This window comes from Zingiber officinale, chromosome 4A, assembly GCF_018446385.1.
Source record: "Zingiber officinale cultivar Zhangliang chromosome 4A, Zo_v1.1, whole genome shotgun sequence".
NCBI lineage: Eukaryota > Viridiplantae > Streptophyta > Magnoliopsida > Zingiberales > Zingiberaceae > Zingiber > Zingiber officinale.
In genome coordinates this window covers 9,140,115-9,281,323 of record NC_055992.1, presented here as the reverse complement: position 1 = coordinate 9,281,323, position 141,209 = coordinate 9,140,115, and the positions used below count along the sequence as shown (strand labels likewise).

Here is a 141,209-nt window from a genome sequence, read left to right as displayed (position 1 = left end):
TCACAGGAACAGTGCACAACAGAGTAATTATAGAAGGAAGTTGTGTATCTTTGCTCCAGGTGGAGGGCTCTTTATATAGGTAGCTTCGGGCACTTGGACCGTGACGTCGACCAGTCAATCAACGAGCTCCACGTTGTGACAAGATAAACTTTTGCATTCCGGGCGCCCCAATCCCTTCCGGGTGCCCGGACCCCTTTTTTCCATCAAAAGCTTTTTCTTTCAAGAAAAAGATTAGTCTGAGGCAATAAACATTATACTACCCTGCAAAACAAAAGTTAGCACAAAATATAATAAAAACATAGTCATAATTAGATTTTGTCTCCTTGAGACCATAATCTAGTCACAATCTCAACTTAGATTTCTAAAATGGATATAAGTTGGATCGACGTCTATAGTTACCTCAAATGGGGAACGCGTCCTCACCAAGTCACCCCCCTCCATTGACTTACCTTAACTTAACTTACCATCCTGCTAGACATCCGATCAGCTCATCGACCTGTCTGGACTTCGTGTCAGCTATCCGGTTGGACTGTTGACCTAATTGGACTTCGTACCAGCTATCGAGTTAGCCGTCGACCTAGTTAGATTTCTTGTCAGATATCCGGTCAGCCCGTCGACCTATCTGGACTTCTCTTGCATATTCGGTTAGATCATTAGATTACAACAAACCTAACTTAACTTATTTTGTCATTTATCAAAACCTGAGTTAGCCCGTTAGTGCTTACCACACCAACAACTGCTACAGTAACTGCAGCAGTGCCAATTTACTATTTTCTCAACTGTCGGGCACAGAAATATTCTGTACCCTAGCCCAATCAACTGGTCCAATTGCCAGCCGACTGGTAAAACCCTAACCCTAGGGTTTTGACCCCTCTCCCCCGAGTACATTCACTCAGCACTCGTCCTTGCACAACCAACCTAGACCTAGCCTTCTAACCTCCTCCATCAACCTCGCCTCCCTCGGATGCCTCTCCATCCTTCACGTCTTGTCTTCTGGAGCTTCCTTCGGTCTTGTCCTAGTTGTCGGGTCTTCCTTTTTTTAAGAGGCTCCTCACCTCCGGGACTTTAACCATTGCCAAGTTACATTTGAACTTGCGTTGCCAAGACTACATACTCGGACTTACACCGCCAAGACTCCTCTTGGACTTTTCTCCTCACTATAAGAAATATGACTTTTTGCGACGCATGACATGATCAGCGTCGCCAAATGTTACCATATGGTGACGCACAATATGCTCAGCGTCGCTACAATTGCGAATTGCGCAGCTACTTTTTCCCTCTTTTATTTTAGGTTGTTTGGCGACCGGACAAACTTAATGCGTCGCCATATGTGAGCATTTGGTGACGCGAAGAACACTGACATCGCTAAAATGTAGCGGGAAATTTTCCCTCCCCCGCTTTCTATCTTTTGGCAACGCGACTCAATTATGCGTCGCAAAAAGATAAGCTAGAAGCGTCGCAAAATAGGTATATCATTCTACGACGCATTCCAAACGTTGCCGAATAGTGTTTTTTTTTACCAAACCGTAATTTCTCTTTCCTTATTCCATTAAGGGTTGAACATAGCAAAATTGGTATATTATTTATTATAAGTATTATATATCTAAATAATTATTGTATATATAATGTGTAAAATTTCATCTCCCACCAAAACCCTCCTCACTCCACATCTTCCCGTCGCAATCAAAATCCCTAAAAAATCATCAACACTCTCTCCCCGCCTAAAATCCCCAAATCATCTCCTTCCAAATCTATTTTTTCTATTGGAAAGTGGCTTCAAGTGAAGGATTCTCAGGGAGCTGCTGTTAATCGGAAGAGGCATGGTCAAAATTTGATTGCAATCGATAAGGGGAATTGTGGAATGAGAGTTGGGCCCATTGGCTTTGTCGTGCTCCTCCTGTTTTGACTTCAAAGTTGGGTTATTCGAGGTCCGATCTAAGGCTGATTCTCGACGTTTTGGGTGCGCCGCTCACACCTGTGCATATCACCAATAACAACCCATTGTTAGTCATCTCTCTCTATTCGTTTCAGTTTCTTTTTATTTTTTATTATTTATTTAGTTGTATTTAAATTTTTTTCCGCGTATATCTCCTTTTTAAGGCATTTGCTTGCATTGCTATATTAAACTTGTATTGACGGTGAAATAGTTGGATTGGACAAGAATTGTTTTTTGTGCCTCATAAACTAAAAAGTTATTTTCTTGTAAGTTTTTTTATGTTTGTTTTTGGCTATACGATGTTTTATCTTGTTATACTTGTTTCTTTATGCATATGATTCAGATATATTCAAGAGAAGGAGAGATTTATGGATGGAAACTATTTACAAGTCTACTTGAAATCATTGTTCGTTAGTGTTTTGGTATTCTTTTTTGTTTTTTTTTACTTACAATTCTTTACTCAAAATCTTCTCTTTGCCATAAAATTCAACCTTTCAGTTCTTGCTAAATTATTGAAGTCATCATTTATTCAAATTCAATTTTTAAAATGTTATTTTTTCCTTTGTCTTATATGGTTTGTTTGTAATTTTTGTTAGAGGTTTTTTATAAATGTTAATGGATTAGTTTTAGAAGTTGGCAATTTATTCTTCAGTTAGTAATATTCAACTAGATAGTAATGTATGGAATTGGTTGATTTCATGGCATGTAATGAAATTTAATGTATAAGTTTGTTTGCTCTGTAGTTCTATAAAATGACGATTGACAAAAGTTGGATGAGTGTGAAGAATCGAATCTCTCTCGAATATAAAAATAGTGTTCGGATGTTTGTAACACAAGCTATGGAGTACGCCAATGAAGAGGGAAAAATAAGATGTCCATGTAATACTTGTTTGAATCATCTGTATCAGCCACTACGCTTAGTAGAGATACACCTAATAAAATATGGGATACAACAGTCATACAAAGTGTGGGATTACCATGGTGAGCAATATGAACATCCACCAATAGAGCATGAAGTTTTATCTGATAGTGATGCCCAAGATGAAATGATAGATGTTTTGGCTGATTTGACTAGACCAGTAGAGATAGGAGAATCCAGTGAGCCTGTTCGACATCAAGGTTTCCAAACTAAAAATTTTGATGATATGTTGAAGGAGATTGAGAAAGAATTGTATCCAGGATGTGTAAATTTCTCAGCGCTTAATTTCTTGGTAAAATTAATGAATGTGAAAGTACTAAACAAATGGAGTAACAAATCTTTTGATATGTTACTTAAGTTATTGAAGCAGACATTTCCTCAAGCAATATTACCTGGCTCACACTATGAGGCAAAGAGAAAGTTAAGTGAACTAGGATTGGGATACGAGTCAATCCATGTCTGTGAACATGATTGTGTTCTTTATTGGAAAGAGAATGCTGAGATTTTGAATTGTCCTGTATGTGGCGTGAGTAGATGGGTTGACAAAAATACGAAAGGTAAAAAAATACCAAAAAAAGTGATGCGATACTTTCCCCTAACTCCTAGATTAAAGTGTTTGTATAGTTCTAGGCACACTGCAAGAGATATGAGATGGCATGATGCTGAACGGCTAAAAGATGATGGTGTTTTAAGGCACCCCGCGGATGGTTCTGCTTGGAAGATGTTTGATGAGAAATTTCCAACATTTGCCATTGATCCTAGAAATGTGCGTCTTGGTTTGGCAACAGATGGTTTTAATCCATTTGGTAGCATGAGCACGACTTACAGCATGTGGCTTGTTATGGTTGTTCCATATAACATGCCACCTTGGAAGTGTATGAAGTCTGAAAACATGATGTTATCTTTATTAATTCCTGGACCAACATCACCTGAAAAAGACATTGATGTTTTCCTTCAGCCACTAATTGAAGAGTTAAAAAAATTCTGGGAAGGCGTGAATACTCGAGATGCAGTGACTAATGATAATTTCTTAATGCGTGCAGCGGTTTTGTGGACCATTAATGATTATCCTGCATATGCTTTAATGTCTGGATGAAGTACAAAAGGGTATAAAGCATGTCCAACTTGTAACGAAGACACTCCTTCAAAAGGCATAAGGAGTAAGATAGCTTACATTGGGCATAGACGTTTTCTTCCTTTAAATGATCCAATGAGGCGAAGCAAACAATTTGATGGTAAGGTGGAACCAAGATCTCCTCCTAGAGAATTGCTGAAGATATATTAGCTCAATTAGAACATGTGCATGTTGGTCTTCCTGGAAAGCATAAGCAATATGGAGGTATAAAGCGCAAACGTTCAGTTATCGAACTTAACTGGTCGAAAAAAAGCATATTTTTCCAGCTTGAATACTGGAAACACTTACCACTTCGACATAACTTGGATGTAATGCACATCGAGAAGAATGTATGTGATAGTGTTCTTGGCACCTTGTTGAACATAGAAGGAAAATCAAAAGACACAGAAAAGGCGAGACTAAATCTTCAAGACATGGGGATTAGGAAAGAGTTGCATCTCTACAAAGATGGAAATAAATGGAAGAAGCCACCAGCAACATATATGTTAAGTGCTGAAGAGAGACGTTTATTTTGTCAATTTATCAAATCGGTGAAGTTTCCAGATGGTTTTGCTGCCAACTTATCAAAAAATATCAATGAGACCACTTGTAAAATTTTGGGACTTAAGTCTCATGACTGTCATGTCTTGCTCCAGCGTTTATTACCGGCAGGAATCAGGCCATATTTGAAGAAAGAAGTGGGTGAAACTATCATTGAGTTATGTAATTTCTTCCAACAAATATGTGCCAAGATTTTGAATGTCAGTGATCTTAAATTGTTGAAGACAAATGTTATGCTTATTTTATGCAAGTTGGAAAGAATATTCCCTCCAGCGTTCTTTGACATTATGGTTCATTTGATTGTTCATTTACCACAAGAGGCAATAATGGGTGGTCCTGTACATTTTAGATGGATGTATTGCATTGAGCGAGCTATGGGTATTTATAAACAATATGTTAATAATCGAGCACGTCCAGAGGGATCAATTGCTGAAGCTTACATTGTTAATGAGGCTTTAACCTTTTGTTCGATGTATTTTCGAGATATCGAGACCCGATATAATCGCCCATAAAGAAATGATGATAGGATGAACACATGCCCTTCCCGAGTTATTTCTATATTCAAGCATGTTGGTCGACCCTTGGGCAAGAAAGAGGTCAAAGTTCTTGAACCTTCTTTACGGAGTAAGGCAGAGTGGTATGTGCTAAATAATTGTCAAGAAGTTGAAAAGTACCTTGAGTAAGTCATCTATAACTTGTTCAATTATTTCATTTACCTAAATTCATATTATTTGCTAATAATATTATTTTAAATCTCATGTAGCTAATAATAATATTTTAAAATATAGGGAGCATCGAAATGATCTACTAGCTAGGGGAGTGCGAAATGTGGAACAACAACAAGAAATTGAATTTCCAATGTGGTTTCGGGATAAGGTAAGTAAAAAACATGTTCAAGTCAATATGATAAATTGTTCAATCCTAAATAAAAATAGGTTGCATTTGAATTGAATAATTTCAAATAAAATTAAATCTTTGTATCGAACTTCTCTAAACATTTTTTAGGTTAATGAAATGCGAGCAACGGGGTTATGTGAAGCCACAGATGAATTGTATGCATTAGCTAATAGATCCAATTTCAGTGTGTACTCATACTCTGGTGCTATTATCAATGGCGTTAAGTTTCTTGTGGAACAACGAGATGTGAGGCGAACCACACAAAATAGCGGTATTCTTGTACCTGGTGTAGGAGGGCAAAACTTTTATGGTGTTCTTCAAGAAGTTATAGAGTTGTGTTATTTAAAAGATTGCATAGTGCTAATATTCAAGTGCAAATGGTTTGACACAGATCCTAGGAAAAGAAGAATTCAAGTGGACAATATATTCACAAGCATCTATACTGGGGCAGAATGGTACAAGAATGATCCATTTGTACTTGCATCACAGGCAAAATTAGTGTATTACTTGAATGACAACAAGAATGGCCCAATGTGGAAATTGGTTCAGGCTTATACCCCACGGAATTTGTGGGACTATCCAAATATTGAAGTTGAAAATGATGTTGACACAACTACTATCGATGCTCACATAGTGCAAGAAATTAATTCACGATCATTGCAATTGGTGGTAGACTTACCTGAGTTTGAGAATGCCAGCTTCCATCGTGATGATATCGAATCGACAGAGATTATAAATATCGATCATTTGTTGCACAATATAGGTGATTTTATAGTTGATGATGACAATTTTGAGGATGACACAATAGAAGAATATAATGAAGAAGATGATAGTGGTATTGAAATTGATGATGATGATAGTATTGAAAATGAGACTAATGATGCAACATCAGAAGAAGTAAGAAATATATTTATTCATATTACTGTTGGTTTATCTATTCTTTATGTTTTTGTCCATTTATTCCATGATTTATGATGTCATTCATTTATTCATGTTATTATTTTTTTCTTTTTTTTTACCGGATGTCTAATTTGAATACTAGTGGTTCTAGTGCCGGAGATGGTGGATCAAGAGAGGATGGAGGCAGACAAACAACATAGAGAGGGCAATCTTGTAGTAAAGTTCTTGAGAAGGCATTGAGAAAGCGAAAAAATGATAAATTGGAGGTTGAGTTTGAAGAGTACTACACGGGGGGTAGTGTTGGAGAAACTGGAAAATGGTTTAATAACTTAATAGCTCAAATTGTTCGAGATACAATATATCCTCGTATTACAGCTTGGGAGGATGTGGCTTTGGTTGAAAAACAACTCATTTTTGATCGTCTTGATGTAAGTTTGGAAAATTATGTTATGCTATTTTAATTATATAATAATAATAATAATAATAATAATAAACTAAGCATTAATGAGTTTTTTTTTTGAAGAACAAATTTATATATCCAAAGACGAGCTTGGTGAAGGCAGAGGTGGAGAGACTCGCCATGAGAGCAATTCGAGAACGAAGGTGTAAGATGAGGAGGCACTGGAAGCAGCTCGATGGGTTGCAAAATAAGGATGTGCCAAAGAGGAAACCGTATAAGGGAGTAAACCAAGATGATTGGAATTTTCTTTGTGATTATTTTGGAAAAAAGGAACAAATGGTTAGTAATAATGAGATTAGTTGATAAATATTTTAATATTACCGAAACTAATATTATTTATTTTTTCAGGAACAATCTGAGAAGAATACGAATAATCGATTTTGTAGGCCACTTGAGGGCGCTTATGGATCGAAGTCTTTGGTCCAACACTATCACGCTGCAGTAAGTTTTATTTTAAAATAATATTTATTTTAAAATTTATATGATAATAATGCTTTAATTTTTAAGGCCGATACTGTGACGGGAGAGCTTCCAAGCATGATCGACACTTTTGAGCAATTCTTTCATAAAGGAGGACAATGGAAAAATGATTGGGCTGCACAAAAATATGTAAGTGTATTTTATTATTTTTGTTGTAGGAGAGCGATGAATACTAATTATTTTTTTCCCACTTGGTGTATTCATGTCTTGGAATTGATTTTGGTTTTTGATGGATTGAATTAGTTTTACTAGATTCTAGTTTGGTAGATTGAATATTCTCTCAACAATTTTGCTGGCATGGATTATATTTGATTGTCTTTGAATGCTGATTGCACGTTTTTGGCATGTGTCAAATATGTGTTGATGTTTTTCTATAATTGAGTTATTGATCTTATATTTGTTAAAATCATCTTTTACTGCATACATCTCATACTTTATGTTTGACATTATTCTTCATCATGTCTTGTAAGTTGTAACATTCTTATGGCTTTCCATGGACACCAAGGATATAACTCAATGGTTTCAGTATTTTGTTCTCGTAGAGCCTGAGGGACTTTATCTACCTTATCTGAATATAACTATATCTTACTCACCTAGAAAGTCAGTATTCATATGTTTTGCTCTTTATTTGATTTTTCTTTTTTAGTGTTGGGTGTTAACTTTGGTAGGTTGTGCTATTCATTAGCATTTCTTGAGTGACTCGGTTTTTGAGGTGTCATTCTAATTATTTGCTGTATCAAATATCTTAACCTTGGTTTAAATGTCTTTGTATAATTTTTAGGTATTCATTAGTTTTATATTGCCTTAGTTGACATTCACATTATATCTAGTTAATTTTCATACTAATTTTATTTTCTTTTTAGGCTGAAATGGTGCAAATTCGGTCGACTCAGCTAGAAAGTGAAGTTTCTGTCTCTACTATCGATAATGTGCGCCATCCTAAAGATGTTGATATCATGATGCAAGTCTTAGGCTCACGGTCTCGTTACATCAAGGGTTTAGGTCCATTACCTAAACTATCTATAGCAGGTGGTCCTAGGGCCACAAACATCAGCTCAAAGTATAATGATGATGGTGAAAAAATTACGCCTATGCAACAAATGATCGATGAACAAAAACAAACTATATGTGAGTAGCAAAAGACGATAGGTGAGCAGCAACAAAGATTTGATGCATTATTGCAACAACTTCAACATGTCATTCCTGGTTTCTCTTTTCAACCTCCGTCGACAAGCTCTTCCATATGATTTCCTCCATTATATCATTGGCATTCAGCAACGCCTATGTAGTCTTTCATTTTGAGACATTTTTTAATTGGTGTTTGACTAATTATGTTTTGGATATTGTTTTACTAGTTGTTTAACTTTTTGAAAAATATTTGACTTGTGAATATTAAATCGCACGTCTATTAAATTTCATTGTTTGTAAGTATTTATTTCATATTCATATTTATTCCTCAATTTGGCGACGCTTTCATAGTATCATAAAAATTAAAATAAATAAATAAATAAACAAATTGTGACGTTTGAAGTGCGTCACAAAATGTCTAATATCTTTGGCGACATATTTTTGCATCACCAAATGATTATAATAATTTTAAAAAATTGAATCGAGAAATATATTTCGCGACGCAAGGTAACGTCGCCAAATGGTTAATACCCTTTGGCGACGCGTACGGGAAACATCGCCAAATGCCTACACCTTTAGCGACGTGTTCCTTAACGCATCGCCAAATAGCAAATCGATATTTGCATACGAGCAATTTGCGACGCGTCTTGGCGACGCGTTTTGGCGTAGCCAAATGTTCAGTGACACATTTTGTTTACATTTGGCGACGTGTTTCAGCGCCACCAAATGTAAAATTTCTTGTAGTGCCTTTGCCAAAATTACACTTGGACTTTCCTTATTGTACCTGTATCCTGCATACTCACAATGCATATCAAATACAACAATAAACCTAACTTAAATCTTTACCCAAATATCAAAACCTAGGTAGATTGCTCTAACAAAAAGGACACAGGCGATTCAATATATGTTACTCATGTGGAGGAAGTTAAATATCACAACTACACAGATCTCGACCCCGACTATATCCAAGTCGGGGAATTTGGGTCCTGAAAAGGACACGAGCAATATAATATATGTTCCTTATGAGGAGAAAGTTGATATCGTAGCCACATGGATCTTGACCTGACTATGTCTGAGTTAGGAAGTTTGTGCCATGAAAAGAACATGAATGATATGATATATGTTTCTCATGTAGAGGAAGTTGATATCGCAACCACATGAATCTCAACCCTATTATTTCTAAGTTGGGGATTTTGAACCCTGAAAATGACACGAGTAATATGATATATATTTCTTGTGCGAAGGAAGTTGATATTATACTACTATATAAAAATTGGTCATAAAGTTCGCCACATATTACTTCGAAGATGATTATTTACAAAGTAATATATAATAATCAATTTTGATTATAAAATTAATAAATATCATTTTAGACTAGTTAAAAAAATGAACTGTATTTTTAATTTGAAATAATATTTATTTTATAATATTTATTGAATGAAGTAATAAAATATAAAATAAAATTTTAATTTTTAAGTATCGAAGTAAAAAGTTTAAGCCGGTTCACATACTTTTTCTTATCCCCATTTTACTAACTCTAATGCGTTTAGTTCGGAATTATCCTTGATAATATTGGTTATCCATCCAAGATTATCAACGAAAATCATGTTTACTTATGTTTGATTTAGATAATCGATGATTTCCGAGTAATGTTTCATGCCCGACACGTCAGCAAAAGGGACATGTAACTCGGAATCGGAAAATCTCGAAAAACTGAGATTTTTCTTGATTCCAGAGTTAACAAATTTTTTTTGATCCAAAAATACCTTCGAATAAGAGAAAAATGTGATAAAAAGGAAAATGTAAATAAAATAAAATAAAATAAAAAACTTTTTAAAAAATAAAAAAGTAAACAAATTTAAAATAGAAAAAAAAATTTAAAATAATAAAAAAGAGAAAAAATAAAAAAAACATAAAAAATATAAAAAACGTAAAAATAATAAAAAACATTAAAAAAATTAAAATATATAAACAATTAAAAAATAGAAAAATAGGGAAAAATTTAAAAACATAAAAAAATTTAAAAACATAAAAAAAATTTAAAAAATAGAAAAAACACATGAAAATAAAGGAAAAGTGAAAAATAAAAAATATAGAGTTTAAATAATAATAATAATAATAATATATAGTTGGTTTTGTAAATAAGGATAATATAGTAAAATATTAAACTAAATTATTTATTAAAATCTTCAAACAATCAAATTTTTGTTGTATTATCTAGATTGAACTAAATGTTATGTTTTATTCCCTATAACCTTGATTATGTAATTATTTGATAATCATATAATCAAACTTATACATGATAATTTGAACCAAACGTACAATTTTTTTTTTCTCGACACATTTCACCCTTCACCTTCCAAGGTTGCGCTCTCTTGCTATTTCACTTTGTTGATTCTGATTTCTCATGTTAACCAACTGATCTGTGCTCCTGGGGTTTGAGATCGCGTCCTCCGAATCAAGCCATGGGCATCTTCTTCACCCGGATGCTCTCCATCCTCTTCGGCAGCCACAAGGCTCGAATTCTCTTCCTCAGCCTTGACAATGTGAATTCCTCAGCCTTGACAATCTCGAAAAACCACCATTATCTATGAGTTTTTGTCGTCTACCTTCCCGCTTCATCGTTTCCTTTTCCCCCGGGATTGATTTTTTTTTTTTTGTTTGTTTTAGATCGGCTTCAAATGGGCGAGGTGGTTTCTACGATACCAAGTCAGTGAATCTCATAGCTTTCGCCTTCTCCCTATGCGTTATCTTATTTTGAATTTGGATATTCGAGTTTTGCTAATTATTGAACGTCATGCGCTGTTTTTGATTTGTGATTTAATGTGTAGACTACAATACAACAATATCAAGTTGCAAGTCTTGAATCTGGGTTTGATGCCCACAACATCTGATTTCATTTCTCTAATCTAATTGCTTGTCACATTTGTGCTCATTTAATTGGTGTCATTTACTGATAAACTATGTGAGCGATACTATTGAATGTTAATTATAAACAAGGCTGACTAGATGCCCCGATCAATTTTCCATCCATTTCCATCAGTTGAATTTGACTGTCCCAAATTAAACACACATAATTTAGTATGCTTTTGGATCAAATGTTTCATGCAAATGCAACATACCCTTTAGTTCATAGATGATTTTCATCAAGGAAATTTATCATCGATATATATAACCTACTTCATTGTTTTTTCCTTCTCTAAGAAATTGAAAGTGCATTCGTTTGTTGTGTCATCTATTAATTCTGTAACTCATGCTTTGTTTACTTAGAAGGAAGGAAATAAAAACTATGGAAAATTTTTCATCATGAAAAACTTTCCTATGTTTACTTCGTAGACAAAGAAAGATTATATTTCTTTCTTTTATTTACTTTGAAAAACATGAAAAATTCTTTTCTTTTCTTTTATTTACCAAATAGATTGATAGATTTATAAATTCTTTCATGGATAATTTTTTCATTATTTTTTGCTTCCACCCAAATCGAACGTAAAGCAATTCCCTTCTGCCATAACACGTATATTTCTCATCATCGCTATTGACAATACAAGATGACGATAGACGACTACACTCAATGTCTTTTTCCTGTCATGGCTAGGGAGGAGATGACCCAGTGAGCATGAGCAACCACGGAGATTGCTGGAGGGGTCGATGGCCCATAGAGCTAGGACGAGCAACCTAAGATGTCACTTCTATGCTCGGTGGCCTCCAAGGGTGAGCGTCCTTGGAGGTCGCTCGCGGGGATGGCGGCCCCTCGGGGGCGAGCAACCTCAGAGGTCGCTCATGGGGTCGGCGGACCTCTTGAGAGTGAGCGTGAGCGAGCGACTGCCAGTCTTGCAAAGGTGCAGGGTTGGCGACCTGTGCAGGCGAGCGCGAGCGAGGGCGAACATGAGAGAGGGCAAGCGGGCAAGCAAGGTCGATGGCCTATGAGGATGAGCGCGAGCGAGGATGCTGAGGAGAGAGAATGAGTGAGGGTGGGCAAGCATGAGTGAGGGCGGGTGAGCATGAGCGAGGGCGGGCAAGCGAAGCCAGTGACCCTGCGAGGTCATTATACTATAACCCAAGGGGAACGGTGAATCCAATGAGGGATCATAATCAATTATGGCTGGATCGTCGTCATGATCCAACCACAATTCCATATAGTCCATCCCCTAATCCACAAAAATGTGGACCAGGAGATCTGTCCCCTGATATCGTAGACACACGAATCTCAACCCGATTATGTCTTAGTCGGAGAGTTTGGACCTTGAAAATGATATGACCGATACAATATATCTTCCTCGTACGGAGGAAGTTGATATCACAGTCATACGGATCTCGACCTAATTATATCTAAGTCGGGGAGTTAGGGAGTCAGAGTCGGGAGTACATCTTTGACTTTTGACTGCCCCTTGGACATCTCCAGCCACGTGGCCTTCTCTAGTTACCTCGCATTAGTAAGAATCTGACAAATATTTCGTTGTCTGAATGATCATCTACTTGGACAATAATATTGTCTTCGTGGTGACAAAAGGTGAATATGCTCGCCCCCAGCATCCCTGCCAACCCGTCTTAGGGCCAACACGGAAGAGGTAAATCACGGGCGGCTACTAGCCTTTGGAATAGTAACTAGCACATAAGGAAGACATTTATCTCGACTTTGTCGAAATTCGAACTTCAGATCTCATGATGATAACACTTCATACGCTAGGCATTAGACCAATTCGAGGGGACTAGGGAGAAGTAGGAGGCGAAGGATGAAAAGATTTCACATGGGCCTCGGCTTGTTCACAGTGCCAATCCTGTTCAATTTTAAGTTTCCGGCGAAATGAGTCCAGTATGAAACACGTAAATATCAGTACAATAACAAGTTTTTAACAAATGTGTATATAATTCATTCTAGAAACAGAATAATACAAAATAGAGTAGTCTCCTTATCCATCGATCTCTAAGTCCAAGGAAGAAGCGAGAGTCAGAAGTAAATCCAGGAAAGCTTCGACTATGATCCCATGGTAAATCTTCGCGTTCATCTTCAAATACCAGCACAGCATCTCTTCTAACCACTGCGCCTTCATTTCTCCATTCGCCATCACCACCTCTTCCATGGACAGCCTAAAATCCAAGTACGGATCCTCGGAATCCAATTCCGTCGCAAAGTTTCCCTTAAATTGTTGAAGCTTCTCAATTTCGGCTGCCTCTTCCGCTAATGAACTCGCCCTGCCTGCCTCGAAGAACAAACGGTCGGATCCCTTTCCGTGAGCGACTGCCAGGACAGCAGCCTCCGCTGCTGAGGATGTCTCCGACTCCGACGAGAAGCTCGTGCACTCTGCTTCAGATGAGCCCGAGAAGCATGGCTCACTCGAATCCAACTCATACAAGGCTTCATTGCCATCGCACTGTTTGTCTTCCTTCCTGAATGAATCTGTCGTTGGGTGCTTACAAGAAGGCCAAAGCCAAGTAGAAGTAGGAGGAGAAGAGACTGGTTTGGTGTCTGATCTTTTCTTGAAGAAGAGAGAGGCGAAGGCTACCTTTCTAGCCATTCCGTTTCTTTCCTAGGACAAGAATGAACGATCGATGGTGCTGAGGTAACTCTTGCCGAGGCTTTAATAGTGGGTGGAAGATCAGGTCGGCATCTGTTAGGTTGAGGAAGCTGGGAGGAAGAAATTAAGGGAGTGCATGATGATCACTCAATTTGGCCAGGACATGCACACATAAGAGAAAAGTGGTTGCGATTAGGAAATGTTTAGTTGTCGTTTAGGTAGCAGATCAATTCAGCATTGTCTTTTAATCTCTTAGTTGTCATGTCTCAGGGTGTTCAGATAATCATATTCTTTGTCCAACACCGGCAATGAAGTCACCACTTAGGTGTTGCCAATCAGAGGTAGTCAGACAGGAAATTATCGGTCCTGAGCAGGAATCAATATTGGTTTAGAGTACGACCATGGATTAATTAAGGTCATCGCCTAGGCAAATTTTAATGTCTCTGTCTAAGGATACAGTCAACTAACTGGAGTTTAAAGGTACCTATCATGACAACTTGTACTCCGTTGACAGAAATATGTTTTGACTTCCAACTAATATTAGGAACAATTGAAAGATCAAGAACAACAAGGTATTTAGTAATGTTACACGGGTGTTTTGGTTTATCAGAAGAACTTCTTCAATGTCTAATTAAGTGTCTTGAAGGTTATATATCAAAATTCCAATAATTTTATAATTAGATGTCTTAGTCGGGTTGTTTAGTTAGGGAACACAAATCTCTGAAGGACTGGAATGCTGATGCTGAGATTGAGTCAGATGTTCTGAACACAAAATTTCCTGGCTTCTTAGTGTTTAATACGTGGCATGTTGCATTGAGACCAAGTCCTCCAATAAGATAGCCTTTTCGTCACCAACTTCACAATATTGTAAAGAGAAACTTCCCAGACTGCCTCATCCCTGAAACTATCAGATGCGTTGTTGTTCTTCAAATCTCAGTATCCACAATCTTAATTGATGTTGTCCAGAATCTCAGTCCGATGAAGATCGGATGAATTGTTATTAGTGTTTACGGAGGGACGACTAAGATACCTCTTTCGAATGCGCTTCCGAAAGTGGACTCCCACGTGGTACTGACAGGCGATGATACTTGAGCCGGCGGTACTTGGACTCTGCGCACACTCAAACAGACACACGGGTGTTAGAGGCCAGAACCAAGGAAAAAGTCCCCGGAGTAAGCCCTCCGACGCTCAAGTTAGGTACTTTTCCCCAGAAGAACAGTGTACGAAGCAGAAAGAAAGTAGAAGACAAGTGTGAATGTGCGAGAGAGCGTACCTGCGAAAAGGAGAGGTCCTCCCTTTTTATATGATTAAGGGATTCTTAAATGTTGCATCTTTTCCCAGCTTCTCGGACACGCAACCTGATTAATTACCCAATCAACCTTGGGAGAAGAGCCTCATAAACGCCTTGAAGCCGACTCTTCTCACCTTCCGCTTTAAAAGGGCTGAGTCCCTAGTATCATTGTACCTTTCTTGCTGACTTCTTCTGACCATGGAATCCACCCTTAATTCTGATGAGGTGTCATCTTTACGCCAACAACTAGCACATATGACTCAACTACTCGTCGACAAGGATACTGCGTTAGTCGAGATGATGCAAAACAGAGATCTTCAATCGTCCCTCCGCCAAGATATTGAGAAACTCTGATTAGCCGCCAAGTCTCGGACTCGAGTTGAAGTAGCGTTGAAGCAGAAAGCTTATGCGGATCTGAAGAGCCAGGCTCAATTCTTGATTTATCTAAGAGAAAAACATGCTGCTTCCCTATCCCTTCTTCAAGAAGAAAACCGACTCAAAGATGAAATCATTGCTCAGCAACGTCGCCTAATTCAGTCCGTCAGGGCAGAGCTGACTCAGGCGCGATCTTACTTGGAGTAGGTAGGCCGAGCGGAATACCCTGGCTCAAGCTGTCCACCGGCTACTAGCCCTGAAATTGCATCCTGATTACTTAGATATCTCTAATGTGGAAATGAGAGTTTGAGGGGTGTCCCCTGTACTTCCTTAAATAAATGCAAATTTAATCGGGCTTCCGTCTTTATCTCTTCTTTGCTTTCTTCCCTGGTACTTCTTTGTTTGTTGATAACTCGCCCGGGACATAAGGGTGCAAAAGGAGGACCCATGAGTTATTAAGCGCGATAGTGTGATGCAAGGGCGAGAGTTTGACATCCTACCCAAGGGATCATTGGTGGTGAGAGTAAGCTCACTTATGACTCGCGCTGGGGCAAGAGCCTGGAGGCGTGAGAGCATGCTCACTTATAACTCACACTGGGGTAAGAGACTAGAATCCTGACTGAGAGGTCGTTGGTCATGAGAGCATGCTCACTTATAACTCGCATTGAGGCGAGAGTTTGGAGGTGTGAGAGCATGCTCACTTATAACTCGCGCTGGGGTGAGAGTCTGGAATCCCGATCGAGAGGTCATTGATTGCGAGACCATGCTTACTTATAACTTGCGCGAAGGCGAGAGTCTGGAGGCGTTAGAGCATGGTCACTTATAACTCGCGCGGAGGCGAGAGTTTGGAGACGTGAGAGCATGCCCACTTATAACTCGCGCTCGGACGACAGTCTGGAATCCCGACCGAGAGGTCGTTGGTCATGAGAGCATGCTCACTTATAACTCACGCTGGGGTGAAAGTCTGGAATCCCGACCGAGAGGTCATTGGTCGTGAGAGCATGCTCACTTATAACTCGCGTTGAGGCGAGAGTTTGGAATCCCGATAGAGAGGTCGTTGGTTGTGAGAGCACGCTCACTTATAACTTGCGCTAAGGCGAGAGTCTGGAGGCGTGAGAGCATGCTCACTTATAACTCACGCTGGGCGAGAGTCTGGAATCCCGACCAAAAGGTCGTTGGTCGTGAGAGCATGCTCACTTATAGCTCGCGCTGAGGCGAGAGTCTGGAGGTGTGAGAGCATGCTCACTTATAACTCACGCGGAGGCAAGAGTCTGGATGCGTGAGAGCATGCTCACTTATAACTCGCGCTGAGGCGAGAGTCTGGAATCCCGACCGAGAGGTCGCTGGTCATGAGAGCATGCTCACTTATAACTCGCGCTCAGGCGAGAGTCTGGAGGCGTGAGAGCATGCTCACTTATAACTCGCGCTAGGGCGAGAGTCTGGAATCCCGACCAAGAGGTCGTTGGTCGTGAGAGCATGCTCACTTATAACTCACGCGGAGGCGAGAGTCTGGAGGTGTGAGAGCATGCTCACTTATAACTCGCGTTGGGGCGAGAGTTTGGAATCCCGACCGAGAGGTCATTGGTCGTGAGAGCATGCTCACTTATAACTCGCGTTGAGGCAAGAGTCTAGAATCCCGACCGAGAGGTCGGTTGTCGTGAGAGCATGCTCACTTATAACTCGCATTGGGACGAGAGTCTGGAATCCTAACCGAGAGGTTGACTGGGAAGTGATCAGGGGACCTGCTTAGGGCTTGATCTGAAGATCTGATCAAGAATGGATCAGGAGGTCTGTCCAGGACTTGATCTGGAAACCTGACCAGGAATGGATCGGGAGGTCTGTCCAGGTCTTGACCTGGACTTAACCAAGAATGAATCTAGATGTCTGTCTAGGCATGAATCTGGAGACCTGACCAGATGTGGATCTGGAGGTCTGTCTAGACTTTGATCTGGAAACCTGGCCAGGAATGGATTTAGAGGTATGTCTAGGCATAAATCTGGAGACCTGACCAAACGTGGATCTGTGGGTCTGACTACAATGACTTGATCAGGAGACCTGACCAGACTTGGATCTAGAGGCCTGACGACAATGACTTGATCGGGAGACCTGACCAGACGTGGATCTAGAGGTATGTCCAGGTAGTGATTCAGATGAGCAACCTCTATGACTTGCAGGGATCGCACTTGAGGACTTAGCTTAATACTCCTGCAATCACAAGGTGTAATTCATAAGACGTTAGTCAAATTTAAACCTTACTTTGATTTCCAGGAGGCGTAAAGGCGTCGAATTTGGAGCGACACTTCCTGCCACCTTCTTCTTTGTTTCCCGAGGCAACCGCATGGAATTTTTAGTCTCTGAGGATGATCTTCACAAGGTAAGGCATTCCTGTTCGCATATCCCCCTCCATGATTTTCCTGTCACTTCCATCATAAATGTCCTTTCCTCGGGAGATGACACATGCCCCACTAACTTAACTCGCCATAATGTATGATGCATGTTTTTTGCACGTGACCCCAAAAAACTTCCGTTTCTCGATCTGACGGCTGACGTGTGATATGTCGTTTCAGTTCTCTGGCTTGCTTTTCGATGCTTCCTAAGGGTTTTCGTTTAAAAACCCTAAAGGTTGTCCGTCGTTGTTCGCTTTAACTTCCTTTAGGTTTCCTTCTTCTCCTTTCTTTCGCATGCTCGCCTCCTGCTTTGTGCATTTACTTTATCCTTCATAAGTATTCTTTCTTCTTCCTTCCCTACTCCTTTCGATCTTGCAATGACCGGTGAGAGGGAGGTGCCTTGGTATGCGTATTTTCGCTCCGATATGGATAATACTGATCTTAGGGCAATTTGATCGAGTCTGGAACTTTCTGAGGCCTACAAGCTTCGTCTTCCAGGGCCAGATGACTATCCTTCCTCCCCTCCCGTCGATTTTGTAACCTTTTTTAAGGACCAGCTCCTTGGCGATCTTCGCTTGCCCATCCATCTATTCTTCTCTTCTTTAAGCAGGTATTTTGGCGTTTCATTGTCCCAATTCGCCCCAACGCCTTCCGCGCCATGTGCGAAATGATGATCCTGTGTCGCCTATATCGAATAACTCTAACCCCGCAGCTTTTTCACCATTTTTATACCCTCAAATGCTCGGAGTCGGGTGTTTTCATGGTGTAGTCTAGGGTCGGACACAAATATTTTGACGGGATGTCTTCTTCTAACAAAGTTTGGAAGTCTAGATTTTTCTATGTCCAACTGCCCAAGCCAACATCCTGGCCAGCTGAGTGGCGCTATAATCTTCCCACTCCCTTTGAGCTATGCGACCACCAACATCAACCCCCTGCCATTCAGCATCCGAAAAGCTGGAGGGCATGCAAATGCATCTCCCTTTTCTGTTGCGAGAGTGCATGTTATATACTTTTGGGCTTAGCCCCATCTAGACGCCTTGGGGCACTCCTTTTGGTAAGATCCAATATCCTCACTTCCAAGTCTTCGCTAACTGAGGTATTCTCCTTTGATTTTGCAGAAGCCACTATGTTTCACACCTTCGTTGTCGACTCTTCTAAATTGCCCAACGATGTTTTGAGGAAACGGGGCCAAGAGATTTTGGAGGAACATGAGGTTCCTTATGCCCCGCAAACCAGTGCCTCAGTGGAGGCTTCCTTTCAACCGTCCGGGGACCACGAAGCCCTTGGAACCGAAGGGACCGAAGAGACGACGGAGGAGAGAGCCCCCTCTCCTCCTCTAGAGAAGCGCCTGCGCCTCAAGCGAAAAAGGAAGCGAGTCATCCCATCAGTTCAGTCTTCACTATTGAGGCTTCCTCTTTCCTCCAAGGCCAAGGCGAAGACCCCTGCCCGGGTAACGCCCTCTCCCATAACAGAGGTTGCGGGTCCCCCCGTCCCAACTTTTGTCTCGGAGCAGACCGTTTTTCGGTCGGGAGACCAGCCCGAAGATGTCATTGTTGGTGCAATATCCCCCAGGTCAAGGCTGACCTGGTTAACCAAGCTTGAGTCTTGGTTTCGGTTTTGATGTTTGACAATGCAGTTGTTCATTTGGGGAGATTGTTTGGTGCAATTTCCCTCTGATCAAGGTCTGATCAGGTTGGTTGAAGAAGAGTCAAGTAGCTCAAGGTTGACCGGATACTTGACTGGGAAGTCCTAACTGGGATGTTAGGCAGTAAGGAAATCCTGGTGAGTGAAGCCAGGTGAAAGACCTAGTGAGTGAAGCCATGCAGAGGAAAGTCCTAGTAAGTGAAGCTAGGCAGTTGGAAGTCCTGGTGAGTGAAGCCAGACAGAGGAAAGTCCTAGTGAGTGAAGCTAGGTAGTTGGAAGTCCTAGTGAGTGAAGCCAGGCAGATGAGAAATTCTGGTGAGTGAAGCCAGGTGAAAGTCCTAGTGAGTGAAGCTAGGCAGTTGGAAGTCCTGATGAGTGAAGCCAGGCACGGGGAAAATCCAGATGGATCAAGGCTGATCGGACATCTGGTGTTGGGAAGTCCAAGTAGGTTAAAGGATTAACTGGATGTTTGGCACTGGGAAATTCAGATGGGTCAAGGTTGACCAGACATCTGGTAAAAGTCCAAGTAGGTCAAAGGGATTGACCGGATACTTGGCAAGAGAAGAAAAGTCCAAGTGGGTTAAAGGGATTGACCAGACACTTGGTGAGAGAGTCATAGCTGGTCAAGGGTGACCGGATGCTAGGTTTTATGTACTAACAAGTCATGGTTGACTGGATGTTGGTTTAGGGGGCTTTGGACTTACTTTTGGGCAAAAACCAAGATCTGGATTGATCAGCGGATTGATCCAGCAGATCTGGATTGATCAGCGGATTGATCCAGCGGATTGATCAGCGGATTGATCCAACAGATCTGGATCGATCAGCTGATCGATTGGATCATGCCCAATCGATCAGCTAATCGATCGGGTGAGTCCCCACGAACAGAACCTCTTTGGATCGATCTGTGGATCGATCCAGAGGTCCCAATCGATCAGTGGATCGATTGGGAGCTGCTATTTGTGCGCGATAAGGCCTGGATCGATCAGTCGATCAATCCAGGCTATTCCAGAGAGCACAGAGGCGCTCTGGATCGATCGGTTGATCGATCCAAAGCCTCCCCGATCGATTAGGAGCAATCCAATCGATCAGGATCCGACCGTTGGCGTCGTATTTAGCTGCAGAGATCACTTCAGCGCTTCCACAGCTTCTCCACAAAGATCAGATCGCCAGTTTTTGAAGTTTCTTGGAGGTTTTCCAAGTCAAGAGGCGGATCTACAGCTGAAGAAGAAAGCTAGGGTTAGGGTTTCTATACTCATTGTAAGCTTTTGCTTGTATTTGTGTATCCTTTCTCTTTCTTCTTGTAGTGTGAACTTGTAGGGCTTCTCCGCCTTCGGTAGTTACCGAAAAGGAGTGTTTATTAGTGGAGGTGTGTGTGTGTGCGTGGATCCTTGGACTAGTCACCTCTTGTGAGGTGGATACCAAGTAAAATCCCAAGTGTTAGCGTTGTATGTTTTTGTTTCTTGTATTACCGCTGCACATCTTCGAAGAAACAAGCAACGTCAAGCACCGAGCACGCGCTGAGCTATTCACCCCCCCTCTAACTACTTTTCGATCCCAACAAGTGGTATCAGAGCGAGGCCGCTCTTCACCGGAATCATCGTCGGAAGGGGCAAACAAAACAAGCAAAGCTAGAGGGTGAAGAAGTTGGAGCAAATTCATCAAAGTCAAAGAATTCAAGAAGCTCAACTTCAAGATGCAATTCCAAGATAGACTTGGATTTGACATAAGGGTGGCTCCACCATACACATCTACTAGCTTTGATCTGTGGAAATCAAGGATTGAAAACTTTTTAATGGTGGAAATAGAGCAATGGTTTGCTCTAATGGAAGGCTTCGAGGCTCCAAGAAATTCAAAGGGCAAAGTCCTCAAGAAAAGCAATTGGAGCCAAGAGCAAATCCAAAGATGTGAGGCCAATGATAAAGTGACCAAACTCTTGGTCAATCTATTGCCTAGCCACATTCTTGGAAAAATTGGAGAGTTCAAGGATGCCAAGGAGCTTTGGAGCAAATTTGCATCAATTCATGAGATCCCCTCCACTGTACCGAATCAAGAGGAATCCAAAGAGGGCGACTCATTGGATCAAGACCAAGAGGACGACTCCGAAGTTGAGAGATGCTCAACTTCCGAAGAAGTCCAAGAAGAAGCTTCATCTTCAAAGGGATGCAATGAAGAGGGCAAGGAGGGAGCATACTCCTTATTCCATGTACAAGATGATGAAGCCTCCACCTCTAGGATTGAGGGGGAGCAATCTTTGGTGACACCAGATCAAGAAGAAGGAGAAGCTTCTACATCTGGGTCAAAAGAAGAAGAGGATGATGAAGCTTCCACCTCCACAAGTCAAGCAAAATCAAATGGAGGAGTATCATCTTTGGATCAAGAGGAAGCTTCTACCTCCGGGTCAAAAGGAGAAGATGTCACCCCTACAAGCAAAGGTATAACAATTTCAATTAATAATAAAAACCATATTATAGCCTTTGAATATAGGGAAAAAGGGCATTACAAAAGTAAATGCCCTAAATTGACCAAGAAGAAGGGCCAAGTGGCACAAAAATGTAAGGAGAATCCCAAGGAGACCATCCCCGGAACAAAGAAGAGCAAGGAGCACATTGTGTGCTTCTTGTGCAACCAAAAGGGGCATTACCGGAGTCAATGTCCCAAGGGGAAGAAGGTGGTCAAGGATCAAGGAGGAAACTCAACTCAAGGGGGAGCTTCCAAGGTAAAAAGGAAGGTAACATTTATTGAGCCTATTTCTTTAAATCATGGTAAAAAGCATGATAGTTCTAACTTATATCATTTTAATGCTATTTACCATGAAAATAGGAAGCATGATAAAGTTAAGGAAAATCATGTAGCTTATCATGCGAAGACCTCTCAACCTAGTTTTAGAAAGGTAGATAGGAACTTAGGCAAGAACCCTAAGGATTCTATGTATGTGTCTAAGAAGAAGAAAAATCATGATATTAGTGAAAAATCTATGGTCGAGGAATTATGGAAGGAAAATCAAGTCTTGAGGTCAAGACTTGATAAATTTGAGAGGGTCCTTAGAAAAATCACAAATGGAACACAAGGGTCTAAGGGTAAAAATCTAGGGCTAGGAGTATCAAAGCCATCCAATGGCCATAGAGGTTTGGGATACAAACCAAAGGTCAAGAAGGATGTACCTACTTATCATAGAGTTCCATATAGCTATGGAACAAATCCTAGGACTAGTGGGCAAGCCAAAAATAATAGGAAAGTCATCCCTAAGAGTATTTTGCAACAAAAGTGACTAAGACTTCTAAGAAGTCTAAGAAAGTCACTAAGAAGGTCACAAGGAAAGAAATTCCTAGGGTTGACCTAGAAAATGTGGCTAAGGCTTTTAAGAAGTCAAATAAGGTCACTAGGAAGGTATCTAGGAAAGTTATCCCTAGTGAATACCTAGAGCATCCAAGAAGCATCAATAGGTTTTGGGTTCCTAGGAGCATTTTCTCTACCCCATAGATGGGTAAGAGAGTGTCAACTCTAAGAAGAAGGGTAGTTAACCCAACTTTGAAGAAATTGACACTCAAGGAGCATTTTCAAGGTTATTAACCTTTGAAAATGCAATGGATTTATGATTTACTCTTTAAAAGAGTAAAATGTGCCAAAATTTGAGAAGTATTAATTTTATTTTAAAATGGCACAATTTGGGAAAATATAAGAAATACCAAGTTAGGATTTTGGTATTTTCTTAGTGCTACTCTTGTGGAAAAATGAAATATGCCAACATTTGAGGAATATGCTTAATTTCAATTGGCATAAATTAATCAAGAAAATTAGAAATGCCAATTTAGGTTTTGGCACCTTCTTGAAGCACTTTGGGCAATCTAGGGTTTAAGTTTTAGGATTAACTAAGGTTAAGAATACTTAGATAGATAATCTAGGTATATGTTTTTTTTATGCTAAACCTTACCATGATTGTTTGCCCATTATATGCCATGACATCATGATTGTTGTTGCACTCATGCCTTATTGTGAAAACACAAAAATACCATGTCATGACATACATACATCATGTAGTTATAGGAATTTTTCTTTTGAAAATTATTTCTTTTTGATGTATGTCATAAAATTATCATGCATTATGCTTATTTCCTTAAAATTAAGGACAAATGACATTTATCAACAAGTCAACAAGTGACATCCTAGGTGGATGTTCAATATCCATAAAATGCCTAGATAGATATGCATGATCCCTAGATTAGGGCAAAACCAAATTTTACATCTCACAAAGACCTATAAGATGACTTGTATGTGTTTTGTACATAATAGATACAAGTGAGATGTTAGGATGATGAACAAAACTCAACATATTGATTTAGTGCATTTCTTTGAGTTTTAAGTTCATCAAAACACATAGTTATGTGTTTTCCCATCATTGGGAAAGCTAATGTACAAGTCATGTGTATTAAGCCCAATGAACATGGTGGGATATTGGTTTTGAAAATCATTTTAAAATTCTTTTTACAAACCTTGATGAAGATTATCTTTTGATAGTAATCATCATTGAATAGTTGAGCACAAACTAGAAGAAAACACTAAAGTTTTTGTAAGTTCTCTAGTTTGTGTCAATCTTGGAAAATATGAAGTATTTTCTTATAAAATTATTTTTTCATGATAATATATGCCCTAAATAATGTCTACACAAATTTTCACAATTTTTGGATTTTTTTAGATTTTTCTAGGGGTTTCTGAAGTTGACTGAAATAGAATTTCAGCAACTATCAGAACTCCAATCGATCACCCGATCGATTGGAGTGCCTCAATCGATCGGGCAATCGATTGGAAAGGCAAATCCCGTGAGCAGAAGCTCGCTGGATCGATCAGCCGATCAATCCAGCTCTCCTGAATCGATCAGTGGATCGATTCAGAATGGTCCGATCGATTGGAACACAACTCCAATCGATCCAAGATGCTGATTTTGGCTGGTAAAGCCTGATTTCAGCATTGTTGAACCTTGTTTAGTCTATATAACCATTCCAAACCCCTCAAAATACATTTGTATATATAAAAAGGGTGTTTTCATGTTGAAAACAAGGATGGATTGGTTAAGGGAGACTAAGTAGAAGTTTAGGTTGAGGTTTGCTTCAAATTTTGAACTTTTGAACCTCAAAACTTCTTAATTTGGGTTTCCTAAAGGTTTAGGGTTTCCAAGTCATTGTTGGTGCAATGACAAAAGTTACGACCATGTCTTTAGGGGGAGAGACTCTTTAAAGACATGAAGATTATTTTTCATGAACCTTGGAAGGTGGTTAACCTTCTTTTCAGAACATGCTCAAGGTTGAGCGTTTGAACTTTAATGGGGAGTGGATATCCTCATTGTTCAAGTGATTTAAGTTAAAAATACTCAAGGATGGACATTTGACTACATTAATGGGAGAATGTAGAGTTAAGGAGAATGAAGGGTATGAGACTTTCATTATCATGTTGATCACAACGAGTGAAGTTGTGAACAACGATGAGCAACTCTTCAGGGGGAGAGTTTTCAACAAGTGAATTTGTTGATGTGTGCCCAAAGATGGGGCATTTGTTGATGTGTGTCAATAGGGGGAGAATGAAGGGTTTAAGTTAGGACTTCATTACCTAGAGGGAGTTTGCCCTCTTAGGAGGAGAATGAAGGGTTTAACTTATGCCTTCATTACCTAGTGGCATGAAGGAGGTTGAGGCTATAGGATTAGCCTAACTTAAATGTGTTATTGTCAAACATCAAAAAGGAGGAGATTGTTGGTGCAATATCCCCCAGGTCAAGGTTGACCTGGTTAACCAAGCTTGAGTCTTGGTTTGGGTTTTGATGTTTGACAATGCAGTTGTTCATTTGGGGAGATTGTTTGGTGCAATTCCCCTCTGATCAAGGTCTGATCAGGTTGGTTGAAGAAGAGTCAAGTAGCTCAAGGTTGACCGGATACTTGACTGGGAAGTCCTAACTGGGATGTTAGGCAGTAAGGAAATCCTGGTGAGTGAAGCCAGGTGAAAGACCTGGTGAGTGAAGCCAGGCAGAGGAAAGTCCTAGTAAGTGAAGCTAGGCAGTTGGAAGTCCTGGTGAGTGACGCCAGACAGAGGAAAGTCCTAGTGAGTGAAGCTAGGTAGTTGGAAGTCCTGGTGAGTGAAGCCAGGCAGATAAGAAAATTCTAGTGAGTGAAGCCAGGTGAAAGTCTTAGTGAGTGAAGCTAGGCAGTTGGAAGTCCTGATGAGTGAAGCCAGGCACGGGGAAAATCCAGATGGATCAAGGCTGATCGGACATCTGGTGTTGGGAAGTCCAAGTAGGTCAAAGGATTGACTGGATGCTTGGCACTGGGAAATCCAGATGGGTCAAGGTTGACCGGACATCTGGTGAAAGTCCAAGTAGGTCAAAGGAATTGACCGGATACTTGGCAAGAGGAGAAAAGTCCAAGTGGGTCAAAGGGATTGACCAGACACTTGGTGAGAGAGTCCTAGCTGGTCAAGGGTGACCGGATGCTAGGTTTTATGTACCAACAAGTCATGGTTGACTGGATGTTGGTTTAGGGGGCTTTGGACTTACTTTTGGGCAAAAACCAAGATCTGGATTAATCAGCGGATTGATCCAACAGTTCTGGATTGATCAACGGATTGATCCAGCAGATCTGGATCAATCAACCAATCGATTGGATCATGCCCAATCGATCAACTGATCGATCGGGTGAGTCCCCACGAACAGAACCTCTTTGGATCGATCCGTGGATCGATCCAGAGGTCCCAATCGATCAGTGGATCGATTGGGAGCTGCTGTTTGTGCGCGATAAGCTCTGGATCGATCAGCCGATCGATCCAAGCTATTCCAGAGAGCATAGAGGTGCTCTGGATCGATCGGTTGATCGATCCAAAGCCTCCCCGATCGATTGGGAGCAATCCAATCGATCGGGATCCGACCGTTGGCGTCGTATTTAGCTGCAGGCGAGCGTTTCCTTCAGCAGAACTTCACCAATTCATCTTAGATCACTTCAGCGCTTCCACAGCTTCTCCACAAAGATCAGATCGCCAGTTCTTGAAGGTTTTTGGAGGTTTTCCAAGTCAAGAGGCGGATCTACAGTTGAAGAAGAAAGCTAGGGTTAGGGTTTCTATACTCATTGTAAGTTTTTGCTTGTATTTGTGTATCCTTTCTCTTTCTTCTTGTAGTGTGAACTTGTAGGGCTTCTCCACCTTCGGTAGTTACCGAAAAGGAGTGTTTATTAGTGGAGGTGTGTGTGTGTGCGTGGATCCTTGGACTAGTCACCTCTTGTGAGGTGGATACCAAGTAAAATCCCAAGTGTTAGCGTTGTATGTTTTTGTTTCTTGTATTACCGCTGCACATCTTCGAAGAAACAAGCAACGTCAAGCACCGAGCACGCGCTGAGCTATTCACCCCCCTCTAGCTACTTTTCGATCCCAACAGTCGCGACCCCTTCTCTTCCACCCTCTGCTCCTTCGTTAGCACCGGCCTCCTCTTCGCGCCCCAAGGAGTGCACCAAGGGAAAGTATGCTTTTACCTCATCCTTCCAGCTGCCTTCCCTACAAGTATAGAGTCCTATCCCATCAGCCAGCGCTTCTCCCCACTGTGGCCAGGTGAAGTTTCATGGGGCCCTGGTCGAGTCGTGGAAGGCCGTCGTCGACCTGATTTTGGAAGGCCCCCCTCTGGAGTTAGCTGATTTGTTCTCCAATCCGCTAGTATCGATGAGTTTCCTGTCTATTTTCCTGATCCCTGGGTTAATTCTAATCTTTCCCTACGCTTGATAGGTCTGCGTCATGGGTCTAAGTATATCACAGTACGTAGCCGACCACCAAAGAGAGAATGAGTCCCTGAGGACTCGCCTCCGCGAGTGGGAAATTGTTAGAGTGTATACTAAAAGTCTAGCTTTTATATAAACATTTATTTAGAAATAAAGAATCACAATGGTCAAATACCTACATTTATTTTTTAAGTGTGGTTGTTTAATTAATTTATATTGTAGATAACATGATGTGTGGTGTCACACACAGAAGATCATTTTATCAGTTCTTTATAAATTATAAACAGTTGCTCACGACTAAGATGGAAAGGAACAAACCATCGGAATAGTCGTGGTGTAATTAGATATTAGTTTATCTTGACTAATAAATTACACTAGTACACTCTAAGTGTATTGAGTAGGACCATTTTAGGTAAGTTCTTTTTATACTGACTTGATAAAAGAACTAAACCTTAGTTATTATGGAAGTGTGTGCTCTTAATTCTAATATAATAACAAACACATATATTTAGTATTTATTTCTTTGACTTATCAATGGGTGAGATTTAGCTCAATAAATCAATAAGCCCGATAAGTTGGGAAATGATATTACTTATAGTGTGTGTTGTTGATTATAGAAGGAAATTGTGTCCTAGTAATCTAGGTTGAGAATGTCCCCAAGAGGAGCTCATAAGGATTGTCATGTTAAACCCTGCAGGTGGACTTAGTCCGACATGACGATGAGGTTGAGTGGTACTACTCTTGGACTAAGATATTAATTAAGTGAGTTGTCAGTAACTCATTTAATTAGTGGACATTCGACATCTTAAACACAGGGAGATTAACACACTCATAATAAGAAGGAGCCCAAAATATAATTTGGGATGAGTGCGGTAGTTCAATAATAATTCTTTAGTGGTATGAATTATTATTGATGAAGTTAAGTTGTGTGTTCGGGGTGAACACGGGAAGCTTAATTTCATCGGGAGACCAAAACCAATTCCTCCTCTCGGTCTCTATCGTAGCCTCTTGTATATAGAGATTTATACCCACCACATACCCACTTCTTACCCAACCCAAGGGGGTCGGCCAAGCTAGCTTGGAACCCAAGCTAGGGTCGGCCAAGACCCAAGGATAGAGTCAAGATTAGTGGCCGGCCCTAGCTTGGAGTCCAAGCTAGGTGTGGCCAGCCACATAAAAAATAAAAAGGGATTTTTATTAAATTTATTTCTTATGTGGATATCATGGTTTTAAAAGAGAGTTTGAAATTTAAATCTTTCCTTTTATAGTTTTCTACAAAAGATTAAGAAAAGATTTGAAATCTTTCCTTATTTGTAGATTGAAAGGTAGATTTTAATTTTGAGAAAACTTTCATTTTTTAACCATGTTCATGAGAGAGTTTAAAAATTAAATATTTCTTTTATAAGTTTCTACAAAAGATTAAGAAAAGATTTGATATCTTTCCTTATTTGTAGATTGAAAGAAGATTTTAATTTTTAGAGATGACTTTCCTTTTTGGAAATCATCCACATGTTTAAAAGAAATATTTTAATTTATAAATTTCCATTTTATAAACCACCATGAAGGGAAAAATTATTGGAGAAATTTTTTAAAATTTCCGGAAACAATTAGGAAGTTTTAATTCTTGTGTTAATTAAAACTCTCCTTGTTTTGGAGTTTATAGTGGCCGGCCATGATATGTGAGAAAAGGAATTTAATTTTAATTAATTAAATTTTCTTTTTCATGACAAAAGAATTAAAGAAGTTTTTATTTAAAATTCATTATTTGTCAAGACCAAGGATTATAAAAGAGGGGGTAGAGGTGCCTTCATGGCTAACGACTCTATTCTTTTTCTCTCCCTCTCTTCCTTGGTGTGGCCGGCCATAGAAGTTTTCTCTTCTTCCTTTTCTTTCTTCTTCATTGGCCGAACCTCATCATCTCATGGAGCTTGAAGGTGGTCGGATTCTAGCTTGGAGAAGAAGGAGAGAAAGGAAGCATCCCTTGGAGCTTGATGGTGGCCGAACCTCATCCTTTCATGGAGTTATTGTGGTGGCCGAATCTTACTTGGAGAAGAAGGTGGCTTAGGTGGATTCTCATCTCGGTAGATCGTTGCCCACACAACGTCCGGGATAAGAAGAGGAATACGGTAGAAGATCAAGAGGTGATTTGCTTACAAAAAAAGGTATAACTAGTAATTATTTTCCGCATCATACTAGTTTTTTTTGTATAGTTATTTTTAGAAATACCAAACACAAGAGGCATATGATTCTAGAGTTTTTGGATTTGTTTCGAATTTATGTTTCTTTTGTTTTATTTTTCAAATTTGTGATTTGATTATTCTTTTTGGTTAACCTAGAGTTATTTAAGAAAATTAAATATTAGCTTTCCTTAAAAGGCTTTGTCTAGGCGGTAGTGGATGCTCCTGTATCCAAGAAGACCATGTGCCTCGCCATGCAGTCCTGGAAGCCAATTTTGGAAATTAATATTTAATGGAATTAATAACATAGGTGGATTTGGATCAATAGTATTAAGTTCCGCTTGCGATCCAAATCTAAACCATCAAGAACAGATAAGTTAAATTTGGAATCAATGATGTTAAGTTCCGTCTGCAATTCCTAATTTAACTTCTAAAGAACAAAATAGGTTATTTAAGGAAAGGTTCGATACTTGTACAAAATTTTTGTATAGTGGAACCGGTACGATTTTCCTAGGACTAACCAACAGAAATCACTGCTACCATCGGCCCCACTTTTGACTCTCTCGCCTCTGATGACCCGATACAATCCTTCCTTCAAGATATCGAGGAGAAAACCCAGACTGCCCGGGACATGGTTCAGGTAGAATCAGAGAAGGTGCAGACCTTGCAGTCAACCCTAAAGACCAGTGAGTCCAAGCTCAAGTCTGAAGGCGCACCTAAATTCTAGCTGATTTAAAGGAGAAGGAGACTGAGGTGGCGACCCTCTCCTCAAAGCTGAAGGAATTGCAGGAAGCACATGCTGCTCTGGCTAAAGATCAGAAGGAAAAGAAGGCATATCTAATCGCTAGTACTGACCGAGAAGCTGCTCTTTGAAAGCAGTGGGAAGTAGGCTCGGCTACTCTGAAGTCCCTCCAAGTAGACCTGTCCAAGGCCAAGGAAAAAGTAGCCACCACACACCAAGAGCTGGCCTTGGTCCGAGTTGACGTGGATAAGGCCAAGGATGAGCTAAAAGATTACCAGGCTGGTGAGGTTGCTCGTTTGGAAGCTTATAAGGCCGCTTACCTGGCCGGTGGGGTATTTGGAGCAAAGATAGGTAGTCTCATCGATAATATGGTCTGCTATGGAGGGGTAGGAGCCCTGCGACAGCTTCATGAGAAAGGCTACCTCCGATTAACTCCTTCTGCCGATTTCCTGGACAGAGGTCGCCTTATACGAGAGCTTCCCAATGATGCCTTCCCGACTTTTGATGATTAGTGTGTGTTTCCTGTCTTTTACTTTTGATCTGAGCCTTGTCTCAGACCAGTGCGTTGGCAGACTATTTTTGTAATTCGTTAAGCGCTTTTTCTAATGATCTATGCTATTTTCCACTAGATTGGTTCGCATGATTTGCTAAGTGTCTATCCCTTCTGCAGTGGTTTGTAGGACCGTTAGATTCGATAGAGGGGGGGGGTGAATATCGATTCGAAAAAGACGAGTATAAACGCAGCGGAAAAATAAAGTAGACACAGATGTTTTTACTTCGTTCGGAGCCTGTGACGACTCCTACTCGAAGGCCCGTGGTCCTTGACCACTTTCGTTGGGCAATCACTAACAAGTCGAAATATGATTACAGAATAAGTACAGGAAATGCTAGTAATAATAAAGCAATACCGACAAAGAAAAATTAAATAAACACCGGAGGAGCACTTTTGTCGGAGCGTTGTTGACGTCGCACTTGAACGTCGAGCAGCAAGACCAGCAGTAGAAGAGTTCTCAGTAAAAATTGATTTTTGAAGCTCCTGCCTGGGGCTTCTTTTATATGCTGTTCCGGGCGCCTGGATCCCTTCCGGGTGTGACGTAACTGCTCAAACCAAGATGCTCCACGTGGCGACGACTTGGCTGGATAAAATTAGCCTTCCGGGCGCCCGGACCACCTTGTTCCAGAAAGACTCCTTTTTCCTGCAAAACAAAGTTAGTCCGAGGCAAATATACATCCTGTAAAATAAATTGTTAGCACAGTTAAAGTTCAACAGATGGATAAAGAGAGTATGACTTAGATTCCGTCTTTCCGAGATCGGAATCTAGTCACGATCTCGACTTAGACATCCGAAATGGATCTAAGCCGGATCAACGCCTAATGTCCCCTTCCCGGGAACGCGTCCTCACAGTCACTCCCCTCCAGTAACTTACCTCACTCACATGCCAGACGTCCGGTCAGCCCGTCGACCCGTCTGGACTTCTCGCCAATCGTCGACCCGTCTGGACTTCTCGCCAAGCGTCCGGTCAGCCCGTCGACCCGCTTGGACTTCTCGCCAGCTATCCGGTCAGCCCGTCGACCTAGCTGGACTTCTCCTGCACACTCGATCAAAGTGTCAGACAACAACAAGACTAACTTAACCTATTTGTCATTCATCAAAACCTAGGTTAAATCGTTAGTGCTAGCCGCACCAACAATCTCCCCCTTTTTGATGGAATGACAACCTGGTTAAGTTAGTGAAAGCATATGCAAGAAACAACATGCATTTGTGTGGTTTTAAAGTTAGTTTGTGTTTTCAAATTGGTTTAGCTAACTTAACCACCTAACCCTCCTCCCCCTTTGGCATTCATAAAAAAAAATGAACAAAGGTAAATAATCATAGTGAAGAGTTACTGCAACAGGTAATCAAATTTTGAAAGATATCTAAGTTTGGTTCAAAATTTGAAAGATAAAAGTGCAATTTTTAACACCAAGTCAAAAAATAGTCAAGTTGACTTGGGGAAGATAGGTTGAGTTTTGAAAAGTATAAATTTAAGGTTAATCAAGTTTAACTCTCAAGGGTGTGGAAATTTTCAAAATAGGTTTTTCAAATTTACTTTTTATGTTTAAGTAACATCTACTTTTCAAAAAGGTAAATTTTTCAACTTCGATTTTTCAAAACAAAGCAAAAATTAAATAATTTTTCAAGAAATAAAATTTTTGCCAAAATTAATTTTTAAGGCTAATTTGATAAAGGCTAAATTTGGAAATAGTTAATTTTTCAAATCAGGTTTGAAAATTGGGTGGGATTAAACTTTCACATTTTTCAAATACTTAGTTAAATTTAAATTTTGTAAATCAATGTTCAAACATAGGTTAGGTTTTAAAAGGCATTTTTCAAACACACAAAATTTGAGTTAATTCTCCCCCTGAACTTGATATTTAATTTTAACCAGCTGTCTAACCAATTAGATACTAACTAGCTATCAGAAGATAGTAACTTTCACATGGTTAGTCAGATTAAGTTGATTACAAGCAGTCAGTTTTTTGACTTGACTGATTAACTTTAATCTGATTAATATCTGAGTTGTATTTAACGTCCAGACTTATGTTGATGCACTGAAATAAGCATCTTAAGTCCAGACAGTTAGCCTATGCATCTCACCCCTTTCTATGTTTGTCAAACACAAGCAAGGTAAACCTAGGGTGTTGGTGAGATGCTCAAAAACTAGTCCTATGGGTACATGCTTTCTAAGGATTCAAAACTAGTCTAAGGCCAAAACTGTTTTTGAAAATCTAAAAATGGTAAGTTTTTGAAAACATACAGTTTTAACTTATAAGTTAAAAAACTAGTTTTTAGAAAAATTATAATCTACCGAGATAGAACATAATCAATGTAGGTCTGAAATATCACTAGATAAATCCAAAATATTTTACAAGTAGTGTAGCTACAGAAGTGAGTCACTAAAGCTACTGAGATGATGAAGGGGTGGTCCAGATCTAAGGATCGAAGAAGTGCCATCATCTCCGGCAGCTCGTAACTCGGCAACCTCTTGCCGTATGTCCCGATGAAAATCGAGTTCTCCTGCTGGAGACTCGCCATAGCTCTCTAGTCCGGTCATACGGTCGGCTAGAGTGCGGGAGCGTGTCGTGGTGCTCGAGTGGGGGTGGTGGTGGAGCCGGTGCGGCTTCCTCGGAAATAGTGCGAGCATGAACTCGTCCACATGCGTCTGGATCGGGCTGGTGCTGTGCCCCCCTCCGCCAAGACATAGTCTCGCCATCTCTATCTATATGGATGCCGGCTAGGGAAAAGTTCCGAGCGGCTATAACATCGAACTCGGTCATATGGGCAACGCCTCCCCTAGTGACATCAATGTGCAACGAGGACATATAGGTTGTCAGAATGTGACCAAATGGCATAGACTGTCGGTCACAAATCCAGCTGAATAGATGATGGTGGAGAAGATATATAGGTGATGTCAATGTCTAACCTATGAATCGGGCATAAAGTAAGAACGAATGGAATGGGCGCATCACGATGTCCCGAGTAGTCGGTGGTAAAATGCAAGGACTACAACCCTATAAAGAGCGTAGTCACGGACTCAAGTTCTATTGACCTAAACTGTGTCACGGTGGGATCTCTCTCTCCTCAGAAAAATACGAATAAATCGTATCGAGAGTAATATGTGAGTAGGGATCTTGAGCGGTAGATCCCTCGGAGGATAGCACAAAAAGGAGCAAGTAGATGGACGCAACTCTAAAAACTCTCGGATAGTCGTAGGGGAAAATACGATATCAGTGCCTGCTGCCCTAGTGGTATAGGTGAAATCGTCTACTTTTACTAGGTTATTGTAAAATTCGGCACACAGACTTATGTTTATTGGACTGGTACATTCGACAAGGTTCGTTAAGTTATAGTGGCCTATAACCTCTAAAGCAGAGGGACATGACCTTAGAAAGAACGATCTATCTATGCAGGTAGTCCTAATGGCCTTATAAATGGTGGATTCAAACTTAATCCTAAGTTCCTCTGTGGGAAACCTAGGGTCTGTACTAGTATTGGAGGGTCCAGCACCAGTATTTGTTCGTTTCCTACTGTATATAAATAAAAGAATATTCTAAGAAAAAATTGAGAAGACAAATTCTAATAAGATTTTAGAGAGGGGAAGTATTTTATTTACCGAGGAGCCATCGAAAAATATAGATTTGACGACCTCGGTTGAATCGCAATAGCGTCTTCACTGCAAGAAAATTTTGATTTAGAGTACTTTCGCACTGAGGTTCAAAGTGAACCTTGGCAAAAGTGAGAATTGGTGGGGCAAAGGTTGGGGGCGCCTGCTGCCCCTTATTTATAGGGGACTCCGGGCGCCCCGGAGGGGAATACCAGGGGCGCCCGCCCCTGGTTTTTTACCTTTTTTTTTTTTTCTTTTTTTTGAAATTAGGTTTGAAGTTAAGTTTTGGGTTTGAATAAAATTTTGAAATTAAGTTTAAAATTAAAATTTTGAAATTAATTTTTAAGTTTAAAATTTTGAAATAAATTTTTAAGTTTTAAAATTTTAAAATTAATTTTTAAGTTTAAAATTAAAATTTTGAAATTAATTTTTAAGTTTAAAATTAAAATTTTAAAATTAATTTTTAAGTTTAAAATTAAAATTTTGAAATTAATTTTTAAGTTTAAAATTAAAATTTTGAAATTAATTTTTTAAGTTTAAAATTAAAATTTTGAAATTAATTTTTAAGTTTAAAATTAAAATTTTGAAATTAATTTTTAAGTTTAAAATTTTAAAATTAATTTTTAAGTTTAAAATTAAAAATTTTGAAATTAATTTTTAAGTTTTAAAATTAAAATTTTAAAATTAATTTTAAGTTTAAAATAAAATTTTGAAAATAATTTTTAAAATTAAAATTTTGAAAATAATTTTTAAGTTTAAAATTAAAATTTTGAAATTAATTTTTAAGTTTAAAATAAAATTTTGAAAATAATTTTTAAAATTAAAATTTTGAAAATAATTTTTAGGTTTAAAATTAAAATTTTGAAGATAATTTTTAAGTTTAAAATTAAAATTTTGAAAATAATTTCTAAGTTTAAAATTAAAATTTTGAAAATAAATTTTTAAGTTTAAAATTAAAATTTTGAAATTAATTTTTAAAATAAAATTTTGAAAATAATTTTTAAAATTAAAATTTTGAAAATAATTTTTAAGTTTAAAATTAAAATTTTGAAAATAATTTTTAAGTTTAAAATTAAAATTTTGAAAATAATTTTTAGTTTAAAATTAAAATTTTGAAAATAATTTTTAAGTTTAAAATTAAAATTTTGAAAATAATTTTAAGTTTAAAATTAAAATTTTGAAAATAATTTTAAGTTTAAAATTAAAATTTTGAAAATAATTTTTAAGTCTAAAATTAAAATTTTGGAATTAATTTTTAAGTTTAAAATTAAAATTTTGAAATTAATTTTTAAGTTTAAAATTAAAATTTTGAAAATAATTTTTAAGTTTAAAATTAAAATTTTGAAATTAATTTTTTAATTTAAAATTAAAATTTTGAAAATAATTTTTAAGTTTAAAATTAAAATTTTGAAAATAATTTTTAAGTTTAAAATTAAAATTTTGAAATTAATTTTTAAAATTAAAATTTTGAAAATAATTTTTAAGTTTAAAATTAATTTAAGTTTAAAATTTTAAAATTAATTTTTAAGCCTTATTCATCTCACCCCATCTATATTATCAATCAGGGAATCCTATGATTTTGTGAGATGAAATTGGTTTGATTACAGAGTTTTGGTTTAACTTGTGTTAGATTCAGACTTAGCTTTGGTTTCCACAAATAGACATTCTTCGGATAAACTTCTAAGCTTGGTGAGTCACAAGGACATCATTAGAAATAACCAACCTTTCGAGGTTTTCCGAATAGTCCTATCCACGGAACTTAGTACTAAATCTTGGTCTAACTGGTTAGGATTCGTTTAAGGGCAGCTTCGGTCAGTTCCACTTGGCCAAATGCACCAGATCGAAACCATATCTTTCTAGACATGCGATGCTCAAGTTTCCCTAACGTACTATCATCCAAAAATTTCACCAATACCATGATTCAAGTTAAACTTGGTCTCTAATTCTAATTGCCCTGCCGGGTTTGTTAGTTTTGGGTTACCCTGTCGGGTAAGTTAGTTTTGGAGGTGCCAGCTATTCTGGAGCCTCCCCCTGAATTATTGGCCATTAATTTAAGTTTTGATTTTAGGCTTGTGTCGATTCTTTTTATAGTTATAGTTAACTTGGTGATAATTTTGTTGTTTTTTAAACTGTTTAGATTTTGAATTTGATTTAGGTTTGTATTTTGGATTTTGATTTGGTTTATTTAATTTTATATAATGTATTTTTTCTTTAGGTATATAATATTGATTAAGTCCTACTTGCATGGTTAGACACGCTTTCGGAACCCAAGCTAGATTGGTTGACTTGTATTGGGTTATTAATGATTTGAAGGTTTTATTTGAATTCGACTTATATCCTAGTCCGGTTTTATTATAACATGCTTTTTGATTATTTAGGATTAAGTCTAAATTTTTTGATCTTGTTGTGAATTTTTCTAACATCTCCTTTAAATTGTTTATTTTATTTTTTAATGATAAATTTTCCTCCTCAAGTGTTAGATCTTGAGTTGGATTCGAATTTTTTAATTGTTCCTTGAGGTTTTGATTTTCCTCAAGAAGTGATTTGTTTTCATTTTCTAAGTTAGTTAATTTACTATTTAAACAAGAAATGATTCTAAAAACTTTTGTTTAAATTAAAATATACCTCATTCGAGCCTTCGGAAACGAGTACGGACTCGTGGCTTGTTTCGGGTTCAGACCCGTCTTCATCTTCCGATTCATTTTCTGTTTCAGCTTCGCGGGCCATCAGTGCGAGGTGGCTCTGATGTTTCTGCTCTTCTTCCTCTGATTCGTCTGAGGAGTCGTCCCACTTTGCTTTGAGTGCTTTCTTTTTGTTAGCTTTGGTTTGTCGAACTTTAGTTTTGGGCATTCGTTCTTGTAATGTCCCTTTTGTTGCAGTAGCAAGTCACGTTCTTTTGTTACGGGAGAGCCGATCTTTTGAAGATCCTTTTGAAGCTCCTCTTTCTCTGGTGAACATTTTTCTTACCAAGTTCACCAGTGTTCTTCATTTTGAGTCTTGGTTCTTCTTCAAATTCAGGCTTGCTTTTCTTTTCTTTGGAGGACCACAAATAGAGCTATACCTTTCTCGGCTCGGCATTAGTTTGTTCGTGTAATTCTAATTCACGAAAAGCTCATCTAATTTTAAGTTAGAAAGATCCTTAGAAATTTTGTAGGCATCCACTATTGATGCCCACAAACTATTACGTGGAAAGGCGTTTAATGCGTACCTTATTAAGTCTCTGTTCTCCATCTGGTGGCCTATCGCATGGAGCCCGTTGAGGATGTCCTTGATCCTCGCGTGTAGTTGATTCGCCGTTTCACCTTCCTGCATTTTTATATTAAAAATTTTATTTAAGAGAAGGTCTCGTTTTGTTACCTTGGCGTCGCTCGTTCCCTCGTGCAGCTCGATCAACTTGTCCCATAGCTCTTTAGCGTTTTTGTGTGGACCGACTCTGTTCAGTTCTTCTCTTGTCAATCCGCATTGTAGAGTGTTGATCGCCTTATTTTCTGTTGATGCTTTTTTCTTGAGATCTGCTGTCCAGTCTTCAGGATCCACTAGATTCCCGGCGTTGTCCACTGGAATTTTGTAGGGTCTCGTGATGCTTATCCACTGGTCGAAGTCTGTTTTAAGGTAGACCTCCATCCGCTTCTTCCAGTAAGGGAAGTCGTCCCCGTTGAAGAGTGGAGGTCGCACTGTGCTGAATCCTTCTTGTTGGGACATTCTGTGCACAGGTAAATAACCAAAAAAAACCCAAGACTTGGTCTTGGATTAGTAGTGCGGGAAGAGGAAAAATAGAAAGGAATCTAGATTCGTGTTGCACTAATTTAAATTGATTAGAGAAATATTAAGTTAACGAAACAACAGTTTTAAAGTTAATTTAAAAAAAATTCACCCCCTGTCTGATTGGTGGTTGCACCAAATCAGAGCGGTACCTGCTCTGATACCACTTGTAGGACCGTTAGATTCGATAGAGGGGGGGTGAATATCGATTCGAAAAAGATGAGTATAAACGCAACGGAAAAATAAAGTAGACACAGATGTTTTTACTTCGTTCGGAGCCTGTGACGACTCCTACTCGAAGGCCCGTGGTCCTTGACCACTTTCGTTGGGCAATCACTAACAAGTCGAAATATGATTACAGAATAAGTACAGAAAATGCTAGTAATAATAAAGCAATACCGACAAAGAAAAATTAAATAAACAACGGAGGAGCACTTTTGTCAGAGCGTTGTTGACGTCGCACTTGAACGTCGAGCAACAAGACCAGCAGTAGAAGAGTTCTCAGTAAAAATTGATTTTTGAAGCTCTGCACAGGGCTTCTTTTATATCTTGTTAAAGGCGCTGGATCTCTTAAGGCGCTGAGTGTCAATCTTGCTCAAACCAAGATGCTCCACGTGGCGGCGACTTGGCTGGATAAAATTCGCCTTGGCGCCGGACCACCTTGTTCGAAAGACTCCTTTTTCGCAAAACAAAGTTAGTCAGAGGCAAATATACATCTGTAAACAAATTGTTAGCACGGTTAAAGTTCAACATATGGATAAAGAGAGTATGACTTAGATTCCGTCTTGAGGGTTGAATCTAGTCACGATCTCGACTTAGACATCCGAAATGGATCTAAGCCGGATCGGCGCCTAATGTCCCTTCTCGGGACCGGGATCCCTCTCCTCGGTGACTTACCTCACTTACACGCCAGACGTCCGGTCCACCCGTCGGCCGTCGGACTTCTCAAGCGTCCGGTCAGCCCGTCGACCCGCTTGGACTTCTCGCCAGCTATCCGGTCAGCCCGTCGACCTAGCTGGACTTCTCGCCAAGCGTCCGGTCAGCCCGTCGACCCGCTTGGACTTCTCGCCAGCTATCCGGTCAGCCCGTCGACCTAGCTGGACTTCTCCTGCACACTCGATCAAAGTGTCAGACAACAACAAGACTAACTTAACCTATTTGTCATTCATCAAAACCTAAGTTAAATCGTTAGTGCTAGCCGCACCAACATGGTTTTGTTGGCTTAGATTCTATGTAGGCGTCGAGGCTACGGCCGATCGGGTTTTTGTTGCTCGACCGGGCGTCCAATTCGACTAGTCTGTTTAACGTCCCGATCGAATTCGGTCATTGGGTGACCCAACCGGCTACTTTGGTGGACCGATCTACTTTAGGACGCGTGACCTAGTTCTACGTGATCGAGCTACTCGCTTGGTCACGAGCCAAGGTACTGGAGAGTCCCGAGAATATGTTTCTGTAGCGTCGCCTATTCCCGAAGCCATAACCACCCCTCATTTTCCCTTTATGTCTTTCACCTGCATATTTTCCACACGCCCCCTCGGCATGATTTTCTAGAAGGATCCTGCGGCGGTGGCTACTCTTAGGTTTACTGCTGACGTTATCTACTTTGTATATGAACCGTCTGATGGGCGCTAAGGACGAGGCCTTCTATGCCCTCCTTGGCGGCTATAAATATCCTTTCCCCTTAGCTTTACTGAAATTTTCGCCTCAAGAGTAAGCCTTCCTTTTATTCCCGATGCCTGTTGTGCTCCGCCCCTTGTGCTTTGCGTTGGCATCATCCTATGGGTTCTCATGCACCTAGCTATGCTCCAGGAGTTTCAACCTTTATTAGCGTAGATCTGGACGATCTCCACTTCACCTATGAAATCCTGAGGGTCATGCACATTATCATTCCCTTTGAGATCCACCGGGTTTCCTCACCCCCAGTAGGGTACACGACCTTCTTCAAGGAGCAAGTTGTTGTCGGCCTTCGCTTCCCCATTCACCCTTTGTTTTCTCAAGTGAGTCGTTACTTCCACATCCCTCTTGGCCAACTTACACTTAATTCCATGAGGATCTTGTCTGGGTTCGTTCTCCTCTGCGAAGTGTGAGATATACCCTGGACTTCCTGCCTATTCCATTGGTTCTTTACCTCTCCCCGTCACAATAAGGGCTTTTTCCGTCTTCAAGCCCATACCTGAATCACATTTTTTGTTCCTCTTCCATCCTCAGACTCGGAATGGAAAGAAAAATATTTCTTCCTGAGTTTTTCCCTAACCATAGAATGGCCTAACAGTGGCGCTCTGCTTTACCTCCGGCACCGCCTCTAGGGGATTTTCAAACAGATCCTGATTTTACAGAGGCCTCTACACAACTAGGATGCTGGTGCTTGGACCTACTCATACTGCTATCAGAGGATGTACTATTTCTATTCAGGCTGAGCCGCACCCCTTTAGAGCTATCACGCTCCTTAGGTATGGCTTAACCTACCTCGACTGACCTTCACTTTCATATTCTGATTTTGGTATTCTTCTTGCAGCCGACACCTTGGCCCAGGCATCCCCTATCAGGCCTCTTCCCCTGAATGATATGGAACTACAATGCCGAGGACACATAATACTGGATAGGAGGGGTTTGTCGCACCTGGCTCCACCCCCCATAGGGGTTACGGCTTCAACCGCTCCTCTATCAGCCGCCCGAGCAACCCCGCACGTTCGTTTTGCTCCTGAGCCTGTAAGGCATACTTCTCCCATGCCTCTTGCTCGTCGACCGAGAACTCCATCAGAGGAGTTGGACTCGGATGAACAGCCACTATCGCGCAGACCCAGACACCAACCTATGGGACCCGACTCAGTATCCAAGCCCCAACCCCCCGCTTCGGCATCCTGACCAGTCTTCACTTCTGCTCCTAATCCCCCACTCCTGAGTGATCCTATTGTGTCATCCAAAGTCAGGGCTAGAGTTGAGCGAGGGAAAGCTCTCATCGTTACAGAGCAACCCTCTATTCCAATGTCCCCTGGTACATCGAATGCCCCGCTTGGACCTTCCTCTTTTCGCGAAGTACCCCCCATACCTGCGACTCATTCTAGATTTTCGTCCGTCTGACCATCCGCCTCGACACACCCTGATCCCAATGAGATCGCTGCTGGGCCCTCAACTCATCCCCCTTCAGGCGAGACCGCTGTTGGACCATCACAATCGCAGTATTCTCACTATCACCATTATTGAATCGCCAAGCCATCAGAATGGGGCATGCGCGGTCAGTCAAATCCCTTGACTATTCTTCTCACACTAAGGGGTTAGTTATCAACCCATTGGGAGGAAAGTCTACGGCGGATGCATGCTCTCCCCATGCTCGCTCAACTGGATCGATTTTCTGAAGGATCTGCTGCGGTAAGTTTTTACTATCCCCCTTTGCCTTTTCTTTCTCTTTACTCTAACTATTTACTTACCTGCACAGACTTTTGCTGAGTCCATGGTACTAAGTCAGTCGTTCTCCCTCCTGCATCAACAAGATAAAATTCTGACAAATATGGTGGTTGACCTAGAATCCAAACTGTTTGACCCTGCCTCGGGCTTGTCACAACTAAGGGCGGAAGTGTCAACCTTAAAGAATGTGAACGTCACCCAAGAATGAACCCTGGGAGAGGCCCATCTAGAGATCGACCGCCTCTGAGAAGAAAAGAGCAAGCTTGAAGCTCTTCTAAAGTCATCAGAGAATAAGTGCCAAGAAGCTCAGTCAGAACTGGTTCAATGCACAACAGCTATGGAGGATTTAAGGCTTGCACATAAGCGAGAGATGGATCGCATGGCCCAAGAGCTGACTTACCGGGACCTGCTTATTATGGACCAGAGGTGGGACCTGGAGTCCCAGGTGACAGAGCTGGGTTCTATACAAGTAGACCTATCTCAAGCTCAATCTGCATTATCAAACTCCGTGATCGACCTGAAGACCTACAAGGCTGGGGAGAGTGACCGCCGGCAAGCAAGTGTAGAAGAATATTTGCACTCTCCCGAGTTTGGTGCACAGGTAGGGGACCGCTTCGTCACATCTGTGGCCTATGGCACGGTAGGGGCACTTCAACAACCTAAGGAGCAAGGATATATGCCTTCAGTCCCTCCTGCATATTTTCTATACCATCGTCGCATCCTCAGAAAGATGTTCGACGATGTATTCACCGAATTTAAATGACTTATGTATGAATCGTATGAACGCTTTATTGCACTCTACTTAGTAGAGACGTCATATCTTCTCCTTATTCTTGACTTTTGACTCAATGGGGCCAGAGCTACTTTATTCTGCACAGGGTCTTGTCCTGATCTGGTCTTAAAAAAGATTCATCAGTGTCCTGAATCCAAGTATCCCGACCTGGCAGTTTGTGCCCGACCGATCATATTTCCCCCATCTAAAATCTTATAAAATACTAATTTTAAGTGTGATAAGGTTGGAGGTAGTTAGCGCTCCAGGGACGGTCTAGCTTTCTACCCCGAGCGTCTTGTAAATAGTAGGCGCCCGAGGTTAACCGTTTAACAATTTTATAAGGATCATCCCATTGGGGTGCTAATTTGGTTACCTCCCCTGCAATCTTTGTCCTCTTCTATACTAAGTTACCTTCTCCGAAGAATCAGGGGACCATCCTTCTGTCACAGTTTTGATGCATCCTTTGTCGATATGGTGTTAGGCGGCAGCCGTACGTTCGTGAATTTCGCTGATCAAATCCAGTTCTGAGAGTCGTCGCTCGGCATTCCCTTCATCGTATAACATTCTTATGACTGAAGGCACCCCAACCTCGATAAGCACCACAGCCTTACTATCGTAGACCAGGTGAAATGGCGTAAGCCCTGTGCTCTCTCGTGGGGTAGTGTGGTAGGCCCAAAGGATGTTGGGCAGCTCCTCCACCCAATCACCTCCAACATAGTCCAACTTGACCTTCAATCCCCTGACTATCTCCCTGTTGTTAATCTCGATTTGCCTATTACTTTTAGGGTAAGCGACAGATGTGAAGGCCTCAGTTATGTCGAACCCTTAACACCAAGCCTAGATTTTACGTCCTTGGAATTGTCTTTCGTTATCTAAAACCAGCTTGTGCGGTATCCCAAATCGGCAAAGGATGTTCCTCCATAAAAATTGAATGACAGCTCCTTCAATAATCCTAGCCAGAGCTTCTGCTTCCACCCATTTAAAAAAGTAATCTACTGCTACGAGCAAGAATCTCTTCTGCTCTGGCGTCATAGGGAACGATTCTACAATATTCATGCCCCATTGGTCAAAGGGGCATGAGACTATTGAGGTTTTTAGTGTGCCGATCATTCGATGGGTCAGATTCTGATTCTTTTGGCATGATAAGCAAACATTCACCAATTTCCGAGCATCTTTCTGCAGAGTGGGCCAAAAATACCCAGCCAGTAATATTTTTTGGGCCAACGCCCTTCCTCCCGCATGGTTGTCGTAACATCCCTGATGTAATTCCTGCAAAACATACTTCGCTTCTTCCTTTCCTAAGCATTTGAGTAGAGGTCTAGAGAATGCTCGCTTCTACAACTAGTCCTCGATCAGAGTATAGATATGAGCTCTTTTCTGGATCAACCTGGCCTCTTCCGGATTAGCGGGCAAGACACCCTGCTGAAGATAAATGATCATAGGGGCCCTCTAGACGATCGACTCCTACATATTATTCTGCAGGTCTATCTAAGCTATTAAGAAAGTCTGGGCTATCGACTTGTCCAATACCCAAGTGGTCAAAGAGCTGACCATTTTGGCTAACTCATCAGCTCTTTAATTATCTGCTTTGGGAATCTTAGTGATAGTGACCTCCTTAAAATCCTCTTTCATCTTCTCATACGCTTCCCTGTATACCTGCAGCTTGTCACTATTAACTTCGAAGTTGTCTGCTACTTCTGAGCTACAAGCTAAGAATTTAAAGAAACAACCACTCGGGCAGCTCTGACATACCGAGCTGCTTGCAGTTCTGCCAATAACGTTTCATATTCTGCCTCATTATTCGTAGCTCTGAAATTTAACCTGACTGCTAGTGGCAAGATATCTTCTTGAGGGGCTATCAGGAGGATCCCAACTCCGCTTCCTTGTTGGGTAGATGACCCGTCCACATAGATCTTCCAAGTTTCTTCGAAATCCGGTTGGTGAACCTCCGTCAAGAAATCTGTTAGAGCTTGCACCTTAATCGCAGTGCGGGGTTGGTATTGTATGTCATACTCTCCTAGCTCCATGGCTCATTTGATGAGGCAACCTGCTACTTCTACATTAGTGAGGGCTTTATCCATAGTGTCGTTGGTCAGGACTGTGATGGGGTGTGCCAGGAAATATGGCCTCAAGCGTCGAGCCATGAGTATCAATCCATAGGCTAATTTTTCCAGGGTCGTGTATCGGGACTCGGTCCCTTTTAATAAGTGACTGAAGAAGTACACTGGCCATTGTACATTGTCCTCCTCTTTCACCAACACTGCCCCCATGACCTCAGGGGTGACAGACAGATAAACCCAGAGTGACTCTCTTGTAGTAGGTTTGCACAGTGAGGGTAAAGTCTCCAGGTGCTTCTTTAATTCCTCGAAGGCCTGGCTGCATTCCTCGTCCCACTGGAACTTGGTGGCTCTCCTAAGTACTTTGAAGAAAGGGAGGGCTTTATTTGCAGACCAGGATATGAACCGGGATAGTGCTGTTATTCGGCCTACCAACTTTTGAGCTTCCTTCAGATTCTGAGGCACCTTCATATCTCGAAGTGTCTGGACCTTCTCTAGATTTGCTTCGATTCCTCGCTCAGTGACGAAGTATCTCAAGAACTTTCCTCCTCGAGCTCCAAACAAGCATTTCAAGGGATTCAACTTCAGCCCATACTGCCATAGTGTGCCATAGATTTCTTCTATGTCAGTGATCAAATTTATGGCTAGAGTGGATTTGATGAGTATGTTATCTACATAGACTTCAACATTTCACCCTATTTGCTCTCGAAAGATCTTATCCATTATCCTCTGATAGGTAGCTCCGGCATTCCTCAATCCAAAAGGCATAACGGTATAATAGAAGGTACCATCTGCCGTGATGAAGCTAACCTTCTCTTGATCTTCTTGTGCCAATGGGGTCTAGTGGTATCCTTGATAAGCATCAAGCATACAAATCCTTTCACAGCTCGAGGTCGAGTCCACCACCTGATCGATCTTGGGCAGCAGGTAGTAGTCCTTAGGGCTGGCGTGGTTGAGGTCTCGGAAGTTAATGCAAACTCTCCATTTATTGTTGGGTTTAGCTACTAGGACCACATTAGAGAGCCAGGATGAGAATTGTACTTCTCTAATGTGACCTGCTTTCCTGAGCTGATCCACCTCAACTCATATGATCTTATTTTACTTGGCCGAGAAATTCCTCTTCTTCTCCTTGACCGGTCGAGAATCAGGCAGAAGGTGTAATCTGTGTTCAGCCACCTCGGGCTTGACCCCAGGCAGCTCCTCAGGGGACCAAGCAAAAACATCCCTATTACGAGTCAAGCATTGGACCATGCCCGTCTTGACTTCGATAGGTAGGTCACTGGATATGAGGGTGACACTCTCTGAATGTTCAGGATAGAGTTGTACCTCCTCTTAGGGGATGGGTTCCTCTGCTGTAGGCAAAGGCTCCTCTTGAATGGCGTGGATCCTATTGGAGTGTATACTAAAAGTCTAGTTTTTGTATAAATATTTATAAGAATCACATTGGTTAAGTGTCTACCAAATGTAGATGTTCAATTAATTTATATTGTAGATAACATAGTGTGTGGTGTCACACACAGAAGATCGTGTTATTGGTTCTTTATAAATTATAAACAATAACTCACGACTAAGATGGAAAGGAACAAACCATTGGAAAGGTCATAGTATAATTAGGTATTAGTTTATCTTAACTATATAATTACACTAATACACTTAGAGTGTATTGAGTGGGACCATTAGAGGTCATTTTTTTTTATACTGACTTTATAAAAGAACAAAGACCTCAGTTATTATGGAAGTGTGTGCTCTTAATCCTAATATAATAACAAACACATATATTTGATATTTATTTCTTTAATTTATCAATGGGTGAGATTTAGTTCGATAAATCAATAAGTCCGATAAGTTGGGAAATGATATCACTTATAGTGTGTGTTGTTGATTATAGAAGGAAATTGTGTCTAGTGATCTAGGTTGATAATATTCCCAAGAGGAGCTCATAAGGATTGTCATGTTAAACCCTGTAGGTGGACTTAGTCCAACATGACGATAAGGTTGAGTGGTACTACTCTTGGAACTAAGATATTAATTAAGTGAGTTGTCAGTAACTCATTTTATTAGTGGGCATTCGACATCTTAAACGCAGGGAGACTAACACACTCATAATAAGAAGGAGCCCAAAATGTAATTTGGGATTGGTGCGGTAGTTCAATAATAATTCTTTAGTGTTATAAATTATTATTGATGAAGTTAAGTTGTGTGTTTGGGGCGAACACGGGAAATTTAATTTCATCGGGAATACCAAAATCAATTCCTCCTCTCGGTCCCTATCATAGCCTCTTGTATATGGAGATGTATACCCACCACATACCCACCTTCTTACCCACTCTTTGGTGGTCGGCCAAGCTAGCTTGGAACCCAAGCTAGGGTCGACCAAGACCCAAAGGTTGAGCCAAGTTGGTGGCCGGCCAATGCTTGGAGTCGAAGCATGATGTGGCCGGCCACATCATATTAAAAAGGATTTTATTTATAAATTTTTCTTATGTGGATTCCATGATTTTAAAAGAGAGTTTAAAATTTAAATCTTTCCTTTTATAGCTTTCTACAAAAGATTAAGAAAAGATTTGAAATCTTTCCTTATTTGTAGATTGAAAGGTAGATTTTAATTTTGAGAAAACTTTCCTTTTTTAACCATGTTCATGATTTAAAAGAGAGTTTAAAAATTAAATATTCTCTTTTATAAGTTTCTACAAAAGATTAAGAAAATATTTGATATCTTTCCTTATTTGTAGATTGAAAGGAGATTTTAATTTTTAGAGATAACTTTCCTTTTTGGAAATCATCCACATGTTTAAAAGAAAGATTTTAATTTATAAAATTTCCTTTTTATAATTTTTTATAAATTTCCGGAGACAAATTAGGAAGTTTTAATTCTTGGGTTAATTAAAACTCTCCTTGTTTTGGAGATTAATGTGCTCGACCATAATGTTTAATGAGAAGAAAATTATTTTTAATTAAATAAATTTTCCTTTTCATGGCAAAAGAATTAAGGAAGTTTTTTATTTAAATTTCCTTATTTGCCAAGACCAAGGATTATAAAAGAGGGGGTAGAGGTGTCTTCATAGCGAACGACTCTATTATTTTTCTCCTCTCTTTTTCTCCTTGGGTGTGGTCGGCCCCTCCTCTTTCTCCCTTCTCCATCTTGTGGCCGAACCTCATCTCATCCTTGGAGTCCTTGTGGTGGCCAGATCTTGCTTGGAGAAGAAGGAGAGAAAAGGAGGTGATATTTCTAGCATCCCTTGGAGCTTGGTGGTGGCCGAACCTCTTCATCTTTGGAGGAGCTCTTGGTGGCCGAAACCTAGAAGGAAGAAGAAGGTACTTGGTGGTTCTCATCTCGGATGATCGTTGCCCACACAACGTCCGAGGTTAGAAGAGGAATACGGTAGAAGATCAAGAGGTTATTTTTTCTTACAAAGAAAGGTATAACTAGTAATTGTTTTCCGCATCATACTAGTTTTCTTTGTATAAGTTATTTTTGGAAATACCAAACACAGCATATGATTCTAGAGTTTTCGATTTTATTTCGAAATTATATTTCTTTTCTTTTATTTTTCGAATTTGTGATTCGATTGTTCCTTTTGGTTAAACCTAGAGTTATTTAAGGAAATTAAATATTAGCTTTCCTTAAAAGGCTTTGTCTAGGCGGTGGTGGTTGCTCCCATATCCAAGAAGGTCATGTGCCTCACCATGCAGTCCTGGAAGCCAATTTTAAAAATTAATATTTAATGGAATTAATAACATAGGTGGATTTGGATCAATAGTATTAAGTTCCGCTTACGATCCAAATCTAACCATCAAGAACAGATAAGTTAAATTTGGAATCAATGATGTTAAGTTCCGTCTGCGATTCCTAATTTAACTTCTAAAGAACACAATAGGTTATTTAAGAAAAGGTTCGACACTTGTACAAAAAAAATTTTGTACAGTGGAACCAGTACGATTTTCTTAGGACTAACTAACAGATCCTGCCATCCTGGGTTTGTTGAGCCTTGCGAGCCTCCACCTTCACCATGTCAACGTAACACCTACGGGAGACCAATTGCTCACCTTTAACTTCCCCGACTTGGTCTCCCACAGGGAATTTGATCTTCTGATGAAAAGTGGAGATTGTCGCCTAGAACTCGTGTAGTGTCGGTCTCCCTAAGATGGCGTTGTATGAGGACGGTGAATCCACCACTATGAAGGCGCTTCTCCGCGTCCTCACTAGGGGCCCGCTACCTAAAAATATGGTTAGCTTGATCTGGTCCATAGGTCGTACTTCATTACTGGTGAAGTCATACTGTAAAATACGGTACAAAATAATAATAAAATAATAAGATTATTTGAGAAAATAATCTTATTGGAATTTTTAGAAATTTTTCTGGAATTAATCGGAGCTCATACGGTATATTTAAAGGGGATGCACTTATGGGCTCGAGAAAAGCCTATTTAGAATTCCTAGAGATGGGAGTTGATTAATTTGATTAACGTATAGTTAAATTAATCAAAACCTAAGTTATAAATATTACACCTAATTCCCCATCCCCTAATTCCTGATCCCTTCTCCCCTCACCCCTCTTGCGCCGAATTCTTCTCCCCTCACCTCGCGACACTGCCCTGCCTCCTCCGCCGATCCTCTTCGCCGTCGAGCCACAACTTCCGGTGATCTTTCTCCCTCCCGCGAGTTCACGCACTTGAGCCGACCTTTCTTCCTCGCTTGAGCACCACACACAGTCGTCGGCCTCTCCTCACGCGAGCGCCGCAGCCGACGATCTTCCTTCCCTTCTCCACTGAGCCACGGTCGCACCTTCTCTTCTCCTCACGCGAGCACCAGAGACTCCTTGTCGTGCCCTAATCTCGTTGAAGTGGGTTCCAGCCGGAGAGGAAGCGGTAGACAAAGTCTTGGTAAGGCATTCGGTTTTGGGATTCTAGGTTGGTAGTGATTTAGGGTTCAAATCCTAGTAAGGAGTATTGTGCTAACTGCTAGTTGTTTGTAGTAGCCCCATAGTAGCACATACCCCGGGTCTTCGGCAGGAGCTAACTTCCAGCGATCACTCTTCCCAGCCGCGAGCAACAGGGGGAGACCTCGTCATAAGCGTAAGAGGTTAGAACGTTGATTCATATATTCACCTAAATCTGAATTGTTGAAGGTAAGGGTTAGGGTTAGAAATAGTTGACGAACTTATTAAAGATGATAATCTATTGGAATGAGTTGCGATTTGAGGTTTCCATGATGTTATTATGGTCCTTTTTTGTGCGTGCTCCATCGAATGTTGTTGATCTGATTTCCGTATCAAATTTAGGGATTTGGTTATAATTGATGTTGCTCTGTTGCTTGGGAGTTGTGAATTGATCTTCTCAGTGAGTTCTTCTTCCATCCTATGAATTGCTAGAGATCTTCGTAAGGGATATGAGTATTGGTGGTGGAGCTACTTTTGATCGGTTTTTTTTTATAGCTTCTGATCTGGATTGAATTCTAGAGGGCATTTGGGATAATCTTAAGGATGATTTGCTCCCTCCTGTTTCCTTTGAAAGTTTTGGTCAATTGGCTGGTGTTTGTTTCTTATTCCTCTTCAGGTTTTGGTCAGATTATTAGAGTTTTTAGTTTTGGATTGAAGATGTCCTGTTGTGCTTCATCGATTAGTGTTGATTAATAATCATTGCGATAGAGAGTTACCTTATCGGTTTTGGGAACTAGGTTTAGCTAGTTGATGTATAACATGATTAGCTAAACTATACATCATGTGATTTACAGGATTTCGATTCGAGATGAGCATCTCGACGTGGGATTACTTAGCATGATCTACGTATAAAGGCGGATACTTCTTGCTTTGTTTCTTTTAGTACTTTGACCTTGGTGCATGAGCTATTTTTGGATAAGGACTGTTTTACCTTGATTCCACTCGTATTTTCCTGCGCTTGATACTTCCACGCAATCTTTGAGAAACTCGTTTCCATATCTATACAGTCTTTTGTTGTTATCCATGATGCGTAGCAGATACTAGATATTATATTTGTATATTTTGATCATTATTTATTTATGTTCTGTATTGAGCATGTTGGCTTCATGTAGCATATCTAATTTCTGCTTATATTTGTATGATGACTGTTGTATGTTGCGCATCATATCATGGCATGTATGTCAACGACCAATTCTCCCTTGCGGTCGAGAGAGTCGTTGACCAGGGTCGCATCCTCGGCCACTTGAGAGAGTGGTAGCTGGAGTTGATGCCGCTTGTCCTGTCGTGCCACACTCGGCCACTCGTGGGTAGTGGTAGCTGGAGTTGCGAGCAGCAGGGACCCCCTTCGCTGTGTAGCTAGTTAGTTATTCAGCACCTGTCCATCCGGTCACTTGAGAGTAGTGGCGGTCTTTGGGTGGTACAGTTGTCATCGGTCCAGCCTCTCGACCATACAAGGGTCATGGTGCAAAGAGATTGGCGGGGTGACCATCCATGCATACGTTGTTATCATTATATTTGTTGATGTTGTTGTTGCTACTTTTGCTGCTGTTACTAGCTTATGCTGCTGTTGCTTGCTTCTGCTGTTGGTATTAGTTTATGTGGTTGTTGCTCACTTATGTTGCTATGCTTGCTTATGTCAAGACACAACCAATTGTTGGTTGCTACTCGGAAAACCTAGAGGTTCCATTGTACAAAAATTTTGTACAAAGGTCTGAACCTTTTCCTAGCTACCATGTGTTCTTTTAAATTAAATTTTGGATCGCCTGCGGAACTTAACACGTTTGATCCAAAACTTAATCTATTTGTTCTTTTAGGTTTTGACTTGGATCTCCTGCGGAACTTAACACGTTCGACCCAAGTCTCCTTAAGTTATTAATTCCATTAAATATTAATTTCCATAAAAGGTTCCCAGTACTGACGTGGCGAGGCACATGGCCTTCTTGGATATGGGAGCAACCACCACCGACTAGACAAAACCTTTAATAGAAAGCTAATATTTAATTTCCTAAAATAACTTTAGGTTAACGAAAAGAACAATCAAATCACAAGGAAAAAGAAAACAAAAAAACACAACATCGAAAAATATATTGAAATACTAGAGCGTAAGCCTCTTGTATTTGGTATTATTTCCATAAATAACTAGCATGATGCGGAAATAAAATTACTAGTTATACCTTGTAGAAAAATCTCTTGATCTTCTACAGTATTCCTCTTCAACCTCGGACGTTGTGTGGGCAGCGATCTCGAGATGAGAACCACCAACCACCTTCTTCTCCTCGAGCAAGGTGATCACATGCAGGCGAGAAAGCGAACTGCCGGTATGGCGTGTATGCGGAAGGTTGGCCGCGTCCCGGCCGGTCGATGAGATTGTCACTCAGATCGTCAGAAGTCCTCCTCCGGTCAACTGTACCTGTATCCAGTGACCGGGTTCCCCCGGTCTCTGGTACCTCGGTGCTCGAGGCGAATCCCACAAATGCATAAATATCCGGATAATAGTAGAATATTGAAATAAATGCAAAGAAGGTACAAGAACGTACCCTGGCCCAGGGGGGCGCCCTCGGATGGATCGGTGAGCTGGTCAAGATGTGGGTCGAGTCGTCGTGACCCTGGCGAATAGATAGATGTCCACCGGCTGAGCGGCTGAATCCGATGGCTCGGGGTTGAATGTGATACGACTCCGCAAGAGGCGCGCGGTCTGACCGCATCGTCGGCTCACAGGTGGACTAGCACGATGGTAGGAATATAATAATGGCGAAAGATACTCTATCGGCTCACGGGCGAATATATAAATAGAATGATACGAGCAGGGGCGGTGCCGGGAGGTGTCGTGGCGACCTCAAGAAGCGGTAGCCACCACTAGAGGCGGTGGTGGTCGATGGAAGCAAGGCGGTGTGGTGGTGGAGGCGATGTCGGCGGTGAAGGCGCCCTCGGCGCTAGAGATGTCGGCCAACATGACAATCGCTCACCTGGAGACGGAGCCTGCCGGCGGCGGCGCTGCCTGAGGCTGCCAATATGCACACTCGGGGAGGCCGCTGAGATGCTGATCGCCGACGTGGGCGGTTGCCAGAGTCGACTGAAAACACCAGCTAGTGTTGGAGGAGGCGGCACCGGCTGTTGGATACGCCGCCGGAAAAGGAGGCAGCGCTGGACGCCGGAAGAGAAGGAGATGCTGGACGCTATACGCGACGGCGACACTGTAGTGGAGACCGGAGGGCAAGGGGTAGAAGAGAGGAGCGGCCGGCGACCAGCTCCGGCGTCGGCGAGGGAGAAGGAAGAAGGTTGGCTGCCTCCTCTGTTTTTCCCTGGCGGCGGCGGAAATCACGACCAGAAAAAAACCCCCTCCTTTTAGAGCACGGTTCGTGCTCTTTTAAGCCCACAAAACCTAAAGGCCAAATGACAAAAAAGCCCTCTTCCTTCTCCTTAATTAATCCCATGCCATTCCCTAGATCCGGATCACAAGCCTCCCCTTCAAGTCTAGTCGAAGGAGGCGTGAGTCCGACTGACTGGACAGTCTATTGCAAAGAATTGAACCACTCTCGATGTCAAAGCCGAATCGTTGAACCGATAATATAATGTCACTCGAGCGGTCGCTATGATAATAGTGTCGCATGAGATGATAAACGTGCCGAGCGGATCAAATCTGTAACCGAACCAATGCCTAGTACGCAGCCACGAAGGTACCGACCAGACGATCGAAGTGATGCCAATCGGGTGGATAGACGCTGAACGGAAGATGCTGAGCGAACGACAACACGCTGAGTGCTCGACATATAAAACGAGCGGCACGTGGGACGCTGAGTAAACCGGCACAAGGCCGGGCGTGCGACCTAGATCAAGCGGTATGGCCGAACGGGTGATCGGAAAGATGTCGATCGATCGGATAAATGCCGGGCGGACGATACCGCGCGTGCAACTGGAATGAGGTCAATCGATCGGATAAATGCCGGGCGAACGATACCGCGCGTGCGACCGCGATGACTTCGATCGGTCAGATAAATGCCGGGCGGACGATGCCGCGCGTGCGACCGCGATGACGTCGATCGGTCAGATAGATGCCGGGCGGACGATGCCGCGTGTGCGACCGCGATGACGTCGATCGGTCAAATAAATGCCGGGCGGACGACTATGAAAGTGCTGACTGCGCAGCCTATAGGATATCGAAAGAACGATCGTGAAATGTCGACCTGGCAATCGCGTGGTACTGAATAGGACGATGCCGAGTGGATAGGATATCTGAAGCTGGTCCTCGACCAGTGCCGACCGCTCGACCCCGAATGGGGGAGAGAATATCTGAAGCTGGTCCTCGACCCGAGCAGAGATGAAATAATGATGCACTCGACCCGAGCGGAGATAGAATATCGATAAACTTCGTCCATATGGCGGTCTTGGTAGGGGTTTTATAGTCGGGGTTCGACTCTCGATATTTAACGTGGGAGCTCGGCGGTCTTAGGTTTATAGTCGTGGGTTCGACTCTCGATATTTAACGTCGGAGCTCGGCGGTCTTAGCCGGGGTTTTTATAGTCGCGGGTTCGACTCTCGATATTTAACGTCGGAGCTCGGCGGCACGGAAATTCGCCCGGCCGATCGGCTCGGGGTCTTCGCCATCGAGCAGTGGCGCCACGGGTTCGTATATAATCCTCCCCGAGGTGCTTCTTCACCGGGCGTGTGGCTCGTATATAATCCGCCCGACCGATCGGCTTCGCCATCGAGCCCCTGGCTCGTATATAATCCTCCCGGCCGAACGGCTCGAGGGTCTTCGTCTTCGAGCCTGTGGCTCGTATATAATCCGCCCGGCCGAACGGCTCGAGGGTCTTCGTCTTCGAGCCTGTGGCTCGTATATAATCCGCCCGGCCGAACGGCTCGGGGGTCTTCGCCATCGAGCCCCTGGCTCGTATATAATCCTCCCGGCCGAACGGCTCGAGGGTTTTCGTCTTCGAGCCTGTGGCTCGTATATAATCTGTCCGGCCGAACGGCTCGGGGGCCTTCGGCTTCGAGCCCGTGGCTCGGATATAAACCTCCCGGCCGATCGGCACGGGGGTTTTCGTCTTCGAGCCTGTGGCTCGTATATAATCCGCCCGGCCGAACGGCTCGGGGGTCTTCACATCGAGCGCTGGGCTCGGATATCATATACCCGGCCGAACGGCTCGGGCCTTCACATCGAGCGCTGGGCTCGGATATCATATACCCGGCCGAACGGCTCGGGCCTTCACATCGAGCGCTGGGCTCGGATACCATATACCCGGCCGAACGGCTCGGGCCTTCACATCGAGCGCTGGGCTCGGATATCATATACCCGGCCGAACGGCTCGGGCCTTCACATCGGCGCTTGGCTCGGATATAACCCTCTCGAGGTAGTCTCGGCTATAATGTACCTGGTCGAGCGGCTCGGGCCTTCGCTCCTAGGCAATAACCTCCCTCTATCATCCTGAGCAGCTCAGGGTTTTGGTTTCTCATCCTGCCATAATAGTATGCAGCCCGGCCGAACGGCTCGGGGTCTTCGTGTTTGAGCCTGTGGCTCGGATATAAACCTCCCGGCCGAGCGGCTCGGGGGCCTTCAGCATCGAGCTCGTGGCTCGGATATAAACCTCCCGGCCGAACGACACGGGGGCCTTCGTGATACCCTCCCCGGCCTAATGGCTCGAGGATACTTACGATAATCTCGACCTAACCGAATGGTTGAGGTCTTAGATTTCAAGCATGTAGCTCGTATCCCATACGCAGCCCGGCCGAACGGCTCGGGGTCTTCGTGTTCTGATGATCTGGTCCTATTTTTGCTCCTCCGACTTTCACCGAGCCGTGGCTCGATATAAACCTCGGCCCGTCGGCGCGGGGCCTCTTGAGCACGTGGCTCGGATATAAACCTCCGGCGAGCGGCTCGGGGCCTTGACCGAGCCGTGGCTCGATATAAACCTCCGTGGCTCGGCTCGGGGTCTTCGCCGAGGCACGTGGCTCGGATATAAACCTCCGGCGAGCGGCTCGGGGCCTTGAGACTATCTGGATCGTATAGCGGCGGGATAAATACGGAAAAAGCGGCGTGATCGTGAGGGATGGCGAACTATCGGCGTCATCCATCTTCCGTTCGGATCGGTAGCGTTCCCGAGCGGCGCGATTTGATCTGTCTGGAAGGCGAAAGCGAACTGCGGTATGGCGTATGCGGAAGGTTGGCCGCATCCCCATGGTCGATGGTCATTCGTTGACGGATCGTCGAAGTCCTCCTCCGGTCAGCGTACGTATCCGGTGTGGGTTCCCCGGTCTCTGGTACCTCGGTGCTCGAGGCGAATCCCACAAATGCATAAATATCCGGATAATAGTAGAATATTGAAATAAATGCAAAGAAGGTACAAGAACGTACCCTGGCCCAGGGGGGCGCCCTCGGATGGATCGGTGAGCTGGTCAAGATGTGGGTCGAGTCGTCGTGACCCTGGCGAATAGATAGATGTCCACCAGCTGAGCAGCTGAATCCGATGGCTCGGAGTTGAATGTGATACGACTCCGCAAGACGGTACGCGGTCTGACCGCATCATCGGCTCACAGGCCGGACTAGGGGCACGATGGCCGGAATATAATAATGGCCCGAAGACCGAATACTCTATCGGCTCGCAGGCCGAATATATAAATAGAATGATACCAGAGCACTGAGACGGCGGCTGAAGGCGCCCTCGGCGACCGCTAGAGATGTCGACGAGCGCTAACCAGCAGCAATCCGCTCACGGCAGAGGCTCACTGGCGACTGGGCCCGCTGGTAACGGAGGCCCGCTGGAGACGGAGCCTGCCGGCGGCGGCGCTACCTGAGGCTGCCAATATGCACACTCGGGGAGGCCGCTGAGATGCTGATCGCCGACGCGGGCGGTTGCCAGAGTCGACTGAAAACACCAGCTAGTGCTGGAGGAGGCGGCACCGGCTGTTGGATACGCCGCCGGAAAAGGAGGCAGCGCTGGACGCCGGAAGAGAAGGAGATGCTGGACGCTATACGCGACGGCGACACTGTAGTGGAGACCGGAGGGCAAGGGGTAGAAGAGAGGAGCGGCCGGCGACCAGCTCCGGCGTCGGCGAGGGAGAAGGAAGAAGGTTGGCTGCCTCCTCTGTTTTTCCCTGGCGGCGGCGGAAATCACGACCAGAAAAAAACCCCCTCCTTTTAGAGCACGGTTCGTGCTCTTTTAAGCCCACAAAACCTAAAGGCCAAATGACAAAAAAGCCCTCTTCCTTCTCCTTAATTAATCCCATGCCATTCCCTAGATCCGGATCACAAGGTTCGGTCACAAAGGAAGAACTTCACCAAAGAAGAAAACCAAAATACTAACCAAGCTCCAAGAGATGATAGCTTTCTCTCCTTCTTCTTCTTCTTCTCCAAGTAGTATCCGGCCACCACAAGAGCTCCAAGGAAGGGAGAGAGGTTCGGCCGGCCACAACACCAAGGAACAAAAGAGGGAGAGAAAATAATAGAGGTTGTGTCTCATGAAGGCATCCTCACCCCTTCTTTTATATTCCTTGGCCTAAGCAAATTAGGAAATTTAATTACAATAAAATTTCCTCAATTTCCTTGACATGATTTAATTTAGAAAAATAAAATAAATTTTCCAAATCAATCTTCAATGGCCGGCCACATCATTGGAGAACAAATTGGACAAGTTTTAATCAACAATTAAAACTTCCTAATTTGTTTCCGGAAATTTTAAAAAAATAAAATTTCTCTTTAAAATCTCTTCATGGTTGATAAAAGGAAATTTCTATAATTTTAATTTTATCAACATGTGAATAATTTTTAAAGAAAAATAAAACATCTCTCGATCAAATAAGGAAGAGATCTAATCTCTTTCTTTAATCTTTATAGATCTTTTCTGAGAGATATTTTAATTTTAATTCTCTTTAAATTATATCTTCACGTAATAATAAAATTAAAATTAAAATCCCTTTTTAATTTAATTTGGCCCCACTAGCTTGGGTTCGAGCTAGGGCCTGCCATAGGCCGGCCCTAGCTTGGTTCCCAGCTAGCTTGGCCACCCTTTAGTGGGTATAGAAGGTAGGTATGGGTGGGTATAGAACTATATAAATAAGAGGCTACGATGGGGATGAGAGGAGGAATTGGTTTGGTCTCTGATAAAATTAAGCATCCGTGTTGGCCTAGAACACCTGACAATTTTATCGATGATAGTCATTCCACTGAGAACTATCGTTGAACTACGCGATCCCAATTATATTTTGGGCTCCTTCTTATTATGAGTGTGAGTCTCCACTGTTGGTTGCTACTCGGAAAACCTAGAGGTTCCTTTGTCAAAAATTTTGTCTGAAAGTGCGAACCTTTTCCTAGCTACCATGTGTTCTTTTAAATTAAATTTTGGATCGCTGCGGAACTTAACACGTTTGATCCAAAACTTAATCTATTTGTTCTTTAGGTTTTGACTTGGATCTCTGCGGAACTTAACACGTTCGACCCAAGTCTCCTTAAGTTATTAATTCCATTAAATATTAATTTCCATAAAGGTTCCCAGTCTTGGCGTGGCGAGGCACATGGCCTTCTTAGATATGGGAGCAACCACCACCGACTAGACAAAACCTTTAATAGAAAGCTAATATTTAATTTCCTAAAATAACTTTAGGTTAACGAAAGAGAACAATCAAATCACAAGGAAAGAAAACAAAAGAACACAACATCGAAAAATATATTGAAATACTAGAGCGTAAGCCTCTTGTATTTGGTATTATTTCCATAAATAACTAGCATGATGCGGAAATAAAATTACTAGTTATACCTTGTAGAAAAACCTCTTGATCTTCTCGTATTCCTCTTAACCTCGGACGTTGTGTGGGCAGCGATCTCTGAGATGAAACCACCAACCACCTTTTCTCCTCCAAGCAAGGTTCGGCCAAAGGAAGAACTTCACGAAAGAAGAAAACCAAAAATACTAACCAAGCTCGAGATGCTAGCTTTTCTCTCCTTCTTCTTCTTCTTCTCCAGTAGTATCCAGCCACCAAGAGCTCGAAGGGAAGGGAGAGGTTCGGCCACCACAAGAGGAAGAGAGGAGAGGATGGCCGGCCACAGGAACAAAGAGGAGAGAAAATAATAGATGTTGTATCTCGTGAAGGCACCCTCACCCCTTCTTTTATATTCCTTGGCTAAGGCAAATTAGGAAATTTAATTACAATAAAATTTCCTCGATTTCCTTGACATGATTTAATTTAGAAAAATAAAATAAATTTTCAATCAATCTTGATGGCCGGCCACGTCATTGGAGAACAAATTGGACAAGTTTTAATCAACAATTAAAACTTCTAATTTGTTTAGGAAATTTAAAAATAAAATTTCTCTTTAAAATCTCTTCGTGGTTGATAAAAGAAATTTCATAATTTTAATTTTATCAACATGTGAATAATTTTAAAGAAAAATAAAACATCTCTCGAACAAATAATGAAAGAGATCTAATCTCTTTCTTTAATCTTTATAGATCTTTTCTGAGAGATATTTTAATTTTAATTCTCTTTAAATTATATCTTCCATAATAATAAAAATTAAAATTAAAATCCTTTTAATTTAATTTGGCCCCACTAGCTTGGGTTGTAGGGGCCCACCAATAATACCTGGTCGGCCTGGCTTGGTTCCCAGCTGGCTTGGCCCCTTGATGTGGGTATAGAAGGTGGGTATGGGTGGGTATAGAACTCTGAATAAGAGGCTACGATAGGGATGAGGAGGAGGAATTGGTTTTGGTCTCCAGGTAAAATTAAGCATCCGTGTTGCTTAGAACACCTGACTTAATTTATCGATAATAATCATTCCACTGAGAACTATCGTTGAACTACTGATCCCAATTACATTTTGGGCTCCTTATTATGAGTGTGTTAGTCTCACATGTTTAAGATATCGAATGTCCACTAATTAAGTGAGTTCTTGACAACTCATTTAATTAATATCTAAGTCAGTAGTACCACTCGACCTTATTGTCATGTCGGTCCACCTGCGGGGTTTAACATGACAATCTTTATAAACTCCTCTTGAGGACATTATCAACCTAGTATCTCTAGGACACGGTTTCCTTCATAATCAACAACACACACTATAAGTGATATCGTTTCCCAACTTATCGGGTTTATTGATTTATCGAACTAAATCTCACCCATTGATAAATTAAAGAAATAAATATCAAATATATGTGCTTGTTATTATATTAGGATTAAGACACACTTCCATAATAACGAGGGTCTTTGTTCCTTTATAAAGTCGGTATAAAAGCGACCACGAATGGTCCTACTCAATACACTCTGGGTGTACTAGTGTAATTATATAGTCGAGATAAACTAATACCTAATTACACTCGACCTTACAATGGTTTGTTCCTTTTCCGTTTTGGTGGTGAGCTACATTTATAATTTATAAAGTGATACGACGATCTTACATATGTGACACCACATACTATGTTATCTGATATAAATTAAATGAACAACTTCTAACAAATGTAGACAATTAGACGAATGTGATTCTTTATTCATAATAAATGTTTACAAGCTTAGGCTTTCGGTATACACTCCAACAATCTCACTTATACTAATGACTAATTTGCCGTATCTTCACCGTACATTTGATTCCCATTCCTCCAGCGTATCGAAAGCTTTGGGAAGGGCCTTAGTGAAAGGATGCGCGGTTATCCGTGATGCGATCTTGGCGATGACAACTTCTCCTCGCTCCACGATATCTCGTATCGGTGGTACTTGCGCTCTATATGTTTACTTGCCTTATGAGCTCGTGGTTCCTTGGAGTTTGCTGCACCACTATTATCACGATAAATTGTGATGATTTTGAAGCGAAACCGGGAATCACGTCTAAGTCCGTTAGAGTTCTTGAGCCGTCACTTCTTTGGCGCCTCGGAGGGTACTTTCGTATTCTTTATGGTTGAGTCGAAGCATTTACGCTTAACACTCCTCCGTGAAATGGCTCCACCTCTAAAGTAAACACATAGCTGATGTAGACTTCTGTTATCCCTATCGATTGGAAATCAGAATCAGTGTAACCATCGATCTGCTTGGTAAACTAGCGTATAATCTCTAGTCCTTCTCGGTACTTTAATATATGCTTCTGCGATCGATGTCCTTGTCGAGTTACTCACGATATCTGTGACCATGCCAAAAGCGGATATCGGTCTCGTCAATAGCATTGCACATTAGGCTTCCTACGGTAGAAGCATAAGGAGCTGCTTTTATGTCCTCTATCTCTTTTGATGTCTTTGGAGACATCTCTTTGAATAAAGCTACTCCATGTCTAAAAGGTAAAAACCTTTCTTGGAATCCTGCGTACTAAAAAGCAAGGATTGTATCTATATGAAGCTTGGGATAGACACACATTCTTTTCTTACGATCCCTTATAACTTTGATCCCGAGAATGTGTGCATTCTCTAAGTCCTTCATATCAATTGTTTGGACAACCGTACCCTTCGATACGATAATACCTTGACATTGTTGCGATTAACAAAATATCATCTAGTATAGTCAAGAAATACCACCACGTTTCAGTTACACTTCTTATATACACAAGACTCGTCGGACTTTGAATAAATCCGTATGGTGGATTACTTCATTAAGGGATGTTCCAATATGAAGCTTGCTTGATCCATAAATGGACCGATTGAGCTTGCACACTAGATGCTCTTTGCCTTTTCAATGAACTATTCCGGTTGCTTCATATGGATGTTCTCTTGAAGACATCCATTAAGGAAAAACGTCTTGACATCCATTTGCCAAATCTCATATCCGTATGAGCGTGATGGATAAAGTATCCGGATAGTCTTAAGCATAGCTACCGGTGAAAAGGTCTCCTCATAATCGATTCCCTCTTTTGAGTGTACCCTTTTGCAAGCCTAGCTTTGAAGGTTTCTACCTTCCGTCATCCCTCTTTTCCTTTTGTAGATCCACTTGCATCCACGGCTTTTACACCGTGTGATTCTCTAACTCCCAAACCTTATTAGAGTACATGGACTCTATTTGGAATTCCTTTTGCCAAGATCTGCGTCTATATCTTGGAGTGCTTAGTCGTATGACACGGGATCGGGTTCACCAGGGATCAGTCAGAGACTCTCCCAAAACATGAATCTTCAGGTGCCTCCAACCCCACTACGACGAGGCACTGTCCGTGGTTGTGTATCATGTGTGACACGTGTTGCGGTCTCTTGTGGTTGTAAGCCCGAAAATTCTCAAAGCTGTTTTAGAAATATGATTTTTTTGGAATTTTAGATATTTTTCAGAATTTCAGCGGAAGTAGCAAAAATAATTAGAACAGTAAAATAGCTTAGGCGGGAATCGAACCCGAGACCTATGGTTTACGGATAAGTTTATTAAAGTTGAACCCAGGCCGTCTGAAAGAAAGGAGAACCAAATATATTTATATTAGAGTTGGGTTCATTAAACCATAATATAAATAATAAACTTAAGTTGAAGTTGGGTGATTTGTATTTTGGTTCGGCACCTTCCCCCTCACGCCGGCGCCCTCTTCTTCTCCTCTTCCTCACTGCGGCACACAGCCCAGGTCCATTGGTTCACCTTGGCGATGACTCGAACCGAAGAGGTTCTTCTCGCGAGAGGCGAAGGCGTGATCGGATCGTCGAAAGGATCACCTCCACGGAACTCTAGCGAATAGAATCGTAAAATTACGATCAAGAGGTAAGAAACCCCTCACCTGCGGTATAATAGCTCCGGTTGGTTTCCTATGCATTAGTTTTAGCTATATGCAGGGTTTTTCGCACATAGGGTATGTTAAACCCTCCTCGAGGATTAGGGATTTAGTTGAACCTCTGGACGGGCCGGACACGTCGTTCTCCTTTAGTTGGAGATTCTAGGCGTTGTCGGGTGCCTAGAGGTGATCTCCTATTAGAGGAGAGAGTTGAAGACCAAGTGTTCGGTAAAATGTTAGCGTAGCTAAATACCACCTCGGTTATGTTTAATAGCTCGATTAAGGGCATTAGAGGCATTTAAACCAGCACATTAGTTTAGTTCAGTTTTATGGGACTACGGTCCATGGGTGGGCTCCACGATCGCCTCTAGGTTCAGATAACCTAGCTCTAGGTTCGGATAACCTAGAAACATGACATATCGATAATTAGCTATGGATATCAGTATTTTATTTTCGGTGGCACTGTACTGGATTAGATATCCATTGGGTTGGACTCCACAGTCGTCCCTAGGTTCAGATAGCCTAGAAACCCCGCTAAATTCGGGACTTGCAACCCGGGTCTAGTAGGGATCTGCGCACAATTTGCTAGGGCCCACCAGCATGTTTAGTATTTTCACTTATTACGTATTAAATTTCAAAACTCAAAATCAGTTATGCTAGTTGAGTTTGTTTCGATTCTGATTGGTTTCGATAGTTTAGCCTATATTCATTCGGTGTTCTTTGGGTTGCTTTGCATGATTAGTGCTTATGCCATGCTTATATGTTATGCCTTATGATTTGTATACCATGTCTTAGTAAGTTGGTCGTATTTTGAATAGCATGATTTAAAAGCATCTTGCATCGAATGCATGATTTTGTGAGGTAGATGGTTTCTTACTAAGCTTTAAGCTTCAGATTCTATTTTCCTTATCTGCGGATAAAGGTAAAGGAAAGATGGACTAGCGGAGGTTGGAGGTCGATGCATTGATAAGGATGTGTGTGGATGGAACACGGAAGAAGATCTTAGGGAACCTTAGCAAGCTTTATTTCAAACATTAGAACTTTTCAGTGTTTCTTTTTATCATCTTGCACTTTAGTATGTTATTCATTCTGAATTAGTTAACCATGCACTTTATTATGCTTAGAACACCTCTTTTATGTTGTTAGAATGTTAGTTGTTGTCATTAGAGTGTTTCTTAGTCATTTTGGTACTTGTAATGTGGTTGAGGCACGAAACAGATGTGCTAATCGGACATTTGGCACGAAATCGAGCTCTGAATCGATCGGTGATCGATTCAGGGTTCTCAATCGATCGGTGATCGATTGGGCAATCTGCTCATGACGGGGAGCCTTTGGATCGATCGGCCGATCGATCCGGCCATTCGATCATCGAGCAAGGGATCGATCACTGGATCGATTGATCAATCTGGATCGATCGGCCGATCGATCAAATTATCGTCCGACGCGTGGCATCTTTGGATCGATCATTGGATCGATCCAGATTATCGTCCCGAGCACAGTCGGTTGGATCGATCACTGGATCGATCCGACTATTCCAATCGATCCGTGGATCGATTGGGAGGTCTGGTATCAGCATGGAAGTGTCTAAGTCCAGTTCTTTGGCCATGGGAAAGGTAAGACATGTTATGAGTAGTTAGTTACCTTCCTTAGCATGTATAGAACCAAGAAATGTCAGTGTTTTAGTGAAACTTTAATTAGTACAGCTTCCGCATCTAGACTTACTAAATGGTCAGGGAATAGTTTAGCACAGCATAATGTGACGATCAGCCTTACAGCCTAGTGGTAGAAGGCGGGTCGTTACAGTGGTACTTCATCTTGTACTGTTGGTACTGAAGTAGACATGTCCTCTCTAAGTTCTTCTTCTAAAACAACTTTACTACTGGGCTTGTGATCCATTATATAGTCTTCTTCTAAAAACTGGGCATTGGTGCTAACAATGACCTTCTGGTCTTTAGGACTATAAAATAAACCACCTTTCGTTCCTTTGGGATATCCTACAAACATGCGAACTTCTGCATTATACCAATTTGGAGGGTCTTCACTGGGACAAAGTCAAAGCTTTGCACCTGATCGTTTGATGGTGAGGTACAAGATCAAGGTCATTTGAGTAAGCAAGCAAGCTACATTTCTTACATGCTCTTCAACTTGATTGTATCAGTTAGAATCTTCAGAAAAATCAAATTCTAAATAGCTCGTAATCATCAAGCTAATATTTAAAACTCACTCTTGAGTTAAAATTTTAATAAAAGCTAAGCCAAAACAAGTGCATTGAACACCAAACAACATACTTATCTATCTTGAACCTTTTTTTTTATCTCAAACTTGTTGTCTTCATTTCAATACTTAAAAAGGTTTGTTTCTAGAGTCTGGAACAAAATTTTAATCCATAGCAAAAATATCAATACTAACATAAAAAAATGAAAAGAGACAAAATATTCAAAACCTCCTCTTGCGGACAGACATAGGACCACACAAATCGAGTGAACCAACTCTAACACTTCTTTGGCTCTATACCCCTTGGCCTTGAGCGGCCTCTTGGTCATTTTACCTTCAAGCAAGATTCACGAGTTGGAAAATTTTCCAACTCTAATGAACTCAAAGTCCATCGGCTATAAGCCTCTGAATCCTACTTAAATTAATATGACCAAGTCTTAGATGCCAAAGATATGTTTGGTTCATTTTCGAAGGTTCTTTTCTCTTATTAGAATTAGAAGATGAGTTATAAATTTCCATGTTTTGCTTTGTGGAAGAAATTGGATTTAAAATATACAAATTGCCAACTAATGCACGGAGCAGATAATCACTTTATTTCTTTTAATAACTACATCGTTCGAAACTGAATATCCATCTATAAGCAGTTTAGAAACTGAAATTAAATTCTTTCTAAAACTGAGTACATAAAGACAATTTCTTAAAACCAAATTTCTATTTCTACTAAAAGACAAGTAGGCGTCTCCCACTAGTTGCCACCTTAGTAGCATTGCCCGTATGACGGTAATCTCCCCTTGAGATAGTCGTCGGGTTTCTGGAACCCCTGGGAATTGCAGACATGATCAATGGCTCCGTATCTACACCAGGTCTGGTAGATAACACTAAACATGTTTCAACAACGAGCATGAGATATACCTTTGTTTTGGTTCCTCCGAGGACAGCCTTCGAATGTCACACTGCTTGCGGATGAAGCACTTGCCCTTGACTTCTTCACTCTAGCTTTAAATCCGTACTGAGATTTATTCACTTTCTTTCTTGGAGCCGACTTGTTTCTTCTTCTTCTTTCCTTCGGTTTAGAAGTAGAACCATTTTAAAAGTGAATTTGAGAATGGTGAAAAAATCCTTCTGCTGAAGTTACGTCAGTAGTTCCCCTAATGAATAAATCCTTTTATTATAGTTCAGGCGGTGAACTGCTCGAAACTTCTAGGTAGCGTTGGAGGATCATATCGATCTGGGTTTCCCATGATTTCTCCTCGAGGATCCGTATCTCGTTCGGATAAGCCATCGTCTTTAGGATATGATCCCTTACGAGTACCCTCTTGCATGGTGGTTGTCATTATCTTTCTCATAGCTTCTTGTCTAGAAGCCCTATCACGATGAACAAAGAGCTCCTTGAGATTGTTCGTAATATCATAAATGTTGTTGGTAAATCTTGATGTTGCAATACATTTGACATTGAAGCGAAATGTAACACCGCGCCATCTCATACGCCTTTACCGTCTCTTATGATATTGATCTCCTCTTGGGTAGATTCACGATGGGTGCATCGGGACAAGTTCGATCGATCTGAATTTATAGCTTTCGTGATCGAACGATGTCCGGGTTCCTTTTCGATCTATGTAATTAGGTCCGATAAGTCTATTTTGTTGAAGTATGATGGACGGTGGGTTGAAAGTCATCCTAAGAATCACAAATAACTTTTGGTCGAACTCCAAATTTAGAATAATATTGATTCCTCAAACAATACTATTTTAAATTAACGACACCTCATCACACCGTGAATTTTGTATGCCACGTTAGTGTGGACGTATACAAATTCAACATTTGTAAAGGAGGGTTTTAACCCATTAATTTTATTATCTTGTCGTTAACTTTTGTTAATAGGTGGTATTATTCGTCACAAATAATAATAGTGACTCCGTTGGGGAGGATCTTATTAGATGTGTCTAAGTGTATACCATTACTTGACACTAAGTCCATTAATAAGATTATGCCCCTTCCGTTGGGAAGATCACAGCTCTTAATTAATTTCCTATAGTCGTCCAAAATGGAAGTCTGATCTAAGTGATCCACAAACAAGCTCATCGTTATGGAGGAAGGCACTCGAGCCAACGAGCTTGTTTGCATCACTTACAACCGAGTAATGGAGACCGTGGGATTTATTTAAAATCCCTCTCCCTTAGTTATTTATAAATGAGAATTTTAACTATGCTAGCCTACTAAACTTGTAAACTAACATGCACGCCAATATAAAAGCGATAAATAGAAAATTTAATTTTCAACTATTATAGCTTTTATCTCTTAATTATCCTCAGTGTGTTGTCATCCCTAGCTGCTCCGGGTCTAGCTGTCGCGTCCATCTTGCTCCTAGTTCATTGCGCCTCTGGTCCTTAGAAGGTTCCACGCTTTGCAAGATTCGATCGCGACGTAAATAGAATTTTACATTTTGATCCTATATTCCATAAAAGGAATGTACATGTATCTAGATCAAAATAAAATCCTAATAAAACTAAATCGAACTCTGCTGTATTTTAATACAATCATGCACACATATAAATTGCCCTTGACATGTCCAGGTCCAATCACACATAATTAACTAAAAGCCGTAATAGTTGGATCCTGCGTCCATGAGTTAGCACATCCTACTATTAACTCCTAAATTATGTATGACATATGCATAATTAAACTAAATACCAAATACTCAGAGGCAAACCCTAGCTCGATACTAATTGTTGGTTGCTACTCGGAAAACCTAGAGGTTCCCCTGTACAAAAATTTTGGACAATCGAACCTTACAGCTACCATGTGTTCTTTTAAATTAAATTTTGGATCGCTGCGGAACTTAACACGTTTGATCCAAAACTTAATCTATTTGTTCTTTTAGGTTTTGACTTGGATCTCCTGCGGAACTTAACACGTTCGACCCAAGTCTCCTTAAGTTATTAATTCCATTAAATATTAATTTCCATAAAAGGTTCCCAGTACTGACGTGGCGAGGCACATGACCTTCTTGGATATGGGAGCAACCACCACCGACTAGACAAAACCTTTAATAGAAAGCTAATATTTAATTTCCTAAAATAACTTTAGGTTAACCAAAGAGAACAATCAAATCACAAGGAAAAGAAAGAAACAAAAGAACACAACATCGAAAAACATATTCGAAATACTAGAACGTAAGCCTCTTGTATTTGGTATTATTTCCATAAATAACTAGCATGATGCGGAAATAAAAATTACTAGTTATACCTTGTAGAAAAACCTCTTGATCTTCTACCGTATTCCTCTTCTAACCTCGGACGTTGTGTGGGCAACGATCTACCGAGATGAGAAACCACCAACCACCTTCTTCTCCTCCAAGCAAGGTTCGGCCACAAAGGAAGAATTTCACCAAAGAAGAAAACCAAAATACTAACCAAGCTCCAAGAGATGATAGCTTTCTCTCCTTCTTCTTCTTCTTCTCCAAGTAGTATCCGGCCACCACAAGAGCTCCAAGGAAGGGAGAGAGGTTCGGCCACCACAAGAGGAAGAGAGGGAGAGGATGGCCGGCCACACCAAGGAACAAAAGAGGGAGAGAAAATAATAGAGGTTGTGTCTCATGAAGGCACCCTCACCCCTTCTTTTATATTCCTTGGTCTTGGCAAATTAGGAAATTTAATTACAATAAAATTTCCTCAATTTCCTTGACATGATTTAAATTAGAAAAATAAAATAAATTTTCCAAATCAATCTTGATGGCGGCCACATCATTGGAGAACAAATTGGACAAGTTTTAATCAACAATTAAAACTTCCTAATTTGTTTCCGGAAATTTTAAAAAATAAAATTTCTCTTTAAAATCTCTTCATGGTTGATAAAAGGAAATTTCTATAATTTTAATTTTATCAACATGTGAATAATTTTAAAGAAAAATAAAATATCTCTCCAATCTACAAATAAGGAAAGAGATCTAATCTCTTTCTTTAATCTTTTGTAGATCTTTTACAAGAGAGATATTTTAATTTTAATTCTCTTTAAATTATATCTTCCACATAATAATAAAAATTAAAATTAAATTTCTTTTTTAATTTAATTTGGCCGGCCCCCACTAGCTTGGGTTCAAGCTAGGGTCGGCCACCCAAAATCATACCTAGGCCGGCCCTAGCTTGGTTCCCAAGCTAGCTTGGCTGACCCCTTATTTGTGGGTATAGAAGGTGGGTATAGGTGGGTATAGAACTCTATAAATAAGAGGCTACGATAGGGACCGAGAGGAGGAATTAGTTTTGGTCTCCCGATAAAATTAAGCATCCCGTGTTCGCCCCGAACACACAACTTAATTTTATCAATGATAATTCATTCCACTAGAGAACTATCATTGAACTACCGCACCATCCCAATTACATTTTGGGCTCCTTCTTATTATGGGTGTGTTAGTCACTGTGTTGGTTGCTACTCGGAAAACCTAGAGGTTCCACTGTTTGTACAAAGGTCGAACCTTTTCCTAGCTACCATGTGTTCTTTTAAATTAAATTTTGGATCGCTGCTGGAACTTAACACGTTTGATCCAAAACTTAATCTATTTGTTCTTTTAGGTTTTGACTTGGATCTCTGCGGAACTTAACACGTTCGACCCAAGTCTCCTTAAGTTATTAATTCCATTAAATATTAATTTTCATAAAAGGTTCCCAATCTTGACGTGGCGAGGCACATGGCCTTCTTGGATATGGGAGCAACCACCACCGACTAGACAAAACCTTTAATAGAAAGCTAATATTTAATTTCCTAAAATAACTTTAGGTTAACCAAAGAGAACAATCAAATCACAAGGAAAAGAAAGAAAACAAAAGAACACAACATCGAAAAATATATTCGAAATACTAGAACGTAAGCCTCTTGTATTTGGTATTATTTCCATAAATAACTAGCATGATGCGGAAATAAAAATTACTAGTTATACCTTGTAGAAAAACCTCTTGATCTTCTACCGTATTCCTCTTCTAACCTCGGACGTTGTGTGGGCAACGATCTACCGAGATGAGAAACCACCAACCACCTTCTTCTCCTCCAAGCAAGGTTCGGCCACAAAGGAAGAACTTCACCAAAGAAGAAAACCAAAATACTAACCAAGCTCCAAGAGATGCTAGCTTTTCTCTCCTTTTTCTTCTTCTTCTCCAAGTAGTATCCGGCCACCACAAGAGCTCCAAGGAAGGGAGAGAGGTTCGGCCACCACAAGAGGAAGAGAGGGAGAGGATGGCCGGCCACACCAAGGAACAAAAGAGGGAGAGAAAATAATAGAGGTTGTGTCTCATGAAGGCACCCTCACCCCTTCTTTTATATTCCTTGGCCTTGGCAAATTAGGAAATTTAATTACAATAAAATTTCCTCAATTTCCTTGACATGATTTAATTTAGAAAAATAAAATAAATTTTCCAAATCAATCTTCAATGGCCGGCCACATCATTGGAGAACAAATTGGACAAGTTTTAATCAACAATTAAAACTTCCTAATTTGTTTCCGGAAATTTTAAAAAATAAAATTTCTCTTTAAAATCTCTTCATGGTTGATAAAAGGAAATTTCTATAATTTTAATTTTATCAACATGTGAATAATTTTAAAGAAAAATAAAACATCTCTCCAATCTACAAATAAGGAAAGAGATCTAACCTCTTTCTTTAATCTTTTTAGATCTTTTACAAGAGAGATATTTTAATTTTAATTCTCTTTAAATTATATCTTCCACATAATAATAAAATTAAAATTAAAATCCTTTTTATTTAATTTGGCCGGCCCCACTAGCTTGGGTTCAGTTAGGGCCGGCCACCTAAAGTAGGCAGGCCCTAGCTTGGTTCCCAAGCTAGCTTGGCCGGCCCCCTTTAGGTGGGTATAGAACTCTCTGAATAAGAGGCTACGATAGGGACCGAGAGGAGGAATTGGTTTTGGTCTCCGATAAAATTAAGCATCCGTGTTCGCCGAACACTGACTTAATTTTATCGATGATAATTCATTCCACTAGAGAACTATCATTGAACTACGCACGATCCCAAATTACATTTTGGGCTCCTTCTTATTATGAGTGTGTTAGTCTCCTGTTTAAGATATCGAATGTCCACTAATTAAGTGAGTTCTTGACAACTCATTTAATTAATATCTAAGTCCAAGTAGTACCACTCAACCTTATTGTCGTGTGGGACTAAGTCCACTGCAGGGTTTAACATGACAATCTTTATGAGCTCCTCTTGAGGACATTATCAACCTAGTATCTCTAGAACACAGTTTCCTTCTATAATCAACAACACACACTATAAGTGATACCATTTCCCAACTTATCGGGTTTATTGATTTAACGAACTAAATCTCACCCATTGATAAATTAAAGAAATAAATATCAAATATATGTGCTTGTTATTATATTAGGATTAAGAGCACACACTTCCATAATAACTGAGGTCTTTGTTCCTTTATAAAGTCAGTATAAAAGAAACGACCTCAAATGGTCCTACTCAATACACTCTGAGTGTACTAGTGTAATTATATAGTCAAGATAAACTAATACCTAATTACACTACGACCTTCTAATGGTTTGTTCCTTTTCCATTTTGGTCGTGAGCTACTGTTTATAATTTATAAGGTACTGATAACATCATCTTCTGTATGTGACACCACATACTATGTTATCTACAATATAAATTAAATGAACAACTACAAACAAATGTAGACAATTAGACCAAATGTTATTCTTTATTCATAATAAATGTTTACAAAGCTTAGGCTTTCAGTATACACTCCAACAATCCATGATGCGTAGCAGATACTAGATATAATATTTGTATATTTTGATCATTATTTATTTATGTTCTGTATTGAGCATGTTGGCTTCATGTAGCATATCTAATTTCTGCTTATATTTGTATGATGACTGTTGTATGTTGTGTATCATATCATGGCATGCATGTCAACGACCAATTCTCCCTTGCGGTCGAGAGAGTCGTTGACCAGGGTCGCATCCTCGGCCACTTGAGAGAGTGGTAGCTGGAGTTGATGCCGCTTGTCCTGTCGTGCCACACTCGGCCACTCGTGGGTAGTGGTAGCTGGAGTTGCGAGCAGCAGGGACCCCCTTCGCTGTGTAGCTAGTTAGTTATTCAGCACCTGTCCATCCGGTCACTCGAGAGTAGTGGCGGTCTTTGGGTGGTACAGTTGTCATCGGTCCAACCTCTCGACCATACAAGGGTCATGGTGCAGAGAGATTGGCGGGGTGACCATCCATGCATACGTTGTTATCATTATATTTGTTGATGTTGTTGTTGCTACTTTTGCTGCTGTTACTAGCTTATGCTACTGTTGCTTGCTTCTGCTGTTGGTATTAGTTTATGTGGTTGTTGCTCACTTATGTTGCTATGCTTGCTTATGTCAAGATATGCCCTTGTTGTAGGTGTTTAGTCCTTGGTTTACTTATTGGAAGTTTGTATATATCTTTCATATTTCCTCTATAGTTATGAGCAGTACTGTAGCAGATTAGTACTACTTCTGACCTTCTATTACTAGCATAGGATATGGTTTCAAGTATGAGTATTTATTATGATTTTATTTTAGTATCTGCTACTTCCCTTAAGAGACTGTATTCTTTTTAGCATTCTCTATTTGTTTATATATGTTCATGCACTATCTTTCCTTACCCGCTGAGTTCCAATACTCACCACCTTGCAAACTGATTTTCTTTCTCCAAGTAGCAGTAGATGGTTCATGGATGCTTGGAGGGATGCTGACTGTCAGTCTTGGGTCCTGCGTTATATCAGTTTTATTTCTGCTTGTGTTTTTAGTATACAACGATTTTGGTATTGTATGAATTGGTCTGTGTTTGGAGTTTTATTCGTGGTGTTTTGCTTTCGTGCTCTTGTGGTTGTGTAAGCTTAATTGGCTAGTAAACTTTAGTTGTGGATTGTGGGTTTCCTCTTCGTTTTTTGCTGTGTTTTTGATACAACCGTGTGGACTAAACATTAACTGCGTGGTTGTTTTATTCATTTATGTCCAGCCGGGTAGGCTGCGTATATTAACTTCGTGGTTATGTTGTTTCTATTTTATGTATGTTCCAGGCGTGTGGGCTGATGAGTATGTTGTTTATGTTTATATGTTGTGATATATGTATATATGTTTCATATTGTCACCGGTACAGGGGAGATGTTGCCGGATTTTTGTTTGGCATGACTCCTCTGGGGTGTGACACATACAATGAAGTAGCCATGGGCTGGAGTTCACTGGCGTCGATTTGTATGTGTTGGTCCCTTTGGAGGTCGGCAAGAGGGGAGGGGTGAATTGTTCGAAAAAATAAATCAGCCTTTTCTCGACTTATAACTAAATTAAGAATACTTGTAATTAAAAAATAACGAGACTGATTAAACAGGAAATAGACACAAAGGAGTTACTTGGTTTGCAATCAGAAGATTGTTAATCCAAGGAGAATGAAGCATACTATTTGAAGATATCTTTCAGGCGAAGTAGCCTCTTATAGCATTAACAACACATAAAGAGAAATAGAGCAAACAAAAATGGATTACAAGTTGTTGTTCAGCTTTTTGGACCAAGGCTATATTTATAGTCTTGGTCGGGGCGCCTGGAAGGGTTCCAGGCGCCTGATAGTGGATAAAACTTTATCCCTTTTTGCATATATCGTGTTTGATTGCTATCTAGATAGAATCCTGGTCTGGGCGCCCGGAAGGGTTCCAGGCGCCCCGGACTGGTCTGAGTGCCCGGAATGGTTCCAGACGACCGAACCAAGAAAGTTAATAGAGTTGATTTTTTTCAGTCTGGGCCCTTTGCTTCGGTTTAGCTCGCCTCAATCCAAGTCTTCCACTGTAACGACCCAACCCATTTGGCGGCCCATTTGGTGACCCTCGGGTCGTCGACCGTCGACCGTCGACCGTGCCGTTACTCACTATGACTTTCCACCCCTGGCCAGTGAATTTTTGCCTCCCCCAAGATTCGAACTCTAGACCTCCAAGCTTAAGTACTAGAGTTTATGAATCTTGGTAACCAAGTGAGCAGATCTCACTTAGTTACCAGGATTCTGTAACGACCCAATTTTCCCTATTTTGAATTCTGAATATCTTTAAAAATATTTGAAAATGCTTTTAAAATATTCTAGAGATTTTTAGGAATTTTTAGAGTATTTTTATGCAATTTTTGGAGTCCGTTTGGTATTATTACCGAGTGGAGAAAGTTTAAAAAAAAAAAAAAAGATTTGCAAGAGCTAGGATTCGAACCCAGCTTCTCGGGCCCAAGCTGTAATCGGCCCAATCAACCAACTGAGCTACACGATTTCTGTTAACCTTATATGGAGCGAATGATATCTAAGCAGTGGTTAATGAATAGAGAATAAATAGGAAGAAAAATAGTGGCAGCTGAGACTCGAACCCGCGAGCCGCGTATTAAGCAGAACGCAGCCAACCAACTGTGCCAGCGGCTATAGTTAATTAAGGAGAGAACGGACAATATTTAAGGGTTAACAGAGAACAATTTACCTAAGTTATAAAGAGAGGACTTTAGTGATTTTCGGACAAAAAACCTAAACTCCTCTTCTCTCTCGCGACGGCGCCGACTCTTTCGGGCGGAAACAGAGCCGAATCTAGGGCTCGTCTTCGGCGGCCGGCGAGGACTTCTTCCGACGAGATCTCCACACCTTCGTGATTCCCTCGTCGAGAAGAACAAGTAGATACCAAGAGATCGTTGAGGAAACAACTTCTCCGAACCCTAGCAGCCCTATCTCTTCGGTTGTAAGTCCAAGAACCCAAGGTAAGTGCTTCTCACCTGCGGTAGGAGTAGCTCTCGGGTTGTTATCTTGCGTTTTGTTGTAAAATGATAACAGTAGCCTTTCATCTTAGCATATGGTTTCGGATTTGATCCTTGCTCTAGCCAATTCGGTTTAAGTTGATTTTAATCTGTTAATGTGTTTTATTTAGGGCACGAACAGAAGTTTTGAGGGTTTTCCTTGATTACTACAGCATGCTAGTTAGGTGTATTTACCTTACACATTAAGCATGTTTAAGTAGATATATTCTAGTTTAAGCCTGTTGTGTTACCACTGGAATTATACTATCTTGCATTACCTGGAATATTATTGTTGATAGAATTGGCTAACCTCATGTATTAGTACCGAATTAGAAATGCTAGTGCTGATGTAGTAGTGCTTTGTTTGGATGCCATCATCCTCAGGTGTTTTCTATTGGAAGCAAATTTTAGTTCAATAGAAACTAGTTGTAGTGATGAATGCAGTAGGTTCGAACTTTAGTCTTCCTAGCAATTCAATCATGTTAAAGCATGCAAATTGATCATAATTGGTTATGGATAGTTTCGCAGTAGAAAACTGATTTCTTGAGATGTGATATATATTGAGTTGATTCAGCCATGTCTCATGAGGCTATATTTTTGGATTATTTCTAGAATTCTTACCTTTACATCTGTTAGGTATGAAAAGTTGGTATTGGAGTTAGTTCTGTAGCTTAAAGTGAAACAGGGATATGCTTAAATTGCTTAAACCCTTAATGTGAACGTGGCATGTGATTGAGCTGCTAAATGAGTTGCTTAAATTGCCTCTAATAAATGCCAAGGCATTTTTATTAGAAGGAGTATTAAAAGAAAGATATAAAGAAAAGTATTTTACTTTTAAAAGGCATGTACCGGACACAATGTCCAAGGGATGGGCTCCAAGTTGCCCCTAGACATAAGGTCTAGAAGTGTCTTAATGGTTTTGGGATTAGCTACCTCAATTCTCATTAAGAAAGGCGCGCAAAGTGGTACAATGCCGGGCCCAAGTTAAGTTGAATATTATTTTAAAGTATAAAAGTATAAATTTGGAAACAAATAGAACGAGTTCCTTTATCTAAGTGCAAATTTTAGCAAGTTAAATTATTGTTTCCTTTAGAGATGCATGATGTAGTTTAATTGCTATTTTTCATGTTGAGCATGTATTTCCCTGCTTTCTTTTATGCTTATGCATTCCGTATCGGATTTTGTGAGTAGAAAGCACTTACTAAGCTTTATGCTTATAGATACTACTTTTTCCTCCTACTGCAGATATAGATAAAAATAAAGGAAAGGCTAAAATGGCATAGAAGAAGGCGACAAGGAGACACTGGTGATGTGTGTGTGGATGGCGGGGATGGAAGATTTGGGGACCTGGCTTTTAAATTTCTGCAAGTTAAGTTATTTAGGTTTCTTCATAAATAACTAGGAGGATTAATAAAAAATTCAGATTCTTTATGCTCTCCCTATTTTACTGTTTTGAAGTTGATTAAATACGTTGGTTCTGTTGAGTACAATATGAATTGTTTGAGTTATATGGAATTCGGTTTTGGTGCATTGCTTAAATCTGGAGTTTTAGTTTGTTGCCGTGGAGTTTGGTAAATTCAGATCCTTCATGTTGCTTAAAACTGTAAGGTTCTATATTATTGTAGCCTGATTTGCATTGCTTAAGCTTGGGAACTGTTTCGACTGTGATACTTATCTGCTATTGTGTTATCTGTTGCTGCTGGAAATTTGGTTTTTTTTATTTGCAAAGAAATTTCTGTGAACACTGATATGCATGAGTTGCTAAAGATGAGTAATAGCCATATATGCTAATCTGTTAAAGGATTGTTAGATGTTGCTGAAAGTGTGTCCGGACTTGATTGCTTTGGTTGCATGCTAAAATTTGGTGCAGTATTGTAATTCCTTGCACTAATGGAGTTTAGTTATTTCTGAAATTTCTTGCATTTGAGCTGCCATGTACGTGTTGTTCTGTTATCAACGTTGTAGCATTATTTGTGTTGGGATACACTGCTGCTTAAATACAGAAAAATCTGCATGCTCATTTGCCATACCAAATAGAAATTGCATGATATATGTGTGCTGTTCGGTTTTGTTGGAATGAATGAACAGAAGGTTTAAGTAATTTCTTTTCATTCCTGTTAAGATTTAGAATGATATAAATGCAATATAGTTAAGAAGTAATAAGCAGTAGAGACACTTGAGCATTAGTTGTCTATATGTTATACTTGCTGTTACACATGTTGCATGTTAAATCTTGGAAAAAAAAAAAAGTATCAAGAAATTTTATGCTACTAATAAGAGGCATGTTCTGATATGTGATATGTTCCCAATAGTTTAAATTTTCCCTAGTCTTAATGCAAGTAGTACAAGTTACAGTAGTTAGTAGAAACAGTAGCGGTCACCCTCAGAGTAGTAGGAAAGAAATTGGGTGGTTGTTACAGATTCATAAACTCTAATACTTAAGTTTGGAGGTCTAGAGTTCGAATCCTGGGGAGGCAATAATCCACTGGCGAGGGGTGGAAAGTCCTAGTGAGTAATGGCACGGCCGACGGTCGATGACCCGAGGGTCGCCAAATGGGTCGGGTCGTTACAATAAAAAGGCACCTTTTTATTGTAACGACTCGACCCATTTGGCAGCCCATTTGGCGACCCTCGGGTCGTCGATCGTCGGCCGTGTCGTTACTCACTAGGACTTTCCACCCCTGACCAGTGGATTATTGCCTCCCTCAGGATTCGAACTCTAGACCTCCAAGCTTAAGTACTAGAGTTTATGAATCCTGATAACCAAGTGAGATCTGCTCACTTGGTTACCAGGATTCATAAATTCTAGTACTTAAGCTTGGAGGTCTAGAGTTTGAATCCTGGGGGAGGCAAAAATCCACTGGCCAGGGGTGGAAAGTCCTAGTGGGTAACGGCACGGCCGACGGTCGCCGGTCGACGACCCAAGGGTCGCCAAATGGGCCGCCAAATGGGTCGGGTCGTTACATCCACTCCGGCTCCTCTAGCTTGGGTGATCTCGACCATCCGGAATAGGGCTCACCTGAATCCAAGTTCCAACATTCTCCTCGAGCAGCCTTCCTCCCCAGTTTCTCATCCCTCGAACGTCACATACGTTCTTCTCGTCCACCAGTGTACTCTTCCACGACACCTCATCCCTTAGATGCACCGAGCCTGTCGGTTCTCTCCCTGTGTCGTCCTTCTCGCTAGTCGCGTTTTCCGCTCGACTTCCTATGCTCCTAAGCTCCTACACACTTAGACACAAGGGTTAAATCAAATAGGACCTAACCTAACTTGGTTGATCACATCAAAACACCTTGGAGTTCCAACAATCTTCCCCTTTTTGATGTGAGCAACCCAAGTTAAGCTAGGGTAAACCAATGCAATGTAAAATCAATTAATTTTGCAAAATAAGTGTAAAAAGATTTTTTAGATTACATCATACCTCCCCATAGACTTAATAAATATCATTCTCCTCCTTTAATCACATAAAAAATGGAATTTCTTAACAAGTCTAAGGTTAACTTTAACACTTAAAAAAAAAATTTGCAAAAAAAATTTTAAGTGTTTAAAAAAATTTAAGTAAGGAAATTTTCAGGCAGAAAAAAATTTCTTAACTAAGAAAATTTCTAAGTAAGAACAATTTAATTTTCTAAGTTAAAAATAAAATTTTTGTGTTAAAAAATTTTAAGTGTTAAAAAAAATTTAAGTGAGAAAATTTTCAGGCAGAAAAAATTTCTAATTAAGAAAATTTCTAAGTAAGAACAATTTAATTTTCTAAGTTAAAAATAAAATTTTTATGCAATGGAATAAATAACTTAAAAAAATATTTTTAACAGAAATAAATTAAATATTGAATGTTTCTAAGTGAATTTTTTTTGAAAAAATTTCAACAAGTGTTAAACCATTGACAAATATTGAAAGCAATTAATTATTTTATGCTTATCAATTTGTCAATTACATATTTTAATTCAAAAATTGGCTTCTAGACTGTGGCGAGACATTTGGTCTTCTTGGTTATTAGATCATCAACTACTTCTAAACAAAGCCTTTTAATGAATTCAAATATTCAATTTTCTACCTGAAAGCTCTTAGTCTTAATTATTCTTTTAATTTAAACACGTTTTTGGAATCCAATAGAGATTCCTTCCTACAGGGTTAATTAAGTATTTTCTAGATACATAAACTTTTGATATTTTTCTGATCTGACTTTTGTGAAACCTATAATACCAGTTTAATCCTTTATAGTTTCTATAAGCAGAAGTATTTAAATAAGTAGAATTTTTCAAGTTTTCTATTTTTTCTTTTAATTTATTATTTTCAAGTCTTACTTTATCAAAATCTTCCATTAGACATGATTTTACTAAAAGAAAAATTTATTTCTAAGTTTTCATTCTTTAATTTATTATTTTTAATTTGTACATAGATTTTTCCATAAATTTAATACCATAATAAAGCTGATCAGGAGGTAAGAGGCATACCTCACTTACCATATCAGACTTGAAGTCTGACTCTCCCCCTGCTTCGCTGCATTCATCTGAAGTCGCTCCCCCCTTCATCGATGCTGGCTTCTGATGTACTTTGACCTTCATAGCTCGCCATCAGTGCTAGTCCGACATATTCTTGTATTTCGGACTCAGATGATGAACCGTCGTCCCAAGTAGCTTTCAGATTCTTGTGCTTCTTGGGTATCTTGACTTTATCTTTCTTGAGTTCTGGGCAATCCTCTTTTAAGTGTCATTCCTTTTGACACTGGTAGCAACGAACCCTTCTTCTATTTCTTAGATTTTTCTTATTCTGCATTTCTTTAAATTTGTTATATCTAAAGATTTTTTTTTGAAATTTCTTACCATATAAGCTTCTTAATCTTCTTCTGAGTCTGACTCGAGTTCATCCTTCTTGGTTGCAGTTAGCGCCATAATCTGACTTGATTCTTTTGTTGTCCTTGCACATCTGGTTTCATGTAATTCTAAAGTGGAAAAAAGTTCCTCTAGGGTACTTACCTCCAGGTTCTTTGAGATGTAGTAGGCATCGATTATTGAGGTCCAATCTGGAGTCCTGGGAAAGGCATTAAGTGTGTAGCGTATCGTGTCCCGGTTGGTTACCGCTTCTCCGAGTTTCTCGAGTCCGGTGATTAGTTCTTTTACCTTTGCGTGTAGATCGGCTACCTTCTCACCTTTTTCGAGACGGATATTTATCAGTTTGTTCTGAAGTATCTCTCCTTACAAGTTTGGCTTCGGATGTGTCTTCGTGGAGTTCCAGGAATTTTTCCCAGAGTTCTTTGGCCGACGAGTAGCTTCCGATGCGGTTGGCTTCTTGAGGCGGTAGCACGCTCAGCAAGTGATATTCCGCCCGGTTATTTGCTACGGAATCATTTTGTTCTTTCTTCATCCAAAGACTTTCTTCTTTTTCCTCTCCATTTTGATTTGTAGGAGCTACAAAATCATATTTTATTATTAAACAAATTTCAAAATCTATTTTCAGAAATATCTCCATATGACGTTTCTAGTGTGCGAAGTCTCTCTCGAATTTTGGTGGAACGATGCTTGGTCCGGCCATTGGTTGCTTTGCTTCGGTCGACGGTTAGTCTTTCTGAAGTTTCCTCGCTCTGATACCACTTGTTGGTCCCTTTGGAGGCCGACAAGAGGGGAGGGGTGAATTGCCTTGAAAAAATAAATAAACCCTTTCTCGACTTATAACTAAATTAAGAATACTTGTAATTAAAAAAGAACGAGACTAATTAAACAGGAAATAGACACAAAGAAGTTACTTAGTTTACAATCAGAAGATTGCTAATCCAAGGAGAATGAAGCGCACTATCTGATGATCTCATTTGGGCGAAGTAACCTCTTACAGCGTTAACAGTACACAAAGAGAAATAGAGCAAACAGAAATGGATTACAAGTTGTTGTTCAGCTTCTTGGACCAAGGCTATATTTATAGCCTTGGTCGGGCCGCCTGGAAGGGTTCCAAGCACCTGGTAGGGGATAAAACTTTAATCCTTTTCGCATAGATCGCGTTTGACCGCGATATGGATAGAATCCCGGTCTGGGCGCCCGGAACCAAGAAAGTCAACAGAGTTGACTTTTTTCGGTCCGAGCTCTTTGCTCCCGTTCAGCTCGTCTCGGTCCGGGTCTTCCACTCCGGCTCCGCTAGCTTGGGTGATCTCGACCATCCGGAATAGGGCTCACCCAAACCCAAGTTCTGGCCTTCTCTTCGAGCAGCCTTCCTCCCCGGTTTCTCGTCCCTCAAACGTCGCGTACGTTCTTCTCGTCCACCTGTGTACACTTCCGAGGCACCTCATTCCTCGGACGCACCGAGCCCGTCGACTCTCTCCCTGTGTCATCCTTCTCGCTAGCCGCGTCTTCCGCTTAACTTCCTGTGCTCCTAAGCTCCTGCACACTTAGACACAAGGGTTAAATCATACAGGACCTAACCTAACTTGGTTGATCACATCAAAACACCTTGGGGTTCCAACAGTATGCTCTCGAACGCGCCTTTGAACAGCACGTTGACAGAGCTTCCAGTATCCACGAAAACTCTGGCCACACGACTATTGGCGATGACGACCTTGATTATCAGAGCGTCGTCATGAGGTAGCTCCAGCCCTTCCAGGTGCTCTGGCCCAAAGCTGATGACGAGCCCTGCGGCTTGCTCCTGGCTGCACCCTACAGCGTGTATCTCCAAGTGCCGCTCATGAGACTTCCGAACCCGGGCAGAGTCTCCATCCATGGGCCCTCCTGAGATCATGTCTATCTCGCGAATGACCGCGTTTCCCTGGTTCTCCTCTTCCCGGGCTTCCCCAGACTCCTGGTTGTGACCAAACTGCTGATTTCCTTGTCCCGCACTTTCGAGCTGGAGTCTGCCAGGCTGACCTACCCCGGCCTGTTGGCTGGCCAGCATCCTCTGCTGAGTCCTGAACATGATCTCAGGTGGAGGCAGGCCCAGCTCAGCTGCGCGCCGAGAGTCTCGAGTGAACTGAAAGTAATAGCTCGTGGCATAGGTGTGAGACCAATGGTAAGTGCAGTACCGCGACCCCCATGGTCCATGCCTTAGGGCCTGGACAGCTGCCACATGCTGGGTCAGCCTAGGATCCTGACCATGAGGGAAGGGCAGTCGAGCATCTCGGGTGCGCGGAAGAGGCTAGGCTGGTGGTTGAGGCAGCCTTTTCTCTGGTTTGTTGGCAGGAGTAGGCGCCTTGCCTGCTTTGTGTCAAGCGGCCTGAACCTCTTTCACATTGATATAGCTAGCCGCCTTCTCGAGCATCTCGTCGAAGTTCTTAACGGGGTCTTGGATGAGATCTTGAAAGAACTCTCCCTCTACTAGTCCATGAGAAAAGGCGCTCATCAATATTTCTGAAGTGGTAGATGGGACATCCTACGCCACCTGGTTGAAGCGCTTGATATAACTTTGCAAGGGCTCGGTCGGCCCCTGCTTAAGAGCGAAGAGACAGTGGTCCGTTTTTTGGTACTTCCTGCTACAGGCGAAGTGGCGCAGGAAGACAATTTTAAAATCATGGAAACAAGTGATGGACCCATTCAATAATCCATCAAACCATTTCTATGCTGAGCCAGAAAGAGTATTCAGAAACACTCGACACTTAATAACATCGTTGTATTGATGTAACAACGTCGCGTTCCAGAACTTGCGAAGATGGTCTTCCGGATCCTTACTGCCATCATACTCTCCAATGACCGGGGGCTTGTATCCCTTCGGTAGTTTCTCCTCTATTACCCTTAAAGAGAAGGGCACTTGCTCATCAGGTTCCCCTCGAGGCTCCTCCTGGAGAACTATAGCCTTCCCTTTCTTTGAATCCCTGGGTAGGAAGCTTTTCGCCATAGAGGCATGTGCTTGCTCTTTCTTATTCTAACAGTTCGAACTCTTATGGTAGTAGTCCGGGATTGGTTCTCGGTAGAAAGTCGGGGGGAATTCCTCGAGTTGCTTCCTCTTAGACGCTCTGTCCGAAACATGAGTCGAGTCCTTGGAAACAGTAGGCATTTTGTATGGTCGCAAGACAGTGGTCTGTTTTTCGGAAGTCACTCGTCCTTAGCTTTCTTGAAGAGCTCGTACTCCCCTACAGTCATGGTCACGTTGATTTGTCCGGTATCCTCCATTTTCACGTTCCAGAACAGGTGAAGAAGATTCCCATAGACGGCGTCAAATTGATCCTGTCCGGAATCTGAGTCAGATGAAGTCCGAGTGAGCTGTTGCTGGCATTGACGGAGGGGTGACTAGGAGATCTTTTTCGAATGCACTTCTGAAAGTGGACTCCCACGTGGTACTGACGGGCGATGATGTTTGATTCGGCGGTACCTAGGGTTTGCGCACACTCAGACAGGCACACAGGTGTTAGAGGCCAGAAATCAGGGGAAAAGTCCCCGGAACAAGCCCTCTGACCCTCAAGTCAGGTACTTTTTCCCCAGAAGAACAGTGTACGAAGCAAAAAAGAAAGTAGAAAACAAATGTGAATATGCGAGAGAACGTACCTGCGAAAGGGAGAGGTCCTCACTTTTTATATGATAGTGCATATCTTCTGGAACTGACTGATGTCAAAGAATGTCGGATGTCAGGATTTGTCGGATGTTGGTGGACACGTGACATCCTCCTGTAGATCGAAGGAAGGTTCCATTCGCAGGTGATGACAGACCGTTGGAATATTCCCTAACATACAGCAGTTATTCTCTGACAGGCGGTTACAATTCCTTGACTTTGTTGTCCTATAACACTTTTTGTCCCGATCGGGAAGAAATAGGACAACTCTGGATGATCAATCGGGTATAACGCCTGGCCTAAACCTCGGGGGCCAGGGCCGTGGAGAGATAGTTCAAGCGTTGATCGGGAGTTAGCCGACCGGAAGTTAGCGGACTGAGCACGCCGGGCCTAAGTACCGCCAATGCCATGGAAGCCTAACCCGTCAAATCTTGGTCGGTGTCATCTGACTGTCCTCCCAGGTATCTCAGATCCGGAGTCCCGGTCTGTAGGAACCCGACCGAGAATCAGGTTGCTGACGTCATTCCCTGGTCTTGCTTCCTCTTCCCATGCCTGCTGATTGTCACATCCGTCTTAACCTTTGATCGTCACGTCCCCTTAATTTCTGATTGCTTACCTTTATCAGATCACACCATCATATACCGTATCACTAATGAAAGTCGCGAGTCCAGTTGAGGATCTTTATCCAGTGGCCAAAGAGTTCCTCGCGATGGCATTAAGACAATAATCTTTAGGAGAATGAGATAAGGAGGAAAAATACAGAGTTGGCTGTGTATTTTCTACAAAGCAGATTAATGGAAAAAAAACTCACCATTTACTTAGCAAAATTGGAGAACAAAAATGGATTTTACATGTGATTTAAAATTTAAAAAAAATGCTCAAAAATAATTCTATTATATCGATGCAATGGATCTTCCCCAAAGATGGAGACTTTTGCATAGATAGATTCATACTCATATAAGAATATATGAAAGTCCCAAACTGATCTAATTTTAGACGATACGTGAGGAGAAAAACCAATTCATGTGAGATGAGCGTTAATTAGTTCGAACAGAATCACCAACAACTAAGGCGACTTTTCTCAACCTGCGTCCCCAAGCAACCGCTAAACACTAAAAAGGAATGCCCTTCCAAGTGGAAAGCCGGTCTCGCCTGCAAAAGTGCGTCCGCATAAATATTCATGTCCTCGTTCGCCGTATCCGTATGACAGTTCATCTTGATTACCGCCGCAATTTAACAAACATCTCTGGACTAGAATTTATATTAATTTTTAATTCTAATTCCCACTTGTTTTTCCCCTCGATCACGAGAAACATTCTTAAATGTTTGACATTTTTCTTTCGTTGAGTAATTGGTAGCACAGCTCGCTGCCTGCCTAAACAAGGATCACAGAGTCCAGTTGCGTGGAGAGTAACGTGGAATGTCATGGCTGCGTGATGTCGTGGATGCTCTTCCTCTTGCTCTCCCTGTTTCTTCCGGCGTGGCTCTGCCGGATAAAATACTTCTGCGCGTGGCTCGCCACCTGCGTCGGCGTCCTCGTCTTCACCGCCCACCGCGAGATGTTCCTCCAGTCTCCCTTACCGTACTTTTCCAACCCTTCCAAGAACAACCTGCCGTAATCCCAAATTGACCCGTACGTGCATTAATTGTTACAGGCCTTCCACTGATTGTCGTACCAAATTGGAAAGCAATAGCCGCCCCGGCGGCTGATTAAGTAACTAATTACTTACCGGTGCTCCTCCTCGGTCCACGGAACCCCTCGCTTCCGCTCCTCTCCTTTGTTCTTAGCGGCCGGCTGCTGTCGCGACCCGCAAGCACCGTCGCCGGAGTCAACTCCGTAGTCGTCGTCGTCGTCGTCCCAGGCCGCCGGCATGTCCACCATCCCTCGGTCGATCAGTTGGCAGTCCCGGACCAGCGCCTGGTACCGGTCCCACACCTCCGCCGCGCTCCGCCCCGGCACTTCCCTCGCGATGGCAGACCACCGGTCCGCCATCCCCTCCGGGAACACCACCAGAGCCCGCTCGAACGCCTTGTCCTCCTCCCGCGTCCACGGTCGCGCCGCCGCCCCGATCCGCCGGGCGAAAAACGCCGTCAAGTCCCCTGCTTCGCCCATCTCCTCTGTTTTTGATCCCTTCGCCGCCCCGCTCCGCCCCAAGAAAGCGAAAGGTCGGTACTGTTCTCCTCGGTGCTCACAAGGACATGTATTTATACAGCGCGGTGGCGGTGGTGGACGGACACGTTTAACACCTTGGGCGACGGATAAGTTCACCAGCGGTGCGGGACACGTGTCCGATCGATGCGAATCTTGATCTTAGGATTGACGGCTGGGACGTGGGGAATCCGGGCGTCGGCCGTCGGCGTGAGGCGAAGTGGCGCACGAGTCTGACGTGGTATGGCCCTTTCCCCAGCAAAGTGGCGTGTCTATACCACCAACACGTAGTAAGGAGTGCCGGCGGATGACGTGTGTCGGTGTATCTGCTTCTCTGCGGTGGACGATTCGTCTACGTGGCAACTTCACAGAATGACGCGTCACCCATTGACAAGTGACTGTGACGCAGGATACCTGCGAACGTGGCCAGCGGAGTTGGACGCGGGAGATTAATTCGGGAAAAGGTATTCAACTCTTAAATAAATGAATTTTGATTATGTTTAAATAATTTATATTTTTATATAAAAGTACTTAATATATAATATTTTTTAATTAAGTCGAATTGATTTATTTTAATGTATTGATATTATTTTATTTTTTAAAAAAGAAGTGAGTAATTTTAATTAAATTGGGAAAAAAATTAAGCGTTACAGCTGTAGCTAATATAACAGTTAGTTTTAAGATTAAAAAATAATAATAAAGTAAAAAATATTAATAATAAAGGATATCATTTAAATTTTGCCCTACGTTAAGTATTTATAACGTGGGGCCGACAGCCGAGTCGGTAACGAACACGTGAGTTAATGGTGATAGTAATTGTTAATAGAGGCATTGGATTGTCTTGGCGAGAGACGAATAAGATTAAGTCGGTGCATCCATTCGAGCACTGGATTTGATGCAGAATCTCTCAAGATTTGGATGACACCAATGATCCTCCTACCTTTCCGAATTTTTGACTGTTTAGGTAGGCCACAAATAACTTTTAACTTCTATAGTAAAGATTTGATTTGAATTTTGGGTCCCACTGTGAGTGTGGACGGGACGGGATGATACGTTTTCTTCTTCTTTTCACTGTGTGAAAAGAGTCAATAGAACGAAAACAATTAGATAAAATTATTAAATTATATATATTATGTTTTTTAAAAAAAATTCTGCCTCTTCCAAGTGCTGGATAGCATTTAAAAATAGAATAATAAAAAATAGAAGTATGCCATAAAAATAGCTTTAGTTTGATAAATTGCATCTTGCTGATAGATCCGAGGTGGATTAACCTCCAACCTTATTTTTCTGGCTCTTCTTCTGTATATTTTTACACACACAATTGTAAAGACAACTTCCAAACCTCCTATCAATTGAATGGATAGGTATCCACATCTAGATCTGACCACGAGCCAAATCAGATCGGGCCTAACCAGGTTAACTCGCTCCGTTACAGATCAATGGCCCAATAACTGAAAGTTCTAAGTGTTTTTTAATTATAGTTTATAGATGATGTTTTTATTAAATAAAAATTTATTAAAAAAATTATATTGTTGGGATTTAAATCTAGGTCTTTTGGACGATAACTAAGTATACTAACTAATTAGACTAGAACATATGATATTCACATGTGGTACTTAATTATTTAATAATTTTGGTATATGAAAAAAAATATGAGAGCAAATAATTTCTTTTAATTCTGTAATAATTTATACTAGTGTGATTTAAAATAAGAGAGAATGATGTTAGAGTGATGGTTCTTACTATTGAGGGAAAGGATTTTTAATTTTGTTTAATGGTCTAAATTATTAAAAAAAAATTATTAGACCACAATTTATGATCTATTATTCTTCACATTCTATATAAATAAGAAATTTCTTTTATCATTTCTACATCATCTTCTCTCCTCTCATCTTATTTTCCATTGGAAAAAATCTCTTTCACCCTCTAGTCACTTGACGGTCAATTATAAGTGTGAGAGATGTTTGAGATGAGTGTAATCATCTTTTGTTACAATCTTTTCCTTTCACTTCATAGTTAACTTGACAATCAACTATAAGCTGTCCTCATAATTTAATTCTATTTACATAATCTCATAACAGACATTGAAAGATATCTGAGGTAAATATAATTACTTTTTACTATAGTCTTTCAATTCCGAAATCTCAATCGAAATTATAGTGAAAAGATGAAGTTCATCATCTCGATTAAGTAAAAAAAAATAAATGAGGATAATAATATTTAATTTATCGATAATAATTCTGAACAAATTTTGACATTCAAGATATAAAAAATATTGATGACAATACTTCAAGATTCAGAATACATGTAAGCAATTTAAATGTCTATTTTTTTATATTTTGTTATAAATTTATAGTTTATTGTTTTAAAAAATAATAATAATATAGAATATAATGAATCGTTATTAACTATGAATTCAACTGTCAACCAACAGTTTCAAATCATAAATCATAATTATTTGAGACGATTATAATTAAAGATCAACTTATCAAAAAATCATCGAATCGACAATGCTGAACTAAACTAATAAATTCTCAATGATTTTAAACCGTCAAATTCAAAGTCCGAACCGTGGTCGGTGTATCCACATCACATATTTTGTAGAATCTGTTTTTTTTTTTGTTTCTTTAAATAAATAAATAAGTATTTCTCAATGGTTCATGAATTAAAAATTCTAAAATAAGAGAGAGAGCACAGGAAGCATACCCATCTCTGTAAGCCCTAGCCGTCCCCTCCCGCCCCTCAGGAACCGAACAACCACCGGTGATCAATTGCCGACGCCAATCGCTCATCTTATCGATCAGTTATTTACTTTACTGTATACTTTATTCTCTCTTCCTTTTGGAAATCCGTTTCTCTAGGTTCGATCTCATCAGCCAGTTCAGTTATTTTTAACTCTTCCAAGTTTTTTTTTTCCTTTTTTTTTGCTCTGTCGAATGATTTTACGATCCTCAATTGAATAGTACCTCTGCAGTTTCCAGCAACGTAGCACAATTCCGACAGGTCTTGGGGCGAGGGATGTCGAGGCTTAGACAAATGGTGCCGTTGTTTCACAGCCGGCTGCAAGTTTTACCGGCTCAACTTCGGCCGCTGAGTTCTGCCGCCGAGGTGCCTTCTCCTGATGCCATCCACATGACGGATAATTGTGTCCGGGTACCCTTTATATCCTGTTATTGATTATGGGCAGGGTGTTGTTCTTGTGATTCTCTCTACCGTCATTTGACATTTTTGTTTTACTCTCTTGGATAAGATGAAACTTTAGAGAATTTGTTAGCAGATAGTCGATGGATATAAAACTTTGTTTGCTTAGTGAAGATTGTGTATTTATAATTTGTATAGTCACTCTAATGACAAAGCAGTGTTCTAAAAATCAGCCTAGGCAGCCGCCTAGGCGCTAGGCGCCAACCAGCTGCACCAAAAACATGTTAGTCGGCCAGCTTTGGCGCTTAGGCGGGATTAGGCGGCCCTAGACTCTGACTAATCAGTCGAATCGTTGGTTTTCATGTTTTTTTTTTTAGTTTGAGGTTTTAAATTTAAAGTCCAATTAAAAAAAACTGAAATGTAGTTTTTTTTATAAGCCCTAAACTTTAGTCCAACCAAGAAATCAATTTGTTAACTTGCCACTAGCGGTTAGTACCAAACTTCATCTTCAAAGTACTGAGTAACTAGAGCTAGAGGAATTAGAGCGAATGAAGAAGCCCACATTTTTGAGAAATTAGAGAGTTAAAAGGCTGGAGAAATTGATTTGAAGAAAAATTTGTTGTCTGATCTTTTCTAGCGAATTGGACGCTATTGAATTGAAGGTTGACCAAAGTCTCATCCTTTGAAAACGTCATTTTATCAGACAACCTGAAGAAGCTCTAGAGTGAGAGAACTTTGTGAGGGTGATTTTGCATTCGAAGAAGAAGAGGATCACAATGATAATATTGAGTTTGTGTTTGATGAAGAACAAGCTGTTGGAAATTATGGAGAAGTAGAATAAATTTGTGATATTTTATAGGTGTGTAATTTTATACTCATTTTAAATTTGATGTTATTGTGTTGGAGTTATAGAATGTGATTTATTTTGTAATTTATGTTGATACCGTGGAATCCACCTAGCGGCGCGTAGTTCCCGCCTAAGCGGTCTAGGTGCTAGGCATTAGTCTAGCGCCCGGTTAGCGCCTAGCGAATTTTAGAACCTTGTAACAAAGTGGTTGCTTTTTGTTTGAAGTTGGGACCTTTATGCCTAGGGTTAACATTACAATTTTCTATGTTCTTGTTGAGGCTATACCTCTTTTCATAGATTTTAGGAGCTTAATGCCATAATTCTCTCTCTTTAAGAAATATTTTTTTTATAGAAAAAAGGAATAATCTCAATGGTCAAGTTGAACCTGTTGTTTCTTTACAGTAATACTACATGAACTTATATATTGACATAAAGTTTTTTGGCACACACATATAGTATATATTCTTTTAATATGGTATTGACCTAAATTTGTGAGCATCTAGATAGAAAAAAATGGCATTTAAATTTTAAAATGAAGTGTTAAAAGTTATAGGTTTTAAACTGAGTGGAAGCAAATCTAAATGTGTAAAGATGTCTTTGATCTATTTTCTAACAAAGTATATTGTTGGTGTAGACATGATATTCAATAAAATTATGCAATTAAAATTGAGAGAGTATTGTGATCATTATGTGTTTCTTAGACTAAAACAAAATTTTATTGGACAGTGACACTACCAATCATACATTATGGGTTAAGAGATTTTGACAGTTAGGGAAATACAAAACTTAGTTGTAATAAGATAACTTAATGAAAGCGTAGGGTTATGAAAAAAGATAAATTAAATGTTGTTATCTATGAAGATATAGTTTACATAGAATTTAATGAGGAGCTTCATGTATCCATTCCCAATAGTTGGAACTCACGGTCTATTTATGTTTGTGATTAGCAAGAATTATCTCAACGCAATTCATCAAGCTAGCACATAGTGACATAGTTCATGTTTTGTAATTTTTATTTTTTATCTCAATTACTCAGTGAGTGTCCAGATGTTTGAATGGTTTATTAGAGCAAAACAGATGGCATTTGTATGATTACTTTGGATTACACATACCTGTTTTTGATGTTACACACTCCAAATTGGTATTGCATTTTTGTCATTTCTTCTTGATATAATTGAATTTTCTTTTATCAGAGATTGAAGGAGTTGCACGCAACTGAGTCATCCAACAAAGGAAAGATGCTGCGGTTAGGGGTAGAAACAGGTGGTTGCTCTGGCTTCCAATATGTGTTTTGTCTAGATGACAAGAAAAATTCAGATGACAGGTTGGTTGTGATTTGTTATCTTGGAAATGGTTATATAAACTTATGCATTTAATAGTATTATAAGTTTCTATCCCATATAATCTCTCAAATGTGGTTTAGGTTTTTTGAGAAGGATGGTTTTAAGTTGGTGGTGGATAATGTCTCTTATGACTTTGTCAAAGGAGCAACTGTTGATTATGTTGAGGAAATGATTCGCTCGGCATTCCAGGTAAACACCCACTAGTGGAAATACATTGTGATACCCACTTCATGTATGGCATGCACATCCAACAGTATCTAGTAAGAGCTAATGCTTCTCATGTTGGTTTTGACCCTTGTATGTTTTATACAGTTTCCCTTGCTGAGTGAGCAGCTCTATTTGCTTTGTTAAGACCTACTCTTTTTTCAAAAGAAAATCTATGGTTAAAGGAAATGTGAATCACAACCAATGTAATAATACCTCCTTTTAAAATAAGATGCTTGAATGGGAGTCCAATGAAGATCAAGTTCATAAGAACAAATTCGTAAAGAATAAAATAAGAATTAAACATATTTCCTTATAAAGTTCAATTTCTGGATATATATAAAGTGAGCTCGCGATTAAAATTCACAAATAGATACCAACCAACAATTACTTTATGAGAAAGTGCTACCTTCAGGTATATTTATATCCTGTTGATTGAGGCTTTTTTCTTGGTTTAACTTTTGCAAAGTAACCAGTTGGTTTCTATGCTTAATATATGTATTCAACCAACAACCGTCTCCAAATATATCTATTAGTTAACCATTTTTTATTTTCTTCCATAATTGTTCCCTTTGATTTTGTCATTATTGCTCAATGACGTCAGTTGAAGGGGAGCCTTGTGCAACAGTAAAGTTGCTGCCATGTGACTTTCCTTGGGACCCCGTATTGGCAGGAGTTTTGTACATCGGGCTGTCCTTTCAATGATGTTGGTTAAAATTTTTAATATAATTAATTGAATTCCATTGTTAAATTTTGTAATACATGGAAGGACAGAAGTTTGCAAAAGGCAAACCACTAGATTATAACTTGTACAGTGCACTCTTTGAAAATGATTGTAAGGACAGAAGTATGCAAAAGGCAACCACTGGATTAATCTTAAAAATGCCTTTTTAAATGCTAAACCATGCTATAGGATCTATATTTCTAGGTATGTAAACTTGGTACACGGAGCACTCTTTGAATTTATTGCTACCATTAAGAAAGTGGAGTTTTTACTTTTTTTTAGTTTGATCCTTTACAATCATCCAGAAGGATATAAATTTTTTCAGTCAATCAGTTTGCTGATCATTCTATCCTTATTTTGGTCACTCTCGGAGCCAACTGTTTCAGAGTACGGAGTAAATACCTTTTTGCATTGAGTATACTTCAAATTAAAAATTGAGCTTGCTCTATATGTTTATAATTCAGTGGGTTAGAATAGTTGGTGGAATAGCAACTGATTAAACTAAGCCTGCAGGTGGTATCAAATCCAAGTGCAGTTGGTGGCTGCAGCTGTAAAAGCTCCTTTATGGTCAAATAGCTGGAAGTTCTTTTAGACTAGTAACAACTGGAGTGGGCATCCCACCATACTCTCCTTCAGATATGGATAATCCTTGTTTATGGACAGTTTTACCTTCTGCCTCTTCCATTTTTGTATCTGAGCTGCCAAAAGCCAAAATTAACCTATTTTTGTTGATATTAATTACTAAGTTTACTGACTACAAATATCTGTTGTAGTCGATAATTGTTAAATTATTCCACACACGTTGAAACAAATTAACAGTTTGGTGTTTTTCCTACAGGATGAACCTGTGAAATAACACAATAAACAGTTTGGTGTTCGATGAGTGTTTTGTTTAGCTATCTTGTGCAAATAGCCATAGAATATGAGAACTATATGTTGCAACGATTGTAAATAGTTAGGATGGGACATTGTTTTTGTTTATTTTGATTGACGGGAGTATGAAACTGATAGCTATTCCAAGTGTTTATTTATCCAATTTTAGATTTGACATTTGTTGAATGTTTCAAGTAGCTAGATTAACAAAGCTAGATGAATGAGGTGGAAGGATCCAATAAGGTGCGCGGGTCGAATAAATAAGACAGGCCTATTGATTCAAATAGATCAGAAGACCCAAATGGAGAATCGATGCACAAGTTCAGTGGATTCAAAAAGTTGAATAGGTTGGATTTGATGTGGGACTCTGACTCATATATCAGCAGATCAGGTAAGTGCTATCTGAAGGATAACACCAGCATATTAAGAGCAAAAAAGATACAGTTTGTTTTTTGGAGATTCGAATAAGACATCTTTAGAGTGAAGAAGACCCTCTTGGCAAGATATTGACATAAGATCTAGTTACAGCGACATAATGACTCTTTGTTTTATATCAAATCAAAAATAAATAAATAAAATAAAATGAATAAAAAATAAAATAGTGGTTACTCTTAGAGAATATGTAGACCAGTCAAATTAACCTTTTATCTACATCACCAGGATCTCATTTTCCTCCCTTTCTTTTGATTTCCAACACCCTCTCTTTGACCTAAAACACACATGCTTTTGAGTGTTTTGAATGAAGTCTAAAGTTGAATAGTATGAATCGCAATCGTGCGTATACTCTCCTTTGCACTCGTGTTCTATAAGCCAATATTTTTTGCACCATTTAAATCTTGGCAAGCAATTCAGTAATGGGTTTGGCACACTTGCAAAATATTTTATTTAATTTCGTCATTGCATTTTATTCTTTTTTGTTTTATAATCGAGGTACGACCACTAGGGTAGAATGGAAAGTTCTCGGGAAGACATATTCAAGCGGCTAACGCTTTTAGAATTATCATCCCACTGAAAGAAAGAAAATTCTTATAGTATACCGTAGTTGGGATTCAGTCATTAGATGTTTGATTAACCGTATGAAGAACCTAATCTCTACTATTATCTTGGGGACTTATCATTGCATTTCTTTTTAAAAATACTGAACTAGGTAACACTGAACTTGGGACGATTGATCTGATCCCATGGAAGTATCGTATCGGTTGTCAGGGTAAATCGAAAAATGCTCGCGGTAGGTGACCGAAAAGTTCAACATTCCATAGTTGCACACCCAATTTAGAGGAAAAATCTATACAAATGCGTCATAACTGAGAATCGAATTATACATACCTGAGTGACAACTTAACACCCTTCTGCTGTACCATAGCGTCGGGAGCCTTGTCATGGTATTTTATGTGGCAAAAGACGATTCGTTCGCCTCCAGTACACTCGTCAACTTGTCCCTAAGCTAATATGGAGGAGTTAAATTACGGATGTCTAAAGATATGCTGGGACGCATCGAGTTTCGAGCCTTCAATGTCCCCGCTAACCCATTCCTAGGTCAATACGAAAAAATAAATTACAAATAACTACTAATCATTAATCGTGATGACTAAGACATGAAAAAAATATACTCAGACGCATCGAATTTCAAACATTGTCATTACATTTTTGACCATTAAGGTCATGCCATCGACCACAATATCTTAATTAATTACCTCATGACATCATGTTATCCTTGCAGCCTTATCTATTATACGAGCGGTTAAGCCACTATAAAAATTGGCCTACATATTAATCAAGTGATAATATTTCGTTTTGGTTTGAAGGATAATTAAGCGAGAGTAAAGAATTAATTATGGTCTGTGGCGATTTGGGTGTTTGCCATTAATAGGTCTGGTGGAGTCAACAATCAAATTTATTTTAAAATCGGTAGGAATTGAGCTTTTACTTGTTGGCAGATTTGTGACCACAACACTGTGCTCCTATTTAATTGTGTGAAGCCATCCATCTCTTTCCCTTCCTCCTCCTCTTTCTCCTTTGCCATTTGCATTCCTTAATTCCTTCTTTCCTTGATGATCCAGCAATTACTAATTAGCTGATAGGAACACCTCCACCATCGCCACCATTGCCAAAGACTTGCAAGCACCGGTCACACATATGCATTGATTGACTCCTCCATTAACCCATGCATGTCTTGACAAAGCAGAGCCAACTCCCTCTCTCCCCTAATTCATTCTTCTCTTCTTCTTCTTCTTCTTCTTCTTCTTCTTCCTATGGGCCTGAGGGAGACGTTCTCCGTGGAGTGCTCCTCCCTCGGCTTCTTCCTCCAGCCTCAATGGCTCCATCATCTGCCGCCCTCCTCCGCTTCCTTCACGGCGGTGGAGCCCTGTGAAGCAGAGTGCTTGCCGCTGCTGAGCAAGCTCGAGGAGGCCGTAGAGAAGAACATTAAAGAAGAGACTACTTACTGCTTCGACGAAGAAGACGTGGCCTTGAATATCGGTTTGCCTGGTGCTGCTGCTTCTGCTGCTGCTGCTGCTGTGGATGAGGAGGAGGAGAAGAGCAGCTTGATCTGTGAGAAAGAAGAGCAGATGGTGATCGTGAAGGAAGGATTAGTAATTGATGGATTAAGCATAAGCAGTAGCAGCAGGTATTGGATCCCTACCCCAGCTCAAATCCTCATTGGCCCTGAACAGTTCGCTTGCTCTGTCTGCAACAAGACCTTCAATAGGTATAACAATTTGCAGGTAATTGTTGATGAATTAATTATTGTATATTCATTCGATGCCTGATTTCGAATCTAGCTTACGAGTGTGTTTTGGATCGAGTAGATGCATATGTGGGGGCATGGGCCGGAGTACAGGAAGGGGAGGGAGTCGCTGAAGGGAGTTGGGTCGTCGACGGAGGCGGCGGGGGCGGCGCTGATGAAGTTGCCGTGCTACTGCTGCGCGGCGGGGTGCAAGAACAGCGCGGGGCACCCGCGGGGGCGGCCGCTGAAGGACTTCCGGACGCTGCAGACGCACTACAAGCGCAAGCACGTGGCGGCGCGCTGCTTCGGCTGCCGAAAGTGCGGCAAGCCCTTCGCGGTGCGCGGCGACTGGCGCACCCACGAGAAGAACTGCGGCCGCCTCTGGAGCTGCTCCTGCGGCTCCCGATTCCGACACAAGCGATCCCTCAACGATCACGTCCGCTCCTTTGGCGCCGGCCACGACGCCACCGCCACCTTCACTACCACTACTGTCTCTGCTGCTGCTGCTGCTGCAAATGGCGATCGTGATATCATAGAGATTAACTCATAATCTAAAATTAGTACGATCGATGGAGAGAAAGCATCGAATCATATATATATAGTTTATAAATAGAGAGGATCAATCTGAAGGTGTGGGTGTTGGCTATTAGAATCTCGTGCTCAGGAACAAAAAATTCTTGAGAGAAGGGAGTAGTTTGTTGCCGAGCATGAGAGCTAATTAAGAGATGTAATGGATGGTAATAATTTTCAGTATCGTTCCTGAATAAGAGAAATTATTCTTGTGCATGATGCTTAATTCAGATCAGTTCGAATTACTCAATGTTCTTCTGGCCGAGCATGCATACGCATGCATGCATGCACGATCTTGTCTCATAAATAACATCAAGAACTAGTAGAAGAACCTTGTGTTGGGTTTGGAAACAAAAAAAAAAAAACCTTTTCCATTTTATTGTAAAAAAAAATTGCATTAATACCAGTATGATCGCGAGAATATGTTCATCCATCTAGCAATTAATGTGCAGAGGGGAAGAATAGACTGCAATGGGGAAATAATGAATCTTATTATTATTATTTATATATTTTTGTCAAAGTCCACCACTCGAGGTAATCCTTTTCTTTTGCGTAAAGTCAAACTTTGAGGCCAAAAGGTACGTCGACGACGACGACGACGACGACGACGAAAGCCCTAACAAATCCCACTACCGTCCATATCCCGTCTAGAGCCGTCAATTTGGGTTGGGCCCGTCGGGTTGGCCCGCCCCGTCAAACAATTTAAGCGGGTTGGGTTGGAATTTTATCAACCCAAGTCCGCCGTGGGCCGACCCGCCTAGGCCCGCGACCTGGCTCGCGGGTTGAAAAACACATGTAAGCTAAGTTTTAGGCTAATTTATTATCTTTCTTTGTTATAATTTTAAAATAAAAATAGTATTTTTCATCCAACATAAGTACACGTTTGTATTTATTTATATTTAAAATATATGTTTATGTATATATTTAATTGTAGAAAACTTTTTCGAAGTAAAATGTTGAAGATATGAAATATTTTTTAATTTTTTAAAAAATTTTTGATGGGCCCGCGGGTTGGCCCGCTAAACCCGCAACCCACCTTAGAATGGGTTGGGTTGGAAATTTCCCAACCCGCCAAGTTGGCGGGTTGGCCCGCCCCGCCCCGCCAAATGGTTAACCCACCACGGGCCGACCCGCCCCGCCATGAGTTGGCCCGTTTGACAGCTCTAATCCCGTCTGCATTCGAGAAATCTCTGCTGCATGCTTCCACTATCACTAACAAATACTGATGCAGGAATCAATTAATGAATTCTTTCTCTTTCTCCTTTTGGTAATTGGTCGGAATTGTTTGTGTGAACAAGGAGGAGAACGGCGTGGAAAAAGAAAGAAAAAAAAACCCCGAAGAAACTCGAGGACAAGGAAGGGATCGAGTTGGGGGCCCACCATCACCATGCCGCGCCATGACTTGTCGAGGAGCGAGATGTCAACGAAGACCGTTTCCTTTTCTCACTAACAGTCTCGGCATGGCGTGTACAGGTGGAGCCGATCGAGGATGGACGGACGGATGGGATTAATTAATGATGGATTGGATGATCCCATGCTGCTTAATTCGTATTTATGGGTCACGCAATTGGTTTCGCTTTCCTCCAACTAATTTGCAAGTTTAGATTGAGATTTTATGGGACTAATTAATAGATTAGATGATATTAGATTTCCATTTGGTACTTCACCCTTTTTTTATTTAAAAAATTGTCGTGTATTTAACTTCAAAAAGAAATGATACGAGTCTTCTTCAAATGATAAATAAATTAGGAGGCAGGATCCAACCCGCAGCTTTTAAACCTTAAGAAATCTAAACATGTCAAAAAGATCATGGTGGATCAAGACTACATATTTTGATCCTCAAATCCTAACTAATATCATAGAGATATATCAAATTAATTCCTTTTGTTGCTCATCTATCTATGGAGGCACTATATTTCCTTGATCTAGGTTAAAGAATATATTCTTAATTTTATCTATTCTTAGCTTAGTCGAATAGATGATTCCTCATTTTGTATGGCCTATGCTCAAAGTTATCAGATCAGTTGTCAACTAAGTCCATGATTTCAATATTAGATTCCCTAAATGATGGCAGCAGCAACATTAAATGGGCAATTGTTCACTGTGTGTACAAGGAAGAACTTTTAAGTGCATGCCCGTTTTAAGTCTACTTAACTTGGACGAGAGCCAAATGTCACACTTTACATGAGATACCAAGCTTTGTCTTCAAAGGAGCACTTCACCATTAACTCACATGACACGTCTGAAACACAAAATAATTTATTTTGACTATTTATCTTCATCCTCCTTGTCATTGCCTTCTTCGTGCCCACTTCATTGCGTAATCCTTCGAGGAGTCAACATCCTCGCCCGACTCAGATCATTCACTTCATCTTCACTTCTCAGCCGCTTCTCTTACTTCCGCTTTGATTGCTTCGACATCAGGATACTGGACATATTCACCTTTTCCCAGCACCTTAATTCACTGTGGATTCAAGACGGAAATTGAACTGCTCCAGACTGTTGTACGCATCCGATAAACTTTTATAGTCAGACTCCAGCTTTGCTGCAAGATTTCTGTAGTTGTTGGCTTCATCCTCGAGCTTCACCTTCTCAGCCATAAGAAAGAATCTCCACACGTCTCCTTGCCTCTTGATGATCTAGGCGAAGAGATTCATTCAGAACCTTCTCCTTGCTACTGCTTGGTCATTGGGATGGACGATGGGGTTGCACCCCCAGATCAGTGAGGTCACGTACTGAATGTGGAGAACTGCACTCCATAAATGCATCTACAGTGTCAGTGAGGTCACTTACTGAGATAGCATAAATCCTAGAAAATGTAGTAGTTTAGTGAAAAATGCAAAGAGAGAAACAGAGTATTTAAGCATGGGAAGGACTTGGATGTATTTCAATTTGATTTAAAAACATATATCCACTTAACAGGTTGCATCTTCATTACCAGATAAAAAATCATATAAAAAATTAAGGATAATGCATAGTTATTTAATCCTGATGAAGCCTGTCATTACAACAGAATATTTCCTGTTTAAGAGGTAATCTCAATAAAGAATTTGGTGGAACAGAAAGCTACTATAAATTAAACTACGTATCAAATATTGACTATGATAATTTGCATTGATGAGTATCACAGTATCAAAAAAACTTCATTTCTCCATTAGAGCTTCTTTAATATTAGGTAATTTTGGTACAACAACAATCATCCAAATAAGTCAAAGTTAATTGAACAGCTGAGATTCTGACCTCACGATCCATAAGCATATTCATTACCGTAGTTATGCCACAAGTAATGGAAATAATTGCTTCTTGTATTCTGCATAAGCACAACTTAACTTAGAATAAAGATGATAGGTGCAAACAAGAAAAAATACAGCAAACAAACCACAATTACTTTGCTTGCATGAGTACCTATTTGGGGAATGTGTGAGAAGAGCAGTTATAATCTGACGTGTTAATATCTGACCTAGAAGTCATCCACTGATTGCAAAGACACAAAATGTAAGTAAAAGGTGAAAAACAGGAGACAATACCAAGAGAAATATTCTCTGATTCTCTGGAAATAAGATCTGAATTCACTAAAGCTGGTTGAAACACATTTTTCTGCCCTTGTGCACTTTCTATTCGAGTTAAGACACTTAGAATAGTTTCTAGCGCACTTTGTATCAGTTTGACATCATCATGTTCTTCCTTGAGAAACATTAAGAAGAACAGGAAATCCTGTTTAGAAAAAGGAACAATAAATAAAGACTTATTGGAACCAGAAACATATATATTTTAGACTTAAAGAAAGCAGTACCCATAGTCCCAAATGTTATCTGAGCAGTCTGGCTTTCCGCAACAAGCGACTGGAGATCAATCATAGCTGATCGCCTATCATCAGCAAGTACACCATTGCTTATATGATTGAGATAGTTTTCAATATAGCTGTCAAAATAATTGTGGTCGATGAAATTATAAAAATCATTCTAAAGCAAGATGTAAAAAAGATAAAATTTGAATCTCAGTTTCATAAAGAAGTGCTCTTCCAAGAGTGTAGGCCATTGAGGCAATTCTCATTTGTGTGAGACCATGATACTTATATTACCAAATTATATCTTATAATGTTACTGTTGATATTTATATTACCAACCCATGGCTGGCAATGTTTCAAAGATAAATCTGAGTTATCAAGTTTCAGGTATTTTGTAAGAACCTGTCTGCACTGCAATATAGGATTAATACCCATCGGTGGTCTGCTAAACCAATCTAGATTGGCTCTGATGGCAATTAGTAAGCAAAGGTTCAAATTAAGCATCATGTTGGACTCAAGTTAGAATTCCACATAGCATAAGTAGTTTGAGTTACAATGGCCAGGAGTATTTAGGATTTTGTTTATGATGGATGGAACTTTCAAAATGTTGGCAAACAGAGATGACCAAGAAATTTTCATCCAAGGAAAACTCGTATTTCATATCAGAACTCAGAACTACTATCAAAATTTCAATCACGGACTAAGTATATCAAGCATGTAAGACATCTACTGCTTAAAATCAATCCACAATATATTCACTTCGGAACAGAATATATGCAAACAAATCATTATTCAACTATGACAAAAGTACATGTCAACCACTAAACAGATCAATATTATTTAAGTAGAACATACTACCTGTCTTCGTTTGAAGCAGAGTTCTCATTTCTGAAAACAAATCCACCAACACCCTGCATGCAATTGTCATCAAAAGAAAGTCATCTTCATAGTAAAATGATGGGTCACTAATTAACTATAAGAGGTCATGATAATGATAGGCCGCCAAAGCTGAAACCAGATGAAATTCAAGTCTGTGACATGTCTTAAGGTCTTCCAAAATACTAATGAATAAAGTTAACGTTACTTAAAGGTTTAAGACGTCTGCACAAAAACCTTTATTCACTCTAAATAAACCGTGATACTGAAGATTGCATTGTTTCGGAGGGATACCCAAGCAACAGCATTGAGATTATGATGACCAATCTTCAAATCCATTCCGAAACCGAAATGATTCGGCGAGTATAATTGAGCTCCTTCTCAGCTGCCTAAACAGGGGAGGAAACCTTAAATGGTTTGGCAACAATTCCAGTGAAACGGAAAAACTACAAGAACAAAGATCTAATATCGATGAATAAATAACTCAAGCAAAAGAGTGAGGAGAGAAACCCTAAAACAGATCAGATTGACTCAATGATCTCGAGGGTCTCAACGTGATTTCCAATCCCCACAAAATTGCTAATCACAAACGTAGTGGAGAATAATCGGGAGAGCAGAAGGATAACTGATGGCCGACGCGACAGAACAGCATATACTCTGTCCCGGAGCAAGATCGGGTCCAACAGCGATCAGGTATATCAGATCCGGCTGCAACGGCTGAGGAAGAGACTCGATCTCCTTAGGTAGCCGCCTTTTCTTCTTCCGGTGACCCTGTACAGAGGAGGGCTGGTCCGGTTGGGGATAGGAATTCTCCGGTTCGGGTTTTAGGCGAAATGCGGACGCGGGCCGGAGAGGCAGTTGCGTCGCCATGGAGGGACCACGCGAGCTTCGGTCCCCGCTCCACAGCGAGATCGTGGCTGCCTGCGACGCCTGTGGAGAACGTAGCTGCGGCTTCGGCGGTGGTCGCGGTCGGGCCGATGGATGCGCGGGCGAATGAAGGCGTAGAGAGAGAGCCGTTAGCGCATCCTAATCCAAAAAAAACAAAACAAAACAAAACAAAAAAAAAAGTAAGACCATATGTCATATACACATATATTAATACATTTATCATCTTTTCATATTTATTTTAATATTAATCATCATTATTTATGATTATCTTCTCAATTCATCTTTATTTTTATTACACATTAAATAAATATAATTTATTTACATAAATTAAATTATTATTATTTATCATGAATAATAATATTATTTTTAAAATATATTATTTATATAAAATTAAAATACACTTATTTAAAATTAAAATAAATAATATTAATATATTTATTTAAAATTAAAATATTATTATAAATTTGAAAGGAAGGAGTACAACGTATAAAAAAAATTACACTTACATAAACTTAAAATACAATACTTTCAAGGATTGTTATTGTATTGTGACCAAATATGTTAACTAAGTTTGCACGAAGTTGATGATGCACATAATTGTCACGTAGTTCAAAATTTGTCCGGAGATAATCATGAAATCCTCTATTTGAACTCTGGACAGGTTGTACGGATTCACCACCTTCATCGTTGTACTAATTTGTCACTTGCCCCCCCCCCCCCCCCCGCCCCACCCCTCTCTCCCGTATCTTCAGCAATCATATTGTGTAAAATAATACATGCTAACATATATGTTTTAACTTTTTTCTGTACCAATAACAAGCTAGACCTCTGATAATTACCCATCGAGGTTGGAGCACCCCAAATGCTCGTTTAACATCTTTTCTTGCCGTCTCTTGTCTTTCCTTAAACAACCTCCTCTTAGGATCTTCCGGACAAGGAAAAGCCTTCACGAAAGTAGCCCATTCCGGATATATTTCATCTGTTGGATATTACCTCTTCTTATACTGAGTCCCGTTGATCGTGAAGTTAAACTCTGGGGCATTTCCTTGCAAGATGTTATTGAATATGGGAGATTTGCATAACATATTAATATCATTACGTGAACTTGCAACACTAAAGAATGTATGCCATATCCATAAGTCTTGAGACGCGACCGCTTCAAGCATAATTGTTGGTGATCCATGACCTCTTGTAAATTGACCTTTCCAAGCAACTGGACAATTTTTCCATTCCCAATGCATGCAATCAAGGCTGCCCAACATTCCAGGGAAGTCATTCCTCTATCATGCATTTGAAGAAGATGTTGAACATCATAAGCATTCGACCTTCTCAAGTATTGATCACCAAATAGTTCAACCACATAACTTGAAAAGACACTTGATGACGGTTGATTCACCCATGCATAGGTACTCGTCAAGATGGTCGGCTGGAACTCCATAAGCCAATTGGCGAATTACAGTTGCGCATTTATGTAGTGGTGACAAGCCTTTTCTTTTTGCAGTATCATCTCTCTGCTGAAAATATGTTTAACAACTCTCAAGTGAATTCACTATGCGACAAAATAAATTTCTTCACATGCGAAATTGTCTTCGAAATATTTGATCTAGATACACCGGATTTGTGGAGAAATAATCATTGAAGAACCTCGCATGCCCCACTTCACGATTTCTTTGAATGAACCTTCTTCGCTGCATCTCGTTATTACTTTGATATGCTTCAACTATTTGTAGGCTTTGTTGAAGTATCAATGACATTAACTCATTCCCCAGATCATAATCTTCGTCAGCAACTTCAACTTGGATTTCGAGTCAGAGCTGGTGCTACTTGAATATTGAGACATTTTAGAGGAAATGAATTCAAATCTGTGTTTGGGAAATGATATGTTCTTAGAATGTAGAATTATAGAGCACAAGGTGTCTATTTATTTTTTCTTGTCAATAGCTATATTACAACGACTATGTTTCAACGGGTACTTTGCAACGACTATATTAATTGACTAGGAGTTGTACATTGATCTTGTCGAGAATTTGAGAAGACGAACCTATCGAAATGATGTGGATGGAACGCGAACCAAGTCGTCATAACCCAAAGGGGGAGTGTGATGAGCTGTCTTCTATGTTGACTGAGTTGTCATAAAGCCTCCGGTCAATGCTACTTGTAGACAAGGTCCATGTTTCCTCGGTCCCTAACACCCCGTGCTCGAGGCAGATCCCACAAATATGTAAGGAGCAGGATAATAGTTAAATAATGAAATGAATGGAGAGTAAGTACGATGACGTATCCTGGCCCAGGAGGCACCCTCTAGTAAACCAATGAGCTAGTCGTGATGCTGATCGAGTCGTCATGACCCGAAAAAATGGATAAATGTGAGTCGGATAAGGAGTTGGGTCCGATGGCGACGTCACGGAGCCAAATGCTGCATGAATTCGGATGGTGACACGTAGCCAGAATACAGCAGTGGCACAAAGGTCGAATCATAATAATGACTCATAAGCCGGATAATATCAACAGCTCACAATCATAATAATGGTGCGAACACGCAGGGCAGAACACAGATCATGGAGGCAGAGTGCAATAGTAGTGGTCCGAAGGCCGAATCAGCCGTGACTCGAGCACCGGATCAACGTCGAAATCGTACGCCAACATGGATCGAATATTGGATCGGCAACGGAAGTGTATGACAGCACGGATTGAGGACTGAAACAAGCGCCGCGAACGTGGCAACGGTGCTGGATGGTCGGATTTGGCGATAGGGGTGACAACAGCGACGATGGCGTTGTGCGACCGACGAAAGTCGTGGGTCGGTCGGTGGCTGTTGCTGGAGGAGGCGGGGGAGGCAACGGTGGAAGCCGCAGTGGAGGTGGCGGCGGTCGTTGTGGAGGCGACGGCAGCAGCAGTGGTGGAGGCTGCTGTGGAGGCGGCGACGGCTAGGGCTGTAAACGAGCCGAGCTTTAGGATGTTCAAGCTTGTTCGATAAGATAACCGAGCCGAGCCAAGTTAAACTTAAACTGAACCAAGCTTTTGAAATAATTGTTAAAGCTTGGCTTGATTTATTTTTTATAAGCTTGAGCTTGTTTGAAGCGTGGTTTGAGCTTGACTTGTTTAGATGTTATCGAGCTCTCAATTCAAGCTTGTTTGAAAACTTTAGTTGTTTGATTAGTTATTGAGCTTGATAATTTAAGCTTATTTATTTATTTTATTACTTATTTAGCATATTGAAAAGAGTTTTATTAATGAATATGTTTCGTGAACATTGTTCACGAACATTGTACATGAACGTTGTTCAAGAACGTTAACGAGCTGAACACATATGTGTTCAAACTTGCTTGTTTAGTTTAACGAGCTATTCAAGCTTGTTTATTTAATTAATCTTGTGTAACAAACATAAACAAGCTCTTACCAAGCCGACCACCAAGCTTGTTCACAAATGCTTAGTTCATTTACAGCCCTAGCGGCGGTGGCCGCTATGGAGGCGGCGACGATGACGGTGGAGGCCACTGTGGAGGCGGCGACGGCAACGGTGGAGGCCATTGTGGAGGTGGCGGTGACCATTGTGGAGGCGGTGGCGGCCGCTGTGGAGGAGGCAGCGATCACTGGAGGCGGCGAGGGTAGTGGTGGAGGCCGCTGTGGAGGCAGTGGCAACCGTTGGTGGCAGTGAGAGCGTTAGTGGTCGTGGGGATTGCAACAGCCGGCTGAGGAGGCACTCATTAGTAACGGCAGCGCTGGAGAGCGCCCTGAGTGGCCGACGGAGGCCACTAGAGGTGGCACCAGAGGTGATGACAGTGCTCCTCGACGACATCAACGTGGAGAAAGGAGGAGGCAGCGATTGTTCGGTGCGTTCTTGTTCGTGAGGCGTCGGCGTGTACACGAAGGAAGGGGAGAGGAACATCGTAGGAGTTGTTGGCCGGTATTGGTGTCGGATCGCCGACGATAGCGGACTAAAACCCCTTCCCTTCCTCTGCTCTCCCTAGCCGTCCCCTCCTAAAAACACGAAGCCAAAGCCCCGTCTCCTTCTTCCTGGCGGCGGATGCCAGAACGCCAAAAGACCCCCCCCCCCCCCCCTTTACACATGAAATGACCAAAATGTCTCTCTCTTTTCTCGTAATTCCTCAAGAGTTCCTCAGACATATCTGCATTACAACCCTCCTCCTAAAGTCTAGTTGAATGAGACGCGAGTCCGACTGACTAGACAGTCTATCGCAAAGGTTGAATCATTCTCGTTAACAGAGTCAAATTGTTGAACCCACCGTACAATGTCATGCGTGTTAGGGTCGATTTGTAGCTAGTGGGGGGAAGGATGAATAACTCATCGCACTTCATTTGCTTGCTTCGGTGTTGTTGATATGCAGCAGAAAGAACTCTAAACAAGACTCACAACGCTAACAAGAGGTGACTAATCCAATGATCCACACATGACGCACTTTCCACTATGAAAAACACTCATTCTCAATAACTACCGAAGACGGAGAAGCCTTGTACAACCTGTCAATACAACAAGAAGAAAAGAAGAAACGAATACAAAGAATCTCTTACAAGATTTACACAAATGAAAATCCTAGCTAGCTTCTTCTTCTTGTGTGAAATGCCTCTTGACCTTGGAAGTGCAACAACAGTTTGCCCCAAGACACCTTCAAGAACTGACGTAAACCTATGAAAGATAATCGTAAGGAGAGGAGTGGAAGAACTACCGAATTGCTACGAGGAAGAAGTCTTTTGTGCGCTTCCGTTGCAACGGTCATATCCTAATCGATTGACCAATCGATTGGGGAGGCTTAAATCAATAGGATGATTGATTCAGAGCACCTCTGTGCTCTACTAGAAAAGACCTGAATCGATCGACAGATCAATTCAGGCTTCCTCGCGTCGCGCGAGTTTTCTAGCCCCCCAATCGATTGCCCGATCGATTCACCGTTAATCGATCGGCTGATCGATTCACTGGGAAGCTTCTGTGCTCGCAATTGAGGCTCCTAATCGATCGGCCGATCGATTAGACTGTTGCTTATCGTAGCATTCTCCCAATTGATTGGTTGATCGATTGGGTTTTGGTCCAATCGATTGGCTTATCGATCGACCACCCTTGACTTACTTAACTCAAGCTCAAGGGTTCCCAGATCTAGCATCCGGTCAACTATGACCTGTTGGAACTTCTTTATGCTAACATCCGGTCAACCTTGACCTACTGAGACTTCTTCACCAAGTGTCCGGTCAATCCTTTGACTCACTTAGACTTTCTCCTCATGCCAAGTGTCCGGTCAACCTTGACCCATTTGGACTTACCGTCTCGTGCCAAGTGTCCTGTCCTCCATGACCTACTTGGACTTCCTTCCACCAGATGTCCAATCATCCTTCACCCATCTCGATTTCCTTGTGCCAAATATCCAGTCACTCTTTTGACTTGTTAGATCGAGATCACGCTAGAGGGGGGGGTGAATAGTGCTCGTGGCTTTCATGCGTTTCGTAATTGGAAAACTTGACGATCAAGAATTAAGCACAGCGGAAATAAATAACACAACCACAAAAACCCAAGGTATTTACTTGGTTCGGAGCCTATAGTGACTCCTACTCCAAGGCCCGGGATCGTTGATCGCTTTCGGTGAGTAACAACTATAATCTCGTCAAAAGAATTACAAATTGAAATACAGTTCAAAACAGTAAAGTATACCAACGACAAAAGAAATAGCAGAATTACAGCTCCGAGCCGTCGGCGTCAAGTGCAATTTCGTTGGAACTTCTCGTTAACAGCTGGTTGCAGAAAGGTCGCTTGGAAGGTGATTGCATTGCTGCTGCCTCGAGATGTCCTTTTATTGGACGTTGAGGGCGCCTCCAATGCCCCATGGAGGCGCCTCAAACCTCAAATCTCATCCCGCTTCCTGCGCTGCGATAAGTCTTCGGGTCGCTGCCTCTTATCTGCCTGGAGGCACCTCCATCAACCACTAAGGCGCCTTCAAGCCAGCGTCCAGGGCGCCTTCGAGCCCACTGCACAGGCAGCTTCTACCTTGCACCCGAGGCGCCTCCAAGCTCTATGGAGGGTGCCTCGGGTACTGTTCATCAGAGGCAAAAGTGTCTCCTTCATCCCTGCAAGATGTATTAGTCCATAAAATAACCATATACCCTGCAAGACAAAGTTAGCACATAATAAAAGACAAAGTTAGCACATAATAAATATAATAAATAAAATGTTTGACAGTCTTCGGGTTGTCCGATTCTGACTTCGGATTTCCTACTGGAAACCCTAGGTCGAACCGACGCCTACTGTTTCCTCCGCGGGGAACGCGTCCTCACCTACTCCCCTCAAGAGAGATTACCCGATGTCAGTCCGGTCCCCCAGACCGACTGGACTTTCCGCCTAGGGTTACCACCCCCTACGACCTAGGGTTACCACCCCCTAGGATTTTTCTCCACCTAGGGTTTCCACCCCTAGGACCTAAGGTTGCCGCCCCTTAGGGTTTTCCTCCTCCTAGGGTTACCACCCCCTAGGACCTAAGGTTACCCCCCTTAGGATTTTCCTTCACCTAGGGTTACCATCCCTTAGGATTTTCCTCCACCTAGGTTACCACCCCCTAGGACCTAAGATTACCACCCCATAGGATTTTCCACTTGCCTAACCGTAGTTAAGATTTTCCTGAAATCTCATTCAAGCATGTTAAAACACAAATAATCTTAACTTTGAATTGTTGGTGCAGGAAGCATCCGACGATCAAACATAAGTTTTGATAATGACAAAGGATTCAAAGTTAAGTTATTTTGTGATCTAACAGTTTGAATGAGCTTGCAGGAAAGTTCTAAGTGTACTTAGGCAAAAGTCCTAGCTGCGGTTAGGCAGGTATAAAACCTTAGGGGGTGGTAACTCTATGCGGAAAGTCTTAGTGGGTCGAGAGCTTCAGGCAAAAGTCTTAGGGGGTGGTAACCCTAGGTGGAAAGTCCTGGTGTCGCGAACCAGGTGGAAGACTGGACGGGTCGGGGAGCGGGCGTCCAGCAGAAAGTCTGGAAGCATCGAGCGCCGAGCAAAAGTCCAGTCAATCTGGAGGATCGTACTGGCAACAGGTAAATCTCCTGAGTGGAGTAGGTGAGGACGCGTTCCCCGCAGAGAGAACAGTAGGCGTCGGGTCAACCTAGGGTTTTCGGTCGAAAATCCGAAGTCAGACCCGGACAGTCCAGAGACTGTCAATATTTTATTTATCATATCTATGATGTGCTAACTTTGTTTTGCAGGGTATGTGTTTGGGACTAACACATTTTGCAAGAATAAAGAAGCGACCTTAAGCCTCGGATAAACAGTGTCCGAGGCGCCTCCATAGAGCTTGGAGGCGCCTCAGGTGCAAGGTTGAAGGGAGCTGCGCAGCAGGCCTGGAGGCGCCTCAGACTGAGTTGGAGACGCCTTGGACCAGAGCTTGGAGGCGCCTTGGAGTGGCTTGGAGGCGCCTTCGAGTGGATGATGTGCGACCTGTTCTGTGCTGATCCACGCGGGCGACTTGGGAGGTTTGGAGGCGCCTTAGATGGTGTTGGAGGCGCCTCCAACAGTGCATAAAATAGGGTCCCGAGGCAACAACAAGAACATGAATCCAAAGGCTTTCTTTCTACTGTTGGCTGCTCAAGAGATGACCCCGAAGTGCTGTAGCTACGCCCCGACAACCAGAAGTTGTGATTCTACTATTCTTTTGTTGTCGGTATAAGATTGTTATTGTTTTACTTATATTGCATTTCTATAAAACTTTTCACGATTATAGTTGTTGCCCAAAGGAAACGCTCAACGAGCGTGGGCCTTAGAGTAGGAGTTGCCCTAGGCTCCGAACCAAGTAAATTCTTGGGTCGTGTGTTTGTGATTATTTTCCTTGTTATTATTTCCACTGCTTAAACTCTCAAACGATTTCCGAATCCAAAATTAGTGAAATCCATGGGCGTTATTCACCCCCCTCTAGCGCTTTCGATCCAACAATTGGTATTAGAGCGGGGTAGCTTTGATTTAGTGCAACCACCAATCAAGCAATTTTTTCATGGTGTTCTCAATTTTTCGGAGTCAATTGGAATTAGTATAGTTGCTACATTCCAATTCTTTATCTATTCGAATCGTTTTTGCTCGAAGTCGGCGCAACACCACTCGAGTTCGTTTTTATTATTTTCATACCGCACTGTTAATCCAGGATCAAGTCCTGGGATGTTGTTTCTCTCGTCTTTTTCTGTGCTAGATCTAAATGGCTTTCCAAAAAGGTTTTAGCACTGTTCGCCCCCTGCTCTTCTCCGGAGACGATTTCGGATATTGGAAGGGCCGGATGGAGGCATATCTCCAGACTCATTTTGAAGTCTGGATGATCGTCAAAACCGGACTCCAACTACCGACTGATGCCACCGGCAAGCTACTACCGTACGAGGACTGGGAACCAACACTCATCAAAAAGGTAGAAGCCAACGCAAAGGCAACCTGCACCCTCCAATGCGGACTGACGAAGGAGGAGCTGAACCGTGCGTGTCGGCCCTTTTTCGAGTGCCAAGGAATTGTGGGAGAAACTCATCGAGCTGCACGAAGGAACCTCCGATACCAAGGTCAGCAAACGGGATTTATTGTTTAATAAATTGTATAATATTAAGTTGCAGGAAGACGAGACGACTACCCAACTCCACGCCTGGATACAACACCTACTCAACGGTCTACACGCAATCGGACAGAAGGTAGAGAACCGGGATATTTTGAGGTATGTCTTAAACGTCTTTCCAAGGAACACCTTGTGGGCATCCATGGTAGATACTTATAAGGTTTCTAAGGACCTTTCTTCCATAAAATTAGATGAGTTATTTGCCGAATTTGAATTACATGAACAGGTTAACTCACGTCCGGCCGAGAAAGGTTTGGCTTTGGTTGCAGGTACAGGTAGAGCGCGCATGACTAAATTAAAGTACAGAATCAAACCAGAGTCAGAAGAAGAAGAACCAGTTTCGGATGACGACGACGATGAAATCAAGACCGAGCTCGTCAACCTGGTGAAGAAACTATACAGAAAAAAGAAAGGGTTCAACAAAAAGGATATCAGAAAAGTCATCCAGTCCAAAGAAGCCCAACCAAGCTCAAAGGTGAAATTCGAGGTAATATGCTATGGATACAATCAGAAGGGGCACATCAAGGCGAACTGTCCGAACCAAAAGGATCAGAAGAAACCGAGAAGGAAGAAGGTTGTAAAGGCGACCTAGGACGAGTCATCCTCGAAAGAATCTGATGACGAAGAACTCGAACAAACGAGTTTTCTCGCGATGACAGCCCGGGACTACATCAAAGAATCCGGAAGCGAGGACGAATCGGAAGCTGAGTCCGAGAGAACCCATGGATCCGTATCCGTTTCCGAAGGGTCTGACTCCGCTGTAAGTATCTCGCGTTTACATAATCTAGTAAATTATTTAATTCAAAAATTAGCAAAATCAAACATTCGGGTCAAGTCACTTCTAAAGGAGGTAGTAGCTCTTAAAGAAGTGACTAACTCCAAACCCTTGCCTGACCGAGTTTAGACTGAAAATTCAACTCAAGTCCAAAAGCTTGAGGAAGAAAACTCTAGTTTGAAAACTTAGATCAAGGATTTGAAGAAGACCTTGGAATGGTTTTCTTTGGGCTCCAAGAACCTTGATCTAATTCTTGGGACCCAAAGAGCCATTTACATATGGATTAGGTTTTAAAACCAAAAAGAAATATCGATCCTATTTATCCCTAATCAACAGAACAAATAATATAATAGTCCAAGCATGGGTACCCAAGTCCAACTTGCTCAATCAAGTTGGACTTGGTCAATATTGGGTTCCCAAGGATCAAGTATATTACCTTGATAGATCATATCGAGGCTATGATCTAGGGGGAGTCAAAAGAAAAACTATATTAATAAACAAATAAATCATTAAAAGAACATAATTATAATTAAAAACTTAAATCTAATCTATAAATTAAATAAAAATATATAAAATTATCAATAATTTAGGTGGAGACTCTAGAATAGCTGGCACCTCCAAAACTAACCTACCCGGTAGGGTAACCCAAACCAAGCTACCCAGCAGGGTAATTAAAACTAATTAGAAAATGAACAAGTTTAACTTGACATATGGTACTGGTGAAATTTTGGATGATAGTACGTTAGAGAAACTTAGTCTATGCATATGTAGGAAGATATGGCTTCGACCTGGTGCATTTGGCTAAGTGGAACTAACCGAAGCTACCTTTATAGATCGTAATCAGTTAGACCAAGGTTTAGTATTAAGTTCAGTGGATAGGACTATTTGGAAAACTTCGAAGGCATGGTTACTTTAATGATGTCCAAGTAACTCACCATAGCCAAGAAGTTTATCCGAAAAATGCCTATTTGTTGAGCCCAAAAGTAAACCTGAATCTAACACAAAGTTAAATCAAATCCTACAATTAAACATAATTAGTCTCACAAAAATTATAGGATCCCCTGATTGAAAATTTTAGATTGGGTGAGATGACTAAGGACAAAATTAAAATTTAAAATTAAATTAAAATTAAAATTAAAATTAAAATTAAAATTAAATTAAACTAATTAAATTAAAATTAAATTAAATTAAATTAAATTTATATTAAATTAAATTAAAATTATATTAAATTCAATTAAAATTAATTTAAATTAAAATTAAAATTAATTATATTAAATTAAAATTAAATCAAAATCAAATTAAACTTATTTTTAAAATGTTTTTTAAAACTTATTTAAAAATGTTTTTAAAACTTATCTAAAAATTGTTTTAAAAACTTATTTAAAAATCTTTTAAAAACTTATCTAAAATTTGTTTTAAAAACTTATTTATAAATGTTTTAAAAACTTATTTAAAAAATATTTTTAAAACTTATTTAAAAAATCTTTTAAAAACTTATTTAAAAATCTTTTAAAAACTTATTTGAAATTTATTTTAAAAACTTATTTAAAAAATCTTTTAAAAACTTATTTAAAAATATTTTAAAAAAATTTGTTTTAAAAACTTATTTAAAAAAACTTTTAAAAACTTATTTAAAAATCTTTTAAAAACTTATTTAAAAATTGTTTTAAAAACTTATTTAAAAAATATTTTAAAAACTTATTTAAATACATTTAAAAACTTATTTAAAATTTTTTAAAAAAACTTATTTAAATTTTTTTTTAAAAACTTATTTAAAAATCTTTTAAAAACTTATTTAAAAATTGTTTTAAAAGCTTATTTAAAAATCTTTTAAAAACTTATTTAAAAATCTTTTAAAAATTTATTTAAAAATATTTTTAAAAACCTTTTTAAAATTTCTTTAAAAAAAAAATCCAACAGGCGCCAAATGAAGGCGCCTCTGCGCTGGAAGAGGCGCCCTCTAGAATCGGCGGGAAAGTTCCCGCCGAAAACAACTAAGGCGCCTCGGACTGGGTCCGAGGCACCCTAAACACTGCGTTGGAGGCGCCTTCAATGTGATTGAAGGCGCCTTCAATACCAAAATAGGCAGCGAACAGAGAGTTTGATGCACATTTCTTGCTCGCTGAAACCAGCGATCCAAGGCGCCTTAACCTCAGATTTCCACCCTTCAACTCCTTCAAATACCCTACAATGCCTCCTAAGTATAATCTAAAATATACTGAATCTTCTTTTACATAACTCTAGTACTTGTTTTGCAAATTTTTATGTATATCGTTAAAATTAGGAAACGACGCAATGTTGCGTCCACTTCGAGTACAACCCCCGCCACTGACGCTAGATTTCCCACTGAGCAGCATAGGCTTAGTTTTTCTCAGCATTCATACTCTGTCATTAAGTGTAGATATCTAAATAGACTCTGTTTTACAACTTACTGTCCGTCCATCATACAAATGATTGCTCACTACCAGTTGGATAAACTGGTTTACTGCAGTCATGCAATAAATAGAGATCTATGTGCCCAGCTTTTCAACAACCTTGAAAGGGTTGACGATTTGGTCTATTCCACCAGAGTTGGTGGAAAGGACATACAGTTTACTCCTTCTCTATTACGCACTAGCTTAGAGCTTAGACAGTCAGCATCCCCCTTCCTGTGCTACCCTAGTAGGGATCTGCCATTTGGCGACCCATACTCCCACATTACTCTAGATACACTCTATGAGTACTTTTTTGGTGGGGAGAGATCACTTGGAGTCTCTGATTTCAGGTCGATGTCTCTCAGGGTGCAGGATTACATCATGTATAAAGTCCTCACTGCATGCATTCTACCCATCACATCTCGGGACGTCCGGAAGATGCGTCCGCCCCACTCTTTCTTTTTGTATGCATTATGTCATCATTTAGATATAGACATTGCATTACATATGTTCTCTAACATAGTTCATGCAGCTAGTCTTGTCACATCCCGAGTAGTTCACATGCCCTGCTCCCATGTGCCGACGTCTATCTTTTTGACGATAGAGGGCATATATGTGACTCGGGGGACAGTCATTCCTCTTACCCGTTATGATGAGTATGGGCTAGGTTCTCTTAGGTTAGCACATATAGATGTCACTGCTCAGGGGGTCCTAGCATGGGTGGGCAGGCCTCCACCAGCCGACCCAGCCGAGGATGAGCTAGTTGCTCTTGCCGAGGGAGGTGGTCTAGCCCCAGATGAGTTCTTTCTACCGCATGAGGGACGAGAGGAGCTATTTGAGTTTACTCATGATTAGTTATTCAGAGAGCCCCTTGATCCATCTCAGCCGTCGACCTCGACACGACCATCCTTATCGATCGAGGACCGACTCACACGTCTCGAGATTTACTCCGCTCAGACACGACGACTTATGCTGGATGAGTTTCGCATGCTTCACACAGAGGTAGCTGTAGGATCGAAAAGAATTTAGATATCTCCACAATAGCATGATATTGTCCACTTTGGGCCTAAGCCCTCATGGTTTTGCTCTTGGGCTCTACCCAAAATGCCTCATGCCAATGGAGATATCTTTTTCTTATAAATCCATGATCTTTTCCATGTGTTTTCAATATGGGACTATGTTTGCAACCTTGCAACCCCAACAATCCCCCCCTCAAACAAAGGACCATGAGCTTCCCACGTCCGATCCTCGACCCACAGGTCTTCCTGCCCCTCGGTCTACTCGACCTACTAGGACTTCCTGCCCCTCGGTCTACCCGACCTACTAGGACTTCCTTGCCTAGCCGCAACTAGGACTTCCTGCCCATCGGTCCACCCGACCTACTAGGACTTCCTGCCTGGTGTCTGGTCCTCTTGATCCGAACATAGGAGCCCCCACTTTCTTTGTTCGAGGTCAATATTGTACTCACATGGTTCAATCAGACCATAGCTCTTGTGCACAGTCAGCGGTTAAACCTTCTGGCAGTCCGGGCTCTGATACCAATTGTTGGATCGAAAAGAATTTAGATATCTCCACAATGACATGATATTGCCCACTTTGGGCCTAAGCCCTCATGGTTTTTCTCTTGGGCTCTACCCAAAAGGCCTCATGCCAATGGAGATATCTTTTTCTTATAAACCCATGATCTTTTCCATGTGTTTTCAATATGGGACTATGTTTGCAACCTTGCAACCCCAACAGTAGCTTCTGGCTTTGCCTCTCTTCGTCAGGGATATACCTGCTCCTGAGCAGCCTATTGCACCACCTCCAGCTGACGACCCTCCAGCTGATGATCCTACTCATTGACACTATCTTTTCATGCGTTGTACTTTGGACTTTGGACACAGACACTTTCATCTGCTATTGTATTATTACCTCATTAAACTTTTGCCAATCGAAGTATAGTTACTCAAACCTAACCTTCTGCTGACTGGTTCTTGTTATATTTAAGTTGCTTAATTCTGCACATATTAGACTATTGCTTTTACTTGTTTTTCAAAATTATAGGAAAAATGATTTTTTAAAAAAAATCCTGATTTTATTAGATTTTCAAAATTTGACTTAGCCTAGGCACTTACCTTTAGATATTATATTCCCCTAGATTTCAGCCAGAGCATCTCACAAACACCCTAGGCTTAACTTGCTTATGTTTGAAAGAAACTTAGAATGACGTTAGATGCATAGGGTACTGCCTGGACTTCAGAATGTTTATTTCTGTGCATCACAGTAAGTCTGGATGTTAAAAACTAAAAATACAGTAATCAAATTAAGTGATCCTAACTTAGTCAAATCTAACTGGATCTTCAACTTAACTTGACTAACCAAGTGAAAGTTGTTACCTTCTAGGTAAGCAGTTAGTAGCTAATGGTTAGACACTTGGCCCAGGGGATTAAATGATTAATTTCAATTTTCAAAATTACTCATACTTGGACTTTAGGACTACTTGAATTTGAATGGATAACCTTAATTAAATTTTTTTTCTCGAGTTAAGCTCCTCCCTCTTTGCAGCTAAACTTTTAACTAAGTCCTTCAAACTAAATATCCTTCAAAACTTATCTTTTCTTAAAAAAAAATTTTCAGTTTAAAATCAAGCTAAAAACTTTTTTCAACTTTAGCCATCTCTTCTGATAACATTTCCAAAGCTATTTTTGCTAAAGCATCTTTTTCGAACTTAGACTAAGTGTTTTTAACTAAGTGTTTTCAAAGGCTCATTAATATGTTAGCTAAGTGACTTCTATAGCTGTTTTCAAATATTTTGAGCAAATGCCTTTAAACTCAAACCTTTAAAACTATCTTAAAAGATCTTATTTGAATCCTTAACATTTACTTAGCTAAATGTTTTACAAAGAATATAAGTATTTTTCTAAATGATTGTGGTTAAGTACTTCTAAATTTAACTAAGGATTTTTCAAAAAGCAAAAAGCTTTTTATCTAAGTATCTTGATTAGCTAAAGTTCCAAAGTTGAAAGAACTTATATTTTTTTTACTTAGCTAAATGTTTTACAAGAACATTTTTTCTAAAATGCTAAGTACTTTTCAAGGCATGACTAAACATGCATTTGCTTTTTCAAAATCTTTTTCAAATCCAAGTACTCTGATTAGTGTTACTTTTCTTGTATTTTGATGTATGGCAAAGGGGGATAGTAGAAAATTCATAAAGAAAATCATAAAGAAAAGAAATTCATAAATTCAAAAATTAAGGGGAAGCATAAAATTCAAAAATTAAGGGGAGCATAAATTCAAAAATTAAGCGCTAGAGGGGGGGTGAATAGCGCTCGTGGCTTTCACTCATTTTGGAATCGTAAAACTCGAGTAATAAACGGAGCGAAAATTAAAAGAGAAATCACACACAAAGACACGAGGAGTTATTTGGTTCGGAGTCTGTGACGACTCCTACTCCAAGGCCCGCGATCGTTGATCGCTTCCGGTGGGCAACAACTATAAGCTCAAAAATTATTACAATCTAAGTACAAAGAGAAATAGTAATTAAATTAATACCGACAATAGAATACTGAAAAACTAAAGCTCCGGGTTGTCGGGATGATGTTGCAGCACTTCGGGATCGTCTCGTTAGCAGCTCGTAGCGTAAGGATTGCTCAGAAGATGTTGTGTTGAGTTGCTGGTCGAGACTCCCTTATAAAGGGTGTTCAAGGCGCCTCCATCAAGCTCCAAGGCACCTTAGAACCTAAGTTTTATCCCGCTTCGATCGTTGTCGATCAAGCTTTGACCGCTGCTCATTATCCACCTGAAGGCGCCTTCAATGCCGCTCCAAGGCGCCTTCGAGCAGTGATCCAAGGCGCCTTCAATGCCGCTCCAAGGCGCCTTCGAGCAGTGATCCAAGGCGCCTTCAGTCCCCATGAAGGCGCCTCCAGCTCCTCTGGACAGCTAGATTCGGCTTGCACCCGAGACGCCTCCAAGCTCCATAGAGGCGCCTCGGACACTGTTCATCTGAGGTGAAAGTTGCTCATTTGTTCCTGCAAAATGTGTTAGTTCCAAACACATACCCTGCAAAACAAAGTTAGCACATAATAGATATGATAAATAAAATATTGATAGTCTCCAGACTATCCTGGGTCTAACTTCGGATTTCCAACCGGAAACCCTAGGTCGACCCGACGCCTACTGTTCCCTCTGCGGGGAACTCACCCTCACCTACTCCTCTCAGGAGAGTTACCTGTTGCCAGTGTGATCCTCCAGATCGACTGGACTTTTGCTCAGTGCTTGATGCTTCCGGACTTTTTGCTGGACGCCCGCTCCCCGACCCGTCCAGTCTTCCACCTGGTTCGCGACACCAGGACTTTCCACCTAGGATTACCACCCCCTAGGACTTTTGCCTGAAGCCCTTGACCCACCAAGACTTTTCACATAGGGTTACCACCCCCTAGGGTTTTCCACCTGCCTAACCTCAGTTAGGACTTTTGCCTAAGTACACTTAGGACTTTCCTGCAAGCTCATTCAAACTTGTTAGATCACAAATTAACCTTAACTTTGAATCCTTTGTCATTATCAAAACACTGGTTCGATCGTCGGATGCTTCCCACACCAACAATCTCCCCCTTTTTGATTATGACAACTTAAATTCAAAGTTAAGTAAAACAAGTATAAGTAAACAAATGTATCAATAAACATAAGCAAGCTTTTTAAGTAAAAAGTTCAAGTAAGAACGTAAGCAAGCTAAATGTATAAGGCACCCCCTTAATAAGAGCTCTTTTTCTCTTATCCTTAATTTGAATTTAGCTTACTCTCCCCCTTTGTCATATATCAAAAACTTTTGCTAAGGGAAATTTGAACTTACATTTTCAGCTTAAAAAGTTATATTTTAAAACACTTTAAAACAATATTTCTTGTAAGTGAAATTTGCTAAGGGAAAACTTGTCTTTGAAATAAATAAATTAAAGCCTAAGAAATATTTTAAGCAAGAAGTTGGTTTTAAGAAAACTGAGTTTAGTAGCTAATTTAGCTAATAAGATTTTTCTTTGAACTGAAACATAGCTAAATTAAGATTACTATTTTGAACAACTCCTTTAACTTAGCCAAATTTTGTGCAAATTTAGGAAAAATTAAAACAAATGATTTTAGAAAAGCAAGTTTTGAAAAAATAGTAAGCTTAAGTTTTGCAATAAAAAATAACTTAGCTAGTTTCATAAGGCTTTGTTGAAAAATATTTCGTTAAAAAAAAAAATTTAAAGCCATTTTTAAAAAACATTACTTTCGCAAAGCTTTTTTGAATAATTTTTAAAAGTTTTTAAAAAATAAACTGAGACTTTTTGTAAAATGCTTGAACAGAATATTTTTGAAAATTGTTAGTTAAGTTGGAGAAAAAAAATCTTTTGATTTGACTTAGTTAAAAGATGACTATGGAAGTTGTAATAAAGAATTTTAAATTAACGGTAAAGGAGGAGCAATTAATTAAGAACCTAATGTCCAAGCATGAGTCAAGTTAAATGGATTTCAAATTAACCAATTTCCTTTAGTGAGGTATTAGAGCCCTAAAGTGCAAGCATGAGTTAACTTGAAATTTTAATATCCTTAACCAACTGTCTAACCTTTAGTTACTGGCTGCATACCTAGAGGGCACTAGTTTTCACTTAGTTAGTCAAGTTAAGTTAGTAATCCAGTTAGATTTGACTATGGCTGGATTATTTAACTTGATTAATGTAAAGTTAGTTTTTAACGTCCAGACTCACTATGATGCACAGAAATAAGCATTCTGGAGTTTAGGCTGTACCCTATGCATCTTACACCGTTCTAAGTTTCTTTCAAACACAAATAAGTTATGCCTAGTGTGTTTGTGAGATGCTCTGGCTGAAACTAGGGGAACATGATTTCTAGGGGGAATTTCCTAGGCTAAGTCCAAATTTTGAAAAACTAATAAGATTGAGATTTTGAAAACATTATTTTTCCTAGAATTTTAAAAGATGATTTTAAGATTAAGCAATTTTGAACACTAACAATTAAAAAAAAAATTGAAATTAGATGTAAGAAGTTGGTTTGAAAGTCAAGATCTATTCTACCCAACACATTCCTATTTGTCTTCTAAGTGCACTGAACTCGAGTTCAGGTAAAGGTTTTATGAAAATGTCAGCTAGGTTTGATTTGGACTCAACATAGTTAAGTACAATTTCACCTCTAGTTACATGATCCCTTACAAAATGGTGTTTTACCTTTATGTGTTTAGTCCTAGAGTGGTGAATTAGATTTTTGGTCAGATTAATTGAACTTATATTATCAATTAAAATTTTTGTATTTTTATATTCTAGTTGATAGTCTTTTAGTGTATGCATCATCCACAAAAGTTGAGAAGCACATTCTCCTAGGGCTATGTATTCAACTTCAGTAGTGGATAAAGCAACGCAGTGTTGTTTTCTGCTTGACCAACTTACTAGGCACTGACCTAGAATTTGGCAGCTACCACTTGTGTTTTTTCTATCTAGTTTGCACCCAGCATAGCCTAAATCAGAATAGCCAAAAAGGTCAAAGGTACAAGTTCTAGGGTACCAGAGTCCTACATTTAGGGTGCCCTTAATGTACCTAAGTATTCTTTTAGCATATGTTAGATGTGACTCTTTTGCACAGGATTGATATTTTGTGCACATACCTACTGTAAATAGTATATCGGGTTGACTTGCAGTTAGGTAGAGTAAGCTACCTATTACACTTCTATAGTGTTTTGGATCTACTGATTTTCCTTCAGGGTCAGAATCAATATTGATATTAGTTGCCATTGGTGTATTTATAATTTTTGAATTTTCCATGCCAAATTTTTTAATTAGTTCTTTAGCATATTTAGTTTGATAAATATAGATTCCATCTTTGGTTTATTTAATTTGTAAGCTTAAGAAAAAATTAAGTTGCCCCACTAAACTCATTTCAAATTCATTTTCCATTAATTTAACAAATTCTTTTAAAAGTTTAGTATTCGTTGAGCCAAAAATTATACCATCAACATAGATTTGGGCTATGAAGATTTCTTTCTCTAAGGTTTTGACAAATAAGGTCTGATCTATTTGACCTTGGTTAAAGCCCTTGGATATTAGGTAATTGGATAACCGTTCATACCATGCCCTATGTGCTTGTTTTAGGCCATATAAGGCCTTTTTCAGTTTGAATACATGGTTTGGTTTGTCTACGTCCTCAAATCTGGGGGGTTGGCTTACATAGACCTCTTCCTTAATGAACTCATTTAAGAAGGCTGACTTGACATCCATTTGGTATAACCTAAATCCTTTATGTGCTGCATATGCCAACAACATCCTAATGGATTCAAGTATGGCTACTGGTGCATAGGTTTCGTCATAGTCTAAACCTTCAACTTGGCTAAACCCTTTGGCTACTAGTCTGACCTTATTTCTTATTATATCACCCTGATCATTCAATTTGTTCCTAAATACCCATTTGGTGTCAATTATAGACTTATCTAAGGGTTTAGGTACAAGTTCTCAGACTTGGTTTATATCAAATTGGGCTAACTCTTCCTGTATAGCAATGATCCAATCTGGGTCAGGTAGAGCTTCTTCTATAGTCTTAGGCTCAATTTTAGAAATAAGTGCAATCTGACTCAGGTTTCTATAAGAAGCTCTAGTTCTAACGCCTAGATTTGGGTCACCCAAAATTTGGTCAGGTGGGTGAGAAGTACTTATTCTGGTTGGTCTTATATTTGAGTCAGTAGTTGGTTCCTCAGGTCTAGTGTTATGTTGAATTTCTTTATATTCTATAATTCTTGGGTTAATGTCAATATTTTTATTTATATTAGGTAGGTTATTTTCTTCATCAAAGATTGCATTAGTTGTTTCTTCAACTTGTAGGGTATTTTGGTTATAGACTCTATAAGTCCTACTGGTTGTGGAGTACCCTAAGAATATTCCTTGGACTGATTTGGGTGTGAATTTTCCTAAATACATTTTAGTGTTTAAAATGTGAACTTTACATCCAAACACTTTTAAATAGTTCAAGTTGGGAATTTTATTATAATATATTTCATAGGGGGGTTTATAGTGTAATTTGTTAATAAGAATTTGATTTTAAATGTAGTTTGCTGTATTTATTGCTTCGGCCCAGCATTGATGATTTAAATTGTACTCATTTAGCATGGTTCTGGCGGCCTCTTGTAGGGTTCTATTTTTGCATTCCATCAAACCGTTCTGTTAGGGAGTTCTAGGACATGAAAATTCGTGTTTGTATCCATTAATTTTACAAAATTAGGTAAACCTATGATTTTCAAATTCACCTCCATGATCACTCCTTATTCTTTTGATTTTGGTATTTTTTTCATTTTCTATTAACTTGCAAAAATTATTAAAAGCTTCAAATGTTTCATCTTTTATTTTTAGAAATTTTACCCAAGTGTACCTAGAGTAATCATCAATTATTACTAAGCAGTACTGATTCTTACTTAGTGACTTGGCTCCATGTGAGTCAAATAGGTCTAAATGTAGGAGCTCAATTAAGAAGTCAGTTCTATCTAGGTTGGTTGACTTGTGAGTTGATTTGGTTTGCTTACCTTGTTGGTAAGTCTGGCAAATTATATTTTCTAGGTTCTTTAATTTGGATAGCCCTCTAACTAAGCCATTTTGACTCATTTTGAAATGAGTTTGACATGGGTGTGACCCAGTCTTCTATGCCATAGGTTGGTTTCTTCTTGTTGTGTCAAAAGATACTTTTTTGAGGATATGCCAGTTCGGAGTTCTGCGTCGGCTCATCTCTGACAATGGAAGGCAATTCGTCAGACAACGACTCAGGGAATGGTGTGAAGGTTACGGGATTCAGCAGGCCTTCACCTCTGTAGCATATCCACATAGCAACGGACAAGCTGAAGTCGTCAATCGGGAAATTTTACGAATTCTTCGAGCTCGGCTCGACCACGTTGGAGGCAGTTGGGCAGATGAGCAGTCGGGCATGCTATGGGATATCCGCACGACTCCAAAGGAGGGGACAGGAGTGACACCATTCCACTTGGTCTATGGAGGCGAAGCAGTTGTCCCTGTTGAAGTCGGAGTTGAATCCGACCGGGTGCAGCAATATAACGAGGACAACGCCGAGTGAAGACTCCTGGAGATGGATTTGGTGGACGAGGTGTGCGTAAAAGCAGCCGTTCGGCTAACGGCCTACCGGCAGAGGATGCGCCAAAATTATAACCGATGAGTAATACCTAGATCTTTTCAGGTCGGTGACTTCGTATGGAAGAAAGTGAAGTTGGTCGGCGATGTCACTAAGCTAGAGGCTCCTTGAGCAAGACCCTTCAAGATCATGGAAAAGCTCCGATTGGGCGCTTATTACCTAGAGGATAAGGAAGGGCGGAGGTTAGAGCGACCATGGAGTGCAAACCACCTACAGTCGTATCGAGCTGGATGAAAGGTGCGCTGATGTAACTACCATGTAATACTCCTTTTTTATGCATCCTTCGGCTGCAGGATCAAATCAAAACCAAGGATTCACGAAGCTATTGCCGAGCGGCTAGTCCACGTTGAAGACCGTCGAGTGGCGATGTTAAACCCTAGAGTCAATGAGACGATTATAAAAATCCCGCTCGGAAGACCGTCGAGCGGTGATGTTAAACCCTAGAGTCGACGCGGCGACTATAAAAATCCTGCTCGGAAGACCGTCGAGCGGCGACGTTAAACCCCAGAGTCGACACGGGGACTATAAAAATCCTGCACAGAAGACCATCGAGCAGCGACGTTAAACCCCAGGGTCAGAGCGACGACCATAAATACCGCGCGCTGAAGACCATCGAGCGGCGACGTTAAACCCTAGAGTCAAACAAAGACTATAAACATCTGTTATGAAGATCGTCGAGCGGCGACGTTAAACCCCAGGGTCGGAACAACGACCATAAATACCCGCGCTGAAGACCGTCGAGCGGCAACGTTAAATCCTAGAGTCAAACGACGACTATAAACATCCGCGCTGAAGACCGTCGAGTGGCGACGTTAAACCCTAGAGTCGAACGCGACTATAGACATCCGTTCTGAAAATCGTCGAGCGGCGACGTTAAACCCCAGAGTCGAAGCGACGACTATAAAAACCCCGCTCAGAAGACCGTCGAGCGACGACATTAAACCCTAGAGTCGAAGCGACGCCAATAAAAATCCCGCTCAAAAGACCATCGAGCGGCGATGTTAAACCCTAGAGTCGAAGCAGCGACTATAAAAATCCCGCCCTGAAGACAGTCGAGCGGCGACTATAAACCCCAGAGGTATGATCCTAAGCGATTATTCTAATGATAGTATGGGCGCCATAGCCGATCGGAAGCGTGCAACCGAATACTTAGCAAATAAACAGAGGAGGGGCGCCACAACCGATCAGAATGGCAAACAAACAACATATGAGAAAGACGCGAAAAGGTTTCATTGATAAGACACTACCGAACGGCAGGAATACAATTAAAGCTTACAAAAAAACACTACTGGTCTCACTCACTCGATGTAGTCAAAGTCCTCGTCGGGAATACCCTCCAGAAGCTGGACTCGACCAACATCCTTGTCAGGGAAGGCTTCAGGGAGGTGGTCGTTCGCCTTCAGCTGGGCGAGCGTGGCGTCGATAGCCAACTCGAACGAATGGATGATATGGTTAGTCGCCTTCTCCAAAAATGGCTCCAAGCAGAGGTATTAATGTTTCAAGGCAGCAAATCGACTCGGCTCTCGGCCTCTTGGTAGGTCTTCAGAGCAGCACACGAAGCCTCCAGTTCCTCTTCAAGGCGCTTAACTTGGCCTTGAAGCTTAGTCTCCTTTATCGAACGGCTCTCCCGCTCGGCCGATAAGGAGTCCTTGGCTTTCTTCAGATCTTCGGCCAACTAGCGGGCTTCTATGTTCTTGTCTTCCAGATCGGCGATGGCGCATCGCTTCCTTGTAGAAGCCAAATCAAGTTTCCGGTTGTAAGTCTTCAATTGAGCCTCGATCTGACTCAGCCTGCTGCCCTGCTCGGCCGACTTCTGCTGCTCCTCCGTCAGAAGTTGTTGGATCCTCTCCAGCTCGGCCTTCAGTCGAGCGGGCGGTGGTCCTCGGGAGGAAGAGCATTCTCTAGAAATTTTGAGCTTCTTTAGCTCATCCTCCACCTGTGCCAACCGCTAGCACATGGCGATGTTCTCCACCCAGTACTGCGAACAGATATTAGTGCCGATTGGAGATCATTTATGAAGTAATAACTGAGAATACTAACCCCGGCCACTCGCGCTCTCGCCTCTTCCCAAATACGAGGGAGCCAACCTTTGAAGTAGACTTGGTGCTGAGGAGAGCTGGGTTGGTCGCCCGGCGCCAAAAGATCCTTCATTGGGAGGCGGAGCATGGAAGTAATAGATCGTCGTCCGACCGACACCAACTGAGTAGAAGCAGATGGACCAGAAGCTTGGGTGGAAGGTACCGGCAGAATGGCAGACCGAGTCACCTTCCGTCTAGCCGGTGGTAAGGAGGTAATCGACTAAACGGGTAGTGGCTCCTGCAGCTCAGCCACGGACGGGGTCCGATCGGAGGAGGTGGCCTTCGTTGTTAGGGGGGCTGTAGTTGGGACGCCTCCCCCCGCGGCGGTTTGCACGGCCAAAGTGGCAAATCAGGAAGGCGCGTCTGTTCGGCGCCTCTTGCGAGTGAGTGGCACATCATCGCCCGAGGATCCCGAACCCTCGGTGGGGATGGTGGGAGGTACCTCTTGGACCACTCTTGGGTCGGTGGCCCCTCCCACGCTGGGCGTTCGTTCGATGGTCCCATTGCCCGTCGTTGTATTTTCTCCAGCGGTTGCAGTTTCCCCAGCCTCGCCCTCTTGCGAGCCGACCGGGGTCAAGCCGAGCCGCTCCATATCCTTGGCAGCAGCCGCCTCGATCTCGGCCTGCTTGGCCTTCATTATATTGGCAGCTTGGGCGCGCATCATAATGTCAGCTGCAAAAGAAAAACAGAATCAGTTAGACTCAAAGGAAGAAGGTTTAAGAAATTTTATACCTAGGCTGCTCGGGAGCTACACTCGGCTCGGACTCAGCCCGAAAATATACATTACGCTCTCTGGAAGCAATTTATGAATATCGAACTTCAGCCCGACAAACATGTTAGCAGCATGGAGGTAATCTGGCTGAGTCTTGTATCTCTTCAGCTCGGGCGGAGGTGACAGAGCGGTCTGCCATTGAGTGCAGAAGCTTGGCTACTTGGGAAGTCTGATGTAGAAGAAATACTCCTTCCAGTGCTTATTGGAAGAGGGCATTCTATCGAAGAAAACTAAGTCGATGCGAGATTGGAATAGGTAGGTGCCCAGCTCGAACTATTTGGGGTAGTAAAAGTAGTGGAAGACCCGAGGGGTCAGCGGGATGTTGTACACTTTGAATAGCACAACTACCCCACATAGTAAACGGAAGGAATTGAGGACGAGCTGGGCGAGCGGGATTCGAAAAAAATTACAAACTTCGGTTATGAACGGATGGATAGGAAACCGGAGACCGGCCATGAACTGGTCTTGAAAGAAACAAATGGTGTCGGTCGGCAGGTTGTGTGGCCGATCGGACGGGCCGGCCAGGACAATCTCGTGGTCGGATGGGAGGTCAAAGGCATTTATAAGATGTGTCGCGTTGCCTACATCAAACCTGATCTCTATGGCAGTATACCAGGGACCAGGGGCGAGGTCGACTGGCTGGGAAGAGCTGGCCATAAGTAAAAGACGAAGAAACAGAGGAGTTTGTTAAGAAGATCGTTGGAAAAATGGTGGAGTTTCACCGGGTAAGACAGCGGGACGCAGGAAAACGCTAATAGGGGAGAAAAGAAAATGAATGAACAGGAGCCAAAGCTTACAGGAAAGAGAGAGGCCGCTGGAGGAAGCTGGAAGTCGCCGGAACACTAGAGGCAAGCAACGTAGCCGGAGCGAACAGTCGGAGGGCAAGAGGAGAACGCAGAGGAAGACACGACAACGTTGAGGCTTTATAAAGATAGTCACGACCGATCGGGGCCGTCCAATCTAGGGTGCAGGAATCGGGGCGCACATCCGACCGTTGAAATCGAACCGACAAACGTCACATCAGCAGCTGTCACCTCGGACGTGCGGCGACTGCGCCACCGACACGTGACGTCATCCCACAGGATAACATTTAATGAGCACATGCTCGGCCTTAATGGAAAAGATTTACACGCATCACGAGGAGATGCGGACGGTGTCAGCATTAGCTGACCGACCCGCACCCCTTCGGCAAGGGTAAGGAAAAGTATCCAGAAATGACATGTACAAAGGCACGAAGCACCGACCGAGGGAAAAAGGTCAGTCCTACGGAGACCGAGCGGGATCCCACTCATCTATCAGCCGACCGCCAAACTACTCGCCAGCCTGTTTGTCCAGTCAGTCGGACTTTCAGCCTCCTTCGACTAGATATGAAAGGGAGACATGTGATCCAGTGGTAAAGAGGGGGGGCCGCCCGGCTGGAGGCTGAACACCTGACAGACGTTTGACCGGGCGGATTACCTTCCTGATGAGCAAGAGGAATAACCGACTCGACATTTCGACAGCTTGGTCTGACGCCAAGTTTTCGACGCTCATAAGGCAAAGCGAGAAGAGACAAAGGCCGAGCGGCCATCCCGCTCGGCTAATAGTAGACCCGGCATCAACCCTGCAGTTAAGGCTCACTCGCTCGACACGGTGGGTGCGGACACCAAGTCACCGGCCGAGCGGGCATCCGCCCGGACGGCGTTATCCAATGTGGCCTCCGCTTGGCCCGAGAAAGGCGCTAGCCGAGCGGTTCCTCCGCTCGGCCCGATAAAGGACAGAGGGAGCAGGTGGTTTTCCTGGGAACCAGTGTCGCCAACAAGAGACATGGCCAGCGACCTGGTCGGACAGAGAAATCGTACGGTGGAAACTTCCACTGTCACATCAGAGATATGCTCGTGCTATTAAGGTAGGGTGTCGGGCATGCTTTTCTGACACATCCATTGTAGGTATGATTTGAGGAGCGTGCACACCTCAGGGAGCGTGCACACGCCTCTCGGGAGCCTTATATAAGGACCCCCAGACTTCGACTGAGGTATACTCACTATTTTATTGTAGCTACAGTTCTCGTTTCTTCTTTGTCTACTTCTTTTCGTCGGAGATTTGACTTGAGCGTCGGAGGGCTATCACCGGGGAACCCCTCCCCGGTACGGCCCTGTGTTTGCAGGTTCCTGGCAGTAAAGGATCTATGTCTCCGGAGTCTTCGACCAGTCAACAGGAACGTCACATCTCCAACTCCATCGACTCAGCTCTCGGACAAGATCATCTGCAATGCCCGATTTCATTTTACCTTTTTCCTTTCTTTTTGTTGTTTATGATCCATTGGACAAATTTCTTCTTCATTTAGGTCTACATGTAAACTCACATCTTGATTAGATGAGGTGATATAGATCTACTAATCGTTGTAGATTTACTAGCTATTTTTATTCTGGCAAAAAAATAATAATAAAAAAATAAAGACGAAAGATCTAATGTTTTTGGTCCTATGCAGGTCCTGCGTCGACAACATTTTATATATATATATAAATAAATGCTTTAAATGCGTTCAATTGACATTAACACCAGGTCACATTGTTTTTAATACCAGTATATTGATTATAACTTTCCAATAACGTATCAATGTGGATCCTCTTATATTGTAATTGTAACTGTGATATTAATAAATTCGTCAGTAGGGTTAGTTTTAATCAATTCAATAATTATTTATAGAATTATCTTAAATGCAATGGTAATTGTGATATTATACTATTATTCTGACTCAATTTCATAATTATTTTTGCGTTTTTGGTGATATCATTTTTGGCCAGGGTTGTGAAGACGTGTGTTGCAGCCTTTTGTTGGGAAAAAGAGAGTTTTGGTGATGATAGCACAAGAGACGCACAAGAAGCAAAGCAGAAGACTAAATTGGAACACAAGATTGGAATTTGGAGGAGAGGGTGATGCCGACCTCCGACGACTGCTCCGAACCCCCGCCTCTCAGCCCTTCCGCCGCCGCCGCAGAGCCTCTCAGCCGCAGCATCTTTCCCCTGTCTAGCCCAGCGGTCTCCGCCCGCCGCCGCGCCTCCCTTTCTTCCTTGATCGCGGACTCACCTCCCCAGGACGATTCAGTCGTCCGCGAGCGAAATCTTGTTCTCCCCTCCTCCCCCGGCCATGCCAGCCGGATTGCGGCGCCCTCCGACGTTTTCTTCGACCCGATGCTAAGCCTCTCCGACGCCAAAGATGACTGCTTGAGCTTCGTCACCGCTAGGGTCAGCCACGGTACCGCTTGCAGCGTCGGCGCCCGCTCTACGGTCAGCGATTTTCAAGACGAGGACAGCCGGCGGAACCCTGGCTCGAGCGGCGACGACGATGCGGACGATGAATGCAGCAGCAGCAGCGGCAGTTGGTGCAGTGGCTGGAGCAGCACTGCCGGCGGCTGGTGGGCGAAAAAGCCGCACCAGGCGAATGATGGGCGGTGGGACGCCATCCGCGCTGTTAGCATACGTGACGGACGTCTTGGATTAGGGCACTTCAGGCTCTTGGAAAGGCTTGGGAGCGGGGACATCGGTTGTGTATACCTCGCCGAATTGAGGGGAAAAGGAAGCCCCCTGTTCGCTGTGAAGGTGATGGACAAGGCGGCGCTTGTGAGCCGCAAGAAGCTGAGCAGGGCGCAGACGGAGAGGGAGATTCTGCAATGTCTTGACCACCCGTTCTTGCCGACCCTCTATGCGCACTTTGAGACTGAGAATTTTTCTTGCTTGGTGATGGAGTTCTACTCCGGCGGCGATCTCCGCGACCTCCAGCAAAGGCGACCTGGAAAATGCTTCACTGAGACTGCTGCAAGGTAATATGTTGCAACTGTAGCATCTTTGTGGAAGCATCATTCATTTTGAATTATTCAAACGATGAAATGCAAATCACCAATTGAATTATTACCATGGCTTTTTGTTTGTTTGTTTGTTTGTTTATTTTCACATTCTTAGTCTTCATCAAACATTGTTGAACATCAAGCTTTAGGCTTTTCTTTCTATCCTTCTAATGTTTTTTTTGCTTCCAATGCAATGCATTCTGCTCTCTATTTTATGAACAAATGAGTAAGAAGCTTAAAGGAATTCAATAAAATACTAGTCACTTATCTCCACATATAACTGTTAGAAGTTTGAACCATGTGGTGTAAAATGCTTACACCCAATTTAATGATATCAACACGTCGAGGCTTTATGATGTCCCTTACTCCACTCAGAGCTTCCAATGGCAATAGACTAAATTGTGGCCACATAATCTCTCCCATTAGTGTTGACATCCTTTTCCAAGTCCAAAGTCTAGTAAAATGTGAGGCCCAATGGCTTAGCCAATCGAGTTATAGACAGTTCACTTTTATCGCATCTTCTCTGGGGTGATTAAATATTTCTTAATCAAACCTTGTAATTTGCTTCTCATTATATAGTAAATAGTAACCTTTATCTCTACTTAATTATACCATAATTAGGCAAGATTTTGCATGTATTGTAGTTGTCTGATGCTTATATTGAACATTTATTCAACACTTGCAAATCATTATAAGTGGCAATGAACCAGCTGTCTGATATTTGTAATCTTAACTAGCCTGCTGAAATCTATGCCTCATATGTTGCTTGAACTTTGTTGCTAACATGGAACTGATTCTTGTTCTGATTACTATCTGAAAATAAGTAGAAATGATGAACATAGTCCGCCAATAAAGTCATAATTCTTATCCATGCTTTATATAAAAATAAAAAAATTAACTACAATGTGAAGATACTTCTTAACTCTACAAGCATGAAAAAATTTATTCAGGTTTTATGTTGCTGAAGTTCTTCTTGCTTTGGAGTACCTTCACATGCTTGGGATAATTTATAGAGATCTCAAACCAGAGAATGTATTGGTAAGAGATGATGGACACATAGTGCTATCTGATTTTGATCTCTCTTTAAGGTGTGCGGTTTTTCCCACTCTGGTGAAATCCACGAAGAGTAGTGGAAGACACAGTCAACCTTCTTGTATTGAACCCAGTTGCATGAAGCACTCATGTCTGCAGCCTACTTGCTTCTCACCACATCTGCCGGGTGTCAGGAGATCCAAGGCAAGCAAAGCATGCACAACTGATGTTGGAAAACCGCATCAAACACTTCCTGTGCTAATCGCGGAGCCCTCAAGTGCCCATTCCATGTCCTTTGTGGGGACTCATGAATATTTAGCACCTGAGATCATCAAAGGAGAAGGGCATGGTAGTGCTGTGGATTGGTGGAGCTTTGGGATACTTCTCTACGAGCTTCTGTTTGGAAAGACACCATTTAAAGGGTCTGGAAACCGTGCTACCTTGTTCAACGTGGTGGGAGAGCCACTAGAGTTCCCTGAGTTTCCTACTATCAGTTTTGCAGCGCGAGATCTGATCAAAGGCCTGCTTGTGAAAGAGCCCCAGCAAAGGCTTGCTTATAGGCATGGCACTGCGGAGTTGAAGCCACATCCTTTTTTTCAGAGCATTAATTGGGCACTTATACGGTGCGAAAGCCCACCAGATGTGCCAAAGATGAATAAGTTTAAAGTTGGCACAAGCGGTGATTTTACAGTCACAGTTGATGGGAATATGGTGGGAGTGAATGTGAAACCATCCGGCAAATATCTAGACATGGATTTTTTTTAACTTAGATCCTTCTACATTGTGTGTGTGTTTTTTTTCTCCCACGATTTGATCTTTGCAATCTGCCCCCAAAAAGGTTCTAAGGAGATGACTTTGCTGTGATAAGTGGGTGAATTATGTTGGTTTGCGATTAGGGAACTGTTTTAGGGATCAGGGAACAGATTCATTGCTTGAGGTGCAACATTTTTAAAGAAAAAGGAAAAAAGTGCAGCTCTTCAACCATGAAAAGTTGGCATTAGAATCTCTGTACAGAAATCTGCAGAACAGATTTGTGCTAATTGTTGATTATTCTCCCCCTAATGACAACTGCTACTCGTGAATCTGAAACATATAGAAACTGAGCAGAACGATAGCACCAAGCTGCATAGTGCAAGACGGCAGACTGCTATGAAGAAGGATTTCTGCAGTTCTAGCTCAGTTTGCAGAGTTGAGTTGATCACTGTGTCGCAATTGTAATTACTTTACTGTTTTGTTCCTTTTTTTTTTATGTTTCACTTGCTATTTGTAGATTGAGTTCATTGTATATTGAGATTGTAGTTAAGAACTAATTAGTTGTAATTAAGTGCAATCGGGCAGTACTACTGTATGTTGCCCAAACTGAGCGCTTATAAGCCCAGGTGTCCAGCTTAGGGCTGCAAACAAATCGAGTCGGCTCGTGAGCTTTTCGAGTTGACTCGGCAGTATTTCGAACCGACTCGAAAAATATTCAATTAGTATTCGAATTTATCTAATTCGAGCCGAACTCGAATATGTTCGAATTTTTTTTCAGCCAAACTTGAGTCCAAATTATATTATTCGAGCTGTTGACGAACCTTAATATTTATTAATATAAATTTAATATATATTAAATAAATAAATTTCGAGTCTATTTTCGAACAATAATTCGAATAGTTTGTAAACATGTTCGAATATTTCTAATCGAACCCGAGCCTTAATTTGAACCGAACTCGAATCAAATATTTTGAATTTTTCGAGATTCGAATCAAACTTGAACTCAACTATACTTATTTCGAACCGAATTCGAGCCTTGCTTATCGTATCATTGTATAACGTCAGACGTCTTATAGCATACTATAATCTTCCATATTATGTATTATTATTTTTCTCTTGTATATTACAATTTTTAAATTTTCTCAAATCAGGCAGTATGATTATTTAAACCAGTGTATTATCGAATCAATGTTTACGTTGATCATTGCCGATACATGATTGAATTGGCATCTATTACCATACCACTAAAGTGCATTTGTCTGTTGATTAAAGATTATGAATCAACTAACCTGAGATTACAATAGAAAACACCCATTAACAGAAATATATTATATTGTTTAGAAGCCAGTGAAATAGAACCAAGAAGACAAATATAAGTCTTATTGAATTGTGAAAGTTAGCGATCTCCAGAGTAAATGATAGGAAAGGCAAAGGTGCGACAGTTGCACACAACTCAAAAGCATTGACCTCATCTTCGAACCTGAACCAAACTCTTCGAACCAAGACCACCATGAAAGGATCATCTTCAGACAAAGATATAGACAACGATGCCGATACTTAGCAGGAATTAGGTGAGATCGTCTTCCTCTTCTTCCTTCAATTTGATGGTGTTCTTCACTCGCAGCAGAAGAGTAGTTTTCCAAGAATCCTGGTGTCAGTTTAGATTGTCTCGTCATCAAGATTGCTTTAAGTTAACAAGTTAACCGGTACAAATACTTGTGTTATATTTTTTCTTGAGGAAAAGATATTAGCATTGATTAGGAAATATTTATCAACTTTTATGTTCTTGCTACTCCATCAAACGCTAGATCAAGTAGAACATAAACTTTTAAAGTATGATGGGACCGATCGACAATGTTAATAGAAAACGCATACCAGCCTGGTCATGCTGTCATATTCTTGAACTGCATCTGTAAATTTCACAACATCTCCCTCATCCAGTGCTTCTGCTAAATTCTGCAATAAAGTGGTACTTTGATTGGTGAAATTCATATAACTTTAAGAACTACAAATAATTTTTAACAAATCCAATCAGACGTATGCTAATCCAGATGATTTTCTTAAGTTTGAATAGTTTAAGAAACTCAAGTATAATTTGGTTAATAAATAATTCAATAAATTTTTTAGAATAAAAAAAATGGACAAGGAACGAATGGAATAAAAGCATGATAGTAGCAAATAAAAGTGCCATGCAATGTTATTCTAATAGCAAACGAATTAAATTGATAAAACATGAAACCTTGGAATGCGATAAAGTTTTTGAAAATTAATTTGACCATGCACCGATAGTTGGGCATTCTATATACTCTCTATAGTTTAACACATTTCACCTTTCTTTTTACAAATTTGATAAGATCTATCCGTGATGAAATAGATTATATGAAATTAAGTCAACTATCTTCGGCTGACTGCATAGATATTATCCTTTCAATGAGATAAATATTATGTGAACTTTTCTAGCAAATAATACTTGCAGGAACTTGGTTGGCTGAGTAAAGAAAACTGATCTGCAAGTGAAAAGTCAAGCCTATATCACCGGAAAACCATCTAAGTCTTACAGATAAAAGCTTGTATTCCCGTGTGCCTGAAAAGGTGGGATCAAGTTCCTGCACAAGATGTACCACCAGGTTAAATGATCTTTGACATAAAAAGGTCGTCAATTACTAGCCAAGATGCACAAACCTCATATCGTTCTAATGCATTTGTAACTGCAACAACATCACCTTTGCACAGCTGACATATTCCAGCATTCAGTAGAATCCCTTTGACACTATACTTGAGAAGATTGTTATTGATGGACTGTCGTGCAATCACTTCAAGTATTCCAATTGCCTTTGGGTATCTGAAAAAATAACATGTCTAGTTTGTACACAACCACAACCAGAAGCTAAAATTTTCTGAAGCTAAATATATCATATGCATATGCTGATTCTACTAAATATACAAAGAACATATAATCTACAAATTGTTCGCCAATCAACAAGGCAAATGGTACTTGTTGCAATTTTCAGAATTATAGGTTAACAAAAAAAAGTACATAACAGACAGAAAGTAAAACATTACTTAAGCCGACGGGCACTATGGTCAAAGAGATATGAGTTGTTTGCTGAGTTCAGATTCAATGTGGTAAACATAAGAGTTCCAGAAACCAAATATGCAGAAAAGAGGTAGATATCAAGGTGTTCCAATATATACCACTAAGACAGCTAAAAGTAATCTTCTTCAGGTCTGCACAGAAAAACATCAGGAATAGTAAACCAATAAGACGGTCTACCAGCTAAACCTAATTCTAAAAGGGGAAGGCAAGAAGAAAACTAACATTCCAGCACATTGGATCTAACAGTGCGCAATCAGTACACCAACAGAAAGGCTTAGTCATAATCATAATTGCTGGTAAGGAACAGAAACTAGCCAAAAATATCAGAGATGATTGACAATTTGATATGGTAAAATAAAGAACAAATGTCAACAAGTTACACTTACTGCTCCAGTTGAGCGGCAAATTGTGCAACCTTTTGGTTACATTGATTGGCAGAAGTTGTCACTTCCTCACTTTGAAAGAGATCAGCTGCCCGTTCAAAGTACACAATAGCCTTCTCTAAATCCTGTTCTTGCTCATATAACTCTCCAAGCTCCTGTAATATGACAAAATGAAATCCACAGCAAAAGAAAATAAAATAACTAAAAACATCCTAAGTTCATACACGCACAGCATCAACTTAAAATCAGGGAACAATCACCAGCAAGGATTGTCCCAACAATTTTATTCCAAGCACAAGAACTGGAGAGATTTTTATACTGAAACTATATAATCGCTAGATTATGCAGTAGAATGGTACAGTCCATGAAGAAAATGCCACAAGAGAACATCAGCAGTGAAAGCCAGATCTTCACCTTGCAATATCTTGCAGCCATATTTAGTCTACCAATCTCCAGGAAAAGGTTAACAGCCTGGTTTAATGATTCGGCAGCATCTGCATCAACATGGATTATGTTTTTATCCAAATAGCAAAGTAACATGTTGAAAATGCGTGCCCACTTTTTAGCTTTGACAACATAAAGATGTTAATTAGTAAAAAACTGGAAACAGCAAGAAACATGGAACTCAAACATGTAATAGAGCCAAAGAAGTAGCAACTGGTTTGAATGAAGGAAGCACCTGATTGAGCTTTGCTCAGATGAATATGTACCTTGAATTGAGATTTTCTTGTAACAATTTGCTGCATCAACATATGATGTGGCAGCTTCATGCTTGCTATCTAACTGCATAATGATACCAACATGAATGATTAAATGCCACTAAAATTGATAATATGTGAAACTACTCATCCTATCAAACTCACGAATAATCTTATCTAACCTTCAATTGACAGTCAGCAATTTTGATGTACACTGATCCAGCTCTGTCCCCTGCAGTAGCAAATTAAGCCATTAATTAAGAAGCAATACAAAAACACAGTTGTCAACTAGAAATTAAAATAGTCAAAATAATGTTTATTGATTTAAATTTAATCAAATTTGACGCAACTAAAAGAGTAACTGATGCCTTTTGCTGAGTATTGCAGGCAAAATAAAACTTCCAACCAAGCTCAAACAAGTGCAATCATTCAGAAGAAAATTAAGGAATAATTATTTTGCAAAGGAAATAACATAACAACTTGATACCATCAAATCAAACAATAATATCGGCCAAATAAAGAACTAATCAACAGACCAGAACAGTAATAATAATTGATGAATTTAGATCCTCATAGTCTGACTCTGTAATATCTAATTGGCATCTGATCCAATATACGATGAAATGACTTCCAGGCAACATATTGTATCCTAGGAGGCACAACTCATCTAACCGGAGGCAATCTACCAATCTAAATCTCCTTGTTAATTTAAGCAATTGAATAAATGGGACAAGATTTGATTTGATTAAATCAACATTACTTTGAATTGGATCTTAAGTCAAACTCAAACAAGGTAAATAATTTGCTCATATGGCTATGCTAGGAATTTATCTATACACTTATGTGGAATCCAAATCAAACAAGGACTAGGTTATTTGATTATATTACCACAAAATACCATAAATGTGTTTACCAATTTATGTTGACAAATTTAGCCATTGTTGTATTTTTGACAAATGGCATTCATGTGTTCATGTCAAACTGATGTCAGAGACTAGCGAGTGATGCGAATAGAAAATGTTACTGCAACCAAAAACATAGCCGATGCCGATTAATTATAGATAGTGAATGCCACTAATTCGACCTACAAAGCTCTAGGATTCACTAAATTCGCAGCTGAAAACCACTACTCATCACCAACAGCCAACATTTAACGAAAAAAACCCTAGGCAGTCGTCTTCCGATCTGATATCAAATGGGAGAGAAACCAGAATCCAACAAGCGCAATACAAAATTACTTGAGCATACTCCGCTCATCCACCAGAACCGAAGGCGAATCCGGATAAGGATTTTGGTCATCGCTAAAACCTTTCATGTAAAATAAAACAAGTAAATCCTCCTAACCTAAGAAGGTCGATCGAAAAGCAGATTTCTCCAACCAAGCACAAACATGCAATGGGGAAAAAAAGCCCCTAACTTTCAAGGGGCAGAACCATAAATGAGGCAAGAAAAATACAGTTTTTTGCGAGCTTGAACCAATTGGCCGCCTTTTCGAACAAATCGGCGGCGTCATCGTACTTGGATCCGAAGATTCCCCATCCTGATAGCTTCTTCTCCGCCTTCTGCACGAACTCCTCGGCCTTGGCGCTCTGATCCGCCATCTCCTCTTCCTCCGACGTTCTGATGGCTTCCTCTCAGCGCAAGAGCGGCCGCGGACGTACACACGGAATAGGAAAGCAAGGCGAAGGGGAAGAAGGCCCTGCGATCGCAGGTAAACCAAGGTTGCTTACAATGGGCAAATGCCTTGACATCGTAAAATCTCACATTACCTTTATACCCTTGGATTTAGACTCCAGGCCAGCGCAAATTACAACCGGGCCAACGAAGAAACCTTGCCGTAGTTTATTTTTAAAAATAATACCATTCTTTGCCAGTTATCTTTTGTGAATATGATCCTTATTTAGTTTAGGGTCGATACATTTAATCTAAGCTACCACTTGATCTTTTATTTGTTCCTTTGTGAAAGTTTGCCCATGGAAATAGAATGTCATTCCTTGTCAATCCATGTATTTGATTACTGGAACCATGAAGAAACATGTCTCTGTCTTTATCTTTATCCACAGAAAAATTTCAAATCAATGAATGGTATTAAACCGGAATTAATTCACGGGAAAGAGTAAAGTAATCATGAACAATTATAATACAAATTGCAATATATCCTGTCCAAAAGTCGATAAGATGAATATTAGAAATGTAATATTTCTATTGACCTCCAATGGACTTCACTGCGACTTATAACTTAAGTAGCGTCAGTGTCGGATCAGGAAAGGGGCCTCCGGTGATGACCCTCCGATGCTCAAGTCAATCTCCGCCGAAGCAAGAAAAATTAGGAACGAGAAATGTAGTGCAACAATAAATATCGCATGTAACGCATACCTCCGCCGATATTTGGACCCCCCTTTATATAGAGCTTTTGTAGCACGCGTGCATGCCGTTCGGCCGGAAGTCCACTATCCGCCTGCTCTGTTGTCGAGCCGAGCGGGATAGCCGCTCGGCCGGAAGTTCACTGTCCGCTTTCTCTGTTGTCGGCCCGAGCGGGATAACCGCTCGACCGAAAGTCCACTGTCCGCCTGCTCTGTTGTCGGGCTGAGCAAGATGGCCGCTTGGCCAGGAGCTCGACTGAAGTCAAGTTTGCTGGTAGGCCGAGCGAAAGAGCCGCTCGCCCGAAGTTAAATTCTGTTGGTGCCACGCCTCGCTGCCTGACCGAACGGGATAGCCGGTCGGCTTGGCTTTTGCACATCTTCCCTTGAGCGTCGGGTGTTTGAAATGCTCGTGACGAGGACGATGAGTCGGAGCTTAATCCCAGGTCGGAGTGTGATTCGTCCGGCCAGTAGATACCGTTCTCCCGTTGACCGTCTTGACTTTGACCTCCTTTGACCTCCACCGTGGTGGTAGGGCACCTTATCATCACTGCATCACAAGCCCCCTCAAGTATAGTTGAAGGAGGTTGTACTCCTACTGATTGGACCATTGATCGAGTAGGTTTCCTCCCGATCGGCCTTCGACACGGTGTGGCCGCTGATCGGGACGAGACTGCACATCACCGACCAGCCTACTGAAGCTTATTGTTCGGGTATAGGTATGCTTCTTCTATTTGATCGACATGACGAAGGTTTGCACTTGTGAAAATTCTCCTCGGGTTGTCTCAGACTAGCTCGGGCCAAGCTGACGTCACCCAGATTTCTTGGAAATCGTGCAAATCCCTGCGCATTAAGGCTGAATGCGCTATCATGCCATCATTAAATGTCGACCCATGGTGGCGCGCCACGTGTCACATCCACTGCCACCGCATGCCTGACGTGACAGACGTGATGTGACGTTTGGCGGTTTGAATTTAACGATGAGATCTTGGCCTGGGTTTCTGCGACCTAGATCGGACGACTCTAGTTAGTCGAGCCCAAGCCTTATAAGCCCACTGCGCCACTTCATTTGCACGCTTCACGTTTCGAGTTCTAACGACCGTCTCTGTGCTCATGTGCGATCCATTCTCCGACGGTCCTCCACACCTCTTCTCTGACAACCTAGGCTTTCCCTATGACCTTTCTCTCATAAGTCTTCTCCCCATCGCGTCTGCTTTCGGTCTTCTTCAGCATTTCTTTTGCTCCGACAGTATTTGGCGTCGTCTGTGGGAACGCCACCTGCATCTGAGCTGAGAAGATTGAAGACGTTGGACGGCTCATCTCCATGATGCTCACTCAAGAGGAGCTAGAGATGCTCATTCAGGCCCGAGCTGCGAAAATGGTCGAGCAACATCAACAACAGGCGTTAGCCGATCAGCTAGCGCTGCAGCCTACAACATCGGCGGCCGACAGGCGAGCGAGGCTAGAAAATTGAGCGAAGCAACTCTCCATATGGGGGTAGAACAGAAGGCTGAAAGGCGCATAGGGGGAAGAGCTGCCCGTGCCGATCCCCTTCCATCGCGCCTTGTTCCAAACCCCCTCGGAGATAGCCCAAGCGCATCAGGAGCGGGGATCGTCTTAAGACGATGCTCCTGTTTGGGATACACAGAAAGGCAAAACTCCCCGGAGCAACACGTCTCCCGAACGGATCAACAGATAGTTCTCAAAGGAAATCTTACAAGACCCTCTACCTCGATACTACACCTCGTTGGCGATCAGGACGTACAACGGGTCGACTGACCCAGATGATCATCTTGATTAGTTTGATGACGAGGCCACGTTGCACCAATACACGGATGGAGTGAAGTGCCGTGTCTTCCTCACCACTCTCTCCGGATCGGTATAGCGCTGGTTCAGAAGGCTGTTGAACGGCTCGATACGGAGCTTCAAGGATTTCCAAACTGTGTTCCAGCATCACTTCTGTTGGAGTGTATACTAAAAGCCTAGCTTTTGTAAACATTTATTTTTGAAATAAAAGAATCACATTGGTCAATATCTGCATTTATTTGTTAAATGTAATTGTTTAATTAATTTATATAGTAGATAACATGGAGTGTGGTGTCATACTCAGAAGATCATATTGTCGGTTCTTTATAAATTATAAATAGTTGCTCGCGACTAAGATGGAAAGGAACAAACCAATAGAATAGTTGTAGTGTAATTAAATATTAGTTTATCTTGACTAATAAATTACACTGATATACTCTAAGTGTATTGAGTAGGACCATTTAGGTAAGTTCTTTTTGTACTGACTTAGTAAAAGAACTAGACCTTAGTTATTATGGAAGTGTGTGCTCTTAATCCTAATATAATAACAAGCACATATATTTAATATTTATTTCTTTAATTTATCAATGGGTGAGATTTAGTTCGATAAATCAATAGGCCCGATAAGTTGGGAAATAATATTACTTATAGTGTGTGTTGTTGATTATAGAAGGAAACTGTGTCCTAGAGAGTTAGGTTGATGATGTCCCCAAGAGGAGCTCATAAGGATTGTCATGTTAAACCCTGCAGGTGGACTTAGTCCGACATTATGATAAAGTTGAGTGGTACTACTCTTGATACTAGATATTAATTAAGTGAGTTGTCAGTAACTCATTTGAATTAATGAACATTCGATATCTTAAACACAGGGAGACTAACACACTCATAATAAGAAGGTACCCAAAATGTAATTTGGAATTGGTGCGGTAGTTCAATAATAGTTCTTTAGTGGAATGAATTATTATTGATGAAATTAAATTATGTGCTCGGGGCGAACACGGGAAGCTTAATTTCATCGGGAGACCAAAACCAATTCCTCCTCTCGGTCCCTATCGTAGCCTCTTGTATATAGAGATTTATACCCACCACATATCCACTTCTTACCCAACCCAAGGGGGTCGCCCAACCTAGCTTGGAACCCAAGCTAGGGCCGACCAAGACCCAAGGATAGAGTCAAGATTAGTGGTCGACCCTAGCTTGGAGTCCAAGCTAGGTGTGGCCGGCCACATAGAAAATAAAAAGGGATTTTTATTAAAATTATTTCTTATGTGGATATCATGGTTTTAAAAGAGAGTTTGAAATTTAAATCTTTCTTCTTATAGTTTTCTACAAAAGATTAAGAAAAGATTTGAAATCTTTCATTATTTGTAGATTGAAAGGTAGATTTTAATTTTGAGAAAACTTTCCTTTTTTAATCATGTTTATGATTTAAAAGAGAGTTTAAAAATTAAATATTTCTTTTATAAGTTTCTACAAAAGATTAAGAAAATATTTGATATCTTTCCTTATTTGTAGATTGAAAGGAGATTTTAATTTTTAGAGATAACTTTCCTTTTTGGAAATCATCCATATGTTTAAAAGAAATATTTTAATTTATAAAATTTCCTTTTTTACAATCCACCATGAAGGGAAAAATTATTGGAGAAATTTTTTATAAATTTCCGGAGACAAATTAGGAAGTTTTAATTCTTGTGTTAATTAAAACTCTCCTTGTTTTGTTTTTAAAAGTGGCCGGCCATTACAATTGAGAAGAGAAAATTGTTTTTAATTAAATAAATTTTCCTTTTCATGGCAAAAGAATTAAGGAAGTTTTTTATTTAAATTTCCTTATTTGCCAAGACCAAGGATTATAAAAGAGGGGGTAGAGGTGTCTTCATGGCTAACAACTTTATTCTTTTCTTCCTCTCTTTTTCTCCTTGGTGTGGTCGGCCCTAGAGGTTCTTCCTCTCCTCTTCTCTTCTTCTTTAGTGGCTGGTTTTATCCCCTCTTGGAGCTCTTGATGGTGGCCAGTTCTAACTAGGAGAAGAAGAAGAGAAAGGAGGTTTTGTTTCTTGCATCCCTTGGAGCTTGGTGGTGGTGGTCGGACCTCTACTTCTCTTGGAGAATTGTGGTGGCCGAATCTTGCTTGGAGAAGCTTAGGTGGATTCTCATCTCGGTAGATCGTTGCCCACACAACGTCCGGGATAAGAAGAGGAATCCGATAGAAGATCAAGAGGTTATTTGCTTACAAAGAAGGTATAACTGGTAATTATTTTCCGCATCATACTAGTTTTCTTTGGGTAGTTATTTTTGGAAATACGAAACACAAGAGGCATATGATTCTAGAGTTTTCGGATTTGTTTCGAATTTGTGTTTCTTTTGTTTTATTTTTCGAATTTGTGATTCGATTGTTCTTTTTGGTTAACCTAGAGTTATTTAAGGAAATTAAATATTAGCTTTCCTTAAAAGGCTTTGTCTAGGCGATGGTGGATGCTCCCATACCCAAGAAGGCCATGTGCCTCGCCATGCAGTCCTGGAAGCCAATTTTGGAAATTAATATTTAATGGAATTAATAACATAGGTGGATTTGGATCAATAGTGTTAAGTTCCGCTTGCGATCCAAATCTAAATAATCAAGAACAGATAAGTTAAATTTGGAATCAATGATGTTAAGTTCCGTCTGTGATTCCTAATTTAACTTCTAAAGAACACAATAGGTTATTTAAGGAAAGGTTCGACACTTGTACAAAATTTTTGTACAGTGGAACCGGTACGATTTTCCTAGGACTAACCAACAATTGGTATCAGAGCTAGGGTTTGCCTCTATGTGTTTGATTTTCAAATAGGTTATGCACATGTCATACATAATTTAGGCAGGATA

The 141,209-nt window shown here is 40.9% G+C and overlaps 7 protein-coding genes, 1 long non-coding RNA gene and 1 pseudogene across 9 annotated transcripts; 5 read left to right on the top strand and 4 right to left on the bottom strand.

The window, feature by feature from the left end:
* Positions 1–13,305: 13,305 nt before the first annotated feature.
* Positions 13,306–13,911, bottom strand: LOC121972225 (transcription repressor OFP13-like). The gene has a single exon (XM_042523919.1). The coding sequence runs from the start codon at positions 13,909–13,911 to the stop codon at positions 13,306–13,308; it is 606 nt and encodes a 201-aa protein (XP_042379853.1).
* Positions 13,912–48,947: 35,036 nt separating this feature from the next.
* Positions 48,948–50,198, top strand: LOC121969503. The gene is made up of 3 exons (XR_006108573.1): positions 48,948–49,294; positions 49,387–49,493; positions 50,145–50,198. It is a non-coding gene; the product is annotated as an uncharacterized LOC121969503 (long non-coding RNA).
* A 33,515-nt stretch (positions 50,199–83,713) lies between these two features.
* Positions 83,714–84,657, bottom strand: LOC121973114 (transcription factor DIVARICATA-like). The gene is made up of 2 exons (XM_042524695.1): positions 84,212–84,657; positions 83,714–84,091 (listed from the first exon to the last, which is right to left on the bottom strand). Exons 1-2 carry the CDS (start codon positions 84,592–84,594, stop codon positions 83,905–83,907), a joined length of 570 nt encoding a protein of 189 aa, XP_042380629.1. The 5' UTR covers positions 84,595–84,657; the 3' UTR covers positions 83,714–83,904.
* A 2,662-nt stretch (positions 84,658–87,319) lies between these two features.
* On the top strand, positions 87,320–91,766 carry LOC121969502 (iron-sulfur assembly protein IscA-like 2, mitochondrial). The gene is made up of 5 exons (XM_042519643.1): positions 87,320–87,433; positions 87,594–87,783; positions 89,812–89,942; positions 90,042–90,150; positions 91,403–91,766. Exons 2-5 carry the CDS (start codon positions 87,649–87,651, stop codon positions 91,463–91,465), a joined length of 438 nt encoding a protein of 145 aa, XP_042375577.1. The 5' UTR covers positions 87,320–87,433; positions 87,594–87,648; the 3' UTR covers positions 91,466–91,766.
* Positions 91,767–93,637: 1,871 nt separating this feature from the next.
* LOC121969500 (zinc finger protein WIP3-like) lies at positions 93,638–95,269 on the top strand. The gene is made up of 2 exons (XM_042519641.1): positions 93,638–94,485; positions 94,570–95,269. The coding sequence occupies exons 1-2, from the start codon at positions 94,015–94,017 to the stop codon at positions 95,035–95,037; spliced, it is 939 nt and encodes a 312-aa protein (XP_042375575.1). The 5' UTR covers positions 93,638–94,014; the 3' UTR covers positions 95,038–95,269.
* Positions 95,270–97,081: 1,812 nt separating this feature from the next.
* LOC121969501 lies at positions 97,082–100,773 on the bottom strand (annotated as a pseudogene).
* An 8,712-nt stretch (positions 100,774–109,485) lies between these two features.
* Positions 109,486–121,469, top strand: LOC121972224. Its single transcript, XM_042523918.1, has 2 exons — positions 109,486–109,686; positions 121,104–121,469. Exons 1-2 carry the CDS (start codon positions 109,486–109,488, stop codon positions 121,467–121,469), a joined length of 567 nt encoding a protein of 188 aa, XP_042379852.1.
* Positions 121,470–127,179: 5,710 nt separating this feature from the next.
* LOC121969498 (serine/threonine-protein kinase D6PKL1-like) lies at positions 127,180–130,576 on the top strand. 2 transcript variants are annotated; one of them, XM_042519640.1, is made up of 2 exons: positions 127,180–128,196; positions 129,309–130,576. In XM_042519640.1, the coding sequence occupies exons 1-2, from the start codon at positions 127,313–127,315 to the stop codon at positions 130,015–130,017; spliced, it is 1,593 nt and encodes a 530-aa protein (XP_042375574.1). In that variant the 5' UTR covers positions 127,180–127,312; the 3' UTR covers positions 130,018–130,576. The 2 variants fall into 2 exon arrangements, with proteins under 2 accessions (XP_042375574.1, XP_042375573.1); XM_042519639.1 differs by having other exon boundaries at positions 129,171–130,576.
* Positions 130,577–131,358: 782 nt separating this feature from the next.
* Positions 131,359–135,923, bottom strand: LOC121969497 (alpha-soluble NSF attachment protein-like). The gene is made up of 9 exons (XM_042519638.1): positions 135,640–135,923; positions 134,366–134,415; positions 134,196–134,268; positions 133,900–133,979; positions 133,489–133,640; positions 132,688–132,847; positions 132,564–132,611; positions 131,881–131,961; positions 131,359–131,653 (listed from the first exon to the last, which is right to left on the bottom strand). Exons 1-9 carry the CDS (start codon positions 135,782–135,784, stop codon positions 131,573–131,575), a joined length of 870 nt encoding a protein of 289 aa, XP_042375572.1. The 5' UTR covers positions 135,785–135,923; the 3' UTR covers positions 131,359–131,572.
* Positions 135,924–141,209: the final 5,286 nt, after the last annotated feature.

Coding starts and splice junctions, on each gene's coding strand:
- LOC121972225 (XM_042523919.1), bottom strand. CDS start 13,911: ATGGCTAGAAAGGTAGCCTTCGCCTCTCTCTTCTTCAAGAAAAGATCA.
- LOC121973114 (XM_042524695.1), bottom strand. CDS start 84,594: ATGGGCGAAGCAGGGGACTTGACGGCGTTTTTCGCCCGGCGGATCGGG. Junction 84,092..84,211: donor TGGACCGAGGAGGAGCACCG/GTAAGTAATTAG, acceptor GGATTACGGCAG/GTTGTTCTTGGAAGGGTTGG.
- LOC121969502 (XM_042519643.1), top strand. CDS start 87,649: ATGTCGAGGCTTAGACAAATGGTGCCGTTGTTTCACAGCCGGCTGCAA. Junction 87,784..89,811: donor TGACGGATAATTGTGTCCGG/GTACCCTTTATA, acceptor TTCTTTTATCAG/AGATTGAAGGAGTTGCACGC. Junction 89,943..90,041: donor AAGAAAAATTCAGATGACAG/GTTGGTTGTGAT, acceptor AATGTGGTTTAG/GTTTTTTGAGAAGGATGGTT.
- LOC121969500 (XM_042519641.1), top strand. CDS start 94,015: ATGGGCCTGAGGGAGACGTTCTCCGTGGAGTGCTCCTCCCTCGGCTTC. Junction 94,486..94,569: donor ATAGGTATAACAATTTGCAG/GTAATTGTTGAT, acceptor TGGATCGAGTAG/ATGCATATGTGGGGGCATGG.
- LOC121972224 (XM_042523918.1), top strand. CDS start 109,486: ATGACTAAATTAAAGTACAGAATCAAACCAGAGTCAGAAGAAGAAGAA. Junction 109,687..121,103: donor GCTCAAAGGTGAAATTCGAG/GTAATATGCTAT, acceptor AGGATATGCCAG/TTCGGAGTTCTGCGTCGGCT.
- LOC121969498 (XM_042519639.1), top strand. CDS start 127,313: ATGCCGACCTCCGACGACTGCTCCGAACCCCCGCCTCTCAGCCCTTCC. Junction 128,197..129,170: donor TTCACTGAGACTGCTGCAAG/GTAATATGTTGC, acceptor AAATTTATTCAG/GTTTTATGTTGCTGAAGTTC.
- LOC121969497 (XM_042519638.1), bottom strand. CDS start 135,784: ATGGCGGATCAGAGCGCCAAGGCCGAGGAGTTCGTGCAGAAGGCGGAG. Junction 132,612..132,687: donor ATGCATTAGAACGATATGAG/GTTTGTGCATCT, acceptor CATCTTGTGCAG/GAACTTGATCCCACCTTTTC. Junction 131,962..132,563: donor GGGAATACAAGCTTTTATCT/GTAAGACTTAGA, acceptor ACTTTATTGCAG/AATTTAGCAGAAGCACTGGA.